This window comes from Cucumis melo, chromosome 1 (assembly GCF_025177605.1).
Source record: "Cucumis melo cultivar AY chromosome 1, USDA_Cmelo_AY_1.0, whole genome shotgun sequence".
Taxonomy (NCBI): Eukaryota; Viridiplantae; Streptophyta; class Magnoliopsida; order Cucurbitales; family Cucurbitaceae; genus Cucumis; species Cucumis melo.
In genome coordinates this window covers 15,428,832-15,571,876 of record NC_066857.1, presented here as the reverse complement: position 1 = coordinate 15,571,876, position 143,045 = coordinate 15,428,832, and the positions used below count along the sequence as shown (strand labels likewise).

The 143,045-nt window shown below is 34.6% G+C and overlaps 19 protein-coding genes and 2 long non-coding RNA genes across 22 annotated transcripts; 6 read left to right on the top strand and 15 right to left on the bottom strand.

Moving 5' to 3' along the window:
• The first annotated feature begins 12,986 nt into the window (after positions 1-12,986).
• LOC103490236 (expansin-like A2) lies at positions 12,987-14,519 on the top strand. Its single transcript, XM_017044959.2, has 5 exons — positions 12,987-13,161; positions 13,261-13,373; positions 13,466-13,644; positions 13,831-13,963; positions 14,062-14,519. The coding sequence occupies exons 1-5, from the start codon at positions 13,047-13,049 to the stop codon at positions 14,320-14,322; spliced, it is 801 nt and encodes a 266-aa protein (XP_016900448.1). The 5' UTR covers positions 12,987-13,046; the 3' UTR covers positions 14,323-14,519.
• Positions 14,520-26,040: 11,521 nt separating this feature from the next.
• LOC103490235 (cytokinin riboside 5'-monophosphate phosphoribohydrolase LOG5-like) lies at positions 26,041-28,660 on the top strand. The gene is made up of 7 exons (XM_008449661.3): positions 26,041-26,364; positions 26,445-26,542; positions 26,663-26,693; positions 27,000-27,099; positions 27,200-27,270; positions 27,368-27,511; positions 28,178-28,660. Exons 1-7 carry the CDS (start codon positions 26,245-26,247, stop codon positions 28,277-28,279), a joined length of 666 nt encoding a protein of 221 aa, XP_008447883.1. The 5' UTR covers positions 26,041-26,244; the 3' UTR covers positions 28,280-28,660.
• Positions 28,661-45,758: 17,098 nt separating this feature from the next.
• On the top strand, positions 45,759-47,456 carry LOC103490234 (NAC domain-containing protein 6-like). Its single transcript, XM_008449660.3, has 3 exons — positions 45,759-46,115; positions 46,208-46,476; positions 46,754-47,456. The coding sequence occupies exons 1-3, from the start codon at positions 45,959-45,961 to the stop codon at positions 47,174-47,176; spliced, it is 849 nt and encodes a 282-aa protein (XP_008447882.1). The 5' UTR covers positions 45,759-45,958; the 3' UTR covers positions 47,177-47,456.
• Positions 47,457-47,774: 318 nt separating this feature from the next.
• On the bottom strand, positions 47,775-49,311 carry LOC103490233 (uncharacterized). Its single transcript, XM_008449659.3, has one exon. The coding sequence runs from the start codon at positions 48,885-48,887 to the stop codon at positions 47,997-47,999; it is 891 nt and encodes a 296-aa protein (XP_008447881.1). The 5' UTR covers positions 48,888-49,311; the 3' UTR covers positions 47,775-47,996.
• An 8,740-nt stretch (positions 49,312-58,051) lies between these two features.
• LOC103490232 (uncharacterized) lies at positions 58,052-58,974 on the bottom strand. Its single transcript, XM_008449657.3, has one exon. The coding sequence runs from the start codon at positions 58,942-58,944 to the stop codon at positions 58,090-58,092; it is 855 nt and encodes a 284-aa protein (XP_008447879.1). The 5' UTR covers positions 58,945-58,974; the 3' UTR covers positions 58,052-58,089.
• A 1,083-nt stretch (positions 58,975-60,057) lies between these two features.
• On the bottom strand, positions 60,058-61,249 carry LOC107990915 (uncharacterized). Its single transcript, XM_017044974.2, has one exon. It carries the CDS (start codon positions 61,036-61,038, stop codon positions 60,181-60,183), a length of 858 nt encoding a protein of 285 aa, XP_016900463.1. The 5' UTR covers positions 61,039-61,249; the 3' UTR covers positions 60,058-60,180.
• Positions 61,250-66,472: 5,223 nt separating this feature from the next.
• On the bottom strand, positions 66,473-67,371 carry LOC103490231 (uncharacterized). Its single transcript, XM_017044978.2, has one exon. The coding sequence runs from the start codon at positions 67,369-67,371 to the stop codon at positions 66,520-66,522; it is 852 nt and encodes a 283-aa protein (XP_016900467.1). The 3' UTR covers positions 66,473-66,519.
• Positions 67,372-73,753: 6,382 nt separating this feature from the next.
• Positions 73,754-74,753, bottom strand: LOC103490230 (uncharacterized). The gene has a single exon (XM_017044955.2). It carries the CDS (start codon positions 74,706-74,708, stop codon positions 73,860-73,862), a length of 849 nt encoding a protein of 282 aa, XP_016900444.1. The 5' UTR covers positions 74,709-74,753; the 3' UTR covers positions 73,754-73,859.
• A 1,506-nt stretch (positions 74,754-76,259) lies between these two features.
• On the top strand, positions 76,260-84,972 carry LOC127150951 (uncharacterized). The gene is made up of 2 exons (XR_007823591.1): positions 76,260-76,531; positions 84,712-84,972. It is a non-coding gene; the product is annotated as an uncharacterized LOC127150951 (long non-coding RNA).
• Positions 84,973-86,603: 1,631 nt separating this feature from the next.
• LOC107990906 (uncharacterized) lies at positions 86,604-87,646 on the bottom strand. The gene has a single exon (XM_017044954.2). It carries the CDS (start codon positions 87,599-87,601, stop codon positions 86,750-86,752), a length of 852 nt encoding a protein of 283 aa, XP_016900443.1. The 5' UTR covers positions 87,602-87,646; the 3' UTR covers positions 86,604-86,749.
• Positions 87,647-88,943: 1,297 nt separating this feature from the next.
• On the top strand, positions 88,944-91,755 carry LOC103490395 (uncharacterized). Of its 2 annotated transcripts, none has more exons than XM_051090006.1 (4): positions 88,944-89,203; positions 89,461-90,037; positions 90,674-90,829; positions 91,058-91,755. In XM_051090006.1, the coding sequence occupies exons 2-4, from the start codon at positions 89,483-89,485 to the stop codon at positions 91,403-91,405; spliced, it is 1,059 nt and encodes a 352-aa protein (XP_050945963.1). In that variant the 5' UTR covers positions 88,944-89,203; positions 89,461-89,482; the 3' UTR covers positions 91,406-91,755. The 2 variants fall into 2 exon arrangements, with proteins under 2 accessions (XP_050945963.1, XP_008448108.2); XM_008449886.2 differs by having other exon boundaries at positions 88,945-89,182.
• Positions 91,756-94,516: 2,761 nt separating this feature from the next.
• Positions 94,517-95,380, bottom strand: LOC103490394 (uncharacterized). Its single transcript, XM_008449885.1, has one exon. It carries the CDS (start codon positions 95,378-95,380, stop codon positions 94,517-94,519), a length of 864 nt encoding a protein of 287 aa, XP_008448107.1.
• Positions 95,381-96,728: 1,348 nt separating this feature from the next.
• Positions 96,729-100,752, top strand: LOC127150946 (uncharacterized). The gene is made up of 2 exons (XR_007823583.1): positions 96,729-97,682; positions 99,567-100,752. It is a non-coding gene; the product is annotated as an uncharacterized LOC127150946 (long non-coding RNA).
• Positions 100,753-103,861: 3,109 nt separating this feature from the next.
• On the bottom strand, positions 103,862-105,411 carry LOC103490225 (uncharacterized). Its single transcript, XM_008449650.3, has one exon. It carries the CDS (start codon positions 104,708-104,710, stop codon positions 103,862-103,864), a length of 849 nt encoding a protein of 282 aa, XP_008447872.1. The 5' UTR covers positions 104,711-105,411.
• A 981-nt stretch (positions 105,412-106,392) lies between these two features.
• On the bottom strand, positions 106,393-107,241 carry LOC103490393 (uncharacterized). Its single transcript, XM_008449884.3, has one exon. The coding sequence runs from the start codon at positions 107,239-107,241 to the stop codon at positions 106,393-106,395; it is 849 nt and encodes a 282-aa protein (XP_008448106.1).
• Positions 107,242-110,222: 2,981 nt separating this feature from the next.
• LOC103490226 (uncharacterized) lies at positions 110,223-111,077 on the bottom strand. Its single transcript, XM_008449651.2, has one exon. It carries the CDS (start codon positions 111,075-111,077, stop codon positions 110,223-110,225), a length of 855 nt encoding a protein of 284 aa, XP_008447873.1.
• A 1,595-nt stretch (positions 111,078-112,672) lies between these two features.
• On the bottom strand, positions 112,673-113,562 carry LOC103490228 (uncharacterized). Its single transcript, XM_008449652.3, has one exon. The coding sequence runs from the start codon at positions 113,534-113,536 to the stop codon at positions 112,673-112,675; it is 864 nt and encodes a 287-aa protein (XP_008447874.1). The 5' UTR covers positions 113,537-113,562.
• A 2,565-nt stretch (positions 113,563-116,127) lies between these two features.
• Positions 116,128-117,173, bottom strand: LOC103490223 (uncharacterized). Its single transcript, XM_008449648.3, has one exon. The coding sequence runs from the start codon at positions 117,119-117,121 to the stop codon at positions 116,237-116,239; it is 885 nt and encodes a 294-aa protein (XP_008447870.1). The 5' UTR covers positions 117,122-117,173; the 3' UTR covers positions 116,128-116,236.
• A 1,671-nt stretch (positions 117,174-118,844) lies between these two features.
• LOC103490224 (uncharacterized) lies at positions 118,845-119,720 on the bottom strand. The gene has a single exon (XM_008449649.2). It carries the CDS (start codon positions 119,718-119,720, stop codon positions 118,845-118,847), a length of 876 nt encoding a protein of 291 aa, XP_008447871.1.
• A 2,946-nt stretch (positions 119,721-122,666) lies between these two features.
• On the bottom strand, positions 122,667-123,548 carry LOC103490392 (uncharacterized). The gene has a single exon (XM_008449883.3). The coding sequence runs from the start codon at positions 123,546-123,548 to the stop codon at positions 122,667-122,669; it is 882 nt and encodes a 293-aa protein (XP_008448105.1).
• A 2,151-nt stretch (positions 123,549-125,699) lies between these two features.
• Positions 125,700-130,872, bottom strand: LOC103490222 (protein ALTERED PHOSPHATE STARVATION RESPONSE 1). Its single transcript, XM_008449647.3, has 4 exons — positions 128,839-130,872; positions 128,402-128,589; positions 127,448-127,671; positions 125,700-127,244 (listed from the first exon to the last, which is right to left on the bottom strand). The coding sequence occupies exons 1-4, from the start codon at positions 130,151-130,153 to the stop codon at positions 126,500-126,502; spliced, it is 2,472 nt and encodes an 823-aa protein (XP_008447869.1). The 5' UTR covers positions 130,154-130,872; the 3' UTR covers positions 125,700-126,499.
• Positions 130,873-143,045: the final 12,173 nt, after the last annotated feature.

Genomic DNA, 143,045 nt, shown 5'->3' with positions numbered 1-143,045 from the left:
TCTCATCCATTTATTGGGTCCACCATTCCATTTCCTTTTATTCCAATCTCAATCTAATATCTCCCATCAATTCACTCCTCACTTCTTTTAGTTCTATTCTTGTTTTTATTCTTTTTTTTTTTTTTTTTTTTTACTCCCATCCTTATATTAATTATAATCAACATTTTTAAATTAATCTTTCATTTTTTTTGTTTGAAACTGATTTTTATCAAATTTGTTAAAATAATAATAATCTTTGTTTTAATGCAAGTAATGACGCCTCATAAATCTGTTTTCTTAAGCTAATAGGAACTACTTTTAAATTAACGTAATTAAACTAGTTGTATGGACTAATTTAAAGATATAGAGATTAAATTTGAATATTTGAAAATGAGACCAAAATAGAATGAATTAAAGTAAAGTGGGCAACAAATTGCTTGGGAAGGGAGAACGATGGTGGAAGGCTTGATGATATATAAAAAACAAAGTGTACCAAAGTATAAGGAAAGAAAGATTTCATTTATTTTACAATTGGCAGCCATCTGTTATGTGTTGGTAATTAAATTAATTAATAGTTTAACAATCCACCGGCTTTATTTTAAAAATAGATTTTTACATTTCTCCTTTTAAAAAGACCTTGGTGGAGATTCTTTCTTTTTTTTTTTTTTTTATTATTGTAAATTAATAATTTTGTAAGTGTTATGAATTGATGTCTAATAGGCCCATCAAACCCCAAAAATGAAAGAACTTTGGTATTAAAAAAAAAAAAAAAAAAAAAAAAAAAAGGAGAGTAACTAACTACACAACCTTGACACGTCCAACCACCAAGCCAATATGTCAAAGAACTCCCCTACCAACCTAGTCCATACATTACTCTATATATGTGTAAAAACAAATCAAACTTTTTATAACGTTCCAAATTAAGGTAATTTATTTTTAATGATTTTAAGTTTAATTTTTGTAATTGTAGAGATTGTTTGTTTTAAATGATCTGTATTTGAGGAAATTTTGACTAATTATATATAATTATATAATTAATTAAATTTGAAGTAAAAATAATTATATTATAAAGATAATATAATTATTTAAGGATATTATTATTTTTGGGAAAGATAAATGTGATGTGATTGGAGAGAGATTATTTGAGTTTTAAAAGAGATTTGGTTTGATTTAAATGAATAGAGAGAAAAGTTGTTTATTTGGAATAGACGAGAAAAAAAGGAAAGAAAAATAATTATTATTATATTATTATTTCATTAATAGGCTCCTTGTAAAACATGATATCTCACTATTCATCATCTTTTTCATTTGAACCCTAACCTCACAAAGAAAACTCTAGCTGCAAACAAGTTCGCTACCTCCACCTTCCTTCATCTCACGCACAGGTCGGTAGCCGATCGTCGCGCGTCGCTCTCAATCACGCCATTCGTTTGCCTTCCGCCACTTCTTCGTCAGTCGTTCGTCAGCTGTCGCAGTCGGTCATCTTTCGTCGCATCGTCCAGCTGAGCAACAACCGTCGACGAACCGTTAGCTGTCGCTGTCATCGAACGTTAGACCAAGCCATCGACCCAATATGTGTGAGTTCGCTCGAGACGAGCAGTTAGCAAGCCACTCCCAATTGAGTTTTCGTCCGAGTCGTGCGTGTGTGTGCGAGTCGTGTCCCCTAGCTGCCCAAGCCGAGTTCAAACCGAGCCGCCCCTTCTCTTCAGCCGCACGCCAGTCGCATCAGAGCTGCTTCCAACCTCAGCCCGAGCCACACCGAGCCGATTTCTGTCTTCCAAGCCATTTTGAAGCGCCAAGCTTATTTTTGACATTTTTCACCTATTTTGGTAAGTTTGATTTGAGTTTTGATTAATGCCCAATAAAGATTTAGTTGGACCTTAAATAATTTAATTTTGGATTAAATTGAATTATTATTCTTAAAGGACTAGTTAGATCAATTGGAAGTTTGAGCTGTGGAATTTTTCCCAACTAAGGGTAAATTGGATTCAACCTCGACTGTGGGTAAGTTGAATTAATTGGATTTTTGGATCCTTAAGCAACTATTAATTAAGTTATTGAACTTAGCTATTTACTCTTACTATTTATGATTTATTCCTAGGAAGCTTGACGTTTCTGTCAAGATTATATTTGGATTAAGCTAATCTTCAGGTAAGAGATTCTCCTACTATACTTTTAAATTGAAGTAAGAGCATGTAATTCTTTAATTTCCATTATGCATTGAGGTAGCTAAGATGCATAATGATTTTAATGTTTATGATGACTAATAGTCATGAGAGAGTTTATGTTTAAGATGACTGATAGTTATGACATGAGATATGTTGATGATGATATTTGATGATGTTGATATTTATGCATGAAATGTTAAACATGAAATGTTAATCTTGATTAAGAATGCTATGATTAACATTCATGTCATGCTTATGATGTTATGTTAGGTTACATGTTATGGTTAGAGTGTAATGTTAGCTTTATCTATTAGAATCGTACCCACATGAGTGTCCCTCGAAATCACCACCTTTTTATGACTGAGTAGTTCGACAGAATCACCAATCCAGTATGAGACAATATGTTACGAGTGATTCAACAGGATCACTCACAACCTGATTGTTTTAGTGTTTATCTCGAGTTCACTAAAGACCAGTTTTATCCTAGGTGTTCCTTGTGTTCACCGAAGACCAGAGATGTTCCTACGGGATTACAAATTGCGCGTGTTAGGGAACATGTCAGTTTAAGGGTATCATTTTACAAGACTCTCATAAGAAGTTAACAAACACCTAGCGGGACTAATAGTAGATCTCTTACTGAGTATATTTTTATACTCACTATTTTATGTTTAATTTTTCAGGTAGAGGTAAGGATAGAGACAAGCTGGCAAATAACAAGAAGTGATTGTGGCGTGCCATAGGGAAACACTTTTGCTTTCGCCATTACGTTATTTGTTTTTATTCCAATATTTTGTACTTTCATTATTTCTCTTTTTAAAACTAGATAAGGCCCGATTAGAATTTTATTTTTTAGATTTATTTCTACTTACTTTAGTTATTTATGATTTTAACGAGTATTTGAGATTTTAAATTAAGAAAGTTTAATTATCAGTTAAGTAGTAATGACCTCAACTTAGTATATAGAGTTAGGTAATTATACTTTTATTATCCCGTACACTAACATAAACATCGAATCATGTAAGAGAAGACATCGCATTGATGCAAGATTTCTTTTAATAAGAGTACTCACAAGTAGGACCTTTTAAACTAAGAACATATTCGACATACCTAACTAATTAATTGTCACAACAACAAAAGTACCATATTTAAATTGAGAACGATCCGGTTAAACTAAACAACCATAATATTGTTAATATATAATTATGTACTAATTTTGACAATAATCCAACTTGTTTTAGTAAAGTTGAAAAATTCGTTCACATACATATAGATAATAGTTAAGCTAATCTCTCTTTTCTTTCTCTTTCATTATCGAACTAAATTTCGTTCGATCTTTTTAACTCCAAATTTCGAAAGTAGATATAAACATATCATTGCAACACACATGAAAAAAAAGGTCTTAATATCTTCCCTTCCCCTTTCAACAAAATGTAACGACCCAACTCCTTATGCTGAATCGAAGTCATTACTAAATATAGAACAAGTGGTTTAAGTCTAAAAATTTTATTAAAAGCATACGGTTCAAGAAATTCATTTATAAAAACATAAACAAGGTAGTCATGCAAAAATGTAAAAACGTTCTGAAATCCTACTCGGGCCCTATCTACATAAAAGATAGTGAAAAATAAAAAGTACTCAAACTCAAATGCTAAAATCTGAAATAAGAAATAAGCGGAAGCGGTAGTCCCTATGGCCCTCCTCGGTCTCACTTCGGGTCGCTCGCCAGCTTGCCCTTGCCCTTGCCCCGTCCTCTACCTGAAAACATAAAATGGAGAGAATGAGTATAAAAATACTCAGTAAGGGACCCACTACTAGTCCCACTAGGTGCCTGTTAACTTCCTGTTAGAGTCCTGATAACTGGTACCCAATCTCTGGCACGTTCCCGAACACGTGCAATCATGCGCTCCCGTAGGAACGTAACTCTGGTCTTCGGTGCCCGGGGACACCTAGGACAGTCGGGATGCGAGGACCCCGTCGAGTCACTCGAGTCATGTCTATATCATGCTAGACTGGCGTCCCGTCGGACCACACAGTCCTCAATAGGTGGTGATCCCGAAGGACACCCATGCAGGTACGACTCTAACAGAAATCAAGCTAACAGGTACCCTAATTGCAGTAAACATACACATGGCATCAGCATATAACATGTCACATAAATCATTTCTACACTCTCCGTCCCGTCATTCGTCGTAACCATAATAGATCTTGCCACACATAACAGGCTATAGCACAACTATATCGTCATTTGCATCATACTAGCATTTATTTCAGGCATCATACTGTCAAATCCTCAATATGCAACATAGGGCATACACAGTCTCATACTTCAAACATGAAACTAGTAGTAGAATCTCTTACCTGGAGATCTACTTGTCGAGTCCTAACCGCGAGGCAGTACGTTTTCCAAGCGACGAAGTCCTAACTGTTTAATAAGTCAAAATTCGTAAATAGGTCGCCAACGACCAACGGTTCGAGACTCAATTGAATTTAACTTACCCTAGAAGGAGGTTGCAGTGCTCGAGCCCCTACTGAAGAAATCCCGCGCTGCAGTAATTTCTTGGTCCAAGACGTCCCTTGAGGAAAATAATATAATTTAGATCCAAATTAATTTAACTAACGTCCGAGCATGGAGTCTTACCGGAAAAACCACAATAATTAATTAGCTTACCAAAATATAGGTGGATGGAGCCAATTTAGTCCTGGCGGCTCGGCTGGAAGAAGACAGGACCGGCTCGGCTTGGGCAGACGCGGCTCGGCTCGGTACAGGGATTTCGCGTGCGGCTCGGCTTGCAACAGGGGGAGACGCGGCTCGGCTTGCAACAGGGAGACGCGGCTCGGCTACACAAAAGCGCGCGGCGCGGCTTCACACGCGGGCGCGGCTCACGCACGGGTGCACGCGGGCGCGGGTCGGGTTTCCGGAGGGTGGCGCGCGTCGGTTCGGGTCGCGGGGCGGGTCTTCGGTCGGACCTTTGCGCGCGAGGCTTCGGCTTCCGGATCTCGGGTGGCGCGGCGGCTGCTGGTGGTCCGGCTACCGCGGCTTCGCTCGGCGACGGCTACGACTGGCGTTTCGGCTGCGCTTGCGTCGGATCGGAGCGGCGCGCCTCGGCTGGCTGACGGGTTGGCTGCGGACGCACGGAGGCGGCTTCGACTCGGCTTCGGCGTCCGACGGGCGCTCGGCTGCGCAGATCGGCTTGGACGATCTCCCGGCGCGGCTGGAAACTCGGCGACGGCTCGGTCGCGATTGCGGCTCGGCTGCGCTGCTGAACAGAGAAGGATGCTTGGCGGCTCGGGTTCGCGGCGGCGGCGGCGGCGGCGGCGTGCGGCGGCTAGGGTTTCAAAAGGAAAATTTTTTTTTTTTTTTTTTTTTTTCTCCCTTTTTCTTTCTTTGAAAATTTTCCTCTTCCTCTTTACGCACGAGTCCCAAGGCCTCTTTTTAAAAGAAATAAAAATAATAAAAATAATAAAAGAATCTTTAAAACCCTCTTTCCTCTCTCCTCCAATAACCACTTTTGACCCTTTCCAAGGCCATTTATTTGTTAAGCCAATAATTTATTTCACCCCCCTAACTTCATAATTAAACCATAAAAACTTTAGTTTAATACCAATAATAAACACACTTAGGATTAATATTATTAGTGGTCCAAAATAACAAAGGAAACCGAAAATGTTGGGCGTTACAATCTTCCCTCCAAAAAAAAAACTTTCGTCCTCGAAAGTTCTAATCCTCGAACAGCTCGGGGTGCTGGGCTCTCATATCCTCTTCTTTCTCCCACGTTGCCTCTTCCACTCCATGGTTTTGCCAAAGGATTTTAACCAGTGGGATTTCTCGACTGCGAAGCTTCTTGACCTCCCTTGCCAGGACCTCGACAGGCTGCTCCTCGTAGCTCAGATTCTCGCTAATCTGCAGTGGCTCGAAGTCCACCACATGTGTTGGGTCTGCGACATATTTCCTCAGCATGGAGATATGGAATACGTCGTGCACTGCAGCAAACGATGGGGGTAGCGCCAAGCGGTAAGCCACGGGGCCAATCCGCTCCAATATCTCGAACGGCCCTACGAAGCGTGGGCTCAGCTTCCCCTTCTTCGCGAACCTCAGAACACCCTTCATGGGTGCAACCTTCAGAAAGACCATATCTCCCACTTCAAACTCGAGGTCCTTACGTCGTACATCAGCGTAACTCTTCTGTCTGCTCTGGGCTGTCAGCATACGAGCTCGGATCTTCTGTATGGCTGCGTTGGTCGTCTGCACTAATTCGGGGCCTAGCATCCTCTGCTCTCCAACCTCGCCCCAGCAGACAGGGGATCTACAGCACTTGCCATACAGAGCCTCGAACGGTGCCATACCGATAGTAGCCTGGTAGCTGTTGTTATAGGCAAACTCCATCAGATGCAGATGGGAGTCCCAACTTCCTGAAAACTCTAGTACGCAGGCTCGCAGCATGTCTTCTAAAATCTGGTTCAATCTCTCTGTCTGACCATCAGTCTGAGGGTGGAATGCCGTGCTGAAGTCCAACCTTGTACCTAATGCAATTTGAAGTCCTTTCCAGAACTTCGATGTGAAACGGGCGTCTCTGTCTGAAATGATGGATACGGGTACTCCATGTAGTCTCACAATCTCTGTCATATATAGCTGCCCCCACTTACTGGCAGTGTAAGTGGATTTCCCTGGCACGAAATGGGCCGACTTCGTGAGTCTGTCGACCACGACCCAGATCACCGTGTAGCCCCTTAGGGTCTTGGGCAGTCCCGTAATAAAATCCATCGACACACTCTCCCACTTCCACCCTGGCACACTCAAGGGTTGCAACAACCCTGCTGGATGCTGCCTAGGTGCCTTCACCTGCTGGCACACCAAGCATCTACTGACAAAGTCTGCCACATCCCTCTTCATGCCCCTCCACCAATAGACACTCCTTAAGTCCTGGTACATCTTCGTACTCCCAGGGTGCATGGTAAACGGGGAACTGTGAGCCTCAGTCAAAAGCTCCGTCTTAACTGCGCTGTCTTCCGGCACACACAGGCGTCCTTCAAACATAAGGCCATCGTCAGAGGATATGGAGAAGCCTTCACCTTGCTCTGTCTCTACCACGCGACGCTTCTCTGCCAAATAAGGATCATTCAGCTGAGCAGCAATGATCTTTTGCCTCAAGGTTGGCTGGACTGTCAACTGAGCCAACTGTGCGGTAACCTCACCTACTGAGACTGCAATCTCTGCCCTCTCAAAGTCCCTGAGTAAGGGGGTCTGCTTGGTGATTAGCGCTGCTGAATGTGCAACTTTCCTACTTAGCGCATCAGCCACTACATTCGCTTTACCTGGGTGGTATAGGATCTCGCAGTCGTAGTCTTTCACCAACTCAAGCCACCTCCTCTGCCTCATGTTCAACTCCTTCTGGGTGAAGAAGTACTTCAGGCTCTTATGATCGGTGTAAATCTGAATCTTCTCACCGTACAGATAGTGCCTCCATATCTTCAGTGCAAAGACTACAGCTGCCAACTCCAAGTCATGGGTAGGGTAGTTCTGCTCATGGATCTTCAACTGGCGGGAGGCATAAGCAACTACCTTACCCTGCTGCATCAGGACACAACCTAGTCCCTTCTTGGAGGCGTCACTATAGATTACAAAGTTTCCCGAACCATCGGGCACTGTCAGGACCGGTGCAGTCACTAGCTTCTGTTTGAGCTCCTGAAAGCTCCTCTCGCAAGCTGGGCTCCAGACAAAAGGGGTTCCCTTCTTGGTCAACTGGGTCAACGGGCTGGCTATACGTGAGAAGTCTTCCACGAACCTCCTGTAGTAACCTGCCAAGCCCAGAAAACTTCGAATTTCACTAACCGTGGACGGTCGGGTCCAGTTGGTCACCGCTTCAATCTTTGCGGGATCTACTGAAACTCCCTCACTGGAAACCACGTGGCCAAGAAACGTCACCTTCCTTAACCAGAATTCACACTTGGAGAACTTGGCATACAACTTGTTGGCTCGAAGGGTCTCCAAAACTTGGTGTAAGTGCTCCTCGTGCTCAGCCTCAGTTTTTGAGTAAATGAGGATGTCGTCAATGAAGACTATGACGAACGAGTCTAGAAACTCCTTAAACACCCTGTTCATCAGGTCCATGAATACTGCAGGAGCGTTAGTCAAGCCGAAAGACATCACAACGAATTCGTAATGTCCGTACCTCGATCGAAAGGCCGTCTTGGGGATGTCACCGTCCCTAATCCTCAACTGGTGATAGCCTGATCGCAGGTCGATCTTGGAGAAGACGGTGGCTCCCTGCAACTGATCGAACAGGTCATCAATCCTGGGCAAGGGGTAGCGGTTTTTGACTGTCACCTTGTTCAGCTCTCGGTAGTCAATACAAAGGCGCATTGACCCATCCTTCTTCTTCACGAACAATACTGGGGCTCCCCAAGGCGACACACTGGGCCGGATGAAGCCTTTGTCCAGCAACTCCTGTAACTGGACCTTCAACTCCTTTAGTTCGGCTGGAGCCATTCTGTAAGGGGCCCTCGAGATTGGGGCAGTGCCCGGCTCTAACTCGATAGCGAAGTCTACTTCTCTGGGAGGCGGAAGTCCTGGAAGTTCGTCTGGAAAAACGTCGGGGTACTCTCTTACCACTGGTTCGGAAGATAGGGAAACTTCCGGCTCTCTCACATCCACTACGCTTGCCAAAATACCCCAAGTACCCTGGCTGAGTAGTTTACTAGCCTTCATGGCTGAGATGACCTTGGGTATACATACCATGCCTGCCCCCCTGAATTTGAAACTAGCCTCGGAGGGAGGGTTGAAGACAACTTCCTTGCCATAACAGTCTATATTTGCATGGTTGGCTGATAGCCAATCCATGCCTAGTATCACATCAAAATCCTGCATGTCTAACACTAGCAAGGTCACGTCTAACATACGATTCGCTATCTCTACCCGACATGCCTTTATTTGTTCTTTGGATAACAGGACCTCCCCAGATGGAGTAGAAACCGACAAAACACTACCCAAAGGCTCTACCTCTAAACCCACATGCTGAACGAAAACGGAGGATATAAACGAGTGGGATGACCCAGAGTCAAATAGCACAAAAGCATAGTGCCCCAAAATTGGGAGCGTACCTGTCACCATAGTGCCAGCTCGCTCGGCCTCCTGCCAGGTAGTGGCGAAAACTCTCCCCTGCTGGGCCGCAGAAGGCTGGGGCGGTGTCGTCTCAAAGGGTTTCCGAGGACACATATCAGCAGTGTGCCCCGGCTGTCTGCACCTAAAGCAGACTCCACTTCCAGCCAAGCAACGACCTCCGTGGACTCTCCCGCAGGTAGTACAAGCGGGTAGCTCTCTCAGAGTCCTCCCGGCTGCTGCAAGCTCCCGTCGGTGTCTCTGGAAGACACCTCCTGACCTCAGTGTTCGCTGCGGTGCTACGTCAGGCTGCGTCTCAACCTTTCTCTTCTGTCCCAAGGCTGACCCTCTGCCGGCAGCCTTAGACGCATCGGCTCTCTCAGGCAGGCTCAAATCCAGTGCTATACGTAGTGCATCAGCATGCGTGGCTGGGCGGAGGGCTCTGACAATGCCCTGAAGGTCTAGCCTGAGTCCTCTAACAAATTTCTCCGTCCTGGCAGCCTCATCTCTTACCATATCGGGAGCAAAGCGGGACAGCATATCGAACTCGGCGTCGTACTGCTCCACCGTCATGTCGCCTTGCTCCAAGTTTAGGAACTCTTGCAGCTTGGCGTGCTTCACATTGGCGGAGAAAAACTTAGCATAGAAGTTCTCCTTGAACTGCTCCCATGTTATTTTGCTTACATCGCCCCCTAGCATTCTCTCCGCGGTCTCCCACCAGGCGGTGCCCCTGTCCTCCAAGAAGAAGACTGCACACTGCACCTTCTGGTCTTCTGGGCACTTCATGTACCGGAAAATAGTCTCTATGGACGTCAACCACACTTGGGCCTTTGTGGGGTTGTCCATGGATCCGTCAAAGGTCTTGGGATTATACTTCCTGAAATCCCGTAAGTGTTTCGCCTCGGCCGACAGTTGAACTGGTACTGGTTGAGCTTCCTCAGGGGCTGGAGGAGCGACGGCCTGAGCCTGAACAGGGGCGGCCTGGGCCTGAGCAGGGGCGGCCTCGGCCTGAACAGGGGCGGCCTGGTTCTGCTGGGCGGCAAGGAAAGGCGCCAAAGCAGCTTGCAGCATGTCCTGATAACGCTGCTCCATTGCGGCGAGATCCGCCTGGGTGACCGGTGCGTTTGGGTCGACTGCCGGTGCAACAGGTGGCGCCTCCGGCTGGCCACGACCGGCTCCTCTGCCTCCCCTACCACCTCCTCGGCGTGTACCTCTACGTGGCGGCATTCTCCCTAAAATTCACCAACAAACTTCTCACCACAAGAACTTAACACCCTATATCTAGGTCTTAGACTATTCAGGCAAAATTGTAATCTTAACATTAGCAAGGCTTTAGACATACCTGGCGAGTGCCGAAGGACCGTATAGCCATAGGGTGAAGTAAAACCAAACAAAAATGACTTACATCGTAGGTCAGTCTACAGAACCTAAAACACTGTGCTCTGATACCAACTGTAACGACCCAACTCCTTATGCTGAATCGAAGTCATTACTAAATATAGAACAAGTGGTTTAAGTCTAAAAATTTTATTAAAAGCATACGGTTCAAGAAATTCATTTATAAAAACATAAACAAGGTAGTCATGCAAAAATGTAAAAACGTTCTGAAATCCTACTCGGGCCCTATCTACATAAAAGATAGTGAAAAATAAAAAGTACTCAAACTCAAATGCTAAAATCTGAAATAAGAAATAAGCGGAAGCGGTAGTCCCTATGGCCCTCCTCGGTCTCACTTCGGGTCGCTCGCCAGCTTGCCCTTGCCCTTGCCCCGTCCTCTACCTGAAAACATAAAATGGAGAGAATGAGTATAAAAATACTCAGTAAGGGACCCACTACTAGTCCCACTAGGTGCCTGTTAACTTCCTGTTAGAGTCCTGATAACTGGTACCCAATCTCTGGCACGTTCCCGAACACGTGCAATCATGCGCTCCCGTAGGAACGTAACTCTGGTCTTCGGTGCCCGGGGACACCTAGGACAGTCGGGATGCGAGGACCCCGTCGAGTCACTCGAGTCATGTCTATATCATGCTAGACTGGCGTCCCGTCGGACCACACAGTCCTCAATAGGTGGTGATCCCGAAGGACACCCATGCAGGTACGACTCTAACAGAAATCAAGCTAACAGGTACCCTAATTGCAGTAAACATACACATGGCATCAGCATATAACATGTCACATAAATCATTTCTACACTCTCCGTCCCGTCATTCGTCGTAACCATAATAGATCTTGCCACACATAACAGGCTATAGCACAACTATATCGTCATTTGCATCATACTAGCATTTATTTCAGGCATCATACTGTCAAATCCTCAATATGCAACATAGGGCATACACAGTCTCATACTTCAAACATGAAACTAGTAGTAGAATCTCTTACCTGGAGATCTACTTGTCGAGTCCTAACCGCGAGGCAGTACGTTTTCCAAGCGACGAAGTCCTAACTGTTTAATAAGTCAAAATTCGTAAATAGGTCGCCAACGACCAACGGTTCGAGACTCAATTGAATTTAACTTACCCTAGAAGGAGGTTGCAGTGCTCGAGCCCCTACTGAAGAAATCCCGCGCTGCAGTAATTTCTTGGTCCAAGACGTCCCTTGAGGAAAATAGTATAATTTAGATCCAAATTAATTTAACTAACGTCCGAGCATGGAGTCTTACCGGAAAAACCACAATAATTAATTAGCTTACCAAAATATAGGTGGATGGAGCCAATTTAGTCCTGGCGGCTCGGCTGGAAGAAGACAGGACCGGCTCGGCTTGGGCAGACGCGGCTCGGCTCGGTACAGGGATTTCGCGTGCGGCTCGGCTTGCAACAGGGGGAGACGCGGCTCGGCTTGCAACAGGGAGACGCGGCTCGGCTACACAAAAGCGCGCGGCGCGGCTTCACACGCGGGCGCGGCTCACGCACGGGTGCACGCGGGCGCGGGTCGGGTTTCCGGAGGGTGGCGCGCGTCGGTTCGGGTCGCGGGGCGGGTCTTCGGTCGGACCTTTGCGCGCGAGGCTTCGGCTTCCGGATCTCGGGTGGCGCGGCGGCTGCTGGTGGTCCGGCTACCGCGGCTTCGCTCGGCGACGGCTACGACTGGCGTTTCGGCTGCGCTTGCGTCGGATCGGAGCGGCGCGCCTCGGCTGGCTGACGGGTTGGCTGCGGACGCACGGAGGCGGCTTCGACTCGGCTTCGGCGTCCGACGGGCGCTCGGCTGCGCAGATCGGCTTGGACGATCTCCCGGCGCGGCTGGAAACTCGGCGACGGCTCGGTCGCGATTGCGGCTCGGCTGCGCTGCTGAACAGAGAAGGATGCTTGGCGGCTCGGGTTCGCGGCGGCGGCGGCGGCGGCGGCGTGCGGCGGCTAGGGTTTCAAAAGGAAAATTTTTTTTTTTTTTTTTTTTTTCTCCCTTTTTCTTTCTTTGAAAATTTTCCTCTTCCTCTTTACGCACGAGTCCCAAGGCCTCTTTTTAAAAGAAATAAAAATAATAAAAATAATAAAAGAATCTTTAAAACCCTCTTTCCTCTCTCCTCCAATAACCACTTTTGACCCTTTCCAAGGCCATTTATTTGTTAAGCCAATAATTTATTTCACCCCCCTAACTTCATAATTAAACCATAAAAACTTTAGTTTAATACCAATAATAAACACACTTAGGATTAATATTATTAGTGGTCCAAAATAACAAAGGAAACCGAAAATGTTGGGCGTTACACAAAATGCCCACCTGTTTTCCACCATGGCCCATCAGAAACACCCCTATATAAACCTCTCTGTCCTATTACTTCCCTCTCACTCCAAATCCTCAAAAACAAAATGCCTTTCTTCCTCCTCCTTCTCTTCCTCTCCCTTTTCTCCTCAGCCACTGCTTGTGATCGTTGTATTCATCAAGCCAAAGCCGCCTTCTACCAAGACGAAGCCGCCGGTCTATGTACTATATTCCAATCCCTACACTTAAAAAGGCTGATCCAACCCCAACCCACATAAAATTTTCACAATTAATCAATTGGGTATGTTTCATTTCTTGCAGATAGAGGCGCTTGTGGCTATGGCGATCTTACATTACAGCTCTCAAATGGCTACTTCTCCGCCATTATGCCTCCTCTTTACAAGTATGGCGCTGGCTGTGGCGCTTGTTTTCAAGTAATTAAACATTCTTGGAACAAAACAATTCTCTGTTTCTTTTTTCATTATCCCTGTTTTTTGTGATTGGGTCAATGCCCTGTTTTTTGCAGGTAAGGTGCAAGAACGAGAAGATTTGTAGTAAAGAAGGGACGAAAATTATTGTAACGGATCGAAACGACAATACTTATACAGGATTGGTTCTTAGTCAGAAAGCTTTTGGTGAAATGGCTGTGAGTGGAAAAGATGGATTGCTTTTGAGTTACGGAGTTGTGGATGTTGAATTCAAGAGGTTAATTTGTTTAGTTTTTTCAATCATGGGGTTTTGTTTTGTTTTGTTAGACCTACCATATTTTGATTGATATAACTTAATCACCCACTTTGATGTTGACAAATTGCTTTCTTTTTCTTTTTTAAAAAAGTGATCTTATCCAAATTTTATGATTTGGGTGTTGATTTTCCATCTTATTTTTTGCAGGATTCCTTGTGAATACAATAACTTAAACTTGATGGTTAGAGTAGAAGAATGGAGTCAATATCCAAATTACTTAGCTATTAAATTGCTTAACCAAGGTGGCCAAACCGAAATAGTAGCCATCGATATAGCTCAGGTTTGATTCATTAATACAAATAATACTTTTAAGTATTTTTCTTTTATCCAAATTCACTTTCAAATATTGTATTTTTACTAAACAAAATGTATGAATAGGTTGGTTACTCGAATTGGGATTACATGGGTAGGAACTACGGTGCTGTGTGGGAGACTAAAAAACCAGCTCCAAAAGGACCATTGCAATTACGGTTCGTAGTTACTTCTGGATATGATGGCAAATATATTTGGGCTAAACACGTACTTCCTGCTGACTGGAGACCTGGACTAGTTTACGATACTGGAGTTCAAATCTACGACATTGCTAAAGAAGGTTGTCCAACAGAACAGTGTGGCGATGGACAATGGAAACGACGATAGATAAATCACGACTCAACTCCTCCATCAACATACATGCTATATTGTATAATGTTATGCTGTTTGTCATGTAAACAGTGTAAGAAAAAAATGGGAAAATAGAATAAGGGGATGGATGGATGGAGTTGTATGATGCATGATTGTATCATAATCATTAAAGTAAATAATAAAGTATATGAAATATGAATGTTGATATGATATTTTTAGTTTAGTTGTCATGGGCTATGGGTTTGAATTGGATGATATATTTTTCTCTTTTAAAGCTATAGTCTTGTTTTCACGCCAACTGGGATCTGAATGAACATAGACAGTGAAGTAAAGTAATAATTAATAAATGTGGAAATAAGTAACCAAACGCACCGTTTTGCAATTGACTATTCAGTGTTGATGTCTCTTTTCCAACGGCTATATAAATTAAAGATGCTGCCAATAATGTGTGCAAAAAATTAGTTGGCCCCCCAATCTTATTGAAATTTCTCTCCAATCAAATTGTTCATCCAACTTGTAAGTTTCATACTTTTACGAGATAATTTTATTTTTGTAAGGAGTTTTACGTCTGAGTGCTTACACTTATTTGTCTACACTTTTAAGAATGTTGATTTTGAATTTCAATATTTCACTTTGAATTTTGTATTAAGGTACGGAAAAAGAATCGAAGGGGTGGCTTGACTCTTGAACCCGTATAAAGAGCGGTAAATTGGTTTGATTATCACCCCTAAGAAAATTTGTGCAATAAAATACCCAAGAATGTTTATTTCTTTTTCTCTACTCTTTTGATTTATGCAATTTAGTTTGTTTTGTGTTTTATTTTATTCATTGGTTTCAATTGCCTCGATATTGAAGTTGATTGCAAAAGTTTTTATATTTTTTTGAAGCAACCCTATTCACCTCTCTATTGATCCTACAATTGGTATATGAGAGGGTACCTCCCAACTTTAAAAACTGTTCTTTACTATTTTATTATATTAAATTTGAAATTTTTGTGTTTTTTAAGAAAATTTTGAAAATTTGTTATCTTAAAAGTTCGATTTCAATAGAAATTATCTTCTTGAAAGCTGAATTTTCTAAAAAGAATTTAATTCTATTTTATTTTGTCCAAAAGAAAATTCTGACATTCTTTTTTTATCAACTCAGTGTTGAAAATTGTTCTGATTAGAAGATTTTTAAAAATGTATTGTGTTTAATCATTTTAAAATTAGTTTGAAAGAAGAATTGTTAATGGTTTGAGGTTAATAATGGCAAACAATAGAGTGAATGATGTGAAGAAAATGTCAAAATGTGTAAACTAAATGAAAAAACTATTATAGGTTGGAGAAAGAAGATGTTGGGGAGTCTCATTGGTGACTTGATGGATGGCTCACTCCAATGACGATAAAATGAAGAAGAAAAGAAGATGTAATTAGTGAATGATTATAATGAAATTAACATGAGTTTGAAAAGATGCGTTCTAAATATACTTCACTTAGAAAGAAAAACACCAAATTAATTCACTCATGAAAATAATGGGTTTAGTTAGTGTCAAAGAAGAAAAAATTATAATTAATTAATTAATTCCTCACCTAGAATTGAAAAATGACTAGAATTGCATTGATTATTGAAAATAAGTCATTAGTTGAAGAAAATGAATGCTTAAAAATTGAAGGCTAATGATGTTGTTAAGAAATATGATATCGATAAATTTTGTGTGTGTTGAACATAAGTCTGACATGTTAGATAAGATAAAATTTATTGACCGCAATACTTTTTAATTGGATGAACTTGTTAAGATTCATCTTATGTTAGAGTAAAAGTTGTATTTAAGAGAGGGTAAAGAAATACTACAAAAAATTTCATTTTTATCGACAAAAGAAAAAAAAAATGTCAGTCATGCATATATTTTACTTCAACAAAGATGTAAAAAATGTATGGGCTTTTCGTATATATTTAAAACTTATGCTGACGTGTTTTTCCTCATCATAAACATAAATCTTGCGTTGACATAAATATGTATAAAAATGTATCTGTTTTTCGGTTTTAAAACTTAGGCCGACATTGTTTGCATCACTCTATGTATAAAGCTTGCACCGACATAAATATGTATAAAAAACGTATGGATTTCTAAAACTTTGTCGACGAATTAGAGTTTAGTCGACATAAACGACACGCTTTTGTCCACGTAAAATGATGCTTCGGAATTGCCAAAAAAATTTGTAGTGTCAATTAAGAAATTGGCAATAAGTGCACAAAAATTAGACCAAACTATAGAGGTGGGAAAACCTTTGAATGACAAAAAGAGGTGTTGGTTATGTTGACAAGAGTATTACTCCATTCTAGTAGGAAAATAATATTTGTTAAATCAAGTTCTTCATCTAATAATGTTTTACACAGTGTTAAATCTTAATGCGGTGTGCCTAAGCATGATATACCTAAATTACTATATAATTACCATGTTGTACCCAAATTTGTGCATAAGCATGATGTTCCAAAATTTATTAAAAGTCAATTTCATGCTAAGACTAATTTTGAGCATAATGCTAGATTTGTTGATAATGTAAAATTTGTGCCTACATGCCATTTTTGTGGAATTAAAGGTTACATCAAACCAAATGGTTATAAATTGAAATAGGTTCTAAATAAACTTTGAAAATTTGTATAGAAGACTAGTCACACACTCATGAATATCACATTTTATAGCTCAGACAATAACTATGATAATGAATCACCAACAAGCAAGAGTAAAGAAAGAAAACACAAAAGTTGGTAACCAAGTTTGGTGAAATACCATTTACGTTTGGGTGATAGCGTGTCGAGGAAAGATAATCTACTAATATCAAAAGTTAAGCAAATTACAACGTAGTACTTATTTGTAATAACCACTGTATATATAGTGACTTTTGTAGAGCTTAACTAAATCAACAACTAAGATTTCTCGAGATGTTAGACTCACTTTCAAATAAACTTATGCTCCCTCAAGTATAGCAAATATTATTGTCTTCACCATCAACTTCCTCTTGATGAATGTGAGACTCCCTATCACATAGTTTTTTCTCTTTAGGATTCAAAAAACTTTTTTTGCTAAAAGTTCTTAGGCTTCCCCGAAGATATATAGAGAATCATTTTTAAGGCTTAAGTCTTGAAGTTTCCTAAGACCATAATTCCTATGGCATGCAAAGATTTAGGCTCCACCTAAACTAAAATAATCTTCAGATTTGCAAACAATTGATGAATTAGAACTTTGCAATAGGACAAGGTGAGCAATGAGTAGATACAATGAAGAACACAATGGTCATATGAAAAACTCTTTCTCAAACTGACGATGCTACAAGATAAGCATAGAGAGTATGTCAAACAAAAAGTGAAAGTGTGAAAATGGAGTGTGCCTTATTAAACATATCAACAATTTGCAAGGAAGAAGAAACAAATGACAATGAAATAGTGTCAAGTTGAAGATGATGACAATTAAGTGACATGACAATCAATTTCAATTTGCTTTTATGCTATATGAAAAGTACAATGACTTACGCAATAGAATGGAGTAGGATAACAAAGATAAACACACTACAAGAGACGGGGTATTCCTGACGCACAATAACGTCGGAAAAAGTGAAAAAGCATCTGGAAAGGATATGTCGACGTTTTTCACCGCGTCGGAAATAACGTCGGGAGAAATGAGTCGAGAGAGGCATTCTGACGTCGAGAATGCCTCTCCCGACGCCGTGACATGCGTCGGCCAAAGTGGTGTCAGGAGTTCCTCTCCTGACGGACCTTATGCCGAAGCATGACGCTGCGTCAGGAATGCCTCTTCCGACGTTTTTTTTTCCGACGTCTTTTGTGCGTCGGGAATTTCTTTTTATATATTTTTTTAAAATATGTAATTTCTAATTTTTTTCCCTAAGATATTTTGCTCAAACATTCACAACGACATTCGGATTGCTCAAATATTTTTCCCGACGTTTTGGATTAAATTAAAACAAATTCAATATAAATTAATAAATTAAGAAATACAAACACAAATTAAAAAAATTAAAATTAATAATGCGAATAAGTTCAAAAAATATTAGTAAGTTTAATACAAAAAATGTAGTTCTCATAATACAAAAAAACGCAAACATAACAAAAAGTCTCCCAACGAGGCGCATACGCGTCATTCTACATCTTCGGTCCTATAATGATATAAAAGTAACTAAGTTTAGTACATATATCCATATGTTCACAATATACTATCATTGCAAACCCCCGCCCCCATTCAATTTTCAATTTAACTATAAATCCTAAATCCTAAATCCTAAACCCTTTAAATTTCAATTCAACAACAAATTGCACACATTCTATACAAAAGTACATTTAACAAACAAAAATCTATTCCAAAACAAAATCCTAAAGCAATTTTTTTAAAAAAAAACCCTAAAACTTATATTTAAACTAAACAAACTTTATATTTAAACTTACCTAAGGTGGCAGATGGCGGCGGAACGGCGACAGACGGCGGCGAGGGTCGGCTACGACGACGGAACGGACGACAATAAATCTTTGTTTCTCTCTTCTCCCTTTCCCTTTCGTTTTCAATTCTATGTAAAACAGAATTGAAACACTTATAAAGGGGATCTCCCGATGCAGCACGAAAACGTCGGGAGATCCCCTTTACGGCGTCAGAAATAAGGGTATTCCTGATGCTCATTAAAAGGTTTTCCCGACGCGCAATAGTGCGTCGGAAAAACCCCTTATTCCCGACACCGTTTTCGATGCACTATGCATGGCGTCGGGAATAAGGTGTATTTTAAATTTAATTTGGTCTTATTTTCAGCGCCTTTTGGTCGATGCGTCAAGCACGCATCGGGAATACCTTTTTTCCCGACGTCACTCCCGACGCATTGTGTGTGGCTTTGGAAATAGGGTTTTCTCCAATGCGGCTTTCACGACTCATCTGTCCGATGTTGGGAATACCCTTAATTCCTGACGTTCTTTGTGCCGACGTCCTTTTTGGCATCGGGAAAGCCTCGATTTCTTGTAGTGACACCCATTTCTACAAGCAATCGATGAATTCAAACAAATTCACAAGTAGTCAAGACCATGATACGATACTTAGCGTCAATAGAGGACATGAAAAAAACAATTTTTGTTTCTGACTCTTCCTCAAAACATGAGAATCACAAGGGAAAATATAGAGTCGAAATGTCAAGTGGTTTATATTATATATATATAACTTTGTGGTCAAAACTCAACTTTCTCATGTTCCCTTCCTAGTTTTACCTTTTTCTTCAAAACTTAAGTTCTTTATTAAAAATTTAAGGACCAAAATAGAATTTAAATCATGTTTAGTTGAATCATAATTTTTACTTTAGAAAAACAAACATAAAACAAAATATAAAAGGAGAGGGAGAAAAAGAGTAAAGAAAATAAAAGAGGGAGAAGAATATAGTTAATGGGGAGCGTCTTTTGTTCATTTTCTTTATGCAACTCCCCGAGGATGAACATTAAATTCTCATAATAAAAGCCGTTACGGCTTAGGACCCTACTTTTCAAAAATAGAAAATAGAAAAGCTTTTTGGTCTTCAATAATCCATTTATATATACAAAAGAAATCAAATACTTTCTTATATAATATATATATATATATATATATATATGCAATAGAATATTTTACCAAGAAAAACACCAATGTGACATTCAAATTGACATATCGTAAACAAGAAAGGGATAATTATATTCTAATAAGTATTTACTTCCAGTAAAAGCAAAAAAAAAAAGAGGATGAAGAAGAAGAAAATAAATCTAATAAGTAACTTTTCAAGGTAAAAATATTATTATTATTTTAGTTCATCTATTATTCACCATTTCATTTTAATAATCACATCTAATTTATATATCTTTTAATAGATGTTAGATATAGTAATTATCAACTCAATAAATATTATTCTTAAGTCGTCGAATATAAAAACTAAATTTAAATGAGATCGAATCTAATGTCGTTTCTATCGGGTGGGTTTTATTATTTACATTCTTCCTCTAGTTAGGGTATTGAATGTTTTAAATGTTGATATTAATATTTAAGTTTATCAGAAACTTACCTTTTACGATGGAAATTTTTTTACGTAATGAAATTAAATTTAAAGTATTTCTTTCAAGGTAAAATTTCATATAATTAGTGGATTAGTTTTAATAATAAGTTACTCATACTTGTAATTAAAATTATTGTTGATTTGTAATTAATTAATTTTTATCCATATATTGAATGATATTTATTGTTTAATTAATTGATCTATTAGATTTTTAGGTAAGATTTTCATACTTAATTTCATAAATAATATTTTAATAATATTTTTCATGCACAACTAAATACGTTTATATTTGATTCTCAAACATCCTATTTTAATATATCCTATACTCAAATTATCTTTTATCTTCAAAGAACTATAATACGAGACCTAAGGACAACAAATGTATTACATATATTTGTTGGTCTTGACAAAACTCAAAATTAGGAAAATGGGAATGTTTAACCTAATTATAAATTAAAATGGGAAATGGGAAATAAATCCAAAATATTGAAATGAAGAATGTAGTTTGAATAAATAAATTAATAATATTAATATTGATAAATTACATTCCCAAAGTTGATAAAGTTGTATGGTGACCAAACGACAACAAGCCTGCCTACTCCTCACCCTAAATCCTACCTTCCCCTCCAATCAAACATTAATTACGCTATATATATATCATTTCTATTTCTTTTTTCTCTCTTTTAAATTTTACTTTTTTGACAAATACTTCATTTTCTTTGAGGTTTGAACGTGGAATCTAAAAAGGGTTATCATTTTCATGTTAAAAGTAGTGAGAAAACAAAGTAAATCAAGAGATACAAAAAAAATTGATGGGTAAGAGCTCATCAAAATGGAACAAGAAATTTTATAATAATTATTATTATTATCAAAACTGTAAAACACACACACATTCAATTCAAAATTTGAAATTGTACACTTTGTAAACCTAAATATCATATTATATTAAAATTAATTTGGAGCTATCAACTCAACTCCACGCGTTTAAGAATAATTTGATTTTAACCATTTAAAAAGACAATCTTTTACAAACATGTCATAATTAAAGTAATGAAAATCAAAGGAAAGGCAGAGTGAAATTAAAGGAGAAAGGAATGAAAGTTTGAAAAAGATGGAGAGAAGAAAAGAGGTGTAGAATTAGGAAAGGAGAATTGCTGCCCATTGTTAATGGCCATGAACCTTCTGATTTTCTTCATCTCTATATACTGCCATCATTTTCATTATATCAATCACAAACACACCATACCCCAATTTCATTCTACTTTCTGCCACCATATGTAACTTTTATTAAACTTCCCCTTCCTTTCTTGGGTCTAATCAATGACTTTCACTCAAGCTTTCTCTCAACCATACTTTAACTTATATCCATCATTTTTCTTTCGAATTTAAGTGTTCAATCATAAATTGTTAGTGATATATTGTTAGTGAAATTGATACCTCAAATTAATATTATTCATCATATTTATTTAGTCGATCTTTAAAAAAATATATAGTCCATTAGTGAGTTGTTGAACTTTAAAAAATATATAGCCCATTTATTTAGCCAAACTTTTAGAAAAAATATTATGTTAAAGATTTGGGACTAAAGTTGCCTCGAGATAGTCCCGAGCTAAAGAACATAAGCATTATATAGTATGATCTCAAACTAAGGTTACTCGGAGATGTCTTTGAGAAAGATCAAAAAATTTCAATCAAAGAATTTTTTAAATTTGGGAAGAATCTTGAGGTCGATCTCAACCAAAATTGGCTATGAGGAAAACAAAATTTTCGATTGTTCCAAAATGCACCTGATTGTGAAAATGGAACGGTATGTGTTAGGGAGTGGAATAACATGTGGCAAAGATTTCAACGTAAAATAAAGGGAGAGTAAAATAATACCAATCCCCCTTTTGTTTAACACATGCCTCAAAAGTTGAGTCGGACAAAAAGAATTCACTCCAGTGTTATCAATTCAGCATCCCAAATGAAGAATATTATAATTTTTTTGGTTATTATAATCTTTAAACTATTATAAATCAAATCCTCACGATTCAAATCTTCGTAAAATGGAACTTATTTTAAAAAAGGAATTTTTATTTAACCTAAGATAAAAAGGGATAGTTTTATCATCATTACCTAGGTTAATAATAATATTATTATATGTATAATTGAAAGAAAGTAGAGGGGTGATTTCTAGTAATGATAGCTAATGATTGTAAGAAAGAAGAGATGATGTAACATTTGCAGACTTAAATTGCTGCCAATTTCATGCACTCCCTCTTTTTTATTTATTAATCTTTTGTTTCTTCTCAATGAATTGCATGGAAAAGCTCAACCTGAGGATATCACCTGATTTTTTCTTCTTAAAGTGGATTTGGAAATTTGGATTATTATTGGGTATTTAATTTCTTTTTGGATTTTGGTTTAGTACTACTACTTCAGCAAATTAATTGGGCAAAAGAAAGAAAACCCATTTTGGCTTTTCTTTGCTTCTGCTATGGAACTTGCTTTTCTTTGTGGATAATATAAAAAGTTATCTGTTTTTCTTCTCCAACACCCTAAACCTAAAAACACTTTCATTTATGTACCCTAGGGTTCGTTTCTCCTATTTATGTACATATTCTTCACAAAACAGTCATAATATCACTTTTGTTTTCAAATATAAAAGGCTATTTATATGTTTCTTTATTTAATGCTTAGCTTCATTTCTTTCTCTACCCCTTTTTCTTTTTTTTTGTCTTTATATAGTTTCAAAGTCACGGTTTAATTTTTGTCTTTATATGTGTTTTTAGGCTCAATGTTGTTCTAAATCCTTTTTTTTTTTCCTTTATACTTAACAGCTCATTGTGCTAAATTATAAGATTTTCCTCTATGTCTTTTTTCTTGTATATATATATTTTTTAATTTATAAGTTATTCTCCTTGTAATTATTATTTTTTATTAATACAACACTTTGTTGAGTTCTTGAGCTTAGGATGAAGAGATGTATTACTTTATTTGAAATATTTTAGTGTGTTTTTGATTTATCTTTATCTCTTGTACTTTATAAAAGTTGGGATTTGAGAGGCATGAGAAATTAAAAAAAAAAAAAAATCCACTAATTTAGTGTTCACAGTAATGAGAATAATATAATTGAAATTTTCTAAAACATAGTAGCTAAATTGGAACTTTTAAATAATTTATATTAGATTAAGTTGAAAAAAATCAGATGTTAATTGCTAGCTAAAACACTTACTTAGCCTTTCAATAATAGGTACTCTTAAGTTAATTAAAAATAAAATATGTTTTTTTATATTTGATAAAATCTATGTCTTTCTAATAAAAGACTAAACATTTAATTTTTGTCAGGTCTATACTTGAATTTCTTAAAAAAAAAATCAATAGATTAAGAGCTTATTAAACACAAAATAAAAATAAAAAATAAAAAAAAAATCTATTGACATGAATTTGAAAGTTCAAGAATCTACATGTTTTAAAGTTAGTGAATAAATCATGGTTGAAAATTTCTAAACAAAAATCAAAGGGCTTTTTTTTTCTTTTCAAATAAAAAATCTTAAAATTCAAAGCACAAAATTAGAGATTTTGTGTTTAATTGAGTTTTTTTTTTTTCTCTTCCTCCCAATTCTTTCTTCTCTTTTATTGGGAGGAGTTTGTGATTCATTGTATAAATATAGAGTTTATTTTGTATATGATTTGTATTTTTTTTAGTTTGTTTCATCTTGTCTAATATTAATATGTCAGCTATGTTTTACATTTTTTATTCTGGTTAATATTTTTGTGATTCGCTTTAATATTTTAATTTAAAAAATATTACAAAGAGGAGGTTTTTGAAGAAAAAACAAAATAGTTTTTGGATTTATTTGACAAATTTATTAGCATAAAACATTTATAAAGTAAATTAGTAAAATTTCTGAGTAGTTTTATCGATTTAATTAATATGATGAATCAAAATTTCAAAGCTATAACCATATCATTAGAATGTAAAAGAAGTTAACCGCAACTTAACAACAAGAGACTAAAATAAGACTTCTATAATTGTTTATAAACTAAATCCAACATTTTGAAAGATTTAGAAACTAAAATAAAAGAAGAAATAAAAAAAAAATTGAAAGGAAAATAGAATTTAAACAACCAAACAACTTAAAATTATGAAAACTCAAAATGGTAATATTAACTTTTACCATTTATATCGATTATTATTTTTATAAAAAAAAAAAAAGAAAAAAAGAAAAAGAAGAAGATCAAATCAATAATAAAAGATAATCCAATTCCAGAACCCCATAAAAAAGAGTTAATGTATAAGGAAAGGAATTGAGTAAGATAGGCCGCTAGCTTTCATTTCCTCTTCATTCCCTTTTCATCTTTTCATGTAATTCCCATTGATTAGACCATTCTTCCAAAACCTAAACCCTAATTGAAGAAGAAGAAGAAGAAAAAGTATTCTTCTCAGATTAAAAAATAATAATAATAATAATAATAGTAAAAGGGTCTGCACGTGTCTAAGCTCACCATAGTTATGATTGCTTTGCATTAATGGCTGCCCCTGAGAGATGAAGAAGAAGATGACTCTATCACCTCAACTGACCCACCTACACATTTCTCTTCTCCTTGGTGTGATTTTCGAGACCTTATTATTCATTTCTTACCCCTAACTTTTTGTTCCATCAATAACCATCGTAATAATAATATCAATTTAATTCCTAATTCTACAATATTATACTATTAATTGTTTATAGATTTGTGAAATTTGTCTGTTTTACCTTCACTACTCTTACGATTATATATCTTTGGACATTATCTAAAGTTAAATTGTAATAGGTGATCAATTTGGACACAGATTGTTAAGATAGATTAATTTCAGGGTGTGTTTAGTAGTATTTGATTAAAAAAATGCTTAAGATTATTTTTTAAACATTGATTTCCATCATTTTAAACAAATTTTGGATTACATGAATATGTTTTTTTAAATATAATATTAAACAATAAATTAATTTTGAGTAATTACCTACCTATTTTAAAGTAATTTTAATAATTTTAAATACATACTTATAAGATGGATTTCTTCAAATTAACAAAATAGATGATTTGAATTGATGCATTGATTTACTTATTAAACTTGAGAGTTTAATTAATAAAATTTACGATAGAAAATAAAACTTATCAACTTACAAAAGTTCAAAATTTAACACAATTTCAAAATATGGCTAGATATATAAATTGCTATATGTTTTTTCTCGTAGAATGAACATAATCTAAGGATGGCTATTCAAACAATCAAAATCAAAAAATTCGATTTGTTTTGGTTTAATGAAACTTAAAACCGAATTGAAACTAAATTGAATCGTCTTCTGTTGCTATATATTTATTTTTATATTAAAAAAATAAAATAAATTAAAAAATAAAATGCTTTTAATCCAAAGAACAAAACTAAATTTAAAGTCCAACCAAATTGAATTATTTTTAAAAGGTTAAAATTACCAAAATCAAATTTGAAGCAAAACTAAATCGAACTGCATAGAAATGATTCTTTTTGAACCAATAATTTGGTCCAATTTAATTTGACCGCCAAATCCAACCGAACCATTTGTTCCTAAAACATAATCTATGTTATAAAAAGTGGTAGTCTTTCAAGAAAAAAAAAAAAAAAAAAACTCGTATTTTCTCTAACCATGGTGTGACACATGTGAACATGGGGATTGTTATTTACTTCTCCTTATTCTTACTTCTCTCTCTCTCCGACTCTCTGTCATTCCCTTTGCCCACTTACAGACCAAATGCCTTAACACCTTATTCACTACTATAATCTTTGCCCTAACCCTTCATCCTTTATATAAAACTTAACACTATCACTCTCATTACAATATCTTACTAAATAGAAAGAAAAGAAAATCTCAAGAGAACAAAAGAAATGGAAGCAACAAAAGATTTGGAGAAATCTAGATTCAAGAGGGTTTGTGTTTTTTGTGGGAGTAGTACTGGTAAGAGGATTTGCTATAGAGATGCTGCCATTGAATTAGCTCAAGAACTTGTAAGCTCTTTTTTTTTTTTTTGGTTGATATTTTTGTTTATTTTTACAAAAAAGTTCATTTTTTCAATTCTCTTTTGAAGGTTTCAAGAGGTTTGGACCTTGTTTATGGTGGTGGGAGTATTGGGCTTATGGGTTTGGTTTCTCAAGCTGTTCATAAAGGTGGAAGAAAAGTTATTGGGTAATTTTATAAACGACCCCTTCAATTACTTTCGCTTCTCCCTAATTTTGCGCTTTTTTAAGCGTCATGTATTTTTCAACTTATAGTATTCTATAATACGACTGTTGGTTTGGTTTGTAGGATAATCCCAAGAACCTTGATGAGCAAAGAGGTAAATTATTTACCTTTCATCGATATCCCTACCAACATTTGTGGTTCCTCCCACTACTTCTACCTATTACTTTATATTGTTCACTTTTCACTTCACATTTGAAATTTGACATAAAATTTGTGTATAGCTTCCTAAACTGCGAAAACTATATCAATCATATTGAGAGCAAACAAGTATATTTGAAAAACAAGAAACTAGAAAGGAAATTTGTTGCCAAACAAGGCCGCAATGGTTGAATTATTGATGAATGTATGAGTTAATTTGGATTGAAGTTTGTAAGGTTTGAATGAGGGGTTTGCATTGCAGTTAACTGGTGAAACAGTTGGTGAGGTTAAGCCAGTGGCCGACATGCACCAAAGAAAAGCAGAAATGGCCCGCCATTCTGACTGTTTTATAGCCCTCCCAGGTCATTTTTTCTGATAAAAATTTTATTCTTGCACAATTACTGTACCATAATGTCCGTCATAATACATCTTCGATAAATGAATCTAACACTCTTTCTTCAGGAGGTTATGGAACTTTAGAAGAGTTATTGGAAGTTATCACTTGGGCTCAACTTGGCATTCACAATAAGCCAGTTAAGAATAAAACTAAAGCAAAAAATAACAATAAAAATAATTCCTACTCATTTGTTCTTTTTAAATAACTAGATATTGATATTTAATTTTTTTTAGGTGGGATTGCTGAATGTTGATGGTTACTATAACTCTCTTTTAACTTTTATTGACAAAGCTGTGGATGATGGGTTCATAAAGTCATCACAAAGAAGCATAATCGTTTCAGCACCAAATGCCAAAGAACTTGTTCAGAAGCTTGAGGTTATATCATTTTCTCTTTCTCCCTTTTTTCCCTTATCAATATCCTCTTCTCTCTCTCTCTCTCTCTCTTTTTTTGTTTAATTGTTTGTTAGTTTAACAGTAAAAGAATAGCTAGTTTGATGGATGAAACTACCATACCCTTATCTATGATTTTTGTTCAATTTTGGAGAAACAATGCACATTTTGGTTGACTTTTCTTTTAAAAGTTTGAAAAAACAATTACTCAACATCCCATTTTCTTGGATATCATAGACATGAATAGTGGGAATTGAATTTGGATTTTTAATAATTGTTTAGTAACTTATCTTAGTTTCTCTTTTCTTATTCTTGTTTCCAAAATAACTTTTTTAGGATTACAAAAGTTCAAAATGATTTTTTTAGAATAAATTACTTTTAATAAATATGTTTTTGATAATTCTTTTTATTATTATTTATCTTACATGTTAGACATGACTTTCTAAATCTAAACTAATAATTAAAGAAGATTACAAGAATGGTATATTTTGGAACATCATATAAATCAAAGATCGTGCTGAAGCTCGAGAACATAAGAGTATTTTCAATAAGCGTTTGTAGATAATTCTAAGTATTGAGACAAAAATGGTTTTATAGAATGTATAGGTTATGTTTGGATATGAAGAATAACACTATTCTTGGTTGAGTTAGGAATATGTACCTGTTCATGATGGGGTGATAGCAAAGGCAAAGTGGGAAGTTGGGCAACAGCAACAGCAGCCACAAGTGGGGCTCAGTGCTATACAAATATGAAGACTGCTGAAACAGCCCTCTAAATATATATATATATATGAGACGTTATATATATAAAAAAAGGGTTTATATAATACTCTTTTGCTTTTGATATGATTTTAGGGTCTCACATCAATCATTCCTTAACCAATATGGTATGCTCGAAAATTTTGAAATAGACCAAACAAGAAACTCCCACTCTCTTTTTCTATATATTTTCTCACTTTTTCTTTTTTTTGGCTTATAATTTGTAGTTTGGTCGTATTTATTTATGGCTTACTTAGCTTGTATTTTGATGTCTCTATGTACAAAAATATTGTATATTTAGGGTTTAGGGAGGATTTGTATTAAACATTTTAATGTCTACGTTCAAAATACCTCAATCCATCAAACGTTTGGGAAGACATTTGCATATTGGTGGTCATTTGGTCTCACAGAACAATTTTTTTTAAAGATTGCAACCTGGCTCATTTTGCTATTAAAATTCATGCTTTATGTTGATGTACTTTGACTTATCTATAGCTTTGAATTTTTTGTTCTTTGCATTTAATGACATATCTTTTGGGAGATGATAAGTGTGTGGTTAAGTGTTAACATAGCGAAGATATTTGCACTTCTTGATTTATTGTATCATTTTTCAAAAAAAAAATAAAAAATAATGTTGTATGTATAGAATGAATAATAACATGAAAAGGAATGGAGAGAAATGAGTTATATTGGTTCTATCTGCATGAATGGTTTGGAAATGTGTTCTTTTAATATAGTATTCTCACTTAGATGTTGGAATGAGATAGTACTTGCTGCTTGTGGTTTTGGATTAGAAAATGTGTTGAATTGTATTTACGGTTGTGGTTCTAAGAAATTTGGAATTTAGTTTCTATATAGTAATGATGTTTTCTAAAGTTATTTCATGACGTTTGAATATGAATGGTTATGAAGTGATCCAGGAAATTTGTTCTATTTTTTTTTTTCCACCAATGAATGGTAATGGACAATGGATAGCGTCATTTTCTCTTTGGTTTTTTTTTTCGATGAGCTGCAATCTTTATTTTTATGAAAAATCTTAATAATGATTTAGATTAGTTTGATAAGACTTATTTTTTTTAAGAGTACATATTTTTTGAACTTTGACCAAAGTTCTAACTTGAGACATAATTTTTTTTTTTTTTTTTTCATTTACCGTATTATAATTGTATTGAAGTATTACTCGTTCTTAAAACATTGGGTTGATAACTTTGGAAGGGGATTTAGGTTAGGTGAACGTGGAAGTTGTGGGTATTGAGAGAGATGAGGATTGATAATGAATATATATTATAGAGTAGTAGTTTAACCAAAGCAATAGATTTTCAATTTACTATTTATTTTTTCTTCAAAGGGACAGAGATATTTGTAGCTTTATGGCTGCTTTCTCTGCCCCTTAGCTTTCTGAAAAGGGTTTTCTTTTCCTTCAATTTTCCATAATTAATAAAGAATAAGGTACGAATGCATAATTAGGGTTAATTTTTTTTCCTTCAATTTTCCATAATTAACAAAAAAAAAATGGGTCTTTTGTTTGTCGCATTTCCCCAATTTGCCATGCTTCTTTTTCATAAAATTAACTCAGTTTGAACGTAGCTTGTTTGTTAAAAAAAATATTGAACATAGGTTATGGATTAAAAATACCAATTACCATCACAAAAATTATAATGGTTCGGTTGAAAAGAAAAACCATTAATTGCTTTAAATTTTGTAGGTAAATTGGGTAAGGTTTTGGTAAAATATCATAAGCGAGGCTTTGGTGTTTCACTTCTAAAATGTTGAAAAAATGTAGTGAGCTCTAAGTGCACTATAAGAGAAATTTATAGCTTCTGTTTTAGATTGTTTTTCAATTAAAAACACTCTAAACTTGGATGTACTAATTCTAGTTAAATTCTTCATAGTATGAGAGAGAGAGATTAAATCGTATGAGTTTTATGGTTTTGAGAGAATGCTCGGAGAGAATTAACTTGTGTAAATTTTTTTCTAGCAAGTCATAGTCTTCTTTTTCAATGACGAATGTGTTGAATATATTATCCAAAATGCTTTGAACAAACAAGAAGTTATTTACGTATTTGTCATCTTTAAGTTTTTTTTTTTTTTTTTTTTTTTGCTTTTGACATTAGGATTTAAATAAGTGTACTATATATATACACTAGAGATGCATGCCTTTATTTTGTATTTTTCTCTAATAATGAAATTGTTTTCCTTCTATTTGTGGACGTTACTGTTAGTGACTCACGTAAAACTTTGTGTTGATTCTTTTATTGTTTTACATTTTTCAATTTTCTTTATTTGACGATCTAAAGCACTCCATGTTTGAATTCTTTGACGAAAATTCTTGTGTTTCTGGGTTTTGTTGTCTTTTTTTTAATTCTTCATTTTTTTTTTAATGTTTTGGTTATTAGTAGAAGAAGATAATATCTGGTAGATAAGGTACATCCTTAAAAATATGTGGGTAGGGATTACTCATGAGCATAATCATGACGAGGGCGGCCCTTGGAAGAAAAAAAAGGGGAAAAGGGGAAGTGAAAGTGTGGGGTTGTTTTTGTTGTGACACTATTCTCTTGCATTTTGGGTCCATGAAAGCAAAGACACCTAACAAAGTTCTATTTCTATGGTGCTGAGAACAAAACCTAACAGAGTATATGTCCAGGCAGAAGGGTCTTCGTTTTTTGGGGCAACGTGACCTTAATTGTGGGGACCTTTTCTTTCCCTCCCCTCTCTGGCCTGTCTCTTATTGTTCAACTTGGGTGTGTGTTTGTGTGTGTGTGTGTGGTGGGTCTCCTACTCTTTATTCCATGTTAAGCTATTTATGACACTATGGCAGTTTTCCCTCTTCTTTAGTGTCTTTAATTGAGATTTTAGTGTCATTATATTAATTGGGATTCGTTGGTATTTGGTTTCATTTGTGCTGCAATCATTTTTAAAATTAGTTCTTAGGTTAGACAAATAGTGGTTTGAAGATATATATGTGGCAAGGCAAGGTAAGGCAAAGCAGCACAATATCAAATCAAGTGAACTTAGGATCGATAGTAGACACGTGATATTTGTGTACTGCTAGGAGGATTGTATAAATGTGATTCATGATACATAAAATATGACATGATTTTGTCTCTGTAGAATTTTTGGATGGGTTACGTTCCAAAAGAAGAGTCACGAGGGTTTCCCAACCTTAGCTAGTTCATTAACAACATTTTGTTTTGGTTATTGATTTCACCAATTTCACGAAACCATTGTAACAATTTGACGAATTACAAATTGAGTGTGGGGAATATATGACAAACTAAACTTCAATTAAAATCGAGAAGATAGAGATTGAAAGAGAGATATTTTGGAATGAAAAGCGTGATAAATAGGGAAGTTCGTCCCAACCAATTATTACCAACCACTCAACAAATAAAGTGGGGGAAGGAGGAATAGAGATTTGATAATGATGGTGAAACAGTGGCCAAAGTGAAAAATGGTGATGAAAATGATGCAAAAATTCCTTTCTTTAAAACTCTTTCAACTTCACAGAAGAAATAAACAAATTCAAAGAGAGAGGAAAGCAAAGCTGCCCAAAATATTTTCAAATTATATATCAAAGTCTCACAGTCTGGTCTAATAAAAATTAATTAAAACTTTTTCTTCTCTCTTTTATTTCTCTCTCTCTCAACTGCACTGAAACTGGCAATTGCAATTCCATTCCCCCACCAAACCATAAAATATTTTCTAGGTTCTCACACTGACAAATCTCATCTTCTTCCTCTTGTCTGTCTCCTCCATTCCCTTCTAACTGACCAATCTAACCTCCACACTCATTTCCATTCATCTCTTTCTTTCTCTCACTTCAAATCAATCCTTTGGGAGCTTCCTTTTGACTCTTGTGTTTTCAACTAGTTTCCACATAAAAACACATATATTTTCTTCCTTTTTTTTTTCTTCTTTTTAAGCTTTGTTTTCAAGTTCTCTCAAGGGGATGTTTGGTTTAAAGGTTGTAATCAAATGGGTGTTGAGATAGAAATGAAATCAAAGAGACAATCAAAGCGTAACTAACCACATGATAGATTTTTATTAATGTATAGTCTGAGTCTGGATCGTAAAGTCTGTTGAAGGAAAAATTTCACAAACTAACCCAAAAACATATTTGTATAGAAGGAAAATTTTCTCTTTTAAGTGAAAATGAAATACAATATATTTGTATGACTTGACAATGGATGAAAGCTTTTGAGGATATGGCGGAGAAATTGTCAAATAATCCTCCTTTTAGTTTCACCCTTCCCAACAAGTGCATCCATTCAAAACTTGTTAAATTAATAGTTTTTCTCCACCCTTTCTGATCAAGATCAACTACAGAGTTCTAAATAAAAGGTTTTCTTCTTCTTCTTCTTTTTTTTTTTTTTTGGCTTTTTTAGTGGATTCTCGATCAGACAAAGATCAAGATCCTATACCTTTCTCAAATCATATTTAATCTTTTCCAAATTTAACTTGCAGAAACTACGCAATCACCCTAGAGCCATTTGGAAATATAATGGATAAATTCATTTCGACATTTATATAATTATGAAAATAAGAATTGAGTATAAGATTTGGAAATTTATGGAGAAAATTAGAAAAGATTGTATATAAGATTTGGGAAACATTACTACCTATATAAGTTTTGTAAAAATTATGTTCAATATAATCGGTGTTCATCTCGACCAAGATTTCATTAAGAAATCGAAACTAAAAAAATCTAAAAAATCGATAGTTTGAATGTAAAAGATTTTTTTTTTAAAAAAAATGTGTATTTTTCATTTGAAGTTTGATGGTTGATCTTGAAGGAATAGAATTCTCAAAACGGAAGTGTATGAACGCCATACAAATGAAATTCAATTTGTAAAACTAAAAAATTGAGAGAAAACCAAAACAATTTAGAGAAAAACAAAACTAAACATGGTGAGGAAAAATGGACCAAAAACTAACCTTTATAGAATCTCTCAATAATTTTTTGAATCTTCCGAGAACAACACGAAGTCTTGCTCGATATTCTCAAGGTGAGAATCATTGGATTAGACAGTTGTGGGCTTTTTACAAACTACTGTGTGACATTACCTTATCTATACTTATAAGCTACTTTCAATATTTATCTATGATTGGTAGACAGAAGAATGTAGTATATCTTGATCTAGATATGTAACGCCCCAACAAATTCGATTTTTTTGTTCATTGTCATTAATATTTAAGTATGGTTATGGAAAATTCAAATTTTATTGGAAGAACCTCATCATTTTGAAATTTCGATCAAATAAGATTTGGAATCTTTATTTTTTTTAGATAATAAGTATTTTTTATTTGGAAATAATTGGTGAAGTTATTATTAAACTAAAGTTGGTTGGTTAAGGGAGAAATGTGGGGACCTAGTTGGGGTTAATAAGGAAAATTTCAAGAGATTTGGAGACATAGGAGGTGGTTGGTTTTCAAATTTATTTAAAGGAAATAGAAAAAGAAGGATATTTTCTTATATAAAGCAGCCTTGGGACTCGTGCGCAAAGAAGAAGAGAAAAAAAATCAAAGAAAGAAAGAGGGGAAAAGAAAAGAGAAAAAGGGAGAATTTTTTTTTTTTATTATTAATCAAACCCTAGCCGCCGCACACCGCCGCCGCGAACCCGAGCCGCCAAGCCTTCCCCTCTCTGTTCAGCAGCGCAGCCGAGTCTGCAGTCAAAACCGAGCCGTCGCCGAGCTTCCAGCCTCGTCGGAAGAATCGTCCAAGCCGATCCGCGCACGCCGAGCGTCCGTCGGAGCAGCCGTCTCTCGCAGCCGTCGCCCGAAGCTTAGCCGCGTCACCCTTCGCGATCCGCAGCCGATCCGTCAGTCAGCCGCGTCGCGCCGCTTCGATCCGACGCAGCGCAGCCCAGCGTCCGTCTGTAGCCGTCGCCGAGCGAAGCTGTGGTGTAGCCGGACCACCCGCAGCCGTCGCGCCACCCGGATCCGAAAACCAGCGCCTCGTCGCGTGAGGACCCGACCTGGCCGAAGCCTGCTCCGTAACCCGAGGCCCGGCCCGCGTCGCGTGCCTCCGACCTGGAACCCAAGCCGCGTGCACCCGCGAGCCGAGCAGCGCCCGCGTGCGAGCCGTACGTGCGTAGCCGCTGTACCAAGCCGAGCCGCGCCTGTCTGCGCCGCGAGCCGAGCCGATCTTCAACCTCCAAGCCGAGCCGGTCTCTGCCCTTTTTCCAGCCGAGCCGCCAAGCCTAATTTGGCTCTTCCCATCCAATTTTGGTAATTATATTAATTATTTTGGCATTACCCAGTAAGATTCAATGGTTTGGGCACTAAATAAATTAATTCGGAATTAAATTAGATTATTTTCCTTAAGGAACGTCTTGGACCAAGTAACTGCTGCAGCGTGGGATTCTCCCTCGACTTAAAGGGAGTTAGCGCAACCTTGATTTTGGGGTAAGTTGCTTCAAACGACTCTTGGATCTCTGTTCCTTGAAGGTTAGGTTTAATTGTTGTCTTTAACCATTTAGGGCCCTGTTGCTTGGGAAGCACACCTTCTCTTACTTTTAGGACTCGACAACCAAATCTCCAAGTAAGAGATTCTACTACTAGCTCCATGTTTAGAATTATGAGGTCACGTATACCTTCAAATGTGCATGTTGAGGACTAGACTGTACGATGCATGAAATCAATGATAGTATGATGCAAATGATGATATGGTTATATTATAGCATGTTGTTGTGACGACGAGAACTGTTATGGCTGTACGACGGGTGTCGAGATGGAGAGTGTAATTATGATTTATCTGTTATGTTATATGATGACGCCATGTGTATGTATACTGCGATTAGGGTACCTGTTAGCTTAACCTGTTAGAGTCGTACCTGCATGGGTGTCCTTCGGGATCACCACCTATTTAGGACTGTGCGGTCCGACGGGACACCAGTCTAGCATGGATATAGATATGACTCGAGTGACTCGACGGGGTCCTCGCATCCCGATTGTCCTAGGTGTCCCCCGGGGCACCGAAGACCAGAGTTACGTTCCTACGAGAGCGCATGTTGCACGTGTTCGGGAACGTGCCAGAGATTGGGTACCAGTTACAGGACTCTGACAGGAAGTTAACAGGCACCTAGTGGGACAAGTAGTGGGTCCCTTACTGAGTATTTTATACTCACTCTCTTCATGTCATATTTTCAGGTAGAGGACGAGGCAAGGGCAAAGGCAAGCTGGCGAGCGACCCGAAGTGACCGTGGCGAGCCATAGGGACTCCTGCTTCCGCTTATTCTTGTTTTTGATTTTAGTACCTGAGTTTGAGTATTCTTCATTATTTACCATCTTTTATGTAGATAGGGCCCGAGTAGGACTTTAGAACGCATTTCATTTTTTGCATAACTACCTTGTTTGGATTCTCATAAATAAAATTTCCCAAACCTTATGCGTTTTACTAAATTTTATGACTTAAACCACTTGTTCTATATTTAGTAATGACTTCGATTCAGTATAAGGAGTTGGGTCGTTACAAGATATATGATAATATTTTACTATATTTATAAATATTTTAATTTATTTGTATATATTTAGAAATATTCGTTGTATAATAATGTACATCCTTTGGTTTTTTTTTTTTCGGTTTCATCTTATTTTTAAGATTTTGTTACTTTGTGTAATTTATTTCATCAAACTATTAAGAAAATGTTGATTTGTTTTGCATTTAATTATGAGTCATTTAGCTATTTTTCAAAAATTTGCTATTAAATTTACTCCTCTAAACTGTTACCCAAAATAATTCATTCCAAAAGGCCTTAAGCAGTTGGGCTGGCCCAACTCAAATTGGAAACAAGATTGTGAATTTTGAAGAGTAGGTTGTTCATTTTTATATAGATACCATTGTATAATTTACATAGGATAACAATTTCAAAAATTATAATTAAGATTATAGCAATATTAAAAAAGAAAATGTAAATATAGCAAAGTCTATCATAATAGACTTTTATTGCTAATAAACTCTTATGATATATTCATGATAGATCAATATTGACAACATGATTTACGAGTGATAGACTTCTATCAACAAATTTTGTTATATTTATAAATTTTTTAAAATGTTGTTGTATTTGCTATTATTGTGAATCTAATTGCTATATTTACAACTATTTCTAACTTTATTAAATTTGTAAGAGAGTAAAAATTATTTTACAATTTTTTTAAATCAATGAATAGATTTTAACAATAAATTTAAATTAGAAAGTGATTAATAATTTTGTAAAAATGGAGATTAAAATGAAAATTGATACCAATATTTGGGAATTTAAGAATGAAATAATAATTAGGGTACAAAAAGCAATTCCCCCATAAATAAAAGGCCAAGCAAAAATGCAAAAGTGAACCCTATCGTTTACTTTGATTGATGAGAAAGACTCCTTGTTGTATTATTACAAAAAGACTTCCAAGTCAAATAATCATTCATTTTTTCTTTATTTGTTTGTTTTCCATTATTATTATTATTATTATTATTATTATTATTATTATTATTATTATTATTATTATTATCATCTTCTTCTTCTTCTTCTTTTTTGTTTGAACTTTCTTTTTGTAAAAAATTAATATGATGGGTTATCTTGGGTAATTACTGGAAATAACACATCATGTTTTCATAGTTATATAAAAGTTAATTTTTAAGGATATATATTTAATTTCTCAAATTTAGATTTAATTCAACTAATATATAATTAATTGATAATCCAAATTAGGTTTATAAAAGTTGTTTTCAAATTTTGTGACTCAAACGTCGTGAATTATGAAAAAAATATGTCATTTTAAAATGCATAGCATTGTATTAAATAAAGATAAAAAAAAATTTAGAAATATAGCATGTTAGGTTGTAAACTTAGATCAATTTTTTTAAGCTTATGTTTATGTAATATATTATAAATTTTATAATATTATAAAATAATAATCATACATTCGATATGTTTGATTTGTTCGATGAAATTTCGAACAAAATTAACACAAAAATTCTATATATATTTCAAATCTAATCTAATTTTTTACGAAATTTGTTTTTTTTTCTAAACTTTAAAAATGTTGAATTAATTTGAAAAATCTATTTTGATATTCGCAAAATACTTGAAAAATTGAAAATTCAAGTAATTGTGCAAAAACATAAATTTTCTAGATATTTAAAAACTTATGTTATAATTTGTTACAATATTTAGTAAAGATAACTAAGTTTGAAGAAAAAATTGGAGACATAAGATTAAGTATACAATTTGAAAAGATTATATAAAAGAAGTTACCAAATCTCGATGATAATACGATAAGATGTAGTGAAAAAACCCAAAAACAATAAAATGAATTTTTTAACTAAATTTCAAAAAAGTATTTGGACGACTTTTTAAGAAGCATACTAGTGTTTTTTTATTATTATTATTGTCAAATCTCATGTGCATTATTTCTGAAAATCTTCCTTTGCTATTCTATTGTTTTTTCCCCTTTTTTTTCCTAATTTGAGGTCATTTTCTCTTGAAGACTTGGTCTAATTGATTTGATTGGACTACAACCCGTTGCTTTCTTCTTCTTCTCCATTTCGGTAACAACAAAATTAATTCAATAATTTTTTAACTTCTTTTGTTTAAGTAGCAGCCTTCTATTATACCAAATTGACATATAATTCATCCTCAATTTAAAATAATTTGAATAAGAAATTTTGGAACCAATTACAAATTGTCACGTTATTTACTAAAATAATTGTATTTTGGATTAACTAAAAGTTGACATTTGTCCCAAATTAAATTTAAAGATAAATTGGACTATTCTAATGATATCACATATCTTTATTATGACAATTGGATCAAATTAATTATTTTGATTCAATTAAATATTATTTACTTGGGCTAAAATTCAATCAAGTCCAAAAATAAGCTTAATTTAGTCCAAAATTAAATATGACTCAAATCCATGTGATTGAGCTCATGTGTATGGTTAATGGACTAGTCCAAGTCCAAGCCCATAAAAGCCCACAAAGGGAACTCTATAAATAAGAGGAGTTCTCTTCATTTGTGGAGGTTGGAAATTTTTTGACTCTTAGAAGATCTAGAGAGAATTCTCCCAAGAGATAGAAGACACTTCAACTCCTTTGAAGATGCAAGCTTTCTTCTAAGACTCCAACTGCTTCTTCTAAGACTTCAACTGCTTCATCTAAGACTCCAACTGCTTCTTCTAAGACTCAAACTTCAAGAACATCACGTACTTCGCTTCCTAAAATCAAGCATAAGCATCTAATCAAGAGAGAATCAAAGAATCAAATTCTAGAGATCGAACCGTATCGCATCAAATCAACATAAGCACAACATCACACACAAGTTCAACTCCACGAACCAAATTTCTCAAAAAATCTCGTGTGAACAAATTGGCACGTCCAGTGGGACATCTCTACCTCTCATCTCTCTCGTCATCCAAATCTACAAGAAAATCAATGGCATCAAAGAATGTTGCATCCAAATCTTCTACTACAAGCGATGCTTATACAGGACCCATCATCCGCAGTTGTTCTAAGGGAATCGCTTAGGAGTAGGATCAAGGTTCTGACATCGCGTAGAGCATTCTTAAACAATTGATGAAGTCTCCTAAAGTTGGGATTGTCATCAAGGAAAATCCTTTGTATGAAAATTCTGCTTCTGCCTCTAACAAGCCAAAGAAGGAAGCACACCTTGACGTGATGTCTGTCATGATGGCTAATATAATGGTCGAGGCTGTCATGGCAGAGATAGAGAGAAAAATTAACCTCTTAATGAAGGTTGTGGAGGAATGAGACCACAAAATAATAGCTTTGAGAGACCAGATGCAGACTCGTGAAACTGCTGAGTCAAGCAAAACTCCTCTTGTCAAAACTGACGATAAAGGAAAAGTTGTGTTGCAAGGAAATCAGATGCAACAGTCCATTTGTATCGCCTCTTTGTCAGTCCAACAACTGCAAGATATGATCACAAGTTCCATAAGAGCTCAGTATGAAGGACCGTAACAAACTGCTTTCATATACTCCAAGTCATACATCAAGAGAATCAATGAATTACGAATGTCTGTTGGGTATCAACCTACAAAGTTCCAACAATTTGACGAAAAGGGCAGTCCAAAGCAATAAATTGCTCACTTTGTTGAAACATGCGAAAACGCAGGATCAAGAGGAGACCAACTAGTCAGGTAGTTCGTTCGAAGCTTAAAAGAAAATGCTTTCGAGTGGTATACTGATCTAGAGTCGGAAGTAATTAACAGCTAGGAACAGCTGGAAATAAAGTTTCTGAACCGCTTCTATAGCACTAGGCGTGTCGTCAGCATGATGGAGATGACGAACACCAAAAAGCAGAAGGGAGAGTTAGCCATTGTGACTACATAAATCGATGGAGAGCTTTAAGCCTCGATTGCAAAGACAAGCTCATAGAACTGTCTGTAGTGGAGATGTGCACCCAAGGTATGCACTGGGAACTTCTCTATATTTTACAGGGAATAAAACCTCGCACGTTTGAAGAATTGGCAACTCGCACCCATGATATGAAGCTGAGTATCGCCAAAAGAGGAGCAAAAAATTTCTTAGTTCAAAGAACGATGAGTGACAATAATGAAATCAATGACACTAAAAATATTACAAATAATGTCCTAAACGAATCTATGGTTGTTCAAGAGATTCCATTGAAATCTTTCTCTAAAAGAAAAGAAACAAAACATGAAAGAAATCATGATGACGATGAAAAGCAACGCCCAACTCTTAGAGAAAGACAGAAAAAAGTTTATCCCTTTCCTGACTCTGATGTTGCAGACATGTTAGAGCAATTGATAGAGAAACAACTTATTCAGTTTCCAAAATGTAAACGACCAGAGCAAGCGAGAAAAGTAGATGATCCTAACTACTACAAGTATCATCAGGTCATTAGTCATTCTGTTGAAAAGTGCTTCGTATTGAAGGAGCTAATTCTAAAGTTGGCTCGTGAAAATAAGATTGAGCTAGATATTGATAAAGTAGCTCAAACGAATCATGTTGCAGTCAAGATGACTTCAAGTGTTTTGCCATCAATGTTGCTTTATGATCAAAGGGAAAGTTTGATTCAATTTGGGACTTTGGAACCTATACTTGTTTGATTCCAACAAAAGATCATGACGACGAAGAAGAGCCTATTGAGGATGATGACAAAGAATGGATAGTTGTGGCTCGTCAAAAAGGGAGACAAATAAATTCCATTCAAACAAAGTCGCACTTCCATCAAAAGCATTCAAAAGGAAGCATCTCTCATAAAAATAAGGGGAAAAAAAACAAGAAGATGTTGAAGATGAGGCCTATCAAAGGAAAAGACGAGGACTTCCTCTGACCTCGACGGTTGATAACTTTGGCAGAATTCCTCCTAAGAAGCTTCCTTGAGGATCATCCAAAAGAAATATTAGAAGTCACTGCATGTCGTGCTGTCAGCGTAGTAGAAGTCGACAACAACTATGTGTATTCTAAAGAAGTCGACAATTCAAATGAAATTAAGCAAATGACTTTTGTCTTTGATCGTATCAAGTCTTTAATTACTCGATCTTCAGTTTTTCAAAGATTGAGTATGGTCACGAAAAGAGAAAAAAACCAATGTCCAATGTTTACTTCCACTCGAACTTCAGCTTTTAAAAGGCTAAGTATCTCCACATCGAAGAAAGATCGACCTTCAACATCTGCTTTTGATCGTCTAAAGATGACAAACGATCAACAACAAAGAGAGATGAAAACTTTGAAGGCAAAACTATTTCTTGAAGAAAACAATGATGACGGTAAGATCCACAATCGTGTCCCATCACGCATGAAGAGAAAGCTATCTGTTGACACAAGTACAGAAGGCTCCTTGACAGTGAAGCCAAGACTTATTATATTCACCAATTCTACGAATAAAGAAGGTGAACAAATCCTTGATGAAAATATGAGCTACTAAGCATGCAAAGCTCCTTATTGCAAGAGCCTAAACTGCATGGTGCTCCTAGCCCATAAGAGCTTAAAAGGTAAACGACAAAAAAAAAAAAATTGAACTATGTTATGACTTGATCCCTATATTATAAAGGGTACCCTTTTTCGCTTGTTAGTCTGACCTTATGGGATATTTGAAGAAGCACAGGCAGGTTTGGAACCCTATCCAAGGCCAAGGTGCTGGTCTCAATCTCGATGCCGATTTGTCTTGTTGTTATGTTGCCGAAATCAAAAAAGAGAGAAAACTAGTCTAGTCCAAGAAGAATGGAATTTTGATGTCAAAAGGAACCTACTAAAAGAAAAGGAAGAAAGAGGCATGATCACATAAAGTAGACAACTTAAGGGAAACTTTAAGTTCAATCCAATAAAAAAAAATTGAGAAGAATGGAAAATAATAGTGTCATGATCACATAAAGCATAACACTAGCAATTGATGGTTTTCATTCTCATCAAAGAATATCAACTTAAAGTTAAAGATGTCATGTTGGGGGCAATATAACAAATCAAAGAGGTGTTACACTAGGAGCAAAATGCTGCAAAGTTAGATGCTCATAGGGGGCATCACTTCTCTAAAGTTCAACACTTCATCTTCAAGTTGGAAGTTCCTCAGAATTTGCTTTGTTCATAACTTCAAATTCAAGTTCAAAAATTTCATAAAGGTTCATTCAAATGCAAGACTGGAGACTTCACCAATGCTCCACCAACTTCGAGGATTGCATTGTTACTTTTACATGTCCAAGTTCGAAGGTTTCATCAATGCATCCTCATATTCAAGCTCGAAGGCTTCATCGACGCTTTCTCATATTTAAATTCAAAAGTTTTGTCTTCTTCAAGAAAAAAAAACCCTTCATCATTGCCTTTTCAAGCAAGTTTGAATACTTTAGACTTCATTGAAGTAGAGGCGGCTTTGCCTCCTTTAAAAGAAATGTCGATGCGAAAAAAAAAACAACTCTATCTCATTTCTAATATGTTGTAGCCTTGAGAGAACAACGAATGTGTCCGATCACTCCTACCAGGGCAGTGGATCTAACGGCAAAAGCCTGATCGTCCCTCAGTAGAAGTTGGATTGCTGATGGCAGAGTCACCTCTTCAAACGACGAAGGTGTCTGATCGCTCCAACCAGAGCGATGGGTCTGACGGTAAAAGCCTGATCGTCCCCCAGTATAAGTTGGATCGTTGACGGCAGGGCCACCTCTCCAAACGACGAAGGTGACCGATCGCTTCTACCAGGACGGTGGATCTAACGGCAAAAGCCCGATCGTCCCCCAATATAAGTTGGATCGCCGACGACATTGTCACCTCTCCAAATGACGAATGTGCCTGATCACTCCTGCCAGGACAGTGGATTTGACAGAAAAATCCTGATCGTCCCTTAGTAAAAGTTGGATCGTTGACAGTTGAGTCACCTTTCAAACAGCGAAGGTGTTCGATAGCTCCTACCAGGACGGTGGATCTAACGGCAAAAGTCCAATCGTCCCCCAGTAGAAGTTGGATCGTTGACGGCAAAGCCACCTCTCCAAACGACGAAGGTGCCCGATTGCTCCTACCAGAACGATGGATCTGACGCAAAAGCCCGATCGTCACCCAATAGAAGTTGGATCGCTGACGACATTGTCACCTCTCCAAACGATGAAGGTGCTCGATGGTACCTACCAGGACAGTGAATCTGAAGGTAAAAGCTCGATCGTCCCCCAATAGAAGTTGGATCGCTGACGACATTGTCACCTCTCTAAACAACGAAGGTGCCCGATCGTCCCTACCAAGGCGGTGGATCTGACGGCAAAAAAGTCTGATTGTCCCCTAATAGAAGTTGAATCGTTAACGGCATTGTCACCTTTTCAAATGATGAAAGTGCCCGATCGTCCCTACCAGGATAATGGATCTGACAACAAAAGCTCGATCGTCCCCCAATAGAAGTTGGATCGCTGATGGTGGAGTCACCTTTCCAAATGATTGCAAAAAAAAAAAAAGAATAATAAAAAAATCATAACCTTTTGAAGACGCGTTTGGAAGTAAAAAGAGGCACGACAACTTTAATTTCTACAAAAAAAAGACAGAGAGTTAAAAAAATTATTAGAAAAGAAAAAAAGGAAGAAGAGAAGTTTTTTTTTTCTCATACCTTTGTTCTGCTTGATGAGGAAAGAATAATTAAGGTATGAGTCTATTTATAAGGCTTGTATTTGAAATTATTTTAAAATTTTCAAATAATAAAATAAAATCAAAATTCTTTTTATTTTGGAATAAAATGTCGGATTTCACTTTTCAAATATTTAAACATATTTTAAAATAAAATAAAATAAAATAAAATCTTGAAGTCTACTTTTGAGATAATTAAGCATATTTAAATATTTCAAAATTTAGATTTTACCTGCATCTTGTATTTATCTCAAAAATTAAATCTGGCTATTTTATCCCAAAATTAAAATCCTTATCTCAAATTAAAATATGGTTTCAAATTTTAGATAAAAAAATCATTATCAAATTTAAATTTTTATCCATGAATCAAAATAAGTGGATAAAACTTTAGACTTTTCTCAAATTAAGGATCGATCATATTCTAACTTTCATTTTTTAAATCAAACTCATGTACTAAATTCATAGTTTGATTAATTTGATATGTCAAATTGTGCAAAAAAGAAAATGCTCGTATATGGATTTTAAATTTATTTTTCAAGATTCACACACCATAAATATTCGAAAAGGGCATTTATTGAATAAGAAATTTTGGAACCATAGCATGTATAAATTAAATTTAAAGAGAAATTAGACAATTCATGTGGCATGACTTTATCGTGACGATTTGCATCATTATTTTATTCAATTCAATTAAGCAAAAAATAAGTTTAATTTAGCCCAAAATTAAATACGACCAAATTCATGTGATTGAGTTATGGTATGGTCCATGGACCAGTCTAGGCCCAAGTCCATAAAAGCCCAACAAACAACTGAGGTGTGCTTCGTTGATTGACGTTCGCTACCTCAAATCAAGATCGACATCGACTAAGTTCAACTCCACTAACTATGAACAGGTATTTAGACCTTTTTTTCTTCTTCTTAGTCAATAAAACCATTTATAGTGTAAAAGGGAAGAAAATTCCTTCACATATATCAGAAACTCTTATGCCTATCAGATTAGGCTTGAGCTTTACCACTTAAATATGGTTTTATTAACATAATTATACGCTTAAACATTGTAGTTTAACATAAACAAATCATTGTTAATTAAGTAATGAGCTGCTCATATTTGCTGATGACTCAAATTGGGTTTCATATGTATGTGTGTTGCATGGAATCTCCCCAATATGTTTTAGGATCTTTTTGGAAGTCAAAAGTATAACAGTAAATTAACTTTTATATTAGTTGAGTTAACTCATGTTTACCATTATGATAGAGAATTTTTGGTCAAAAGATTTAGACACCATAAAAAGACAAAACAAGCAACATTAATGAACTATTCAGTTCAACCATAAAATAAAGATATGAGAAAGGCTTATTTTTCCAAGGAGAGAAAATAATAGACATTCCTCCAAGAGTTAGAATATAATCAAGCAAAGACCAAAATTTCAAAAGACTGATTCAAAAAGAAGATTGAAGAGACTCAGACTTGATGAAAATGATCTCTTTTTTTTCTGCCCTTTGAAATTTGGAACTCCTATGTTCCTCCTATTCCTCTCATCAGGAAAATCAACCATTATTTTCAAAATTAAAGATGGCAAAATCCTATTAGTAGATACATACTTAGTAGACTTTTGTTGATACTCTTCTATTAATATATGGTAGAGTCTAACGTTGACTTTAAGAGCCGGATATACTTACATTTTGTTATATCTACAAATCTTTTTGATTGTGTTATATTTCTTGTTGGAATCTCTTAAATCTATTGTATGGTGTTTCAAATGACCAAAGTACAGGATTTTAAACTTAAGTTATGTATTTTCCATATTTATGTTATTTACTTTATGCATAAACTTTATGACCCTGGGGTTTAGAAAAGGGCAACATATAAACTCTCAATCCTAGAGAAGCATTCATTCTGTAATATAATTTTGTATTATTTTTTTTTTAATAAAGTTGTTCTTTTTTATTTCTAGTTGTAGCTAACACACTACAAGAAATCTAAAATCTAAGTAATTGAATTTTTGTGTTATCGATTATCTACTTTTATCTTTATTTTTGTATTCAGTATGTGTGGATTTCATAACATAGAGGAGGGTTATTATAATTGCAACCACGCCTACTTTCTATAGTTGGGAAATGGAAACTTACATTGAAAATTCCCACCAAGAATTTCCAAGTAATGTAAAAGTATCAAAAACAAAAAAAGTTTGGCAAAGAACCAAATAGCCCAAATTTGATGAATTGATGAGAAGAAGCCGTGTGGGGCCTACTTTATTTTTCTTTCTTTTTCTTTTTTCTCCCTTTTTATTTCCCTTTTTTTTTCTTTTTCTTTTTTTTGTTGCCAACTGGCCATTGGGCCACATACATAAATAACTCAAAGTTTCTGATCTAAAAGTTTCTTGACCAAGTCTCAAGTCGTCTTTTAGCACAGCCAAAAACTTTAACAAATGTTACTAAGATTCTAGATTCTACCAATCTTTAACTTAGCTTATAAATGTCTTTCATTAGCCTCACTATCTTGATGGACCAATATATCTTCACAACCCTTTGTAATAAAACAACCAAAAAAGCTGCTTCACTTCACCAAACTGTTGTTTCTTAGCTCTATAAGAAGTGAAATGGCACATGAAACTGATCTTCCTGGATTTAGATTCCACCCTACAGAAGAAGAACTTCTTAATTTTTATCTCAAACATGTTGTCTCTGGGAAGAGATTGCAGTTTGATCCTATTGGAATTCTTAATCTCTACCAACATGATCCTTGGGATTTGCCTGGTTTGTATTGTTGCAGTCTCTTTTGAACTGTTTACTGTTGTTGATTGATTCAGTGGGTTGAAATGTGAGTTTTTTTTTTCTGTTGTGTGTAGGATTGGCAAGGATTGGAGAGAGAGAATGGTACTTTTTTGTGCCAAGAGACAGGAAGCTAGGTGGGAGTGGGAGGCCTAACAGAACAACCAAAAATGGTTACTGGAAAGCAACCGGGTCGGATCGAAAAATTGTTAGTTTATCGGATCCGAAACGACTCATTGGATTGAGAAAGACACTTGTGTTCTACTTGGGAAGAGCAACTAGAGGAACCAAGACCGATTGGATCATGAATGAGTATCGTTTTCCCGACAACTCTCCATTGCCAAAGGTAACTTAGTATCCATTAACAAAAATGTATTTGACAACGATTTTTTGTTGTAAGAGAAAAAAATATGGCTATTAAACTCCAAAAAGCAAGAGATTGTTAGATGATATAACATTAAATCTATCTTCAGCTATCAGCCGAAGCTTTTGAGTCAATCAGTGATTTAAAATAAACACACTAAAAGAGAAACATGAAACATAAAACAAAACTTGGAAGTGCTATGACTACAGGTTTTTGTAATCCTTCATTCATTCATGTTTTACATTTTTTTGAAATGCAGGACATGGTACTATGCAAGATCTATAGGAAAGCAACTTCCTTGAAAGTCCTAGAGCAAAGAGCAGCCAAAGAAGAGGAAGATGCAAAGCCTTTTCAAGCTTCCTATTCACCACCTGCATCTCCATTTGAGACCATTTCATTTTGCAGCCAACAAGAAGCTATGGTTTCTTCTGTAACACCAACCCATGAAGTTCTTGACAAAGAAGTAGAAGTGGCAACCATGGTGGATGAAATACAGGAAGATAAAGCAGTGGAGCCAAAAATTTCCTGCACATCGTTGCAAATCCCATCAGAGCTTGAGAAACTTACTGAGCTTCAAGTTCCAAAATTGGACATGGACTGGTCCCAAGACTTATTTTGGACCCAATTTAACAGCCCATGGCTTCAAACTTTGACCCCATATGCCAGTATGCTCAATTTCTAATAGCCCATAGGCCCAAGGATATAGGTTGTAGATAAATTTTGGTCTATAATCTCCTTCTTGTACACCCTCATTCTGAGCTGACTTGGCTGTAAATTTTCTGTCACTTCTCATCTTAAATGCTTCCCTCAATTTGTTTGTTTAGTCTAACAGTTATTGGCTTTTAATCTTACCTTGCGATTTCTCCATGTATCGTTGGTATGAAACATCAAGTTTCAGCCAACTTTTATTAGGCTCATTGCATTTGAAAAGAATAACGCAGTTTTTATTTGCAAGATCCAAATACCTGACTTGGATAAAATCTTTACTTTTATAACAAAATCAACAGATAAAGATGGATAAAGATGGATAGGAAAGCGTAAACAATAAAGAATCAACTCACAGATTTTTATACTAAATCAAGAGGTAGAGAAAGAATAGTTTTATTAGAAAGAATTAGTCATAATAAAAAAGAGGAGTCTTTAGGATCAGAAAGTTTATATAGCACACTTCTTTGAAACCTAGATAAAAAAAATGCAAACAACGCAAAGGTAACAAATATGTAAATAACTTGAGTTTCAGGACACTTTCCAACAACTTTGAAAATGATCAACAACATGTCTGATTCAATATGCTTTTTCTTTCATGATTTGATTGAATCAAGACAATTTTGAGATAAGAGTAGTTAGATTCTTGCAAAGAAATTTGGAGGTATTGCAAAGAAAAGTATGATTATGAGCTCAACATTGTACAAAATTTGTGCCAAGAGCACATGTGTATTCTTTTCCTTAAAAATATACACCTTCTGAATTGATATCATTTACAGTATTCATAATGTTTTCATCTAGTTGTTGAGGATGTTGAGAAGGGAGACTCTAGTTTTGATCAAACGTCGAAACAAGCGCTCAGTTGTTTGTTCCAAATCTTGAGTGCTTAGATCCAACTTTTCAAGATGATTTTGGACATTCTCAGACACTTGAGTTGTATCTTTGCATTTGTTTGTCTTTTGGCATATAACAGAGTTCAATGCATTATCCATATTGGAAAATTCATTGAATTCTGCATCTACTTCAGGACAGACTTCTCTTTTGCTGTTCATTACACTAAGAATTGACCAACTAGATTTTGTCTTTGTCTTCTTCCCTGAGATAAGGAAAAGTAAGGACTCAAACATTCTAAGACCAGTTGCTTCCACCTCCTTCAACAAACTAACCATTGCTGTAGTGTCATAGTCGTTACCGTCAACTGTTGTGTCGCTTTTTCTTTCGATGCTCTTATTAGTATCAAGGGCCTTTTGGATTGCCCTCTTTACAACTTTTCTAGAGGCCAAGTATTTCTTAATCTCATTTGTCATCTCAGATCTTCGTCGAATGGCAGAGCGAAGCTCACGGACACATTCCTTTGTGTGGATCAAAGCATCCTTGGCTGAACTGCACATATCAAGCAGCCTAAGAGATCCATCCAACAACTCATCAACCCATTTCTCTCCACAATGTCTAACAAAAGCTTCTTGAATGGAGGGTACCAAAAGTAACTTTTCAACACATTCGTGCAAATCCTCGAGGCCACTTAGCTGTTGGCTTATAGAGGATGTTGATGAGGCAGGAGTTGATTCATAATCTCTTAGTCTAGTCAAGTGCTCATCACATTGTGAAAAGAGAGGGTGTGGTCGGGATGGCAAGCTGTTTGAGCGAGTATGGTATTTGGTACTCTTGGTTGAAGGAAAGCCAACCATGTTTCTATCTGAAAAAGAGAAAAAGAGAGGTTGAAGATGAAAGGAAGATGTAGATTGACAAGTTTGTGATCCTCAATCAGTTCTGAATCAATATATATCAATAAGTCAAGGAGATATTTGGAATTTCATTTGCTTCAAATCTCAATGAGATTTGGATCTAAACAACCTGATCAGCATTCTTTAAGCAATGTCTCCTCTCCACCAAGTCTCCAACTCATTAACAAGCTAACCACTGCAATTTTCATTAATTATATGTATGATTTTCTTATAAAAAAATAAATTAATTCAGCATGGTCTGTCTCCATGGTGACAAGAAGGTTGTTCCACACATGAACACATGGGGGAAGATTGAGAATTCATCTTCTTTCTCTTTATCAAAATGGTTACGTGCAATTAATGATATCTCAGCATTGTTCATGCCATGTCTCCTACCACTTTGTTGTTAGCTTCTCTTATCTCTTCAATATCCTTGATGAATCCGAAAAATCCGCGACGCACGAGCGGTGTTGAAAGAGTTGCCTTTTCTTAATAACAAATGAAAAACACGACATGTTTGCATTGTTTATCTTAATCATACATGAGTGCACATGTTCAGTCTGTTCTTTCTTTCTTATTTAATTTTTTCCATCCCCACCCCCCCTTCTGGGGTGGTTAAGGGGCAAAATTATGACTTTTCAATCAGCTACAAACATCAGTTCAACTGTCATTTTTACCTATGTAATTGAAGCTTTTCCAAAATATAGCAGAAAGTAGTATAGACCAAAAGGAGCGAATGTTTTGGTGTTCTTGAAAAATTGGTACCAGATACACAGTTTTTCATGATATTTTCAAGCAGTTAAACAATGAACTTTTATTCTTTGATCTAGATACTCTGATGTCATTGCCCACCTTAGCAAATCCTTTTCCAAAATACATGCTTCTCTTTCTTGTTAAGGTGAGAAATTCCGATCAATCATAGATTACCTTGTCATTACTCTCAAGTTATCATTAAACTTTGTATCCCAAATTAAATTCAAAAGAGAAAAAATGAAAAATCAATAATGTCGCATGTAACCCAACACAGTCCAACTAGGGTTATACTGAAATAGGTCCAACATCGAATGAGCCCAAGATTACTTTGACTCAAAGCTCAAATTGAAATGGTTAGGCTTAAATCCAAAATCCAAGCCTTTAGGGCTAGGCCCAAAAGTCATCGAAGCCCAAGGCTACAGAATTGCTCTATTTTCAAGATTTAGAAAATTCATAAAACTCCTTAAAACTCCTCAAGCTCTTGAAGATCGAATATTCTTCTTTGGAGACCGAAATTTTCTTTGAACACCTCAGATATATATCCTTTTAAGTGAAGCCTATACAAGCAAGAAAATGAATCAGAGGACCATATAGTAACGATTATACTACATCCATCCATAAATCTATACGAAATCAATTCACTCCATGAATTTTTTTGAAAATCTCGTGTGAACAAACACCCCTGTATTTCCACAATGATCTGATATCCTCTATTTTCGGCTTAAAATAACATGCTCTCGCCTTGAGATTCAATCTAAAAGAACCTAACAATTGGAACATTTTTACTATTACACAAGAATCTTCCCCACTTCTAGAAATACCTGCTTATTTGCTTTGAATCAGCTTGAACACTAAATACCAAGTAGCAACTTAGCAGAAATAAGGCATAATAATGAATAATACTGATTCAAACACACCAAGACCACTGATTTCACTAACTTCAGAGGCATAACCATGACTGCAGTGCCATACCTTCATTGCAGTCAGCAGGCTGCCTTTGCTTTCAGCTATTTACAACTTTGAATCCGTCCATAGTCTTGTGAATTGCTCCTTTTAGAACCTTTCTGAAAAATCAAGAACAATCATAGCCTCAATTTCCATGGCCCACCCAAATTCATACAGAAACATTCCTTCATTTGCTCTGAAATTATCCTTGGCTTAGCCATCTATCCACCCAACTGCGAGCTCAATGAGCAATCTCTGTGTTTTTGTGTTTTCCCTCTGATCTCCTTAATATATATCATTAAGCAAAGGGAGACATTTGGAACTTCAACGTTTTAGGAATGAGAGCATGTTTAGGCATCTTCCATTAGGATATAAACACTGATGTGGCAATGTTTCCTCTCTACCAAGTCTATAACTCATGTTTAAATTAAAATAAACTTGTTCAGATCTGTTTATATTATAAAAGATTAGTTTTGCCTGATACTAGGGATACAAGAAGGTTTCATCACACATGCACTTCAAGTGAAAAGCTTGATGATTTTTCTTTCATCCTACATATTAAACTAGTAATCTGTTTCTCATTACATCTTGATGATCTTCCTGTACACTCTTCCACCATCAGTTCAGCTCATTGTTCATTATTTAAATCCGACATGATTGAATAGAACCTAATTTACTTCATTATTATATGCGAACTGTCCCTTAGTTGAAAGACAGACTTCATAACATTACAAGAAAGTTAGACACAGACTTCTTTCTGATTCTTGAGCCTATCAACATTGTAGAGACAAATGGAATCTTTGACAGAAAACTAATTTGAATACTTAGTTTCATCAGGTAACCTTGGTTTACTAGTTGACCTCCAGTTAACTATAACTTAACTGGGGTTCGGTGTGGATAAGAACTCTTGTGAGATTTGGTCTTTGGTGAGTGTTTCTTTTTTACTTTCAATTTCAAAAACATTTTTGTAATGATTCACTGGGCAATATTTTACTGAGTTGGAAACCCTTTCTCTAGTAGGGTTTGTCTTGAAAGCTTGTTTCTATTATAAATGTAGTAATATAATGTAAATGTATATTTAGTGTAGATATTCATAATAATCTACCTATGGTACCCAAATTTTTGTTGGCTTTGGTAAGATGTGGGATGTGGCAATCCTACATGGTGTGTAATTCGATAATTATTTAATTCGAATTTGGACGACGAAATCCGTTGATCATTCTTCTGTTCTTTTTTCTCTTAAGAAAAAAACATAATAGATTTAAGATATTTATCTTGTTAGTTCTATTTATTTTTTTTCTCTGAATCTTGATGTTTTCTAAAATTGAATTCAAATTGCATGGTGTCACGATCAGTACTTTTCAACCGAGTGGCACCATGACATTATGCTCGATCATGGTTAGCCTTAAGGGGAACTCAAGTCCCAATCTACATTTTGCTTGACTCTTTGAAGCTTTGTCGGACGTCAGGTGTGGTTCTTTCATCCTCAACCAAACAGGACGTATTCGAAGTTGAACTTCATTCGGCCATACACTCACTCGTACGGGTATTTTCATCCATGTGCATATCTAGCCGACTTTCCTCTACTCTAGGCCAAGCCTTGAGGCTCAACCTTGCTCATATGTTAGGCTAAGGTCATCGCAATACAATGTCACAACTCTCTTCATCATCTAGATTCCTAACCTCTCAATCATCCCATGTCCAAGGACCTTTCCGGAATGAGTTTTGACATTGAACAAGGCTAGAACTAGCTTACAAGGCTTCCTAGGTACAACCGGGTGATCTCTACTACTTCACTATGTCATAACTAGCTTATCGGGGCCATCAGACGCTTTCATGACCGTTCCTGCTGCATACTAGCTCTAGTTGTATGGATTTCGTCGCCCAAATCCATGCCAAATAGTATATCGAATCACACGCCAAGAACTAGTCTTAGTGGAAAGTCCAACTTGATCACAGGAGCACACCGATTCTCAAGCAAATTAATTTCCAACCCAAGGTAAACAGGGGGTTTAGTAGAAATTGTGCAAGAAAGTAAATTGCAAGAAAGTAAAACTTGTGAAAATTCTATGTTAAAACAATCTAGAAAGTAAGACCTCATTAAACACGCACATAAAAGATTTTGGAAACAAAATTCATTTGCGTGTTTTACTCCTTCATCACTTGTATCCCAACAAGCAAACCATTGTGATGTTCAAACACCGAAAGGTAGCTCGCCTTGAAGAAAAGAGAAAATGTTATGCTTACAAGTAAAGAGACCTAGATATACATCATTGAACGCATTCTTAGCATTTGTGTCCTGAAAGGCGAATAAGTGTGCCATCTAGACACTGATAGGTAGCTCACCTTAAAGAAAAGACGAAATGTGATGCTTACGAGTAAAGAAACCTAGATATATATCATTTTACGCATTCTTAGCATTTTTGTCCTGAAAGGCGAATAAGTGTGGCATTTAGGCATCGAGAGGTAGCTCGTCTTAATTAGAAAATGGCTAAACTATCTATATCGTATCAAGGAGTATCTTATAACTCAAATCGTATACAACAAGAAGACTTTCCTACATTATTCTTTTTAGCAAGTTAGTTCGCATTCCACGTTCTTCCATTCCACTCCCCCTTCTACTGAGGCACTTAGTGTACATAATAGAATTTACTTTACGTGCAAATATAAAATATTTTATAGAAACAAACTGCATGAAATTGACTTAGGTGTTATTACTAGGTTTGATAAGAAATTTCCTACGTTTGACTCTAGCTTTCCTAGGAAACCTCTCGCTTCGCTTACACTTGTACAAGAGAGAGAAAAACTTGTGCTCAATGCAGACTATCATTAGAAGTAGCACTCATAGGCATAGTTAGCATCTTTAAACACGTAGCCATGCCTTATCGCCTAGCTAAAGTTGCATACTTAGAACACCAATGATAATTCTACAAATTAAGTCAACATAGGATGCATCTTGTTTAGTAACCGAAGCATGTTATCCATCTACCCACCAAATGTCTAATTCCTAAGCGTCTAATTGACACTTAATAGGTTCAATTCTGGGTTGATTAGAATCAATTTTGCATCAATTTAGATTTACAAGCTAACCTAACCTATTGCTTCTAACCAATTCTTATCTAATTGTCACGAGTCAAAGAATTTAGTGCAAAGTTATAGTCATACATTCCCATGTGTCTAACATATAACAATAAACTAATAACATTCAGAATTGAACCAAAGATTACAATGAAACAAGTTAGTTCTCATAAAATTCTAAAGGACAAAAGAAGAATCTAAGAAAACCCAAGCTAGAAAAGCATACTTTAGCCTCTCGTCCACATGCCGGGTGATGAGGAGATGTTTGGAGACTCAAAGTACATGAAAGAACACAGAAAAATAGAAAGAAAAGATGTAAAAATTGGTTGGAATGAGTTAGGTTTCAAGCTGGTGGCAAAACAACTTTTTTATAAAAGAGGTGTGGTGCCCCGACGCTGATGGTCGTATGCGTGCGCTTCAACTTCAGAGCACTGTGGCGCTTGGGCTTTTTTCGAAGGCAGTAGCTCTCTGCCTTACAGCACCGTGGGACACCGTAGCGCTGCAAGACAAAAGCCTTTTGGCTTCTTTTGCACTTTCCAACGCTTTGGTTTGCTCTATTTTCCCTCGGTTGACATCGTATGACTCTGTAATTGTTCAAATTAGCTTTGAAATGACATCAACTCCAAACTATATCTATGAATTACTCAAAACCTATAAAACAATCGAATGAAATCTCAGAATAACGGAATGAGCTCGAATTAAACAGAAATAGATAGCACTATCAAGCTTATAACTAACTTATTGGGTCCATCAAGAGCTACGAGAATAATTCCTCCCTCACTTTGGGCTAAGGAATGTTTAACCTGCCAACCGAAATGAGTATTGACACCTGTCGAGTCAATATATGTGTCAATACTAGCTTTTTGTCCCTTACCAAGTGCCCACTGTCAACTTAGGATGCCATCCAGAACCTTAGGATGTCAACGAGCTTTATTTCACATAAGGGCACGCTTATCGAGAATCATTGTAAAATTGACGCATGGGTATTGTTCCAACTTGAGGCTTCCTGGACATCCATCCATCTGGACTTATTGAGGTATAGACCTTTCCAAGCCTATAGCAAAGCACAGAAGCATACTAGATTCTATCACAGAACCTCTAACCCATGGGAAGAGGTGCAATGTCGGCACACCCGTGCCACCCAACACTGTTCATGAAATCCCATTCTCAATGGAAGACATTCAAGACACTCGTCTTAGAATGCTCGCCCACACCATGACACACACACCATGTGCCATGGGGTAGCTCACTCAGGCCACAAGGCCCATGGGTGGTAGAAAGCTGACACCATGTCTCCTCTATGGTACATTTCAAACAATATCATGTATTCCATCCTTGTACATCAATTGTGGTGAATGATCACACACCAATGTAGGCACTCAGATTGACATGAAATTCGATATGCTTGCATATTTTATCACTATGCATCTAACTCCAGAGCTGCACATCAAAACTCGTAACGAAACTCCAACTTCTGAGGTCACGGCCCGAGCCCCATCTTGGTCCCACTGAGCTTGTCTCTGACACTATCGATGACATTGATGCATGTCTTCTTGCTTACTGTCCTACTTGGCATGCTTGCCCACTTATCTTGGTGTGTTGGATGATGTATCGTCTTCCTCGATCACATCATGGCATGTATTGCTGATCGCGTGTCGATATGCTTGCCTCTTGTCTGCCCTTAGTGGAGTCACAGACTACATCTCTCCTGTATGATTGTGACACATGGCGTTCTCACGCTTCTATGAGAAATTTTCATTTCTTCACTTCATATTTTGAGCCCACAAGTAAGAGAGTGTTAGATGATACATAATTAAATCCATCTTCGCTCATCAGTTTAAACTTTTAAGTTAATCAGTAATTTAAGAATAGAGTTAAAAAGATCAATATGTCAGTTGGATGCTCGGTGGTTTTTTTTTAAAGAAAAAAAAATTCTTTAAATGTTTTTACCCTCCTTTGTTCAAGGTGAGCACAGCCATGTTTGGATGCTGGGCCTTTCCACATCTCTATAATATCATGGCATCGTTTATTTTGAGCTCAAACCAGAATGATCTTAATGTTGAATAGTAGACTCCAATTACTTCAACGAGCTCTGGACATCTTCAACTTATACAAAGAAATCAGATTTATGACTTGTGATTAATATAGTGTATCATCTGTTCTCTCTACTTCATTTCTGTATGTTTCTTCCTCTTTGCAGGTTACCCTTTTGGGTTGCATCAGCTTGGAAACCAGAGACCATTTGCTCATCTTTGATGCCAACTTTTGTCCAGTCATAAAAGCAATAAGTATTCAATGCTGCAATATGTGATTGCTTCTGCTTCTTTTAACAAGTGAACGATTTCTGAACTTTCATCACTTTTTAGGGAACTCGTTTTCTCCATTCCTTTCAAGGCCTTGTGGATTGTTGAAATGTTTATTATTATTTCTTTATATTGCAAGTGAAGTTCAGAAGTAATTATTTCTTTATATTGTTCTTGAAAAAATGGTATCACATGCAGTGCTTCATGTGGTTAGTGTGTTAATAAGAGAAAAGTCCAGATTTTGAAATCTAAACAAGGAACTTGAGTCTTTGCTTCTGGTATTTTGTGTATCCACTTTCTTTTTACAATTCCTGGAAAGTTTACAACCACCATGTAATTGAATTTGATCATAAATGTTATATAAGTTTAATTTAGCATTCACACCAGAAAATTCATTCAGTCTTCCCCTCTTTCCTACTAGAAGTGTTAGAAATGTTTTTTGTCTGTTATTTGGTGACTGAAATCTATATTATTTGGTAGTTCTCTCTACTAATGCATTGATCTCTCCCTTTGTACGTTGGCTTAGTTAACACGCTGCTAATGAATCACGTAGATCTTTGCGAGCTGATCTTTACTATTTATGTTTTCTTGTATTTTTTTTATTTTTCGATTTCATAACAAGAATAAAGCATCTCTATATTTGATATTGTCCGTCTTAGTTTAAGCTTATATGATTTTAGTTTTAGATTCTATTAAAAAGTTACATCAATAGAGTTGTGTAGTCCTTACCCGCTCTAACAAACAAGGACTATATTTATGTCCCCAATGATTTATAGGACATTGGTTATTTTTTTTCATCATCTTGATCCCCAATATCAACTAGTAGCCAAGTTTTCTTAGAAAACATTAATGATTCGAACCCACTGAAATCGATTGATTCTACAACCTTTGATAGGCCAAAACTTTTGTAATATGTTAGATCAGATCTTTGTTTCACTCAGCAGGCTGCTTAGCTTTCAGCTATTTACAACTTTACATCCATATTTACCCTATTGGATTTTTCTTCACATATACTGTAGAGGAAAAATACTATATAATCTCAATCATGAGGCTGCTTTCAGCCAATGGTTTTTGATGAATGGCGAATCGTTCTTCATAAGAGCGTTCCTTGTTGGTTTTTTTTCTACGGATATCCAACAACCTGAGCAATTCATCCAACTGCTAGCTCATTTGGTTCTATGTTTTTTCCTCTTCTTTATCTTCTTAATATATACCATCGGGCAAAGGAGATGTTTGAAATTTCATCTACTTCAACTTTTCACAAATTAGTACATTTTTAGGCTTTTCCCGTTGGGATCTAGACACTGCCAAATCTTCAACTCATATCTAAATTAAATCAAAACCTATTCAGATCTGCTTCACACTTTAATACATGAAGATACAACTTGTTTAAGTTAAACCTTTCCAGATCAACTCATGTTGATTATTTAAGTCCTACATGAAGATATGACTTGATTAGGTTTATTATTATACATATAATTAAATCAAATTGTTTCTCAAGTGAAAGACAACCTACATAATGCTGCATTGAAGTTAATCACAGGCTTCCACGTTATTGTGCTTATCACCATTGTTATGAGTTGAGACAATTGGAATCTTTGACAGCAGTGCAAATTTGAATATTTAGTTTCAAACATAACCTTGGTTAGCTAATTGACCTCTAGTTAACATTTTTCCTTCAAGAGTTTGCAATCTTGATGGTTAAAGAATACAAAAGTTTGCATAGTTAAAACAAAAATTATGAGATCAGTAATGGGTAGATTTTATTTTCTCACAAGCTCGGTCGGACAGCGGTAATATCTCCATAATATGATATTGTTCACTTTAGACAAAGGCTGCATAGTTTTATTTTCAATTTCAACTTAAAAGCCTTGTGCTAATGAAGTTATTGTCTTTATTTACATAGATTTTGATTACTATGTGATTTATGTTCAAATCTCCAACAAGAGCACACATATTATATTGCAAAAAATTAGCTAGAGAAGAAGATGATATTGTATCCATAATCTTGATTTCAAAAAAGTTTTGTATTGTACATGTATTGTGATGTTTACATCTACAAAAATGGATTTTGGTGGAATTGGCTATTAGTGATTTAGAATGTTAAGGAAGGCAACCCTATTCTTGATAAGGTGCCGATATAAACTCTCGAGGTCTTCTTCGAGGTCTTGAATACTTGACTCTAATTTCCTCAGCAATATTTGCACATCTTCAATTTGTACAATGCAGTCAGATTTGTGACTGGTGATTGAATATAATGCAGCATCCACCATCTCTACTTCATTTCCTCTTGTGTCTTCTTCTTTGCTCACCACTTTCTTTGGTTGAATGAACTTAGAAACAAAAGACCATTTGCTGATCTTTGATGGCAACTTTGATCCTGCTATAAATGACAACAAGGACTCAATGTTGTTATATGTGACAGTTTCCGCCTCTTTTAACATACTAACAATTTCTGAACTTTCATCACTTTTTTGAGAACTTGATCTTTCCATTCCCTTCAAGGCCTTGTGGATTTCCTTCTTTATGATCTTCCTTGAGTTCAAATACTTTTGAACATCACCTACGGTGACATCTCCTCTTCTTCTACGCAAAGTTGACTCTAGTTCATGTGCACTTTCTTTTGTTTGAAACAATACATCCTTAGCCGTAGCACACAAGTCCAAGAGCTTGAGAGATCCTTCTAATTGGTCATCAACTGATTTCTTGTCAACGAGAGCTTGACGGGTGAGTGGCAAAAGAAGCAACTTATCAATACAATCGTGTAAATCGTGAAGACCATCAAGTTTTTGGCACAATGAAGAAGATGTAGAAGTGGCTTCAGAGGACTTCAGTCTGCAGAGATGTTCATCAACTTCATCCACAATTGGGTGTGGCTTGGAGGGCAAACTGTTCGAACGAATGTGGAATGATTTCTTTTGGTTTGCAGCAAAGGAATCCATCTTTTTTTTCAAAAGCCAAAGCTAATGAACTACAAAAGATCAGTTTCAATTTGTTTTCATTTTTTTGAAGATCAATGAGGGATATTTATATAACTTTAGTTGAGGGAGACATGAGGAATCTCAAGCTCATCTACTTATATTAATTAATGGATTTGCAGAAGTAATTAATTTAGCATTGTCCATGCCATGCCTCCCTCCTAACTCTTCATTATTTCCACCATTATTGATGTTAATTTCTCTTATAATCAAATGGATGTATATGATACAAATGCCACTTGTTTATTATTCTTAGCTATATTAGTAATATGGTGTTCCCCATCTCAAGGTTTTTCTCTCATCATCTCATGTTCATATTCTGCTATAGAAGAATTTCTTAATTATGAGGCACACGCGTGTTGTTGATGTTGTTAGCATCCTTATGAGATACAACCTAATTAGCTTTACTATCATGCATATAATTGAACTAAATTGTCTCTTAGATGAAAGACAATCAGCATGAAGTTGTTTGAAAGTTAATTTCAAGCTTCCCCATGTGATTCGTGCCTAAAACCTTGCTGAGACAACTGGAATCTTTGACAGCAAAGCAATGTTAATTTGATGCTTAGTTTGATTAGGTAGTCTTTGTTACCTAATTGACCTCTAGTTTACAAACCAGAAATTAGCTTTGAGGGAAAAATCACTGAGAAAAATAATCCCTTTCTTTTTCTTACGATAGTTGATCTTTTATGGAGAAGTGTATATCAATTACTATTATGCTCTTGTTGGACTTTTTTTTAATAGAATGCAATCTCCAAAGAAAGTGGAGAGAATTAAAAGAATAAAACGATGAAATGGATGATGAACCGTTTTTTCCCTCCATTTAAAAGAGCATGGGGATGTGTTTAGATAATGGTCTTTATCTCTATGATCTTTATCTTGTTTACTTTGAACTAAGTCCATGATACAACTCAAAAAGTTTTTTAGGGATAAAGTTATTGTCCTTAGTGTTTAAGGATCATCCTCCCTTCTATTTTATATGGGACTATGTTTGCATTCTCTACAATCTCAACAATACTAATATCGCAAAAAGCTAGCTAAAGAAGGAAAAAAAAGATAATAAACTCACGATATGTGTTTGTTCTGCAAAAAAGTTGTAAAATGTATTTGTATATACTATGTATGTCTTTTGGTGTTTACATCTGACAAAAATAGATTCCGTTGGAATTGGCTATTTAGCTACTATCTAAGCTTTCATCCTTAGTAATTTAGGATGTTAAGAAAAGAGACTCTGTTTTTTATAAGACGTCGATATAGACTCTCAAGATCTTCTTCGAAATCATGAATGCATGACTCCAATTTCCTTAGCGAGTTCCGTACATCTTCGACTTGCACAAAGAAATCACATTTCTGATTGGTAATTGAGTGTAAAGCAACATCCACCATCTCTACTTCATTTTCATTTGCCTCCTCCTCCTTGCTAGCAACTCTTTTAGTCTGCATAAGCTTGGAAACCAAAGACCATCTGCTCATCTTTGATGGCAGCTTTGGTTCTGCTATAAAGCACAACAAGGATTCAATGGCACTAAATGTTATCACTTCTGCCCCTTTTAGTAAACTGTTAATTTCTGAATTTTCATCCCCTCTTTGAGAACTTGTTGTTACCATCCTCTTCAAGACCTTATGAATTGCCTTTTTCATCAACTTCCTCGAGTTCATGTACTTTTGAACATCAACTAGAATTTGATCTCTTCTTTTTCTTCGCAACGCTGACTCAAGTTCGTGTGCAGATTCTTTCATTTGAGATAAAACATCCTTAGCCAAAGCACACACATCCAAGATCTTGAGAGATCCCTCTAGCAATTCATCAACTGATTTGTTGTCAACAAGAGCTTGATGGGTGAGTGGCAAAAGAAGCAACTTATCAATAGAATCTTGCAAATCTTGAAGTCCATCAAGTTTTTGGCACAAAGAAGAAGATGAAGAAGTGGCTTCTTCAGATGCTCTCAATCTGCAGAGATTTTCATTAACTTCATCCACAACTGGATGTGCCTTTGAGGGTAAACTGTTTGAACGAATGTGGAACGATTTCTTCGAGTTTGCAGCAAAGGAATCCATCTTTTTTACAAAAGCCCAAGCTAAAGAATTGTAACAGCCAAAGGAGTTTCAAGTTGACTTCATCTTTTGGCCTTCAAGAGCTTATTTATATAACTTGGCTTGGGGGGAGACATGAGGAATCTGAAGCTCATCTAATTGCAATTAATTAGTGATATGTTTAAGCAAATAATTCAGCAATGTTCACGCTTTGTCTCCCTCCCACCTCTTTATTATCTGCACCATTATCAATGCTAATTTCTTTATAATCAAATGGAAGTATCTAATACAAAACTCATATTTTTATGACTCATAGCTGTATTGAAATAAAGAAATGTAATGGGATAAAGCACCTGTCTCCTATAGTTTCAAGGAAATTTTAGTTGTATGAAAATCTAAAATTGGTCCTTATCTAATTGACATATTCTTTTGTGGAGTATTAAAGATAAAGAAGATAGGACATGAATAATATACAGTGACTTAGCTTCTTAGAAGGAAATCTAAGACTTGTTAAGATAAAGTGTTTGATAATGATTTTGTTTATCAAATTTATGTTTATTTCTTTTAATTTATCTTGTTATGGTTTTTTCCTTTCTAAAGAAACATTCCAATTCTTGGTTACATTAAAAAAAAAAAAAAAGAAAAAAGAAAAAGACAAGTTTTTAAGAACCAATTTATTTTGGATTAACCATTTCAAGAAGTCCATTTGGATTGATCAGAGAAAATGTGTTTTTCAAAAGCATCATATCTATTTAAAATGTTTTGATAAAACTTGTTTAAAATGCACTTTAAAAGTATTTTAAAAGCTATGTTGAGCGGTTATCATTGTCAACACTTCAATTCTTTAAGAAAAAAAGATAACTTATTTTTAAAATTAAATACTAGAAAAGTTAAAACAAATACATCCATTTTTTTGGTTTTTTTGTTATTGAAATATATGCTTTTACCTCCCAAATTTTATATTATGATTTTCATTTATCTTAAAGAAATACTTCATCTTTTTGTCATATTCTAAAAACAAAGATAAGCTCGTGAAGAGTGCTTTTCTTAGTTTTTTGAAAAAATGGGCACAAACGTTGATAACAAGTCACAAAAACTTTTAGGTTCAAGTAGTATTTATAAGTTTTATTTTTAAAAGCCAAATGGTTATTCAATGGTGTGTTAAAACATGGCCTATGTCAATGTAAAGTAAATGTCTCTTCTTCGCCAAGCTTTCAACTCATTGTTTAATTCAACCAATGCTTTAGGATTGCACGAGAAAGAACTTTTCTACAATCAAAGGCAGTAACATCAATTTTTAAAAAACAAATTTTGGCTTATCTTGAAAGTACAGAATCGTGTCTCCTTCTGGAAGGAAAAGATTGTCGATTTACACATGCAAATGGGTGAGAATCTTCTTCCTCCCAATATGTCTGATTAATTTTCTGTTTTCAAAGGGCTTCTACTTCACTTGTGACTCCGTTGCTTAAATGCCTATATTAGAATGTTTTGAATCTATTATCCGATGCTTCAAATGATTAAGTATGGGACTTAAGTGGCCGGTTAGCAAGTTGGGGTCTAGAGGTGACATGCACTAGTAGAAGTTTGGGAGCAATGCCCGCTAAAATTGTCTAGACATACAAGTTATTTAAAATTTTGATATTCTCCTTTAATGATAAAAATGTTATCTCTTACGTAAATGTGATGCAGCGTTTTACCGTCGCCTTTAAATGACCAATCAAATAAAATTTATATTATACCGATCAATACTAACTATACCACTGAGTCGATCCTTAGAGAAAATTGATAAATAGAATGGGATCGCTCAATGAAATTTTGATCGAATTATCGAAACATGAATTTAACTTCTTACCTATGCAGTTCAATTGATTAGAAAAGCTAACCAATAGTCCTAAATATCAAATTAGTCAGTTTAATTAGATGAAAAGCAACCTAATCAATTTAATGCTTGGATAAATTTCTAATAGGAAAAACCTTATTAGAAATTTAATATGGTTTTTTCTAGGTTAATATTAGAACAATGCTCTTTGTTGTTGACAACAAATCACAAGCCTATCTAACCTATTGTTTTCTGAAGATTAATATACAATTATATGTTATGCATTATACATTAATCTAAAGCAAGGAATTGCACAAACAAACATTGGTTGTTGATCAATAACAAGAAAATGTAATTCATAATAATCAATAAATCAATAGTCAAATCCATAGAAAAGAAATCTCAACCATATTATCAAAGTACTCCAAAAAAAAAAAAAAATACAATAAGTTTCTCCAAAATCCTCTAAATTAGAATGGACAAAGGTCTTACCTTCCCATAATGGTGGAAAAGATAAAGATTTGTGTTTTTGCTTGAATACAGAGATTAGATGAAAAAAAAAACTAAAAACTAATGTTGTAGATGAATAGTGGGTGGAGAAAAGAAGAAAACAAGAGGTCATTTGCCTAAAATGACCATCTTTGGATCAAAAGATATGTCCTAAAAACGAAGTTGTGGATTTATAACCAAGTGAGTTTGGTGCTAGACCAATTTTCAGCAATCTGTGAAAGAGAGTCAAGCCCCAGCACTGGGTAAGCCTTGGATGACTTTTTAGCTTCTAGTTGCTCTAAAATAAATGACCGATAATGCTTCGTAATGCTTGTATTACTCAAGATCCTACAAATATAAACATTGAAGTACATTAAATATTATAAATGGTAAGATTAAAGGCACTAAGATAGCACATTTTCAGTGCTATCAGGCTATGTAGCTACCACATTGTTAGTAAACCACGTAAATCTTTATCTTTTTGCTACTTGATTTCATTTATGTCATAACAATATACGTACATTATGAAGCACAAGAGAGATGTTGACAGAGTCCGCATCTTATAGAAAGGAATGGCGCTGCCATATTCATTTTATCATTTTCATCTTTTTACATTAGAATTGCATTAGGACAGCCTCAATTCCATAATTTTGGGTTCTTAATTGATTCAATGAAGAATCTTTTGTGGTACCATAATGATAGAAAAGGGCCTTTACCATTACTTCAATACAGTTTTCCCTTTTGCTTTCTCATTTCTGCTAACAAAAAAGGCAAGATTAGAAATGCCAACCGAGTTAATTTGTTAGGAAAGGGAAACTTCAGATTTGTTTGAATTAGCACTTTGACCCAAAATATTTTTTAAAAAACTCATTTTATTTTAACTATTTTGATAAACGTTGTTTAAAATATTCTTCAAAAACTATTTTTGAGTGGCTGTTAAACACTTCATTTTTTTTAGAATATCATATTTTCAAAATTAAACATTTAAAAATGTATTTCAAACCTACCATATACACAATGGGTTCTCATTCTGCCTGTATTTTCTTTGCTGCTGCATGCTCAACTGATCTCTCCTGAGGCAGGATTTTCTTCTTATATGTGGTTTGTATTAAATTTTCTTAAGCTTTTTCTCAGACCCAATGTGCTTCTGTCTATCTACTCATGATTATGTCTTAAGTCTACTTCCTTTGGCTGGTTCAAGATGTTCTAAATCATCATGTTGTCAATGAATTTGCTTTTCTAGATAAGTAATGTGGGTTTGATTGGAGTATCAACACCAGCAAATTCATTTAGGCTTGCTATTGTTTTCTATTAGGATAAATAGGGGATTCCCTGTATTATACAATGGTACTATCGAATACTATACCCTTTAATGGTATGATACTGTCTATTGTGAGCTTAAGCCTTAATGATTTTACTTTTGGTTTCACCCAAAAAGCCCCATATCAATGAAAAATATTGTCTTCACTTATATACCATTGATTTCTCCCTCTATTGGCCAATGTGAAACTTCAATTGCAACAATCCTCCCTTCAAAGTCTAAATAAAGTACCACAGTTAGCATCTTCTTGAATAACTCCATACACTCTCGACAGCAATTCCTTCTCGAGGCAGCAAACATATAGAGTAAAAGGACGGATCACACCAAGCAAGAACGAGAGTTTATTTTTTCTCCAACCTGGTAGAGCACGAGCAGGACTCACTGATCCTATTTGTTCAGAATTTGAGGATTTTTCATATACACAACTACGTTTAATCTTTTAGACCATGGCTTCGATACTAATTTTTAATAGTCATCTGGATCGGATCACCTTGAGCACTAAATACTACTAACATCCATGGACTTTTTTGCCATAGAAATAAGGAATTAATAATGATTCAAACAAAGTAAGTTTGTTACCCCTTCAAACTGTTATAACATAGCCATGTCTGCAATATTCCCCAACCTTCAACAAGCTAAACCATTGTATCTTTGTTGCGGTAAACAAACTTCCTTTCTAGCTTAAATGCAAATATCCATCACGCTGAACGATCCAACCAACTGCTAGCTCTTATAAGTCATATCTGAGTTCTTTCCCTCTCTTTCTTTGCTCAATATATACCAGTAAGCAAGGGAGGCATTTAGAGGCTTATCTGCTTCAATTTTTCCGCGAATTGTTGCACGTTTAGGCATCTTCCATTTGGATCTAGATACTGTTGTTGCATTGTTTCCTCCCTACCAAGTCTCCAACTCATATCTAAATTAAATTAAACACATTAAGATCTCTTTGCAGTATTAAAAAGATGTATGTCTGCCACTGTGTAGTCATGATGAATATTTTTCAATCCTGCATATAAATTGTTTATCAATCTTCCATGGCATCTTGGCATTGTTCATGCAGATTGTTCTACCATCAACTCTCCTCATTGTTAAAATTTCAAGTCCTGCATGATAAGATACAATCTGATTTGATTTATTATTAAACAAAGAACTTAATCAAATTGTCTCTTAGATGAAAGACAGACTGCATTAAGTTGCATTAAGTTAATCTCAGACTTCAATGTGATTATTGCGCTCATCACCATTGTAAGGACAACTGGAATCTTTGACATCAATCCCAATTTGAATACTTGGCTTCAATAGGTAACCTTGGTTAACTAATTGACCTCTAGTTAGCATACCACAGTTTAAGCTGAGGGAATATCACTTTGGAAGGGAAAAATGCAATCTTCTCCCTTGCATTTTCTCCAATAGTTTGAAATCCTGATGGTTGAAATAATGAAAGCTCACAGAAGTAATAGACCAAATTGGTGAGTTGGATGATGGGTAGTTTTTTCTTTCCATCTAGTCAAAGAGAGAATGAGGATTTGTTTGGATAATGGTGTTTATCTCCATGATATTATATTGTTCACTTCGGACTAAATGGCATGATTTTAGTTCTGGATTCAAAAAGCCTATTCTTACTTGAATTCCAAAGATCTTCTACACACCTATTTCATAGAAGACTATATTTAGATTCGTAAAAATATCAACAATTTAAACAACTCAAAATGTTCAATAGAGAAGAAGATGATATTGAATTCATAATCTTGGTTTGCATTGCAAAAGAGTCGTGTAATGTATTTGTATCTATTATATATGTATTGTGGTTTTTACATTTGCCAAAAAATGGATTCCGTTGGAATCAACTACGATACTACTATCTAAGTTTTCATCCTTAGTGATTTAGGATGTTAAGAAAAGAGACTCTATTTTTTACAAGACGTCGATATAGACTCTCGAGATCTTCTTCAAAGTTACGAACGCATGACTCCAATTTCCTTAGAGAGTTTTGCACATCTTCAACTCGCCCAAGGAAATCAGATTTATGATTGGTGATTTGGTATAAAGCAACATCCAACATCTCTACTTCGTTTCCATTTGTGTCTTCATCTTTGCTCACCACTTTCTTGTGTTGAATGAACTTAGAAACCAAGGACCATCTGCTCTTCTTTGATGGAAAATTTGGTCCTGCTACAAATGACAATAAGGATTCAATGCTGTTATATGTAATACTTTCTGCCTCCTTTAGCAAGCCAACAATTTCTGAACTTTCATCACTTTTCTGGAAATTTGTCTTTTTCATTCCCTTCAAGGTTATTTGGATTGCCTTCTTTACCATTTTCCTTGAGTTCAAATACTTTTGAACATCAATCTTGTCATCTTTTCTTCTTCGTAACGCTGACTCAAGTTCGTGTGCAGATTCTTTCATTTGAGATAAAACATCCTTAGCCAAAGCACACACATCCAAGATCTTGAGAGATCCTTCTAGCAATTCATCAACTGATTTATTGTCAATAAGAGCTTGATGGGTGAGTGGCAAAAGAAGCAACTTATCAATAGAATCGTGCAAATCTTGAAGTCTATCAAGTTTTTGGCACAAAGAAGAAGATGAAGAAGTGGCTTCTTCAGATGCTCTGAGTCTGCAGAGATTTTCATCAACTTCATCCACAACTGGATGTGGCTTTGAGGGCAAACTGTTTGAACGAACGTGGAACGATTTGTTTGAGTTTGAAGGCAAGGAATCCATCTTTTTTTACAAAAGCCTAAGCTAATGAATTGTAGAACAGCCAAAGCAGTTTCAAGTTGACTTCATCTTTTGGCCTTCAAGAGCTTACTTTTATAACTTTGGCTTAGGGGGAGACATGAGGAATCTGAAGCTCATCTAATTGCAATTAATTAGTGATTTATTTAAGCAAATAATTCGGTAATGTTCACGCTTTGTCTCCCTCCCACCTCTTTATTATCTCCACTATTGGTGGTGCTAATTTCTTTATAATCAAATGGATGTATCTGATACAAAACTCATCTGTTTATGACTCATAGCTGTATGGAAGTAAAGAAATGTAATGGGATAAAGCACTGTCTCCTATCTTACTATGTTTCAAGGCAAATTTAGTTGTGTGAAAATCTCTAATTGGTCCTCATCTAATTGACATATTTTTGTGGATTATTAAACAAGAAGCCAGACATGCATAATATATAGTGACTTAGCTTCTTAAAAGAAAATCTAAGACATGTCAAGATAAAAGTGTTTGATAATGATGTTGTTTTTCAAATTTATGTTTATTTCTTTTAATTTATCTTACTATGGTTTTTTCCTTTCTAAAGAAACATTCCAATTCTTTGGTTACATTAAATTAAAATAAGTTTTGTAAGAACTACTTTGTTTAGGATTGACAACAATTTCAAAAAGTCTGTTTGGATTGACTAGAGAAAAATGTGTTTTTCAAAAACATCATACTTATTTAAAATGTTTTGATAAAATTGTTTAAAATGCACATTTTTCAAAAACATCATACTTATTTAAAATGTTTTGATAAAATTGTTTAAAATGCATTTTAAAAGTGTTTTAAAAGCTATGTTTAGTGGCTTTCATTGCCAATACTTTAACTTTTTTTAATATGACTTATTTTCAAAATTAAACACTTGAAAACTTAAACCAAATACACCTTTTTTTTTTCTTTTTCTTTTTTTTGTTATTGAAATATATGCTTTTACCTCCCAAATTTTATATCATGGTTTTCATTTATCTCAAAGAAACACTTCGTTTTCTTGTCAAATTCTAAAAACAAAAAACCAATTTGTGAAAAGTGCTTTTCTTAGTCTTTAAAATTTTGGCTAGTTTTTTGAAAAATGAGAATAAATGTTAATAAAAAATCGTGAAAAATTATAAGTTTTATTTTCAAAAGCCAAATGGTTATCGAATGATGGGTTTATTTTAAAACTTAGTCTTAGTTTTTGAAAACAATGGAAGTGAATACAAGACAAATAACCTTATAGGTGGAAGTAGTTTGTACAGCTTAATTTTTAAAAACCAAAAATCCAGAAAAGAGTCCCCTTGATAACACTTCCTTTTGTATTTTTCTTTTTGAAATGGACTTGTTTTCTATCAATTTCTTAATTATTTTTTCACATTTCTTCTTCTTATTATTATTATATTTGTATGGGTCAATTTTTATAAATATAACAAAATAACAAAATCTCTACGGCTCGTCTAACAAAATGCTCGAAGCCAGTAAAATATTTTCATAAACTCTAGATTTGCCCTTGATATTATGGACAATTCGTTACTTCTCTTTCTTCTCCTTTGCGATTTATTCTACTCTCCTAGATTTCTTTCTTTCTTCTACTTCTCTTTCTATCTTCTAGTTCCGGTCTCTCTTCCAAAATATCAAGATCGTTTAAGTATGATATAAACGATCGCTTACCTAGTAAACACGACCATTTAGCATGGTCAACATGATCGTTTAGATTTGAAGCCATTTTCCATCGTTTAAAAAGAACTATAGGATCGTGTGGATATGATCTAAACGATCGCTTACCTAGTCAACACGATCGTTTAGCACGTTTAGATTTGAAGCCATTTTCCCATCGTTTAAAAAGAACTACATGATCGTGTAGATATGATCTAAATGATCGCTTTCCTAATCAACACGATTTTTCCATCGTTTAAAAAAAACAGGTGTTAAATTTACCAATTGAATTTCATGTTTCTCCTTGTCCGGGCATATGCTAAAAATGACTGTCATGGCTTATGTCAATGTACAGTAAATGTCTCTTCTTCGCCAAGCTTTCAACTCATTGTTTAATTCAACCAATGCTTTAGGATTGCACGAGAAAGAATTTTTCTACAATCAAGGCAGTAACATCAATTTTTTTTTTTTTTTGGCTTATCTTGAAAGTATAGAACCGTGTCTCCTTCTGGAAGGAAAAGATTGTCGCTTTACACATGCAAATGCATGAGAAGCTTCTTACTCTCAATATGTCTGATTAATTTTCTGTTTTGAAAGGGCTTCTTCCCTCACTTGTGACTCCGTTGCTCAAATGCCTATATTATAATATTTTGAATATGTTATCTGGTGCTTCAAATGGTTAAGTATGGGACTTATGTGACTTGCTGTCTAGACATACAAGTTATTTAAAATATTGATATTCTCTTTTAATGATAAAAATGCTTACTCCTAGCCGTAGATGTGATGTAGCTTTTTATTGTCGCCTTTAAATGGTTAATCAAATAAAATTTATATATACCAACCAATACTACCTATACTACTAAATAGTACAAGTGAGAAGAATGAGTCGATCCTTAGGGAAGAACGTTCTTCCCTAAGGATCGACTCATTCTTTAGTTAAATTGATAAACAGGGGTTGGTGTGGTTTAAGATTCGAATGTGCATAAAAGTGCAAGAAAAATAAAGATAGAAATGCAATCAATCAAAACATTCTAGTATGGGATCACTCAATGAAATTTTGATCATCGAATTATCAAAGCATGACTTTAACTTCTTACCTATGCATAGCCCAATTGATTAGAGAAGCTAGCCAATAGTCTAGTCAATTTAATTAGATGAGAAGCAACCTAATCAATTTAACGTTTAGGATAAATTTCTAATAGGAAAAGCCTGATTAGAAATTTAATATCGTTTCTAGGTTAGTTAATAGAACAACGCTCATTGTTGTCAACCACAAATCACAAGCCTATATAACCTATTGCTTCTTAGAGATTAACAAATAGTTAGTTATATGTCACATATTATACATTAATCTAAAGCAAAGAATTGCACAATCAAGCATTGATTGTCAATCAATAACAAGAAAATGTAATTCATAATAATTAATAAATCAATAGTAAAACCCATTGAGAAGAAATCTCAATCATATTACAAAATACTCCAAAAAATAGAATGAATTTCTCTAAAATCCTCTAAATTAGAAACAATAAAGGTCTTTTAACTTCCCATAATGGTGGAAAAGATAGAGATCTGCGTCGTTTTTACTTGATTACAGAGATAAGATGAATGCAAACCTAAAAACTAAAGTTGTAGTGAATAGAGGGCGAAGAAAAGAAGAAATCGAGTGGTCATTTGCCCAAAACGGCCATTTGGATAAAAAGAATATGACCTAAAAGCGAAGTTGTGGATTTATAACCAAGCGAGGGTGTTGTGGCACTACACCATTTTTCACCAATCTGTGAAGAGAGTCAAGCCCCAGCGCCGCATAACCTTGGATGACTTTTTACCTTCTAAATGCTCTAAATTAACCCCAAACGACCCATAACGCTCCCTAATGCTTGTATTACTCAAGATCCTACAAATATAAACGTTTAAGTACATTAAATATTATAAATGGGTAAGATTAGAGGTGCTAAGATAGCACATTTTCGATGCTGTCAAGATGTAGCTACCACGCTATCAGTAAACCACGTAGATCTCTATTATTTTGCTAGTTGATTTAATTTATGTCATGACAATATACGTTGGATAATTTGTACATTATGAAGCACTAGATAATGGTGTTGATAGAGTTGGCATCTTGTAGAAAGGAATGGTGCTGCCATATTCATTTTCTCATTTTCAGCTTTTTACATTAGAATTACATTAGGACAACCTCAATTCCCTAATTTTGGGTTCTTACTTAATTCAATGAAGAATCTTTTATTGTACCATAGTGATAGAAAAGGGCCTTTACCAATGACTTCAATACAGCTTTCCCTTTTGCTTTCTCATTTCTGCTCACAAAACGGGAAAAGATCATAAATGCCAACTGAGTTAATTTGTTAGGAATGGGAAACTTCAGGTTTGTTTGCATTGACACCTTAAGAAGAAATTTTCTTTTTTTTTTTTTTTTTCTGAAAAAACTTATTTTTATCTGAAAGATATTTTGAGTGGCCACCAAACATTCCATTTTTTTTAGAACGCCTTATTTTCTAAATTAAACACTTGAAAATATATTGCAAACACACCGTATACAATGAGTTCTCATTCTGACTGTATTTTCTTTGCAGCTGCATGTTCAACTGATCTCTCCCGAGGCAGGACTTTCTTCTTATATGTGGTTTGTATTAAATCTTCTTCAGCTTCTCAGCCCCCAATCTGCTTCTGTCTATGCTCACTACTCATGATCATGTCTTACGTCTACTTCCTTTGGCTGGTTCACGACGTTCTCAATCATCATGATGTCATGAATTTGCTTGTCAAGATAAGTAATGTGAGTTTGATTGAGTATCCACACCAGCAAATTCATTTAGGCTTGCTATTGTTTTCTGATAGGATAAATAGGGGACTCCCTGTATTAGACGGGTACTGTCAAATACTACATACTCCTTACATATTTCTACAATGGTATGATAATGTCTACTTTAAGCCTAAGCCTTAACGACTTTGCTTTTGGTTTCACTCAAAAAGTCTCGTATCAATGAAAAATATTGTCTTCACTTATATACTATCGATTTCTCCCTTTATTGGCCAATGTGAAACTTCGATTGCAACAAACTTCCCTTCAAAGTTTAAATAAAGTACCACAGTTAGCGTCTTCTTGAATAACTCCATCCACTCTCACCATTAATTCCTTCTCCAGACAACAGCCATATAGAGCAAAAGGATGGATCACACCAAGCAAGAAAGAGAGTTTATTTTTTCTCCAGCCTGGTAGAACACAAGCAAGACTCATCGATCCTATTTGTTCAGAATTTTCGGATTTCTCATATACACAACTACGTTTAGTCTTTTAGACCATGGCGTTGATACTAATTGCTAATAGTCATCTGGATCGGATCACCTTAAGCACTAATTACTAACTAACATCCATGGATTTTATTGCTTTAGAAAAAGGGTATTAAAAATGATTCAAACAAAGTAAGTTTGTTACCCCTTCAAACTGTTATAACATATCTATATCTGCAATATTCCCCAACCTTCAACAGGCTAAACCATAGATGCAGTATCAAATCTTTGACGCAGTAAGCAAACTTCCTTTGGTTTCAGCCTCTGATCTTTGATGAATGGCTAACCAAAGTTCATACAGACATTCCTTCATAACTTAAATGCAAATATCCATCACCATGAACGATCCAACCAACTGCTAGCTCTTATAAGTCATATCTGTGTTTTTCCCCCCTCTTTATTTGCTCAATATATACCAGTTAGCAAGGGAGGCATTTAGAGGCTTATCTGCTTCAACTTTTTCGGGAATTGCTGCACGTTTAGGTATCTTCCATTTGGATATAGACACTGTTGTTGCATTGTTTCCTCCCTACCAAGTCTCCAACTCATATCTAAATTAAATTAAACACATTAAGATCTCTTTGCAGTATTAAAAAGATGTATGTCTGCCACTGTGTAGTCATGATGAATATTTTTCAATCCTGCATATAAAATTGTTTATCAATCTTCCATGGCATCTTGGCATTGTTCATGCAAATTGTGTCTACCATCAACTCTCCTCATTGTTAAAATTTCAAGTCCTGCATGATAAGATACAATCTGATTTGATTTATTATTAAACATAGAACTTAATCAAATTGTCTCTTAGATGAAAGACAGACTGCATTAAGTTGCATTAAGTTAATCTCAGACTTCAATGTGATTATTGCGCTCATCACCATTGTAAGGACAACTGGAATCTTTGACATCAATCCCAATTTGAATACTTGGCTTCAATAGGTAACCTTGGTTAATTATTGACCTCTAGTTAGCATACCACAGTTTAAACTGAGGGAATATCACTTTGGAAGGGAAAAATGCAATCTTCTCCCTTGCATTTTCTCCGATAGTTTGAAATCCTGATGGTTGAAATAATGAAAGCTCACAGAAGTAATAGACCAAATTGGTGAGTTGGATGATGGGTAGTTTTTTCTTTCCATCTAGTCAAAGAGAGAATGGGGATGTGTTTGGATAATGGTGTTTATCTCCATGATATTATATTGTTCACTTCGGACTAAATGGCATGATTTTAGTTCTGGATTCAAAAAACCTATTCTTACTTGAATTCCAAAGATCTTCTGCATACCTATTTCATAGAAGACTATATATTTGGATTCGCAACAATATCAACAATCTAAACAACTCAAAATGTTTAATAGAAAAGAAGATGATATTGAATTCATAATCTTGGTTTGCATTGCAAAAAAGTTGTGTAATGTATTTGTATCTATTATATACGTATTGTGGTGTTTACATTTGCCAAAAATGGATTCAGTTGGAATCAACTACGATACTACTATCTAAGTTTTCATCCTTAGTGATTTAGGATGTTTAGAAAAGAGACTCTATTTTTTACAAGACGTCGATATAGACTCTCAAGATCATCTTCAAAGTCACGAATGCATGACTCCAATTTCCTTAGAGAGTTTTGCACATTTTCAACTTGCACAAGGAAATCAGATTTATGATCGGTGATTGAGTGTAAAGCACCATCCACCATCTCCACTTCGTTTCCATTTGTGTCTTCATCTTTGCTCACCACTTTCTTGGGTTGAATGAACTTAGAAACCAACGACCATCTGCTCATCTTTGATGGACACTTTGGTCCAGCTACAAATAACAATAAGGATTCAATGCTGTTATATGTAATACTTTCTGCCTCCTTTAGCAAGCTAACAGTTTCTGAACTTTCATCACTTTTCTGGAAATTTGTTTTTTTCATTCCCTTCAAGGTCATGTGGATTGCCTTCTTTACCATTTTCCTTGAGTTCAAATACTTTTGAACATCAATCTTGTCATCTTTTCTTCTTCGTAACGCTGACTCAAGTTCGTGTGCAGATTCTTTCATTTGAGATAAAACATCCTTAGCCAAATCACACATATCCAAGATCTTGAGAGATCCTTCTAGCAACTCATCAACTGATTTATTGTCAATAAGAGCTTGATGGGTGAGTGGCAAAAGAAGCAACTTATCAATAGAATCATGCAAATCTTGAAGTCCATCAAGTTTTTGGCACAAAGAAGAAGAAGAAGCGACTTCTTCAGATGCTCTGAGTCTGCAGAGATTTTCATCAACTTCATCCACAACTGGATGTGGCTTTGAAGGCAAACTGTTTGAACGAACGTGGAATGATTTCTTTGAGTTTGCAGGCAAGGAATCCATCTTTTTTACAAAAGTCTATGCTAATGAATTGTAGAACAGCCAAAGCAGTTTCAAGTTGACTTCATCTTTTGGCCTTCAAGAGCTTACTTTTATAACTTTGGCTTAGGGGGAGACATGAGGAATCTTAAGCTCATCTAATTACAATTAATTCGTGATTTGTTTAAGCAAATAATTCAGCGATGTTCATGCTTTGTCTCCCTCCCACCTCTTTATTATCTCCACCATTATTGATGCTAATTTCTTTATTATCAAATGGATGTATCGAAATAAAGAATTGTAATGGGATAAAACATTGTCTCCTATAGTTTCAAGGAAAATTTAGTTGTGTGAAAATCTCTAATTGGTCTTCATCTAATTAACATATTTTTGTGGATTATTAAACAAGAAGCACGGATAAGCACACAAAAATAGGACATGAATACTATATAGTGACTTAGCTTCTTAAAAGAAAATCTAAGAGTTGTCAAGATAAAGTGTTTGATAATGATTTTGTTTTTCAAATTTATGTTTTTTTTTTTTAATTTATATTGCTATGGTTTTTGCCTTCCTAAAGAAACATTTCAATTCTTGGTTACATTAGAAAAAAACAAGTTTTTAATAACTACTTTGTTTAGGATTGACAACAATTTTAAAAAGTCTATTTGGATTGACTAGAGAAAAATGTTTTTCAAAAACGTCGTATTTATTTAAATTGTTTTGACAAAAATTGTTTAAAATGAACTTTGAAAGTGTTTTAAAAGCTATGTTGAGTGATTGTCATTGCCTACACTAACCTTTTTCAAAATGACTTATTTTCAAAATTAAATACTTGAAAACTTAAACCAAATACACTTATTTTTTTAGTTTTTTATTATTGAAATATATGCTTTTACTTCCTAAATTTTATATTATGGTTTTCATTTATTTTAAAGAAACACTTCGTTTTCTTGTCAAATTCTAAAAACAAAGTGAAGTTTGTGAAAAGTGCTTTTCTTAGACTTCAAAATTTGACTAGGTTTTTTTAAGAAATGAGCATAAACATTGATGACAAGTTATGAAAACTTATAGGTGCAAGTACAAATTATAAGTTTTATTTTCAAACGCCAAATGGTTATCTAATGGTGCGTTTATTTTTGAAACTTGACTTAGTTTTTTTAAAACAATGTGAATAACTAGACAAATGAAATGATGTTATAAGTGGAAGTAGTTTGTAAAAGCTTAATTTTTAAAAACTAAAATAAAAGAAAAAAAAAGAGTCCACTTGATGACACTTCCGTTTTTTATTTTTTGTCAATGCAATCCGCTTGCTTTCTCTCCATTTCTTAATTATTTTTTCACCTTTCTTCTTCTTATTTTTGAATTCTTAATAAAATTTAAAAAACCAAACCAAAAAGGCCTAATGGTTATCAAAACAGGTGTTAAATTTACCAATTGAATTTCAGGTTTCTCCTTGGCCGGGCATATGCTAAAAATGACTGTCATGGCCTATGTCAATGTACAGTAAATATCTCTTCTTCTCCAAGCTTTCAACTCATTGTTTAATTAAATCAATGCTTTAGGATTGCACGAGAAATAATTTTTCTACAATCAAGGCAGTAACAGCAATTTTTTGGCTTATCTTGAAAGTACAGAACCATGTCTCCTTCTTGAAGGAAAAGATTGTCGCTTTACACATGCAAAGGCGTGAGAATCTTCTTCCTCCCAATGTCCGATTAATTTTCTGTTTTCAAAGGGCTCCTTCCCTCCCTTGTGACTCTGTTGCTCAAATGTCGGCATGTCACTTCTAGACCCCACTAGTGGAAGCTTGGGAGCAATGCGCCCGCTAAAATTGTCTAAACTGACAGGTTATTTAAATTTTTGATATTCTCTTTAGATGATAAAAGTGTTCTCTTCTAGCCGTAGATGTGATGTAGCCTTTTATTGTCGTCTTTAAATGGCCAATCAAATAAAATTTATATTATACTAATCAATACTACCTATACTATTAGATAGTACAAGTGGGAAGACTAAGTTGATCCTTTGGGAAGAAGGGAGATTGGTTTCTCAAAGTTAATCATTTAGTTAAATTGACAAACGAGGGTTGGTATGGTTTGAGATTCGAATGTGCATAAAAGTGCAAGAAAAATAAAGATAGAAATGCAATCAATCAAAACATTCTAGAATGGGATCACTCAATGAAATTTTGATCATCGAAATATCGAAGCATGACTTTGACTCCTTACATATTCATAGCCCAATTGATTAGAAAAGCTAACCATTGATTCTAAATATCAAATTAGTCGGTTTAATTAAATGAGGCAACCTAATCAATTTAATGATAGGATAAATTTCGAATAAGAAAAGCATGATTAGAAATTTAATATAGTTTTCCCAATGCTCTTTGTTGTTGATCACAAATCATAAGTCTATCTAACCTATTGCTTTCTTTGAGAATAACATATAATTATATGTCATGGCAAGGAATTGCACAATCAAGCATTGGTTGTCAATCAATAACAAGAAAATGTAATTCATAATGATCAATAAATCAATAATAAAATTCATAGAAAAGAAATCTCAATCATATTATCAAAATACTCCAAAAAAAATAAAACGAGTTTCTCCAAAATCCTCTAAATTAGAAAGAAAAAAGGTCTTACTTTCTCATAATGGTGGAAAAGATAGAGATTTGCATCATTTTTGCTTGATTACAAAGATAAGATGAAAGAAAACCTAACATTGTTGTAGATGAATAGAGGGCGGAGAAAAGAAGAAAACGAGTGGTCATTTGCCCAAAAAGGTCATCTGGATGAAAAGGTATGACCTAAAAACGAAGCTGCAGATTTATAATAAGTGACGGTACTACGGTGCCTATCTGTGAAGAGAGTCAAGCTTCAGCTCTGCATAAGCCTTGGATGCCCTTTTAGCTTTTAATTTCTCTAAATTAACCCCAAACACATAACACTCTATAATGCCTGTATTACTTAAGATCCCACAAATTTAAACGTTCAAGTACATTAAATATTATAAATGGGTAAGATTAGAGGTGCTAAGATAGCATATTTTTGGTCCTATCAGAATGTAGCTACTAAGAGTGTTGTTGACAGAGTTGTCATCTTATAGAAAGGACTGATGCTGCCATATTCATTTTATCATTTTCATCTTTTTACATTAGAATTACATTAGGAATAACCTCAATTCCATAATTTCGAGTTCTTACTTGGTTCAATGAAGAATTTTTTATGGTACCATAATGATAGATGTGAATCAGACCAAAGTCCCACATCGGTTAGATAAGGGGATGATCTTGGGTATATAAGCGAGGAAAACTATCTATATCTGTATGAAGTATTTTGGGATGACACCAAAAGCAAAGTCATGAGGGTGTATGCCCAAAGTGGATCATACTATTTGGGAGGTTTGTTGTCCTAACAATAGAAAAGAGCCTTTGCCAATGACTTCGATACCCTTTCCAACAAAAAAAGGGCAAAAAAAATCTTTCTTTGATGAAATACCGATCAATCTCAACATGTTTAGATCTTTCTTGAGCCAAACAAGAACAAATACCAGAAAAAACATATCAGCCCTTCACAATGAGCTGGGAATCCCAAGAGACTACAACAACCCTTACACCAAATAAAACAAAAGATGACCTACCCTAAAAAAGACCTAAATGATCCTCTTGGCTCTAAATTCATCTTGTCCTCAAGGTGAAATGTAGAGAATTGCTGATTCATCTGAAAAACTGTTTCTCAAGTTGCTTCAACCTTGAGTAACCCTTTCCATTTTACCAACCATTCATTACCTCCTAGCTCTTTGTTCCATCTGATCCCGAGCATCGTTTCTGACCGTAATTGGAGTTTTCTCTGTCAGCATGGGATGTTGATGCTGCACCCCCTGCTGTTTCCTCAACTTCAGCTTCAGCTGTGAAATTTGGAATACATCATGGATGGCTGTTTCCGGTGGTAACTCCAAGCGATAGGCCATTTCTCCAATTTCTCATTGATTCTATATGGTCCATAGTATCTAGGTGCCAGTTCCTCACACTTCTTTCTAGCCAAAGAACGCTACCTATATGGTCTCAACTTCAAGTACATTTCATCCCCAACTTTGAATTGGAGTTCTCTTCTTTTTTTATCAACCATGTTCTTCATTCTGTTTTGTGCGGTACACATATTTTCCTTTAGGGCATTAAGGGCTAGGTCTCTCTCTTTCAGCATTGTCTCTACCTCATTATTAGGAGTTTGTTAGTGCTTGTAGGATAGTAGGGGAGGGGGTGGTCTACCATAAACCATTTGGAAAGGGGTTGCCTTTGCCAAAGCATGAAAAGTGGTATTATACCACAATTCTGCCCAAGGTATGAATCTATCCCAACTACTCACCTGCTCATTGCAAAAACACCTTAGATATGTCTCTAAGCATCTGTTCACCCTTTCGGATTGTCCATCAGTTTGGGGATGGAAAGTCATGCTCCTCTTCAATATGGTTCCTATCATAGCAAATAGTTCCCTTTAAAAGTTGCTTAGGAAAATCTTGTCACGATTCGATACAATGGACTTAGGGATTCCATGTTTTCCAATCACTCTATCAATGAACACTTTAGCAACCTGTTTAGCTGAAAATGGGCGTCTAAGAGTTATGAAATAGGCATGTTTACTTAACCGATCAACCACCATCATAATGACATTTACCCCACGAGCCAAGGGTAGTCCCTCAATGAAATCCATGGTCCGCCCTCTAGTATTTTCTTTGGAATTGGCAAAGGTTGCAATACTCTAGCAGGCTTCGTAGCTTCAAACTTATTCCTTTGACAAATATCACACTGCTGAACATACTTTTTTATGTTGTTTTTCATGCCTAGCCAATATAATTCCCCACTCATTCTTTTGTAAGTTCTTAGGAAACCCAAATGGCCCCCTAAAATGGAATCATGGAAGGTATGTAGCGAGTTTAGTATTAAGGAGGGCGTTTTTTAGATAACTACCCTTCCTTTATACAACAATCTCTCATTCTCCCATTGATATCTCCCTCCCTCTTTCGGATTCTCCTTCAACCTCTTTATAATTTTCTGCAACTCCCCATCTTTTTCTACTTCTTTTCCTACCACTTCCATGTCAATTATCCCATGTGTAGTCATGGCATTCAACTCAGGCGTCTGTTCCAATCAAGACAAAGCATCAGTTGCTTTGTTTTGCAATCCTGGCGAGTACAGAATTTCGAAGTCATACCCTAGCCGCTTAGTTAACCACTTTTGAAACTGAGGTTGCACTTCCCTTTGTTCCAATAGGAACTTCAAAGCTCTTTGATAAAAAATAATGGTGAATTTCCTCCCCATTAAGTAGTGTCTCCACTTCTGTACAGCAAGTACCACAGCCATCAACTCCCTTTCATATATAGATTTGGTCTGTGCTTTCAAGGATAGTTTCTGGCTAAAGAAAGCGATTGGATACCCATTTTGTGACAGCACGGCCCCCAAACCAAAGTATGATGCATCAGTCTCTATAATAAAGGGCAAAGACCAATCCGGTAGGGCTAAGACTGATAAGATAGTCATGGCAGCTTTTAATTGTTCAAAAGCTACTATGGCTTCTTCATTCCTGCTAAATGCATTATTCTGTAGGAGTTGAGTCAATGGGGCTGCAATTTCACCATAACCCTTCACAAACCTTCTATAATACCCCGTTAAGCCTAGGAAACCCCTCAATCCAGTTATATCCTTGGGTTGGGGCCAATTAACCATGCTTTTGATCTTGTCCTCATCAACTTCTACCCGCTTGTTGGAAATCCGATGCCCAAAATACTGAATCTTCGAGTGTGCTATCACACACTTCTTCTTATTGGGGAATAGTCGGTTATCTCTTAAGACCGCAAACACCATTTCCAAATGTTTCTCATGCTTAGTAATATCAACGCTATAAATAAGTATATCATAAGAAAAAAAACCAATACACATCTCCTTAGAAATGGTTTAAATACCTGGTTAATGAGAGATTGGAAGGTAGCCGGTGCATTTGTGAGGCCAAACGGTATGACAAGGAACTCATAATGGCTTTCATGAGTCCTAAAAGCAGTCTTCTCAATGTCTTTCTCCTTCATTCTAATCTGGTGGTACCCAGATTTCAAGTCCAACTTTGAGAATACCTTAGCTCCATGTAGTTCATCCAGCAATTCTTCTACTACAGGGATTGGAAATTTATCAGACACCGTTACCTGATTCAGCTTCCTATAATCCACACAAAATCTCCACCCTCCATCAATTTCTTTACTAATAGAATCGGACTGGAGTAGGGGTCGCGGCTAGGTCTAATCACCCCCGCTTGGAGCATCTCTGTCACCAGTTTTTCTATCTCTTCTTTCTGAGCATGACCATATTTATAAGGCCTAATGTTGATGGGTTTTTGCTCGGGCAATGTAAGGATGTGATGATCAATGCTCCTCTTAGGAGGTAGTTTTCTAGGCATCTCAAATATGTCACTATATCTTTCTAGCAAAGCTTTGATCATCGAAAGATATTTCTCATCACCTTTGATTTGTACTTCTTCATCATAGGCTTCTTCGGATTCAACCTCACAGAATTGCATCTCAACTAAAAACCCTTGGTCCTCTTCTTTCCATGTTTTTTCCAAGGTTTTAAATGAATATTCAGCTTTGATAAGCGTAGGATCCCCTTTGAGAACCATTTGTCTTTCCCTAACCCAAAACGTCATGGTTAAGGATGGCCAATGAACTCTTATAATGCTAGTTGAATTTAGCCACTGCATACCGAGAACTAAATCCACACTGCCCAATTCAATTACCAAAAAATGTGCTAAAATGCACAACTTAAGTTTTACTCTCCTACATATCCCTTGACCCTTGCACCAAGTTCTATTCCCAATTGTGACTCCAAAAGGAGTTACTTCCATAGGCATCTTCCTTTTCTCCACTGTTTTCTTATGTATGAAGTTATGAATGGCTCCACTATCAATTAAAACCACCACTTGCTTATCCACCAGTACCCCTTTAATTTCATGGTGCCCTTTGATGAGAGACTCATGATGGTCTTAAGCTCAATTTGACCCCTTCTGCCTTCTCCAACTGTTTCAGTTCTACTAACTCTTTCCCATTTTCTTCGGGTGGATCTTCTTCCTCATTGCCTTCTTTCAAGATAAAAAGCATTACTTCCCTCTTCTCCTTAACCTTGCATCTATGGCCATGAGAATATTTTTCATTGAACCTAAAGCACAATCCTTTGTCTAGTCTAGCACAAAATTCTGCATCCGACAATCTTTTATGGGGGGTTCATTCTTTTGGTAGTTACCATTGATGGGTATAGTCACTTACTTCATTTGAAATTCAGTTTTCTTGTGAGCTTCTTTATCATTCCCTCCATTGCTTTTGCTGTTGGTGCCTTCTCCACTCTTATGTTCTAGCAACCTTAGATATTCTCTTACAAGCTTCAAAGCCAAGTTACGCTCGTTCACTCATTGAGCTTCCTTCGTACATTATTCCAGTGTTGTGGGTGTCTACTAATGACTTCGGCTTGGAGTGTTGGTTCTAAACCAGTCACAAATGCGTCCATTAGCATACTTTCAGCCATGTGCGGAAGAGGGGCTGAGTAGTTCACAAATTTCTTCACGTAGTCATTATGATCCATCCTATTGTATTCGGATTAGCCTAGCTCCCAAACATTTTTGCCCGGAGTCTCTAAAAAACTCAAACATTCTACTCTTAAGGTTTTTCCATGACTCAATCTTATTTCTATTGTGGCTCCATCTATACCAATCAACCACATCTTGCCCAAAATTCTCTACAGCCACTTTCACCTTTTTCATTTCTGGCAGATTATTAATCTCAAAGAAGTGTTATGCACGGTAAACCCAAGATTCAGGGTTTTCACCTAGAAACATTGGCATTTCCAACTTCTTGTATTTGCTTCAATCCACTGTTTCTTGAGTTCCTTCATTAGTACCATCGAGCTCTTCCATTTTTCCCTTCAGTTTCATCACAAAACCATCAGAGGTACCTGATTCTTCTCTTTTTCTATAGCTATGATTTTCTCTCATTTCTCATGCTCCTGATTCTTCTCATTTTCTATAACTGTGATTTTCTCTCATTTCTTATCCTAACCAATCCATAGATTTCTTTATTTCCAGCATCATTTCTTTAAAACCCATGACTTCTTTCTCTGTTCCTTCCATCCTTTCCTCTAACACACACTGAGCCATTGCACGAGTAGTAACCCTCAGTTTTCGAGGCTCTGATACCAATTTGTTAAGATTCTTAACAATAAAACACCCAAACAACTAACTAATGGCTGGAAACAAAGGCAACACTCTGCTAGTTATATATTTATAAAGCCAAATAGCATTAAAACAATCACAAACAGTAAAGGAAAAATAAGAAGAAATACCAGAAAAAACATATCAACCCTTCACAATGAGTTGGAAATCCCAAGAGGCTACAACAGCCCTTACACCAAATAAAACAAAAGATGAACTACCCTAAAAAAGACCTAAATGATACTATTTATAACCTTCCTCAAATTCCACTTCTGCGGGCCTCACAACACTATCCCCAACGGTCTTCTTTTTCAACACCTTTTTCTTTTCCATAACTAATCATTAAGTTACCTTTTTACCCCTCCTTTTATAGGTATTAATTAGACGAGGCCTTACATATCGTTCTTGTGGGTCACCCGGTGGAGGATAAGGTATTTCCCTTACCAGAAAGCCAAATTTATGTCGCCCTTTAAGGACCATCTTCACTAACTGAGACCATGAGAAATAGTTATTGTCATTCAACTTGTCTCTTGACAGATGGTACGCTGTAGACTGAGCCACTGTATTAGTCACATAAAGAGAGGATAAAATAGGGAAGGAGGTTACTGGATTCTCATAATACATCAATACAGGAGTATTGGATGTTATCCCTAAGATAGCCTCAATTGCTTGAGCTATTCCCCAAAAAGCTTGCACGTCAGGGTTGGAATGTGACGAAGATTCACCAACCTCAAATGTTGAATGAATATGAGGATTCTTAACATCGGGATGATAACTTAGGCCAGTAGGTGGTAGGGCATAAAGATTTGATGGCATAAGCTATAGCTGCCGGTCGGAATTAGGTGGCAGTACACAAATCGGGGCATTGGGAGCAATATAGGCCGCAGATGAAGAAAAGGGTTGCACAGATGGGATGGTCGGCGCCGTCTGAGGAGGAAAGACAGGCGCGTGCAGCTCTGGTGTGGCGTGTGGAAGTCCGACAGCGGCGTGTGGCAGCATGTGAGGCGTGTTCGACGGTGCGGACGCCTGCAGAATGGATGGGAATGCATTTCCGACGTTTTCTGAAGGCGGTGGAACCATTCATCTATGAGCACTGATCCGAGCATCGACAGTGGTGGCAACAACGACACTAAAACTGGTGGTTGTCTCCTATGTTTGATTTCCATAGTTGGATGTGTTTTTTAGGGTTTCTAGAGTGTGTTCAATGCCCCTCTCTGATACCATATTAAAAGTAGAGACAAAGCACACACCAATTTACGTAGAAACCCGAGTACCGAGAGAAAAACCATGATATTTTGTCGTTATTATTTTCTAATGAATTACAAAAGTACAATAGGGAGATTAAATAGAATACACAAGGTAAAAGAAAAAGAAAAAGAAAAAAATATTTTTGGTAAACTTTCTATAACTAGTTTTTTCACAAACTAATACGTAGGAATGGGAAACTTCAGGTTTGTTTGCATTGACAACTTAATATTTTTCTTTGGAAAAACTCATTTTTATCTTAAAGCTATTTTGAGTGGCTACCAAACGCTCCATTTTTTTAGAATGTCTTATTTTCTAAATTAAACACTTGAAACTGTATTCCAACATATACAATGGGTTCTCATTCTGACTGTATTTTCATTGCTGCTGCATACTTAACTCATCTATCCCGAGGCAGGACTTTCTTCTTATATGTGGTTTGTATTAAATCCTCTTAAGCTTCTCAGCCCCCAATGTGCTTTTGTCTATGCTCACTACTCATGATTATGTCTTACGTCTACTTCCTTTGGCTGGTTCAGGATGTTGTCAATCATCATGATGTCATGAATTTGCTTGTCAAGATAAGTAATGTGAGTTTGATTGAGTATCCACACCAGCAAATTCTTTTAGGCTTGCTATTGTTTTCTGTTAGGATAAATAGGGGACTCCCTGTATTACACAATGGTACTGTCAAATACTACATATCCTTTACATATTTCTACAATGGTATGGTAATGATGACTTTGCTTTTGGTTTTACCCAAAAGACCTCGTATCAATGGAACATATTGTCTTCACTTGTATCGATTTCTCCCTTTACTGGCTAATGTCAAACTTCGATTGCAACAATCCTCCCTTCAAAGTTAAAATAAAGTACCACTGTTAGCGTCTTCTTGAATAACTTCATCCACTCTCGACAGCAATTCCTTCTCGAGACAGCAGCCATATAGAGCAAAAGGATAGATCACACCAAGCAAGAAAGAGAGTTTATTTTTTCTCCAACCTGGTAGAGCATGAGCAAGACTCACTGATCTTATTTGTTCAGAATTTGAGGATTTCTCATATACACAATTACGTTTAGTCTTTTAGACCATGGCTTTGATACTAATTGCTAATAGTCATCTGGATCGGATCACCTTGAGCACTAAATACTAACTGACATCCATGGACTTTGTTGCCTTAGAAATAAGGAATTAATAATGATTCAACAAAGTAAGTTTATTACCCCTTCAAACGGTTATAACATAGCCATATCTGCAATATTCCCCAACCTTCAACAAGCTAAACCATCATATCTTTGTTGCGGTAAGCAAACTTCCTTTGCTTTCAGTCTCTGATCTTTGATGAATGGCTAACCAAAGTTCATACAGACATTCCTTCATAGCTTAAATGAAAATATCCATCACCCTGAACGATCCAACCAACTGCTAGCTCTTATAAGTCATATCTGTGTTCTTTCCCCCTCTTTATTTGCTCAATATATACCAGTTAGCAAGGGAGGCATTTAGAGGCTTATTTGTTTCACCTTTTTCGGGAATTGCTGCACGTTTAGGTATCTTCCATTTGGATCTAGACACTGTTGTTGCATTGTTTCCTCCCTACCAAGTCTCCAACTCATATCTAAATTAAATTAAACATGTTAAGATCTCTTTACAATATTAAAAAGATGTATGTCTGCCGCTGTGTAGTCATGATGAATATTTTTCAATCCTGCATATAAAATTGTTTATCAATCTTCCATGGCATCTTGGCATTATTCATGCAGATTGTTCTACTATCAACTCTCCCCATTGTTAAAATTTCATGTCCTGCATGATAAGATACAATCTGATTTGATTTATTATTAAACATAGAACTTAATCAAATTGTCTCTTAGATGAAAGACAGTCTGCATTAAGTTGCATTAAGTTAATCTCAGACTTCTATGTGATTATTGCGCTCATCACCATTTTAAGAACAATTGGAATCTTTGACATCAATCCCAATTTGAATACTTGGCTTCCCTATGGTAACCTTAGTTAACTAGTTGACCTCTAGTTAACATACCATAGTTTAAGCCTTAAGGGAATGTCACTTTGGAAGAGAAAAATGCAGTCTTCTCCCTTTTTCTCCGATAGTTTAAAATCCTGATGGTTAAAATAATGAAAGCTCACAGAAGTAATAAACTTAATTGGTGAGTTGGATGATGGGTAGTTTTTTCTCTCCATCTATTCGAAGAGAGAATGGGGATGGTGTTTGGATAATGGTCTTTTATCTCCATGATGTTATTTTGTTCACTTCGGACTAAATGACATGATTTTAGTTCTGGATTTAAAAAGCCTATTCTTACTTGAATTCCAACGATCTGCACACCTATTTCATAGAAGACTACATTTGGATTCACAACAATGTCAACAATTTAAATAACTTAAAATGTTCAATAGAGAAGAAGATGATACTGAATTCATAATCTTGGTTCAGATTGCAAAAAGTTGTGTAATGTATTTGTATCTATTGTATACATATTGTTGTGTTTACATCTACCAAAAATGGATTCCGTTGGAATCAACTACGATACTACTATCTAAGTTTTCATCCTTTAGTGATTTAGGATGTTAAGAAATGAGACTCTGTTTTTTACAAGACGTCGATATAGACTCTCGAGATCTTCTTCAAAGTCACAAATGCATGACTCCAATTTCCTTAAAGAGTTTTGCACATCTTCAACTTGCACATGGAAATCAGATTTATGATGTGTGATTGAGTATAAAGCAACATCCACCATCTCTACTTCATTTCCATTTGTGTCTTCATCTTTGCTCACCACTTTCTTGGGTTGAATGAACTTAGAGACCAAGGACCATCTGCTCATCTTTGATGGAAACTTTGGTCCTGCTACAAATAACAATAAGGATTCAATGCTGTTATATGCAACACTTTCTGCCTCCTTTAGCAGGCTAACAATTTCTGAACTTTCATCACTTTTCTGGAAATTTGTTTTTTTCATTTCCTTCAAGGTCATATGGATTGCCTTCTTTACCATTTTCCTTGAGTTCAAATACTTTTGAACATCAATCTTGTCATCTTTTCTTCTTCGTAACGCTGACTCAAGTTCGTGTGCAGATTCTTTCATTTGAGATAAAACATCCTTAGCCAAAGCACACACATCCAAGATCTTGAGAGATCCTTCTAGCAATTCATCAACTAATTTGTTGTCAACAAGTGCTTGATGGGTGAGTGGCAAAAGAAGCAACTTATCAATAGAATCTTGCAAATCTTGAAGTCCATCAAGTTTTTGGCACAAAGAAGAAGATGAAGAAGTGGCTTCTTCAGATGCTCTCAATCTGCAGAGATTTTCATTAACTTCATCCACAACTGGATGTGGCTTTGAGGGCAAACTGTTTGAACGAACGTGGAACGATTTCTTCGAGTTTGCAGCAAAGGAATCCATCTTTTTTACAAAAGCCTAAGCTAATGAATTGTAGAACAGCCAAAGCAGTTTCAAGTTGACTTCATCTTTTGGCCTTCAAGAGCTTCTTTATATAACATTGGCTTATGTGGAGACATGAGGAATCTGAACCTCATATAATTGTAATTAATTAGTGATATGTTTAAGCAAATAATTCAGCAATGGTCACACTTTGTCTCCCTCCCACCTCTTTATTATTTCCACCATTATTGATGCTAATTTCTTTATAATCAAATGGATGTATTTCTGATACAAAACTCATATGTTCATAACTCATAGCTGTATTGAAAAAAAGAAATATAATGGGATAAAGCACTGTCTCCTATAGTTTGAAGGCAAATTTAGTTGTATGAAAATCTCTAATTCCTAGCCGAGCAATATTCCGAAAGACAAGTCCTTCTACGCGGCAAGGAATGCTAAGAGAAAGTCTTCATCTAATTGACATATTGTTGTGGACTATTAAACAAGAAGCATGGATATAGACACAAAGATAGGATATGAGCGAGACATAAATAATGTTTAGTGACTCACCTTTTTCAGAAAATACAATACCTTGACAAAGATTAGCTGTTCGAAAACAATTTTGTTTTCAAACTTATTTTTGTTTCTTTTAATTTTCTTAATTTGGTTTTTTCATACTTAAAGAAACATTGATTAGGATTTCGTTTTCTACAACTTACCCTGGTTTTTCAAAACAATGATAGATAGTGAATTAAGTTTCAAAACTTTTTAAGGGAAAGTAGAATATAAAAGCTTAATTTTCATAAACCAAAAACCAAGACTAAGGGATGATTTGATAACACTTCTTTTAATCTATGTTTGCTTTCTCTCAATTTTCTTGCTATGCTTTCACATTGTAAGAGAAATATTTGAATTCTTAGTGATATTCCATAAACGAAAAACAAGTTTTTACAAACTACTTGTTTGAAAGTTGCTAACAAAGCAAATAGTTATATAAAACTAAAAGTAGTATGTCTAAGCTTAAATTTAAAAAACTAAAAAGTGACTCCTTTTATAACCATTTGGTTTTTTTTCTTTAAATTAAGACTTAATTGCTCTAAGTTGCTTACATGATTTTCATATTTTATAAGTAAAAGAGTTGAATTCATAACTAAATTCAGAAAACGAAAACAAGTATTTGGAAACTTCTTTTCCGTTTTTAAAAATTGGTTTCGTTTTTTAAAATATCAGTAAAACGTAGATAACAGAACCCGAAACTCGTTGCAAGAAAAGTGTTTAAAGCTTAAAATAATGAAAACTAAATACAACAATTAAGTTAATTTTACAAATTGAGGTCTCTCCTTGAGCATCTACTGAAAATGACTGCCATGGTCTATGTCAACCTACAGTAAATGTCTCTTCTTCGCCAAGCTCAAACCGTAGACAACCAAACTAATCAAAAAATCGTTCTGACAAATTGGAGTTCGTTCGGTCGGTTGATGGTTCAAAGCAAGCTAGAGTGGACAACCTAGTTTAGTAACGTTGCCTCGGATATCTGGGGGATCAGGAAACCAGATACAGTTTAAAGAACCGAGCCAAAGAAAGGGTTTCACCCCTTTTTTTGTTAGTTCTACGTTCTCTCTTGTATTTCTTCGTAACCATTTTCTATTTTGATTGATTATATGCATCTCAGTAGTTAAAATCTTTTCAGTGAAGTCTTAATGTGTTGGAGTTTAGGGGGTTTTGCGTTTTGATTATCATACATGCTTGAATTTTTAATGTGCTACATTTTCAGAAACTCTTGTATTTTGTCAGTTAAAACTTATAGCGGTTTATTGTTATCCGTATGGTCTTCATGTTTTTTAGAATTGTTTTTTTTTTCTTTTTCCAATTTTCTATAGGGTCCCTTGAATCGATTGGAACATGAAGAAAATGATAGCTCTGGGTTTTGAGGGTTCAGCAAACAAGATCGGTGTTGGGGTTGTAACTTTAGATGGCAACATTTTGTCAAACCCACGTCACACCTACATTACACCTCCTGGACATGGCTTCCTTCCTCGTGAAACTGCACAACACCATCTCCACCACATTCTTCCATTGGTTAAGTCTGCTCTGGAAACTGCAAAAATTACCCCAAAGGATATTGACTGCCTTTGTTACACCAAAGGGCCTGGCATGGGAGCTCCTCTACAGGTTTCTGCTGTTGCTGTGAGGGTTCTTTCCCAGATTTGGAATAAGCCTATTGTTGCTGTTAATCACTGTGTTGCACATATTGAGATGGGAAGGGTTGTAACTGGTGCAGATGATCCTGTTGTCTTGTATGTTAGTGGTGGGAATACTCAGGTGATTGCTTATAGTGAAGGAAGGTATAGAATCTTCGGGGAGACTATTGATATTGCTGTTGGGAATTGCTTGGACAGGTTTGCAAGAGTCCTAACCCTATCCAACGATCCAAGTCCTGGATACAATATTGAACAGGTGTGTTACAGGAAAAATGATAATATAGTTTTTTTTAATCCATTATTCCTTACGTCGTTTATCTTCTATTTGTATTTGATACGTGATACCTAAAGAAGGAAGAAGGAAAGGCCAACTTATATGTATTTGTGTGACTACTGTTACTTGATCTATTTAGATTCTTATATAACAGAGTTTCAAGTGGTCTGCAGTAAGCACTTCATTGTGGGAGGACGTTGAACATATGAAAATCTTCTTTCATCATTGAAGTTGATGAATGTATTGTACGGTTCATTCATTGCATCTGCTTTTCGTTTAACAATTTGTTTTTCTACACTTTCTATTGACTATTGTATTAAAGCATGGTTTCATTGGTTTAAGATATCACATGTGAAGGAGGCCAATGTCTTCAGGTTTCCATATTTGTTAGTTTAATGTTTCAAATGGTTCCAAGGTTTTCAACAATTTGTATGATTTGCATGCGGTCCTTATAAGTTGATTCTTGTTCTTTACTTACCATGGTATAATTTTTTCAAAATGTGTTTTAGCTTGAAACCTTTATTTTCTCTTTCCTGAATCCCAACGAGGGCTTGAGCTTAAATAATGTGTAAGAAAATGCTTTTGTGTCTCATTCTATTGATTTTTATTTGTCCACAGCTTGCAAAGAAAGGAAAACTTTTTATTGAACTTCCATATGTTGTCAAAGGGATGGATGTATCATTCAGTGGGATATTGAGCTATATCGAATCAACTGCTGAGGAGAAGCTAAAAAGTAATGAGTGTACTCCTGCTGACTTGTGCTACTCTCTGCAGGTAATCTTTGTTTACTATGATAAAAGCGAATTTTGTCACCATTTCTGAGATGGGTTGAAAAGCTTGGATCATTCTGTAACTAAGCTGTATTTCTGAGTTGGGTTGTGCTCTTTTATAGATGGTCTCAAACTTCCATCCAACTTGTAAAGCTTCTATGTACACTCATTCTTCTGTTAAATGTCTTGCAATTGATATTCCATTGACTTTTCACTTCCTGCTTGGTTGTAGGAGACTTTGTTTGCTATGCTTGTGGAAATAACGGAAAGAGCCATGGCTCACTGTGACAAGAAAGATGTTCTTATAGTCGGTGGTGTAGGTTGTAACGAGCGCTTGCAAGAGATGATGAGAATAATGTGCACTGAGAGAGGTGGAAGGTTATTTGCAACTGATGACCGTTATTGTATTGATAATGGGGCAATGATCGCATATACTGGTCTTCTTGCTTGGGCACATGGTGTTTCAACACCATTGGAGGAAGTAACATTCACCCAACGGTTTCGAACTGATGAAGTTCATGCAATCTGGAGAGAGAAGGCTTTGACTAATGGAAAGGAGCTCATGGAAGAAGATGTCTAAGGCATTTTTGTTCTCTTCAAAAGGTGATACTTAGTATTGCAACGAGATGTTTTGTAAGCTTAGTGTAACTGGCATAATTCTATTTGGATTTTCCATGATGCCTGGAGTTTTATAGATAAGCAGCACCAATAAAAAATTTAGCCAAATGGTCTTTAGGATATAACTTGTAAACGGTATTGACAGGTCCAATGTAATTAGAAATCCGCAAACGAGCGCCAACTCTGAAGGCAACTTAGGTCAGCATTTGCAGTTCATTCTTTCTGATGTATTCTTGAAATACTCTTTTTTTGTTGTAAAATTATTATTATTAATTTTTTTTTCGTTCAAAGAAGATTGAAGTTTGATGATAATTGGATAGACAAAAACAAATGTTTTTGTTTAAGTTTTGTACTCTCTCCATTCATCCGTTTGTTCTTGAAGTCTTCATGGCCAATGGAATGAACAATATGTGTAACTATATATTTATTACTAATTGAGAAGTAGGGTGTACATTCACTAAATATGTTCAAATTTGTTGCAAAATATATATGTATATGTATATATAATGCTCATGTTTTGATTTTAATCCAGGATGCTGCTGTTTATTGAAGTGCATACACATGTAATTTTCCAAATAAGAAAGAAAAAAGCCCACATAATTTAACTGTCATAATAAAAAGGTGAAGAGTGTACCAACTCAACCTAAGTATTGAAATAAAATTGCAAAGGATAAATTCAACTGAATGAGTTATGAAAGAAAAAACACTTTTTATGGGCTGATTAGGTAGAAAAAAGTATCTCGCAAATTCATTTTGTTTGACCAACTGTTAATGGTATCTCTCAATTCTTTTTATAGTGTGATAGGACCCGAGCCTGATACATTCTAGAAGGCTTAAGGGTAATTAAGGGAGGAATTAGGTGCTGTGGATCCCTTAGGAATTCTTTGGGCCAGAAGTTTGTTAGATGTTTTAACTTCTACTTCTTTAAATACTTGTGTTGCCAAGGGGGAAAAGATCTTTTGACTGATATTTTGTACTTGGACTCTATTGGATATTGGGAGAGATCGGGAAATCTCTCAAAGTCTTCCCCTGGTTATCGATAAATAAAATTATTGGCATTTTGGTATCAGTACCATTGATCTGGAATGGTGGGAAAAATGGAAATGAGAAAAATCGTCGATTATGACCGTTGGAAGAGCCATGTCATTTGACACATCTGCGAGTTGATCGCAACCGTCTACTTGTCGTGTGCCACATCATTTGTTTGACCATTGACTTTTCCACTATTTCTGCCGCATCATTATTGTATTATTTGTGTCGTATCAATGCAAGTTGAAATGTAACTAGGTACAACATGAGTGAGACTCGCTGATTCTCTTTGTTCAAAATCAAAGGATACTTAGACAGACAACTAGGTTTAGTCTTTGAAACCATGACTTTGATACTAGTTAATAATGACAATAAAGCCTCCATGTCTTTCCACAAATGTCGCTTCGAGCATAAGTTCTCACGAGTTGTTAATTTTACTCAAAAGACTTCCTACCCATAGAAATAATTGCTATCACTTATGAGTTTCTCTCTTTCTTACCAATATAATGCTTTGGTTCGACTCAACAAAAATGATATCACCAATATTGGATTTAGACCCACAACGAGAAAGCTCGATACCAATAGAAACGTTTACTTGCTTTCTCACCAAAGATTTTCCACAACTCTAATCAATGCAAAACTCTATTTGCATCCTCAACCTCAACAATTCTTGAGATAATAGTCATTTGGATCGTATAACCTTGAGCACTAAATACCAACTAACAACCTTGAACTTTGTTGCCTTAGAAATAAGGAATTGATAAGATTCAAAGTAAGATTATTACCCCCTCAAACTTTCTGTAGTGTTGCCCAACCCTCAACAGGCTAAACCATAGCTGCAGTATGATATCTTTATCGCGGTAAGCAAACTTCTTTTGTTTTCAGCTTCTGATCTTTGATGAATGGCTAACCAAAGTTCATATAGACATTCCTTCATAGCTTAAATGTAAATATCCAACACCCTGAACGATCCAACCAACTGCTAACTCTTATAACTCATATCGGTGTTCTTTCCCCTCTTTATTTGCTCAATATATACCAGTTAGAAACGGACACATTTTGAGGCTTATCTGTTTGACTTTTTCAGTAATTGCCGCACGTTTAGGCATCATCCATTTGGATTTGGACACTGCTATTGCATTGTTTCCTCTCTACCAAGTCTCCAACTCAAATCTAAATTAAATTAAACATATTCAGATCTCTTTACATTATTAAAAAGATGTATGTCTGCCGCTATGGAGGCATGATGAATCTTTTTCAATCGTGAATATCAAATTGTTCATGCAGATACTCCTACCATCAACTCTCCTCATTGTGAAAATTTTAAGTCCTACATTAGATACAACCTGATTTGCTTTATTATTATACATAAAACTTGATCAAATTGTCTCTTAGGTGGAAGACAAACTGCATAACGTTGCATTAAGTTAATCTCAGGCTTCCATGTGATTATTGCGCTCATCACTATTGTAAGGACAATTGGAATCTTTGACAGCAATCCCAATTTGAATACTTGGCTTCCCTAAGGTAACCTTAGTTAACTAGTTGACCTCTAGTTAACATACCATAGTTTAAGCCTCAAGGGAATGTCACTTTGGAAGGGGAAAATGTAATTTCTTTCCTTTTTATTTTCTCCAATAGTGTTTTCGATCCTCATATTTTAAATAATGAAACTTTACAGAAGTAAAAAACCAAATTGATGAGTTGGATGATGGGTAGTTTTTTTACCCTGCATTCAAAGATATCACTGGGATGTGTTAGGATAATGTCTTTATCACCATGATATTATATTGTTTATGTGACATGATTCTACTTTTGGATTCAAAAAGAGTAATCTTCTACACATGAATTCTTGGTATTATATTTGCATTCACAACGATATCAACGATTTTAATATATAAGAAGATACTGGATTCATAATCTTGATTCACATTGCAAAAAAGTGGTGAAATGTATTTGTATCTATTATATATGTATTGTGGTCTTTACACTTGGCAAAAATGGATTCCACTGGAATCGAATATAACTATCTAAGTTTTCATCCTCAGTGATTTAGGAAGTGATTTAGGATGTTAAGAAACGAGACTCTATTCTTTATAAGACAACGATATAGATTTTCGAGATCTTCTTCAAGGTCACGAATGCACGACTCCAATTTTCTCAACGAGTTCTGCACTTCTTCAACTTGCACAAAGAAATCAGATTTGTGACCGGTGATTGAATACAATGAAGCATCTACCATCTCTACTTCATTTCCATATGCACCATCCTCCTTGTTGGCTACTTTCTTAGGTTGCATCAGCTTGGAAACTAGAGACCATCTGCTCATCTTTGATGGAGACTTTGGTCCTGCTACAAATAACAATAGGGATTGAATGCTGTTATATGTAACAGTTTCTGCCTCCTTTAGCAAGCTAACAATTTCTAAACTTTCATCACTTTTTTGGGAACTTGTTTTTTCCATTCCCTTCAAGGCCTTGTGGATTGCCTTCTTTACCATCTTCCTTGAGTTCAAATACTTCTGAACATCAATCATGTCATCTTTTCTTCTGCGCAATGCCGACTCAAGTTCGTGTGCAGATTCTTTCATTTGTGATAAAATATCCTTAGCCAAAGCACACACATCAAGGATCTTGAGAGATCCTTCTAACAAGTCATCAACTGATTTGTTGTCAACAAGAGCTTGATGTGTGAGCGGCAAAAGAAGCAACTTATCAATGGAATCATGTAAATCTTGAAGACCATCAAGTTTTTGGCACAAAGTAGAAGATGAAGAAGTGGCTTCTTCAGAGGCCTTCAATCTGCGGAGATTTTCATTAATTTCATCCACAACTGGATGCGGCTTTGAAGGCAAACTGTTCGAACGAATGTGGAACGATTTCTTTGAGTTTGCAGCAAAGGAATCCATCTTTTTTTACAAAAGCCTAAGCTTAAGAATTGTAGAACAGCCAAAGCAGTTTCAAGTTGACTTCACATTTTGGCCTTCAAGAGCTTATTTATATCACTTTGGCTTAGGGAGACATGTGGAATCTCCAGCTCATCTAATTATAATTAGCTACTGATATGCATAAGGAATTACTTCAGCAATGTCCTTACTTTGTCTCCCTCCCACCACTTGCTTATCTCCACTATTATTGTCGCTAATTTCTATATGATGCAGATACTATTTTTTTATAGTTCATGATTATTGTATTATAGAATAGAGAAATATAATGCTACAAAACAATGGCTCCTATAGATTTAAGGCCAATTTAGCTGTATAAAATAAGAAATTGGACCTCACCCAATTGTCTTATCTTCTGTGGGGTATTGAGCAAGAAGCATAGATATGGACAATAACATAAGAGATGAACAAGACAGAACAAGATCAATATATGCAATGGACATGCAATATACAAATGTTACATGTACATACACATTTTATTTTATTTTTTATATGTTTCAATGTGTTTCACACCATTTCTTTTTCACATTTGAGAATTTTATACGAAAATAAGCGTACCAAAAGATCTAAGAAAGTTAAGTATGTAAGTGATACTCTGTCCATGTGTTTATTTGATTTTGCCTACTTTAACCTTTTCAAAATCTAAGCAAGATCTTAGAAGACCAAAACAGAAAATGTTTTAAAAAATTTGCTTTTCTATTTTAACCTAGTAGCTATATATGAACACCTACACCACTATTGCTTTTCGTTTTCATTTTAATAAAAAAAATAATAATAAAGTTGATGTTGGTTATTGAAATAATTTTCAATATTACGGGTGGAAGTGAAACTTTTTAAGAAACCGAAAATTACAAAAAGTTCACGAAGTTAATAAACATTTACAAGTTCGTACTAAAAATGGTTGTCATGACCAATGTGTAATGTCTCTTCTTCTCTATGATTTCAACTTATTGTTTAATTGTTAAAGTCAATAATGGATTGCACTTAAATCACTGCATTACGGTTGCAAAGCAAGCATCTTTGTACAATCAAGGCAGTGGCATCCATTTTGTTGGCTGATCTCGAAAATGGTGAACTGGGTCTCGTACTGCGTAGGACAAGCTTGTCCCTTTACACATGCAACCGTGTAAGAATCTTCTTCCTCTCAATGCATTCCATTAATTTTCTATTTTCAGAGGTATTTATAGATGCTTGTGCCATGTTCCCCATCTCCAGGTTTCCTCTCATGTCTTGCCTGCTCAATGCGCCTCTATTCAAATTTTGGTTTGAGTAAGAACCATACCGTTCATTTTCTCATTCTCAACCTCTGTATTTGAGAAATTTTCATTTGGATAACCTTCCATAATCTTTAGAAACTACAAAAGCAAAACATTCTTTTTTTCGGTGTTCAAATCAATTTACATGATTTAAAAAAATCCTAATTAATAAGAAATAATCTAAAAGAAGTACTAAAGAGCTTTACCAAAGAGAGTATGGAAAGATGGTTCCAATTTGCAACAAGATAATTTAAGCTGTGATCTTTAATGGGCTGTGAATTTCTAAGCCAAAAAAGAGGATACAAAATAGATGTCTAAGAATGTTCTTCGAGGATTTTGTGCAGTGGAAGAAGATCCAAGCATTCCTCTCCTCCCAAATCTTTGACAAAACTGCACTAATGATGTTGGTCCAAATAACTGACTGCCTTGTAGTCTTTGAAAGGATGGTCCAAAAGCAACATTCTGATCCAATCAATTGTGTCAAGAACCTTTAAATACTAAAATAACTCGTAAAAGACAGTAAATCCTAAGTAGATGGCCATACAGATCACTAGATGCAATGATATTCTATTCATTCAAATAATGATTTTGCTCTCTTTTCCACTGCATGATGAGCCTATCTCTCTTGAAGCAGAGCTTCCTTCTACTTTTATGTGGTCTGTGGGAGCATCTGAAATACGCTATCTATTTTGGAGTGTCTTTTGATTATATTACGGTTTGAGTGATTGGAAGGTAGAATTTGGAGTTGATGTCAATTAGGAGCTAATTCAGGCAGTACAGAGTCAAACGATGTAAACCATGTAAACCGAGGCAGTCGTGCACCAAAAGAAGCCCATTTGAACTTCTGCCTTGTAGTTCTGCAGTGCCCCATGGCGCCCTATGTGGCGCTGTAAGGCAGAGAGCTCATTATTTGCGAAAAGGCCCCGGCGCCGCGACTCAGTCCTTGAACTTCGCAGCGCTCCGAACATTTTACCCGCGCTCTAGGCTTCAAGATGTCGGCGCCGCGATAGGTTATATATACTTTCTTTCCGTCTGCCAGTTTGTATATCCTTTTGAGTTTTTAAACTTCTCAGCTCCCACTGTGCTTCCATCTGCTCACTCCTTATGAATATGTCTCTCTCTAGATATTTGCTGCACATATCCACTTCTTTTAGCAGGTTCTTGATGTTAATCACCATGACCATAAATTTGATTATCACGATAAATAATTCTGTTTAATGGAGCACTCACACCAACAAATTCATTATAACTTACTTTTTTCGATTAGGACAACCAATTTCTTTTGCGTCGTTTCAATGATACGATATTTGTCCCCTTTGAATTTATTCCTAAGTTCTACTTAGTAAGCTCTCAACCAATGTAGACTACCTTCCACACTTCTAATTAATGCAAGATTGTACTTGCATTCTCAGCCATTCTAGAGATACTAGTTCTTTAGTTTGCATTACTCTTGAGCATTAAGACCTACTAGCATCTCTGGACTGCGTTGCCTGCCAAAAAGTAAGAAATATTATTTGATTCAAACAAACTGAACTGTTTTCCCTTTCAAAATGACACAATATAACCATGGCTGCAGATTATTCCACATCCCAATAGGCTTTACCATGGCTGCAGTGCCATATCTTTGTTGTAGTCATCAGGTTGCCCTTGCTTTTCACCTATTGAAAACTTCGGATCCATCCATTACCTTTTGGATTTCTCGCATTCGTTGAAGACAAATGCTTCATAATCTTAATATCCAGGCCGATTTCAACCCTTGGTCTCAAATGAATGGCCGGCCAATCAAAGCTTATATAGATATTCCTTCATTGCTTAGCCGCTCAACCAACTGCTAGCTCTATAAGTTATCCCTGTGTTTTCCCCCTCCTCATCTGCTTAATATATATCAAGCAAGGGAGACAATTAGGAATGGGAACTATATCTGCTTTGACATTTCAAGAAACGACACGTTCTTAGCATCTTTTTCCATTTGGTTCTAGACACTGCTGCAGCAATGTTTCCTCTCTACCAAGTCTCCAACTTATATCTCTATTAAATTAAAAGATTCAGATCTGTTTACTTTAAAAAGAATGAAGTATGCTTGCCAACGTGAAGACATTAAAATTGTTTAACACATGCACACGGGTGCAGAGGTTGATGAATCTCTTAACATCAACTCAGCTCATTGTTTATTATTTAACTCTTAAATGATGAGATATAGCTTGATTAGCTTTATTATTATGCATATAATTGAATCAAATTGTCTCTGAGATGCAAGACAACTTGCACATTCTTGCACATGGATAACATTGCATTAAAATTAAAACTCAAGCTTCCATGTGATTCTTGTGCTCATCACCAGAGGCAATTGGTATCTTTGACAGCGTGGCCAATTTGAATGCTTAGCTTCATTAGGTGACCATGGTTAACTAAGTAACCTCTAGGTAGCATACCACCGTTTAAGATCTAGTGTGAAAATCACTTTGCAAGAGGAAAACACAGTCTTTCTTTTTTATCCAACAGTTAGCAATCCCTAGTGGTTAAAACGAAGAAAGTATACATAGTTAGCAGACAAAAACCATGTGCTGGATGATGGATAGATTTTTTTTTTTTTTTTTTTGTCATATCACCCTGATTATATTCTTCAATTTGAACTCTGTAGGCATGATTTTACTTTTTGGATTCAACTTGAAAAATCTCGTAGATTATATCTGAAGTTGTATAACAAGGATCTTTCTCAATTGTATTTCGTATAGGACTATGTTTGCATTTTCAACAATATCAACAATAATAATATTGCAAAAAGTTAGCTAGGGAAGAAGATGGTTTGCTTTGCAAAATTGTTATAATATATATTTGCGTATATTTGTACTGTGGTATTTACATTTGACGAAATTTTGAAATTTCATCCACAGTGATTTAGGGTGTTAAGCAATGAGACTCTGTTTTTGATAAGATGGCGATATAGGCTCTCTAGATCTTCTTCGATGTCATGAATACACAACTCCAATTTCCATAGCGAGTGTTGGACCTCTTCGCCTTGTGCAAGGAAATCAAATTTGTGATTCTTGATTGAATTTAATGCAGCATCCACCATCTCTACTTCATTTTCATCTGTGGAATCATCTTTGCAGACTACTCTCTTAGGTTGCATCAACATAGAAACCAAAGACCATTTGCTCATCTTTGATGGCAACTTCGGTCCTGCTACAAATGACAACAAGGATTCAATGCTGTTATATGTAACAGTTTCTGCCTCCTTTAGCAAGCTAACAATTTCTGAACTTTCATCACTTTTTTGGGAACTTGTTTTTTCCATTCCCTTCAAGGCCTTGCGGATTGCTTTTTTAATCATCTTCCTTGAGTTCAAATACTTTTGAACATCAACCATGCTATATTTTCTTCTGCGCAAAGCGCACTCAAGTTCGTGTGCAGATTCTTTCATTTGTGACAAAACATCCTTAGCCAAAGCACACACATCCAAGATCTTGAGAGATCCTTCAAGCAAGTCATCAACAGACTTGTTGTCAATAAGAGCTTGATGGGTGAGTGGCAAAAGAAGCAACTTATCAATGCAATCATGTAAATCTTGGAGACCATCAAGTTTTTGGCACAAAGAAGAGGATGAAGAAGTGGCTTCTTCAGAGGCCTTCAATCTGCAGAGATGTTCATTAACTTCATCCACAACTGGATGTGGCTTTGAAGGCAAACTGTTCGAACGAATGTGGAAAGATTTCTTCGAGTTTACAGAAAAGGAATCCATCTTTTTTACAAAAGCCTAAGCTGATGGATTGTAAAAAGCCAAAGCAGCTTCAAGTTGAGTTCTTCTTTTGGCTTTCAAGAGCTTATTTATATTACTTGGGCTTAGGGAGACATGAGGAATCTCAAGCTCATCTAATTATAATCAATTAGTGATATGTATAAAAAAATAATTCAGTCATGTCGTTACTTTGTCTCCCTCCCACCTCTTTCTTCTCTCCACCATAATTGATGACAATTTCTATATGACAGAAATTGCATTTGTTTTATAATTCATGGCTGTATTATATCATGGAGAAATGTAATGCTACAAAAAAATGGCTCCTATGGTTTTAAAACAAATTTAGCTGCATAAAATAGAAAACTGCCCCCTGCCCAATTGTCTTATTTTCTATGGGGTATTGAGCAAGAAGCACAGTTATGGACATGAATATAGGACATGAACAAGACAGAACAAAATCAATATATGGCAAGGACATGCAATATACAACAAATTTTTCATGTACATACACGTTTTGTTTTATTTTTGTATACCTTCCAATGTATTTCACATTTTTTTTTTCCATAATTGAGATTTTATATGTAAAAATAAAATATGTAAGGAAATATCTCACCATATTAGGATTAGTTTATTAGGATTAGTTTGATAACTATTTTATTTTTAAAAGTTAAGGATGCAACTATAACTTTGCTTTGTGTCTATTTAATTTGGTATCTACTTTTTAAAAACATTTTAAAAACTTTAAACTCTTTTGAATAAAGAAAAGAAATGTTTTCAAAATTTGCTTCAATGTTAGTTTGTACTCTTTTCGTAATTGTGTATACTAAACAGAACATCTACACTATTATTGCATTTTGTTTTTATTTTAATAAAAGAACAACAAAGTTGAATCGACATTTTTGGTTCTTTTTTGTTATCGTTGGTTATTGAAATAGTTTTCAAGATTACGGGTAAAAATGAAACTTTACAAAATGCATAAATGAAATTTAAAAAAAAACTTAAAAAGTTAATAAATATTTACAAATTCCTACTCAAAATGGTTGCTACGATCTATGAGTACGTCTCTTCCAAATTATGAATTTATTGTTTAATTGTTAAAGTTAACTTAGCTCAATCATAATTGACATTATCCTATTTTCAACCGTCACGTAAAATTATACTCAGATGGTTTAACCAAACCATGATGCAAAGCAAGCATCTTTGTAGAATCGAGGCAGTAGCATCCATTTTGTTGGCTGATCTCGAGAATGGTGAAGTGGGTCTTGTTCTGCGTAGGACAAGCTTGTCCCTTTACACATGCAACCGTGTGAGAATCTTCTTCTTCCCAATGCAGTCAATTAGTTTTCTGTTTTCAGAGATATCTAACGATGCTCGTGTTGTGTTCCCCATCTCCAGGTTTTTCCCTCATCACTTGCTTGCTTAATGCGCCTCTATTACAATTTGCCGATTATGAACCATTAGAATGTGTTGGTTTAGAACCATACGGTTCATTTTCTCATTTTTCAACCTCCATATTTGACAAAATTTCATTAGGACAACCTTCCATAATCCTTGGCACCTTCCTTGATTCAGTAAGGGCTTTTATGGTACCATATGAAGAGAAAAGGAAAGCAAAACTCCTTTTTTAGGTAGTGTTGGGGCAATCGACGAACATTTCAACTAATCTTAGAAAAAAACCTACTTGATAAAAAAATAATTTGATTGATGAATGAAATAATGGTAAATTCTAAGTAGGTGGCCATCTTGACCACTCCATAGAACCATCGAACCACGTTCTATATAATGACTTCATATTCTGTTTATTCATATCATGATTTTGCTCTCTTTTCTACTGCATGCTGAGCCTCTCTCCTGAGGCAGAGCTTTCTTCTATTTCTATGTTGTTTTGTATATCCTTTCAAGTGCTTAAACTTCTCACCTCCCTCTGTGTTTCCTTCTGCTTCACTCCTTATGAATATGTCTCTCTAGATATTTATTGCATACATCTTCTTTTGGCCTGTTCTTGATGTTAATCACCACGATGTCCATAACTAGTTATTTGGTTTGCATGACTCTTGAGCACTAATACCTACTGGACTACGTCGCAGACCAGAAAGTAAGAATCATATAATTTGATTCCAACAAACTGAACTGTTTTTCCTTTCAAACCTACACAATATAACCATCATTGCAGTATTCCACAACCATCAATACGCTTAACCGTGGCTGCAGTGCCATATCCTTGTCGTAGTCAGCTGGTTGCCTCTGCTTTCAGCTATTGAAAGCTTTGAATCCATCCATTACCTTGTGGATTCCACACATTTGCAGATGACAAAATACTTCATAATCTCCATTTGCTAGCCGCTTTCAACCCTCTTTAATGAGGCCAGCCAATCGAAGTTTACATAGACATTCCTTCATTCCTTAGCCGCGTCAACCAACTGCTAGCTTTATGAGTTATCCCTGTGTTTTTCTCCCCTCCTCATATGCTCAATATATATCAATCAAGGGAAACAATGGGAACCATGTCCGCTTTGACCTTTCAAGAAACAGCACGTTTTTAGGCGTCTTCTTCCATTTGGTTCTAGACATTGCGGTGGCAATGTTTCCTCTCTACCAAGTCTCCAACTCATCTATATTAAAGTACGCGATTCAGATCTGTTTACTTTATAAAGTATGAAGTCTGCTTGCCATTGTTAAGACATTAAACTTGTTTAACACATGCACACGGGTGCAGAAGTTGATGAATCTCCTACCATCGACTCCAGTCATTTTTTTATTATTTAACTCTTATATGATGAGATATAAGCTTGATTAGATTTATTGTTATGCATATAATTGAATCAAATTGTCTCTCAGATGCAAGACAACTTGCACATGCATAACATTGCATGAAAAGTTAAAACTCAAGCTTCCATGTGATTCATGTGCACATCACCAGAGGCAATTGGGATCTTGACAGCATGGCCAATTTGAATACTTAGCTTCATTGGGTGACCTTGGTTAACTAATTAACCTCTAGTTAACATACCATAGTTTAAGATTTAGTGGGAAAATCACTTTGCAAGACAAAAACACGATCTTTCTTTTCTATACAACAATTTGCAGCCCCTAATGGTTAAAACAAAGAAAATATACATAGTTAGCAGACAAAATCTATATCCTCCATGGATAGATTTTTTCGTCATATCACACTGATTATATTCTTCAATTTGGACTCTGTAGGCATGGTTTTACTTTTTAGATTCAACTTGAAAATATTGTAGATTATATCTAAACTTATATAATAAAGATCTTCCTCACTTTTATTTTTATATAAGACTATGTTTGAATTTTGAAACAATATCAACAATAATATAGCACAAAAGTTGGCTAGAGAAGAAGAAGGTTTGCTTTGTAAAATTGTTATGATATATATTTGTATATATGTACTGTGGTGTTTACATTTGACAAAAATTTGAACTTTCATCCTTAGTGATTTAGGATGTTAAGAAATGAAACTCTGTTTTTGATAAGATGACGATATAGACTATCGAGATCTTCTTCGATGTCATGAATACACAACTCCAATTTCCTCAATGAGTTTTGAACATCTTCACCTTGAGCAAGGAAATCAAATTTGTGATTGGTGATTGAATTTAATGCAGCATCCACTATCTCTATTTCATTTCCATCTGTGGAATCATCTTTGCAGGCTACTCTCTTAGGTTGCATCAACATGGAAACCAAAGACCATTTGCTCATCTTTGATGGCAACTTTGGTCCGGCTACAAACGACAACAAGGATTCAATGCTGTTATATGTAACAGTTTCTGCTTCCTTTAGCAACCTAACAATTTCTGAACTTTCATCACCTTTTTGGGAACTTGTTTTTTCCATTCCCTTCAAGGCCTTGTTGATTGTTTTTTTCATCATCTTCCTTGAGTTCAAATACTTTTGAATATCAACCATGCAATCTTTTCTTCTGCGCAAAGCGCACTCAAGTTCGTGTGCAGATTCTTTCATTTGTGACAAAACATCCTTAGCCAAAGCACACACATCCAAGATCTTGAGAGATCCTTCTAGCAAGTCATCAACAGACTTGTTGTCAATGAGAGCTTGATGGGTGAGTGGCAAAAGAAGCAATTTATCAATGCAATCGTGTAAATCTTGAAGACCATCAAGTTTTTGGCACAAAGTAGAAGATGAAGATGTGGCTTCGGAGCCCTGCAATCTGCAAAGATGTTCATTGACTTCAGCAACAACTGGATGTGGCTTTGAAGGCAAGCTGTTTGAGCGGATATGGAATGACTTCTTTGAGTTTGTAGCGAAGGAATCCATTTTATTTTGCAAAAAGCTTTAGCTAATGAATTGAAAATAGGCAGAGCAGTTTCAATTTGACTTCATCTTTTGGCCTTCAGGGTCCTATTTATATAACTTGGCTGAGGGAGACATTGGGAATCTCAAGCTCATCTTATTATAATTAAGAAATTGATCTGCAGAAACCAATAATTCAGCAATGTTCATGGCATGCTTCCCTCCCACCTTTTTCTTATCTACTCCATTATTAATGCTGATTTCTCAATAATCAAATGGATGTATCTGACAGATAACCAGATTTCTTCAAAAGTCATAGCTGTATTTTAATCAAACCAATGAGGCCAGTGGCATTAGATTTCAGTTTTGTTGGCTGATCTTGAAAATGCTGAACTGGGTTTCCTTCTGCAAAGAACAAGATTGTCGCTTTACACATGCAACCGTGTGGGAATCTTCTTCTTCCCAATGCGTCGAATTAATTATCTATTTTGAGAGATATCATGGCAATGTCTTTGATGTGTTTTCCCATATCCTGGTATTTCCCCGTGTGCTCAGTGTCTTTATTATATGCTTTATGTTTTCCAATAGATTGTAAAGCAATTTGTAAACTATGAACGCACACGAATGCTGTTGACATTGTTGGCACCATTTAGCAAGTAATGGTGCTAGCTTATTGTATTTGATAAAATTACTTCAAGACAGCCCTCCATATTTGTTGGATCCTTCTTGAACTTTTTATGGCACCATGAGGAAAGTACAAGCTTTTTGACATCGACTTTGATGGATTCTTCTTCTTCTTCTTCGCATTGTGTAAGATCAGAAATGCTGACTTACCCAATTTCTTTAGAGAGGTGAACTTTATGTTCGTTTAGTTATCATCCTGATTCTTCTTCCTTTGCTGTTTCATGTTGCTTCTATTTATATGTCATATTTATTTAATTCTTTGAGTTCTTAAACTTCCAAGCCCCCTATGTGCTTCCATCTGCTCACTTCCATGATTTTATCAATGAAGTTGAACAAATAATTGTCCTCGTTATACTTTATTCATGCAATTCTTTGATCAATCAGTTAAAATGGTGATTATTTTGGTGGAGGTGGCAATATCTGCCGGGATCGTTCAAGATAGCCTTCTTTAGCAGGAAACTGGTCAGCCTACTTTTAGATAATTTAGCAAATTGTTCCTTAGATGAAAGACAATTTACCATGTGATTCTAGTGCTTATCGCCATTATTGGGGCAATTGGAATCTTGGACAGCAATGCTAATCTTGATATTTAGCTTCATCATGTAATCATGGTTGGGTAATTGACCCTAGTTAACATTAAAATAAATAAGTGACATGAAAAACAACACTTGAAACAATAAACTCTTTTCTTTTTCTTCCTTAGCAGTTTAATCTCCTTCAACTTCAAATGAGAAATTCAGGTCTCCAAATGTTTGATTAGAAAAATTGTGATATGGATATAGGTTGTGTTTGTGTATTATTTTTTCCCCTTTGAAACGTAGCACATAGCACACTGATCAATATAAATATTGGAAAATAATTGCTTGGTGACGATGATTATACTAAACTCAAAATCTGATTTTACTTCAAAGAGTTGATTCTCGTAACAACAAAAATGTATATATATACACTTTGGTGTTTACATTTAGCAAAAATGAATTCTCATGGCATTGACCACGATACTATTTTTCAAAACTCCATCCTTAGTGATTTAGGATATTGAGAAGGGAGACTCTGTTTTTTATTAGATGCCTTTGTAGACTCTCAAGATCTTCTTCAAGATCTTGAATACTTGACTCAAATTTCCTCAGCTGGTCCTGCAAGTTGACGGATTTATCAGTCGTGTGGCTGGCAATTGTAGACAGAGTGGCATCCATCATGTCTACTTCATTTTCGTATGAATCTTCATCTTTGTTGGCAACTCTTTTGGATTGTATCAGCTTGGAGACAAAAGACCATCTTGATGGCAATTTTCGACCTGCTATGAAAGACAATACTGATTCAACGGTACTGAATGTGACTGCCTCTACTTCTTTTAACAAGCTAACGGTTGCAGAAGTTTCTTCACTTTGCTGAGAACAGTTACTTTTGATTCCTTTCAAAGCCTTTTGGACTACCTTCTTTATCATCTTCCTAGAACTCAAGCATTTCTGAAGATCGCGTGAAATAACAGCTTCATCTCTTCTTCTACGCAAAACCGATTCAAGTTCACGCACACATTCTTTTGTTTGCAACAATGCATCCTTAGCAATATCACACAACTCTAAGACCTTCAAAGATCCTTCTAGAAAGTCATCAGTCCATTTGTTATCACTCTCATTAACAAGAGTTTGTTGGGTGAATGGTAGAAGAAGTAACTTATCAATGCAATCATGCAAATCTTGGAGGTTGTTAAGTCTGTGACATAAAGAGGAAGTTGAAGAAGTGGCTTCAGAGGACTTCAATCTGCACAAATGTTCATCAACTTGGTTAACGATTGGATGTGGCTTCGAGGGCAAGCTATTTGAGCGGACATGGAGTGTTTTCTTTGAGTTTACAGCAAAGGAATCCATTTTTCTTTCTCAATTGGAGAAGCCAAAAGTCTAGCTAATGACTCGCAAGAAATTTGAGCAATTTCAATCTGCCTTTCATCCTTTGGTAATCGGGGGAGTATATATACAACAAAGGTTAGGGAGACATGAGGAATCTCATACTCATTCAAAATATAGTTTTAAGTTATAGATCTACAAAACCAACTCAGCTATGTTCCTGCCATGTCTCCTTCCCACCTGTTTCATATCTCCATTATTAATCTTAATTATCTTTATAATCACATGCATGTATCTTGAATATAACTCATTTTCAAAAGATATAGTTTTATTTTAATGGAGAAATGATACGGGATTATGCTGCATGCCTCCTAATTATTTTCTATTCTATTATGATCCTCTCGTGATCTAGATCTAAACAACTTTGCAGTAATGTTTTGGCAATGTCTCTTCTCCATCAAGTTTACAGCTCGTCAACTAATTAAATTAATTTGTTCTAATTGCATGGGAATCTCTCCTTATACAAGCCATTGGCATCAAGATTATTTTCTTATCGAGAAAAAGGTTACTAGGCCCTCTCTTGATAAATACAAGATTGTTTCTTCACACGTGTATCAAATTATATATCTGTTTCAACTATATGTAAGGCCATGTTTGTGGTATGTCACCCCATCACCAGATTCTTAGCTCATTATTTATTTCTTTATTGTTTTAGTCTACACATTTAACCTAATTTGCAATCTTTTTGTTGGGAAATTCATAAATTAGGAAGTGCACGAGTGCTGTTGACATAGCTAGTACCATACACCAAGGATGATTTCTTGACAGTACAATTTAAATACTTGCTTTCTTTGATTATTAAAAAATTGATCTCTGGTTTATAAAACATAGATTAATTGGTAGGTAAAATAGTACTAGTGCTTGGTAGGGTAAAAATGTTTGTTATCTGATTACTTTTTGCTTAGCAGTTTAAAATCATTCTAGTGACGGTACCTCATTTGTTGAAATAGGATTTATTATTTTTTGAGTTCACACCAAATGGGGCTGAGGATTTGAACACCTCTCGATCAAGGGTATATGTATTAATTGGTAAATTATGCTCAGGTTGAGATTAGAATACAAAACTGGCGATATGATAATGGTAAGGTTGTTCATTTCATGATCCGGTTTAGATTGGTGTGGGAGCCAAATTGCCCAAATCGCCCAAATTTAAAAAGTTTAAAACTGGACCATGCCACATGTTTGGTCAAAACAGAACCAAACCACATTTTTTGGTTTTATGCGGTTCAGTTTTAGGTTTCATAGTCTCCCCAGATTCATGACCATTTATTAAAAAAAAAAAAAAAGAAGCTTTTGAAGATAAGTATTTGTGCAACATACATCCTTTTGGTGGGGTACAAATTATACCAAATCTTTTGTAATTATAGTCTTTCCATGACTTTTAACAATCGGAAGGTTCTTATTCAATATTGTTTTGGGGGTTATCTCGTCTCTACTCCGGTCATTAGGGTGTTCTCTTTTGTTCCTTGATAAAATACAGACACTTTGTTTCCCATAAAAAAAGAAAAGAAGTCCCTCTGTTTCCTGCCTGCTTTTTTCTCTTTTTCTTTTTTAATTATATATTTTATAAATGTAGTTTGTTTCTGTTTGAGGTTTGATTTTGAATCCTAAGCCAAACGAACCAAACCACATTAATTATAAAACCCAAACTTTTGGTTCGTTTCGGTTTCTTGATTATTTCAGTGTTGGTGGTTTGGACTTCCACCCCTAGATGATAAAGGATTGTATGAATAATATAAACATTACAAAACAGGTTTTGTCGAAAGAAGACTAAGTAAACTCACCATCTGAATTTTGATCACAAAAGATTTGTGCCTAATAGACACAGAAAATGTCACAACTTGGTGTTTAAATTTATAAAAAAAAAATGAATTCTCATGGCATTGACCATGATACTGCTACCTAAGTTCTAGCCTTATTGATTGAGCCGATGAGGATCTTTGGTCAGAAGTGAGACTGTTAATGATAGGATCCCTTTCTTCAAGATCCTTAAACTAGCACGTTTACAACTTGCAGAAGGAAATTGGATTTATCTGTTGTGTGATTGACAATTGAATTGAGTGTCATTGACCATTTTTATTTTGTTTGTGAATGTGCCATCACCTTTGCAAGCTACTATTTTGGGGTTATACTATCTTGGGAAACAAAGACCGTGGACTCAAGTTTTTCTTTTATAAAATGGAAACAAGCCTCTTCATTGAAAAAAAGAATTAAGACTAACTGTCGACTCAATTTTGATGGCAACTTTGATCTAGTTATGAAGGATAGAAGTCACAAAACTGATTCAAACGTGCTATAAGTAATTGCTGAACTTTCTCACGTTTTTCAGAACACTTGCAATAGTGCTTATGTCCCAAGAACTCTGAAGATCACTTGCAATAGTTGCTTCACCTATTCTTCTGTTTAAAACTGATTCAAGTTCACGACCATGCTCTTTGTGCTGATTCAAGTTCACATCCACGCTCTTTTGTTTTCAACAATGCATCCTTATAAATACCACACAAATCTAAGAGTCTCAGAGATACTTCTAGCAATTCATCAACCCATTTGTTATCACTATCATTGACAGGAGTTTGTTAGGTGAGTAGTAGTTAATCAATGCAATCTTGCAAATCTTGAAGGGCCAAAGGCCACTGAATTTATGTCACAAAGAAGTTGAAGAACTAGCCACAGTGGAATTACGAAAATGGTTATATGGACAATGGGTATTGGGCAGTGTAGTGTGTCTTTTCACCTTCAAATATATCACACGAGTTGTCAATGCAAACATAGCAAAATAATTGGCTTGCAAAGAAGATTATGTGAAACTCACAATCTGGATTTTGATTTCAAAAGTGTTAATTCTTATGGACAAAAAGGTATATACACTTCGTTGTTTACATTTAGCAAAAATGAACCTTCATGGCATTGACATAGACCATGGTGTTGTTACAAAAATTTCATCCTTAGTTATTTAGGATGTTGAGAAGGGAGACTCTATTTTTTATAAGGTGTCTATATAGACTCTCGAGATCTTCTTCGAAATCTTGAATACTTGACTCAGATTTCCTCAGCAAGTCCTGCAAGTTGAAGGATTTATCTGTTGTGTGGCTGGCGATTGAATTTAGTGTGGCACCCACCATTTCTACCTCATTTGCATTTGCATCTTCATCATGGCTGGCAACTCTTTTGGATTGTACCAGCTTTGAAACCAAAGACCATGGACTGAACTTCGATGGCAACTTTGGTCCTACTACATTGGACATTACCGATTCAACAGTGCTATATGTGATTGCTTCTACTTCCTTTAACAAGCTAACGGTTGCTGAGCTTTCTTCACTCTTTTGAGAACTGATTTTGATTCCCTTCAAGGCCTTCTGGACTGTCTTCTTTATCATTTTCCTAGATTTCAAGCATTTCTGAACATCACTTGTGATAATTTTTTCACTTCTTCTTCTGCGCAAATCTGATTCAAGTTCGTGTATACATTCCCGTGTCTGCAACAATGCATCCTTAGCAATATCACACAAATCTAATAGCCTTAGAGATCCTTCTAGCAAGTCATCAGCCCATTTGTTACCACTCTCATGAACAAGAGTTTGCTGGGTGCTTGGAAGAAGAAGTAACTTATTGATCGAATCGTGCAAATCTTGAAGGTTGTTGAGTCTGTAGCATAAAGAAAAAGTTGAAGAAGTGGCCTCAGAGGACTTCAATCTGCACAAATTTTCTTCAACTTGGGCAACAATTGGATGTTGCCTTGAGGGTAAGCTATTCGAGCGAATGTGGAGTGATTTCTTTGAGTTAATATCTAAGGAATCCATTTTCTTTCTCACTTAAAGAAGAATTTTAGCTAGTGATCTAAAAAAGGTCGAGCAATTTCAATCTGCCTTCATCTTTTGGCATTCAAGGAAGCATATATATATATAACTTGGGTTAGGGATACATGAGGAATCTTCTGCTCATCTGCAAAATAATTCAAGTTATTAATTTACAAAACCAATTCAGCAATTTTCATGCCTTGTCTCCCTCCCACTTGTTTCCGGATCTTCACCATTATTTATGCCAAATTCTTCATACTCACATGCATGAATCTCACACATGAAAAATCTATAAATTAGGATCAATTATATTGTAAGCTGCTTCTTGTCTGGATCTAAACTTCTTAGCTGTAATGTTTTAATGATGTCTCTTCTCCACCATCATTCCAACTAAGAAACTAATAAAACTTGAGCTTTAATTCTTTACTGGAGTTTCTTTCTATATACAATCCAAGATTGTTGCTCCACACAAGCAATCTTGGGGGAAGCTTTGATTAATTTCTTCCCATATACATTAAGTTATCTGTCTTCATTGACATCTCAGCCAATGTTTGTGCAATGTCACCCAATAACCAGGCTCTTAGCTCATTATTTATTTACTTATTTCCTTATTATATACATATAATCTGCAATTTTTTTCTCTGGGAATTCTTAAATTTGAAGCCCACGAGGGCTGTTGACATAATCTTGTGTCATATATAATAAGGATGACTCCTTGATATTTTTAATCACAACTTAATGATTGATTTTTCTTAGAACTACTTACTTATATAAACTTTATGGTTAGAGGGGGTTTAATTTTATACCTTATGGGTTATTCTGATCTTATGTTTTGATTGCCTCCATCCTCCTTAGACCAGTGGCAGGTGGTAAAGCTGATTATGTAACAAAAGTAATTGCTTAAGAAGTGTTTAAGCACTTAAATCCAAACATGCTCTAGATAAATTTGCAAACCACGTTGCCTGTTAACTAAGAATTGGAGGGTTTACTAGTTTATTCAAACAAATCTAACCGATATGGTTTCTTCTTATGCTTGAAAGCATGCATGGGGATCTTGCACATTGACTTGAGTATTCATTTGCATGTGTATGTGGTATTTATGCCATTATGTAGAAGCACTTTATAACACAATACAAGTGATTTTTTGGCTTCCTTTTACAAGTATGTGTCAATAAATATATTCTCACCGAACTTTGACATGTAAGGACTACCCAATGAATGTCCTTATAGCCTAAATAAGAATTTTGCCAATAAGTTTTTCCAAATGACGCTTGAAATAACCAGACCCGTGAACAAAATTTTCCTTAACCACGCCATGGTATCAAGAGATAATCATTTTTTTCTGTTGCCCCTAGATTATTAAACCTCTCCCCTCAAATGGAACGTTGTATATGAAAATAACTGGAGTATCAAGAGCTAGAAAACTCTTATAGACAATTGTTGGTTCTTTATATTATGGAAAAAGAATAGACAAAAGTTGGATTCTTGTAAAAGGCTCTTCAATGAACAACAAATAAACCATCAATCATATGTGTGTAAATATATGAATAATTTATTCATTGAAGAACTAAAATACTAGATGTTCTACATGGATTTGTTTAGTTGTTGAGGATGTTAAGAAGAGATACTCTTGTTTTGATTATAAACCTATAAAGACTATCAAGTTCTTCTTCAACTTCCTTAATGCTTGCCCCACACTCTCTCAGCAAGTTCTGCATGTCTTCATCTTGAATTTGGAGTTCTTTGTTACTTTGATGATTGGTAAATGAACTTAATGCCAAGTCCAATCTTTCTATTTCACTTATATCTGTTTCTTCGCTTATGCAGGCTACTCTTTTCGGTTGCACAAACTTGGAAACCGACGACCAGCAGCTCCATTTTGATGCTAACTTCGGTCCTGCTATAAAGGACAACAAGGATTCCATACAGTGGTATGTGATTGCTTCAACCTCTTTTATCAAGTTGACAATAGTCAAGCTACCATGAACTTTGTGGAAATGTTCGCCTTCCATTCCTTTCAAGGATTTTTGGATTGTTTTCTTTATCATCTTCCTTGATTTCTGAAGTGAACTAGAAGTACAAATTTCACCTCTCTTTCTACGCAAAATAGACTCTAGTTCATGTATGCATTCTCTAGTTTGCAACAATCCATTCTTAGCTGTATCACACAAATCCAGCAGCATGAGTGATCCTTCTATTAAGTCATCTAGCACTTCCTTATTACTTTGTTGAGCCAAAGCTTGTTGGGAGTTCAGCAAAACAAGCAACTTATCAACACCATCATACAAATCTTGAAGGGCGCCAAGTCTATGGCAAAGAGAAGAAGAAGATGTGGTTTCAGAGTCCGGCCTTAATCTTCTCAATTGCTCATTAACTTGGCTGATGATTGGGTGTGGATTTGAGGGCTCACTCTTCGAACGAACATGCTGAGAGTTTCTTGGGTTCAAAGTAGAGGCATCCATCTTCCTTCTTTGATTAGAGAAGACAAATGCCTAAAAATTGAATTACCAATCAATCTAGGCAATTTGAGTTTGTTTCATGTTTTGGCAGTGATGGTAATATATATAACAGTGTTGAAGAAACAAGGGGAATCTTGACCTCGTTATAAAGAGTACAATGCAGCATAATGGAGATATGGATCTTCATCACCGTCTCAGCTATTGTCCAAACAATGTCTCCCTCCAACAGGTCCGTACTCTCTGGCATCCTTTGTTTTTTCCTCTATAACCACACGAATGCATCTTATTTAATTATTTAACTTTCTTAATTTGATTGGTACTGTTTGATAGCTCCATCAGTTTGTTGAAAATTGCAAAAAAGCAATGCAATCAAGACAGTCTGTCTTATGCATGAAAGAAACAAACGCACAGACAACTATGCACACGTAAACCATACACACACATATATGAACAAGAATAGTTTTCTTTGATGTATTTTTGTTTTTTTTTTTTTTTTTTTTTTGGGAATGAGTATCTCTAGACAGATCTTACTTATCTTGTAAGCTTTTTAGTTTTCATTTCTTCCTATTAAGATGGATTGTTAGAGTGTTCATACAATATTAAATTTACATTCATCCATTAGCTTAAGCTTTTGAGTCAATCGAAAATTTAACAAAAGAGAAGCTATGTGTTCAAATTCTACAATGTTATTTCCTCCTCAATTAATATTTACTTCCACTTGTTGACTCTTCTACATATTTCAAGCCCACAAGTGAGAGAGACTATTAGAGTGGTCAATAGGAGGTTTAACATGCATGGAAGTAGATTGTGCAAAATCTGGATTCATATTTAGAATCATCAATTGTCAGGGAAAAACTAAGGTCTTGTTTGGTTTTTCGTTTTTGTTTTTCGAAAATTTAGCTCAATTTAGTATTTTTCTCTTAATTTCTACCACAGGATGCATCTTAATAAAGTAAAAGAGTTGAATTCTTAGCCAAATTCCAAAAATAAAAACTACTTCACCTAGTTTTAAAATTTGACTTGATTTTTTAAAACATGGGTAAAAGTAGATAACAAATCAAGAAATTTAGAGGAAACGTTTAAACTAAATGGTTACTATGTGGAATATAATCTATTCAATTCACATTCTCAATTTCACTTATGCTATTTAGACCATTTAGTACCAAACAAAGGATGCATTTTTAGTTTTTCTACACTTAAGAGATTATATGCTTTTCAAGAGGCAATATTGATAAAAACACAGTTTGTTTTGTCCAAGCAATGTTTCATAATCCTCAGTCTCCACCCAACATCCCAACTCATATATAAAGTAGTTTAAAATCTTATGGTTAAGATAAGAAGGTTCCTCAGAACCTGCACACATGAGAAGCTTGAGGAATCTTCTTTCTTTATTATCACATCATATTTTAGCTATTTTTATGCCCTGCCTCCCACATCAGGCCTTTACCTTATAAATTATTTACTTGTAAGGTCAATAAGCATATCCTTATTTTTCTCATGGATCTTCTTGCTACATTTTGTCAATCCTCTTCATTAAAATATGAAGCCCACGAGTTGTCTTGATAAATAAAAGTAGCTTTATGATTAAAAGATTACCACCTCTACATTATTAACATTAAGGTCATACCCACATGCCCGTACATCATTTTTCTTCTATATTTTAAGATGAATACAGGAGACGCGTTTGATATCAGATGGACCTAACTTCTTTCTAGTTAATCTAATCAACATAATGACAAAACTCCCTATTAAATCACCGATTGACCCAATAGCTTATAATATCTAACACTCTTCTTTTCTTGTGAGTTTGAAATAGGTAAAAGATTCAATAAGTGAAAATCAATATTAGCTGGGAAGGAAATAACATTGATGGAGTTTAAACACAAGATTTTTTGAACCACCTGCTTTGATACCATGTTAAATTGCCAATTGACCCAAAAATTTTGAACTCATGAGTAAAGGTAAATTTAATATTATATTATCTACCACCCTTTACATACAAAAGCTCTATGAAATCAAATCACTTGCTTGATCATATGTTTATTTAAAACTACATATACTGCATTGTTTTTTGTTGGGTACTCCTAAAAAATAAAACTTGACTTGCTAATCTACTTTTCTTGGATTGTTTATTCTTCAAGATGTGGCAATATCCAAAACTGATTGCTCTCCAGAACTTCCATTAATTATAAAACTGTTTTATACAATTATTAGATTAAATTGTCATGAAGGTTAGAGACAGTCTGCATTGCATTATTGCTTGAGGCATATGAAGTCAACTACTGTGTGAATCTTTCATGCCACGGTTGAGACAATTAGAATCTTATTAGCTGGCAATATTGCAAATTGAAGGTACTTAATTTCCATCCTTAGTTGACCGTTCGAACTATGATTACACTAGAACTTAAACCATAAATAAAAGTTATTTGATGTTCACTATTTTTATGATTTATCTCATCGTTATTTGTCTTTCATCTGTTCATTGTATCTGATTAATGAAACGATTAAAGTTATCACAGTTCGATGAGCAGCAAGATGCTATTGCAAATTGATAGTATTGTTGTGTGAAATTAAAAAACCAATAACCAAGAAGATTATGCCGAAGTCATTGAATAAAGTTTGTATATTTACTGCTTTCTTTACAGTCTACAAAAATTGTTTCTCATGGGATTAGCCATGATACTACTATCTGAAATTTTAGGCTTAGTAGTTCAAGATGTTGAGAAGTGAGACTCTAGACTTAATAATGCGCCTATGTAGAGCCTCAAGATCACCCTCAACTTCTTGAATGTTTGAACTAAATATCTTCAATGAGTTCTGCAAATTGTCATCTTGAACAAGGAAACTGGATTTCTTTGTTTTCTGACTGGCAATCGAATGTAATGCAGCGTCAACCAGTGACACTTCGTTTCTATTTGTTTCTTCAACTTCACAGGCTACTCTTTTAGGTTGCACAAGCTTGGCAACCAAAGACCAACGGCTTGAATTTGATGAAAACTTGGTTCCTGCTAGGAAAGACAACAAGGACTTGATAATGTTGTAGCTGATGGCTTCTACTTGTTTCAACAAGCTAATAGTAGCTGGAGTGGATAGATTTTTCTCACAGCTTTTGATTTCAACTATCTTCAAGGCTTTATAGATTGTTTTCTTTATCAACTTCCTAGAACTTGAGCATTTCTGAAGTTCACTTTCTATGAACATTTTTCCTCCCCTTCCTCTGCGCAAAACAGACTCTAATTCATGGACACATTCTTTTGTCTGCAACAATGCATCTTTAGCTATGTCACACAAATCCAAGAGTCTTACAGATCCTTCGAGTAAATCATTGAACCATTTCTTATCACACTCATCAGCAAGAACAAGTTGGGTGAGAGGCAGTAGAAGCAACCTATCAACACAATCATGTAAATCTTGAAGGCCATTCAGTTTATGGCATAATTCAAATGAAGAAGATGATGTAGCTTCTGAGGCCTCCTTCAATCTACACAAATGCTCACCAACTTGCTCAATGATCGGGTGTGGCTTTGAGGGCAGGCTGTTCGAGCGGATATGATGAGAGTTTCTTGGGTTCAAAGCAAAGGTATCCATCTTTTTTTCTTGATTATAATTTTTAAGAAGACAAAAGGCCTAGCTTTTGAATTGCAAAGCAGTTGAACACGTTAAGTTTATGATCATTTTCTGGCATTCAGGGATCCTTATATAACTGAGGCCAAGGGGACAGTTGAAACCTGTACCTTATTTTTAAAATGCTCTAGAAATTATATAGATCCAGAAGCCATATGATTGTAATTTGGATCTGAAACACCATCTCAGCAATGTTCCTGCTATGTCTCCCTTTCACCAAGTTCAAGGCTGGCTATCTCTTATCATATTCTTTGTAAACTCATGCGTGTATCTGACTCTATAATGAAATTTATTATATATATATTGATTTAGAAGGTCCATTAGTTTACTGGCAAAGCATCTCTTCTGCACACCACGCTTGTCTTCTACAACTTTCAGACATCAATGTTACGTTGTAAATGAAATATATATAATATCTTGTGGTTTCCTCATTGTTTCACATTATACAAATGCTTTAAAATGAACTTACTGACAGATTTTTCATTGTTCTTCATAAACTAGCGGAAGCGGCAAAGCTTTCCCTCGACTTATAAAGTCTTTCCAAATAATTTTCTTTTCAACAAAACTACTACCTCAGCTACTATGTATTGGTATCAAAAGGGTGTTCTAATTGTAAAAGCTAAGTCAAGAGATGGAGGTTATAATTTGTTTTTGCAATTGATGTGAACTAACAGCCTGACTAATCCAAATTTGGTAAAAAAAAATTGGAACGAAGAGGACAGTTATCAAAGTTTCCAGCTTCATAATCAAATTATAGAATCAAAGGATTATCGTTCAGTTGCTCATGCTCATGCCTTCTTTTAGATCTGCCTTGGTTACCCAAAGAAGAAATTGATTCCCACATTTGAATGTATAGCAGCAACCTCCTCTCAGATTCTAGACTTGTCCTGAACTCGATCAATATAGAAAAGATATATAATGACAACACTTAAATAATTAGAAGACGCAGGCAAGAAATCTTTGACTATTTGGTTTCTTATTTCACTTAATCTGTATTATATCCTTGAAGTTTTTTCAGTCTCATAAAAGCTTCAGCTTTAACTAGTTTTCTTAGCTTTTGTAAATTTTCATAGTTTGATCTACGAACAGAGACCAATACACTAGATCTTATTATCATTCTCTGTTGACATTATTTACAGTCCAATTGCTAATTTTGCCAATAACTAGAATTAGAGACTAGAATCTTTGAAGATGATATAGATCCTGAAAATTGTGAATGTTTTACTGATTTGAAAGTTATGAGGACTTTGAATACTTTTCAAAGTTGATTTTTAAAAACTTTAAACTTGGACAATAATTAGAGAGATTCAATTCTGCAAGTGAATCGGACTTGAATTCATTGATGAGTGATTCTAAAATATTATATGACAAATGAATCATGGTTAGCTCTATTTCTTTTATTGCGTTTGTTTTTGCCCCTAGATAAGTATATTTCTCTTCCCAGATGAAGTTGGATATGAAAATGATTTCAGTTTCAAATGCAAAAAAGGTGATGGACTATTGCTGCTTTCTAATATTATGGAAGAAGAATGGACAGAAGTCAGATTTTAGCAGTGTTGCGAAAGGCTTTTAATTACACTAAAAATAGAGTATCGTATATACATTAATGGATATCCATTCGAGCAAAAGCATCCTCCAGTTGTTTAACTCTTTTAAAAAAATTTGACCACCATTCGTGGTTTCACATTTAGTAGTTGAAAATGTTGAGAAGGGACACTCTGGTTTTGATTATCAACCTATAAAGACCCTCAAGTTCTTCTTCGACTTCCTTGATGCTTGCTCCACAATCCCTCAGCAAGTTCTGCATGTCCCCAACATGAATTTGGCAGTCCTTGTCACTTTGGTGATTGCTAACTGAACTTAATGCCAAATCCAATCTTTCCACAATACTTATGCTCGTTTCTTCGCTTATGCAGGCTACTTTTTTGGATTGCACGAGCTTGGAAACTGAAGACCAGCATATCCATTTTGCTGGCAACTTTGGACCTGCTATAAAGAACAATAAGGATACTATGCTTTGGGAAGTGACTGCTTCAACCTCTTTTATCTGGTTGACAAAGGTGAAACTTTCACTATCTTTGTTGGATTGTTTGCTTTCCATTCCCTTCAAGACTTTGTGAATTGCTTTCTTTACCATCTTCCTGGAACTTAAACATTTTTTAAGTGAACTAGAAGTACCAATTTCACTTCTCCTTCGACGCAAAACCGACTCGAATTCATGTGTACATTCTCGTGTTTGCATCAACGCCTTCTTAGCTGTGTCACACAAATCTAGCAGCCTGAGAGATCCTTCAAGTAAGTTATCCAACTCTTCCTTGTCACTCACTGGGACCAGAGCTTGTTGGGAAAGCGGCAAGATAAGCAGCTTATCTACAGAATCGTGCAAATCTTGAAGAGCACTGAGTTTGTGGCATAGCGAAGAAGATGAAGAAGATATGGCTTCAGAATCCCTTAATCTGCTCAATTGCTCATCAACTTGGCTGATGATTGGGTGTGGATTTGAAGGCACACTCTTTGAACGAACATGCTGAGAGTTTCTTCGGTTCAAAGTCGAGGCATCCATCTTCCTTCTGTGTTTAGAGAAGACAAAGGCCAAAGTATTGAATTATCAATCAGTCGCTATTTCAATTTGGCTTAATGGTTTGGCAATGATGGTAGTATATATAACAGGGGTTGAATAAACAAGGGGTGTCTCAACCTCATTTTAAAACGTATATTGCAGTATAATTGAGATATGGATGCTTCATCACCGTCTCAGATATGTCCAAGCAATGTCTCCCTCCAACCAGGTCCTTACTCACCGGCATTCATTGTATTTTTTCTATAACCACACGAATGCATCTTATTCAATTATATGTCTTTTTTTAATTTGATATTGTTTGAAAGATCCATTGGTTGTTGGTATTTGCAAGTGACAGCCTTGTCTTATTCATGAAAGTCATAAACACACAGAAGTGCACGAGTACAATTTTATTTGTACGGTTGAAATTATTTACTTTCAAAAAGACAATGTTGATAAAAACACAGGTTTTTCTTGCCCGACTTGAAACTGGTACTTCAACTCATCACTTTTCTTCCTTATAAATTCCATTAAGCTCCATGACTGCAGGCTACTTTAGGCTTCTGTATTCATTTTTTCTTGAAATTCCATGGATCCCTTGTCCGGCACTCCAAATGATCAAGCACAATGTTGATATGTAAACTTCTTAACTGTTAGCTGCATACAAATTTATATTTTTGTACTATCTTGCTCCTTAAGATAATAAATCAGTTTCTCTTTCTGCTTGTAGATATAGCTAACACATTGTTAGTGAACCATGTAAATTTGTGTGTCGATTTTTTTATTGGATTATTTGTCCTTTGTATCTATCATAACCCAATCAATATTTTACTGTTTAAGTCCTGAATCATGAGTGAAATCCAGAGGCTACTGCTCTTAGTATAGCAATCTTATGGGCAAGCTGTTTGAGCAATCATTTTACCTTTTGAGTTGGAGGAGAGGCAGTCATGCTTGCCTCAAGAAAGACAATTTGTAAAAGGCTAATAAACAATGTGATTTGTTGAACATATGTTTCATCTACTCAGTTTTTGATGGAACACTGATTTCCTTTCGATGGAACACTGATTTCCTTTACGATTTCCTTCTCATTATTGAATTCAGAAACAATTACAGTAAAGGATTGAGGAAATCTCAATCCTTCTCTCAACTCTCCAATGTACTTCTCTCTCTCAACTCTCCAATGTACTTCTCTCTCTCAAGAAGTTACAAAGGCCTAAACAATTCTAACAGAATTCTCATGCCCTCTCTTCACTCCCCAACTTCCTATTTATAACCATCCAATTACCACCTAACTAATTACCTTTATTTACCTTTATATCCCTATCTTATACTAATCTAGGTATCTAACATTTACCTTTATATCCCTTTCCTTCAATAAAATATACTATGAATGTCTTGTGCATACATCAATTATCTTCATAAGGCAACTATTTAACCCTACAATATTGGTTTCCGAAAAAGCCTGTACAACTTAAATATCCCACTCTATGAAGTTCCATTTTTTCTTTTTACTTGATCCAATGCCATTATGTTGACTCCTGATAGTTAGTTCTGGTATATACAACATCAAGAATCCCTAGATCTACACTTATTTTCAATTTTCTGAAACATTCTGTCGCTTCCTACACCCTTCCTTTTCACTGGGTGCCTAAGTATCCAGCATAAGCCTTTACTTATTCGAACCTTACCTTGAACTTTAAAGCTTAAGAAACGGTATCCTTCTTTGTCGAGTGGTAAGTCCAGCTCGACTTGGATTGTAAAACCATTGCAATGTTCCAGCAATATTTCACGATCTCCAGTGTCCACCAACATTCCAACTCAGAATAAACTAGTTTAACATGTTTTATTTCAGACAAGAAGGTTCCTCCCCAAACACACACGTGTGAGAAGTTCCAGGAACTTTCTATCCTCACAATCACATGATATTGTTGGCCAATTTCATGCCATGCCTCCCACACCAGGTATTTACCTCATAAATTATTCACTTTAATGCTCAACAATCTAGTCCTTATTTTTCACATGCACCTTCCTGGCTATTATAATGTCAAACCCAATTCATAAAATAAGAATCCCCACGAGTTATCTTGACAAACTTTTCATGTGTAAAAGAATCATTGCCTTTACATTATTAGTTAAGGGCCTTAAGGCCATGCCCACATGCACATACACCTGTTTTTTTATGTATTTTAAGCAGGAATCAGATCAAAGTAGCAGAGTTGTTTGATTTTAGAAAGGCCCAAAATTCATTTCTGATTAATCTATTCAACATAATGGCTCAATTGTGGATGCTGCAGTGCATGACTTTGATTTTGTGAACATATTTTACGAAACTAAATCTTTTGCATGATTATATTTGTATTTAAAACTACATATGATGCATTGGTTCTTTGTGGGTATCCCTCAAAAATAAAATTGATTTATTTAATCAATCATTTAAAATGATTAACCTCCAAAACTTCATTACTTAGAACTGTTTTAGCCTCTTATTATTTTACAAATTATTACATCAAACTGTCATGAAGGTGAGAGACAGTGTTCCCATCATTATAGATTGCGGCTTACGAAGTCTGTCTACCATTTGCCTTTTTTTTCCTAATGTTGAGACATTTAGAATCTTAATAGTTGGCAATGATGTAGATTCAAGGAACTTAATTTCCATCATTAGTTGATCATGAAACTATGATTTCACTTGAACTTTAGCCATAGGAAAGTTTTAGTTGATTAATATTTTTATGATTTACTTTTACTATTTTCTATCTCTTTTATCGGTTCATCGGGATTGATCATCGGAATAGGTAAGCTATTGCTGATTGATAGAAAAATTAGAGATCAAGAAATTGCTGAAGCCACAAATTGAGAATAATGTTTGTATATTTACTGTCTTTTTACAATCTACAAAAATGGATTCTTATGAGATTGACCATCATACTTCTATCTTAAATTTCAAGCTTAGTAGTTGTAGATATTGAGAAGTGAGACTCTAGTTTTAATAAGATGTCTGTATAGAGCCTCGAGATCGCCTTCAAGGTCTTCTATGTTTGAACCAAATATCTTCAATGCGTTCTGCAAGTTGTCAACTTGAACATGGAAATCAGAATTCTTTGTTTTTTGAGAGGCAATTGAATGTAATGCAGCATCAACCAGCGCCACTTCATTTCTACTTGTTTCTTCAACTTCACAAGCTACCCTTTTGGATTGCACAAGCTTGGAAACAAGAGACCAATGGCTGGAATTTGTTGAAAACTTGGGGCCTGCTAGGTAAGATAACAAGGATTCGACAACGTTAGAACCAGCTACTTCGGCCTGTTTCAACGAACTAACAATGGCTGAAGAGGCTTGACTTTTCTCACAACTTTTGGTTTCAATTGCCTTTAAGGCTTTATTGATTGTTTTCTTTATCAACTTCCTAGAACTTAAGCATTTCTGAACCTCACTTGCAATGAGCGTTTCACCTCCCCCTCTTCTGCGCAAAACGGATTCTAGTTTGTGCACACATTCTTTCGATTGCAATAATGCATCCTTAGCTATGTCACACAAATCCAATAGTTTGATAGATCCTTCAAGTAAATCGTTGAAAGATTTCTTATCGCTCTCTTCAACTTGAATATGTTGGGTGTGAGACAACAGAAGCATCCTATCAATGGACTCATGCAAATCCTGAAGGTCATTTAGTTTATGGCATAGTTCAGATGAAGAAGATGTAGCTTTTGAAGCCTGCTTCAATCTGCATAACTGCTCATCAACTTGATCGATGAATGGGTGTAGCTTCGATGGCAAGCTGTTCGAGCGAACATGATGAGAGTTTTTTGGGTTCAAAGCAGAGGGATCCATCTTTTTTTCTTGATTGAAATCTTGAGAAGATAAAGGCCTATCTTTTGAATTACAAAGCAGAGAATATTTTCAATTTATGATCATTTTCTAGCATCAGTGCAAATTTATATAACTAAGGCCAAAGGGACAGAAGGAACCTTCAACTCCATTATTGAAATGCTGAAGAAATAAAACAAAATCCTTAAGTAATATGATTGTAATATGGATCTGCAACACCATATCAGCAATGTTTCTGCTATGTCTCCCTTACACCATATTAAAAGCTGGCCTTTAACCAACCTCTAAATATTTCCATTTTGTTTAGGAAGGCCATTAGTTTACTTAAAAAAAGCCATGAAACTTGGATGGTTTTTCTTATGCAGAAAAGCATGTCTCCTGCACAGCTTACAGGCATCTTATAGTGTAGCAAAAAAAATATGTAACATCTCTCCATGTACGCATAGAAACTAATCAACTTGTTGATGAATCTAGCACTGTCACCAGGAATATGTTTTAAAGATGATAGCTATAATGTCTTGCCTTTGTTTGTTCTTGTTTGAGACATACTGAAAAGCTGGTTCACGTATGGCTTTGGTTTCAATTCCAATAAATTCTATTTGCAGCCAAACTACATATATCTGAACGTAATTTATTGATACCTATCGGAAGTAGAGACGAAAAACAAACATAAGTTCTACACAATGTCAAGTGAGTGTTTTCATGTTAAAATGTCCAATCAAGAGATGAGGACTTAACTTAGATAATTCAATAGTTCGGCTCTTCAAGCATAATCCTATATCAGTTAAAAGTGAAGAGGGGTCTTGGTGTGAAAGCAAATGTAATATCCCAATTGAGATTTTTTTTCTTTTTTGAGAGGTAAATTTAAAATGTGATCTTATGTCCAAAGATCAATACCACTATAAAGATTAAAAAAAAAAAAAAAAAAAAAAAAAAAAAAAAAAAAAAAAAAAAAAGGGTTCATCTGCCTACCACTCTACTATTTGAAACTTTTGTGCCTAGAAGAATAAAGAATAAAAATCCTTATACAAAGAAGGGTTTTGTTTCATAGTCAAGAATTCAGCTACTTACAAGGACAGTTACACGATACATCTTTTCATACACGTATTTTCTTTAACCATTATTACTTGTTGTTTTAAGAGGTCTCTCCACTTTATGTAGGTACATACATATAGGCTTTGTCGATAATACCAAGTCAATCGGCAACTACAGTTTTGCTCGTCCTATGAGGGATGAAGGGTTTCGGGTCGAAACCCTCTTTTGTATAATTCATCATTAGCAACCCCTTTTTATTGATCACCAAAAATTTCTTTTTTTTTAAGAAACAATTCTTTTTTATAAACATTCTCATGATTTAGCTCCCAAAATTCCCATTCAAGCTAAAAAATTACAAGGTTGCTCGTTGGGTAATGTATTTCTTTTACATCCTTGTGGAAAGTTTTGGGTAAAAATTCCAAATCCAACAGTGTACTTTAGCAGAACCCCATCATTGCTCAAAAGAGGTAGTAATGAATAATGATAATGATGAAGGGCAGGCAATACTTTATCTTTCAACTGTTTTAATAATTTTAATGTTAATTACTTTATCATTATCTCATCTTAATAGTGTATAATATGAGGGTTCAAACCTCAAAGGCTCAAACCAAACCTCTTTCTTTTTTCTGTCACAATTCTATGTCACATGGGATTTAGAATCATTGTTTATATCATTTTTAACCATATTCAAATTTCATCTTTAAAGCCATTATACCTGCACATTTTCTTTATCATTGTTACTCTCCTCTATTTTTTCATCATTTTACTTTCTCAATCATTTGATTGTTAGTTATGCTAATAAATGACATCTTTTTTCTAACCTGGAAAACTTTCCAAAATGTAATACATAAAGTCAAAGAGAACATCTTTGATTTCAGTGATAACTAATATGTTAACTAAATGTTAAAAAACATAAAAACAAAATAAAATAAAATCTAAATATACATTAACAAATATATATATATAATCACATCAATCTACTTGAAATCGCTTGGGCCAAGCAACAAAAGATTGATTGGTAAATCAAAATATACACTAAAGATGAACAAGTACTGCTGGTTGGAAAAGGCCACCATTAGTGAATAGTGAATGTGAGTTGAAGAGATCAAATAAACAAAGGAGAAAAAAGAGCATCAGTGAGATACTCTCTATACTTTTACAAAAATGAGTTGACACAATTTGCCAATTCTCCCAATTACCCAATCAAAGAGTTAAAAAGGCTTTTCCATATGACTAGGGTGGTATCAAAAATGGTTTGTTTTATGTACAATAATTGAATACAGAAAAATAACCCAAAAAAACATAAACATAAAAAAGTTACTGAAGAAAAGTACATATCTATCATCTTCATTTTGTGTCATTTTCATCCCTTTGCTTCATCACTGTAAAAGCAACCCCAAGCCAGAGACTCCCGAGACATCAACCCGAGAATTCAGGTCACAGCTTGCAAGAAGTTTAAGTCCTAAATTCCCAATGCAGCATCCTTTACACTTGACATCCTATCAAGGAACCAGCTCAAGAAAACAAGTAATTGCACAATGTCGTAATCTTTGAATCTTGGCTGGAGCAGTAGGAGTCTGTCTTTGGCTAGCACAGCAGAGTGACTGAGCTAAGAATATTCATTTCTTGAACATTTGGAATAAATATGCAGGTTCAAGTTAGCTTTAGGAATCAGTTGTTTGGCACCTATGATAGCAGTTTCCTACTAGCATTTTATAATCGGTTGCTCGCTCAATCAACTAGATGAAGTAGATGATTCCAGATATCTAGAGCAGCGTCTAAAGAGTCCATCAAATTATCCACTTTGTTTTTGAATCTTTAGTACTTCTACTATTGATGGAAGCTGCGGCCTGATTATCCAAATCACTATCAAAAAATGAGAAAATAAGATTCCATCATTGAGAAGAAAAAAGAGAAACTTATAGGACTTTTTCCTGCTCGCGATTCAATCTTTCTTCCTCGCTTCGTTGTAAAAGCTCTTCGTATAATTTCATGGAATCTGCAGTGAACCTCTCCATGGCCTCAAAAATGCGTTGCAGACTAGACTGTAGGCTACTACTGCTCATCTCACTTTGATAGACGGCATTTCCAGAAGCAGAGAGACGCTTTTCATCTCTAGAAACCATTACTATTTTCTTGTCCAATGCCTGAATTTGTTTCTGTATCTTATGGTCGTCTCGGTCTAAGTTTCTAACTTTTCTCTCCGATTCTTTGTTCTCCATCATTCTCTGTCGCATTTCTAGCTTATCGTGTTCCCATATTTGAAGCACGCTCATACTAAACACACGCATAGAATCAAGCACTTCCTTCTCAGATAGTCTATCCAAAGCCTGTGACCACTGGTTACAGATCACAAATACCAGAGGTGCACCTATTCTTCCCGGTGAAAAGGGAGCTATACCGTCAGGCGTTTCCTCAGGTTCATAAAAAAGACACTTTAGAAGCCAATTATTCAAGGCTCTAACATACCCCTTTTGTGCACTGATCCAACTAGAGAAGCTGATTGTCCAGTTTAGAAGCTCATGCTCAAGCTCCTTCGTTGCTCCAAGATGCGCTTCACTACTATTTTTACCAGATCCAATTGGACCTAAACTTTTTGATTCACTGATCGCTTGGTACTGGGCACGATGGCAATCAAGCATACACCTCCACATCCTGGTTAATCTGAAATAGAAGCAATTGACATTTAACACCAAAAGATATAAAGAGAAAGGAACAAAGCAAGTAGCATCTCTGCTACCACTTGAAAAGTTCAAAATTAACTATGAGAAGAAGCCCAAATCAGCAAAAAACAGTCACGATATGAGGGAGAGAAAAGATCCCCGAAATTTGGCATGACATGGGAAGTTTGGAAGAATTAGACATACCCATGAATTAGTTCATTCAGTTGTGGCCATAATTCTTCATCTCGAATCTTATTGATTGTCATGGAAATCTTGTCAACCACCTGAATGGCAATTCTTATTTTGGTAGATAGGCTCCTCACTAAAGCTTGAGTGGAATCAACTTTATGAGCTTCAGCACCCTTCTCGTCTAAGCGCTTCAGCTTTCGACATTTCCTTTCATGCATTACTCGCATCTTCTCTTCCGCCTAAGAAGAAAATTCAACCCTTATTAGAACAAACTATCAAAATCTTTGAAAAGTATAGAAGAGACGACTGCTCCCAAATCATTTAACATTTAAATCTGAACGACATGATTGTAGACCCCGATCAATATGTATCTAAAATTAGTGAAGTTGTGACTGAGACTAAATATAAATTGAAAGACCACCAGCATCGAAATAAAATCATTCAGTACAAAAAATGGATTGCCAGAAACTTCAGATTTGGATTGCATCCCATAGTTTCAATAAAGAACAATTGACTGAACAGTCAACATTACTGGGCAGATTTTTTTTTTTTTTTTTTTTGGCCCCCTTCACTATGGAGCTCCATTGTATTATCTCTGGTTCTATCTATTCAAATGAAAATTTTGGTTTCCTAAGTCAAAACACAACATAGAAGGAAAAAAGACAAAGTGGTCACAGGTTTACCATAGCTGTACAATAAGGCTAATATATATTCAAATACAAAACACGAACAAAGCTTCTCTGGACATTAGTGGGGTAAGGTAAGCCATCAGCATAATGAAAGAAGTGGGCCCCATATCTCAATAATAAAAATAATAATAATGCAATGTGTGATGTCAAAGTGATCTGGTTACCAAGGTCATTCAAAATTTTTGCAAGGAACCCAAAGGGCAGAGTAGTTTAACTTTGGCGAAAGCAATGACAAACAAACAAATGAAATAGAAAATCAAGTGGCACTAGTATATCATACTTTAACTTCATTGTAGAGTTTCTTCTCCCACAGATACAACTTCCTCAAGGTAGAAGATAGATTTCCAGAGGCCATCCCAAACTCTTCGATATATAACTCAGCACCAGACGACGAAGGATCACCACTCTTTGAAGCCGAAGGTACCATTGACAGCGAAGGAGCAACAACGTGCAACATTTTCGACGAAACTGCCAGAAACCAGATGTAAGTTCATTCATCAAATGGCAACTTAAAAGAGGTAGAAATAAAAGAAAAACACAGTTCATGAACAGAAAAGATTCTAATATGCTAATCGTAAATAAACAAGAGACAAAAAATCTCAAATTTACCAGATCAAGCAAAAGAACCCCAGAAAGAAATGTTCAAATCTCATTTAACATAAACATATTGTTTTGAAAGTACCCAGAAATTTAATGGATCTAAGCTATAATACCCACCATGTTTACGCTGATAGGGAAGCTTCCCAGCCTCCAGCATTTTTGCAACTTCATTACCGGACTCCGATGCCCTCTCAAACTGAACCTCGATTTCCTTGGCAACTTCATAGACATCTCGTGAACCAGGCCTGCCCTTAAATGCACCACCATTGCCTCGATCCTCGGACTTCTCTGTCTTATCAACCTTCTTATCCACCATACGGACTTCATATTCAACAGCATCTTCCTCGACCGCAGAGCTCGGCCTCGTTTGGTAAAGCGAGCTCTTTGTATCATCACCACCACCACGCTCATCCTCTGCAGGCATCTTTAAACCCTTCCCACCACCACTGCCACCGCCTTCCTCGACAAATTTTTGATTCCCATGTACCTCCTTGACGACCTCATGTTGGTAATCTTCATCTTCTAAATCAGGAATCCCCTCTTCTTCCCTGACCTCCTTCGAGTCCCAGCTCGGCGTGTAAGTATTGTAATACTTGTCATAAGTATCAAATGGGTTCAAGAAGTCCCAAGTGGACGCTCTCGGAGGCGAAGGCGGTGGCGGCGGCGGTTTAGACGACGTGCTTGAAGCTCCGGTAGACGACATAGAACCATATGCAGTGGGTGGAAAAACAGAGCCACCGTAATACCCACTGTCTTGGGGATAACCATAAGACGGATAAGGATTGTTATAAGTCATGTTCGGGTTTGGATAAGAGTAATGACCTGAAGAAGAAGACGATTCACCGATTTGATAAACCTTATCTGGACTCATAGGCCTCTGCTCGTACACAACAGAGGGTGTCACTGATTTCCTCATATAATTCATATGCATAAACCCTCCACCTCCGCCACCACCGCCGATGCCGGGATATGAACCTAGACCTCCTTGATCCGGAAGCATATATCCCATATGGCCCCCGTGCTGTAGGTCAAAAGGAGGGGAGTGATCGGAATGGTGAAGGGAACCGGATTCATCGTCAGAATCGGAGTGAGAGTGAAGGTGGGAACCGGAATTAGAGTGAGAAAGATGGTGATGAGGAACAGAATCTTCAATTGCAGAATCACCAGTTTTTCCCACAGGATCACCCTTCCGATGAGGAGGAAGATTGAGCTTCGGCGAAAGAGGAGACCCAGAAGAAACACCAACAACCACAGCACTCTCTTCAATGAAATTATGCAACGAGTGACCAATCCCTTTAAGAGAATGAATATACGCCAGATGAGCCTCTGCAAGTGAGTATCTAAGATGAATCGCTTCATCAAGAAAGGCACAACGCTCACGACAGAGCGCCACCGCTGGAAGGTCATCGACCTTAGAGCTGGAACAGCCCATCCACACCCCTCTTGTAGATGGAAACAAATCACTGATTACTCAACTGGGTTTTACCAGAAGGTGAAGAAAAACAAACCCATCAATTCCAAACTCAAAAAAAATAAAAATAAAAAAATAAAAACTCAAACCCCAGCAAATTTTCCTTTCAACTTTTGCCCCCTTTTTCTCTTTAACCGTGTCAGTGACAACCAAAAAAAAAACCCAATTAGGGTTCAGGAAGAAGAAGAAGATGAAGAAGAAGAAGGAAAAGAGAGAAAAGAGAAGGCGGTGAGGGAATCTTTTGCCAGCGCGGAGTTTGTCGTCAGTCGTCCGCTTGTACCAGTGAAAGTAGAGAGAGAAAGAAAGAACTGTATGAGTAAGTGAGTGAGTGTGCTTTTTGTTTGTGCGTCGGTGTGGGCTAAAAAAGAAAGTTTATTTCTTAGTAGTACTCTTTTGAACGCCATTAAAACCCCATTTTAAAACTCCATTAATTCTTATATGGGGATTGGAAAATCACAGTAACAATGAAGAAGAAGGAACAACAACAACAATCTCACTCCCAATTCTGGGTTGTAATGTTAAGCATTCATTTTAGCAATCCTCTTTTTCTCTTTTCCTTTCTTCTTTTTGTAACTTTTTCTTTTTGTAGGTTTTTTTTTTAAATTATAATCTTAATTTAGGGTTTAAATCAAAATAATATTCTTCAATTTCAGTCCAAACTCCATAGCTACTAAACTTAGACTGGTGTAGTACAACGGGCGAGAAAAGAGAGAAAATTGGGTGTTTGGTTCGAGAGAGAGAGAGAGAGAAATAAAAATTGGGTGTCCTCCGTCCTCCGTGAATGAAATTCCGAAAATACCCTTGGGTTTAGAACAAGAGTTATTTGTTTTTCTTTTATTACCTTTTTCTTTTTTAGTTGTGAGTAATTAAATTGTCGTTATTTTTGTGGACCATATTGGGTTTTAAATTTTCTTTAATTTCCGTTACTCTATCATTTAGGGTTCCATATATTCCTCCATTTTACGTTCAAAAGTAATATACAGTTTGTGTATTTTAGGTTTTCTCTTCTTTTTTTTCTTTTTTTTTAATTACTTCAACCCTATCAATATTTCGTTTCAATTTTAATTTTTTGAATTTTGGAAATGAGATCTTTGAGTGTGATTCTTCTTCGGTTTTAATTTCGTTTCTTTATAATTCTTGATCTAGATTGTATGTTTGAGTAAAAAATTGATTAACTCTCTTTTGTAGAGTGTTCAAATCTTAAGCAGGGAATTAGTTTTCCTTACCTTTCCATCTTTTATCATGGATAACATTTTCTAACTCTCCTCGAAGTTGTGTTGATTGAATTTTTGAGTTTTAGCACCCAAAAGAAAATGGTTTCTAGATTTAAATAAGGATTTTCATATCATATTCGAAGACTTCAAATAATGCAACAAGTATCTTATTATTGTTAACATACGAGCAATGCCTTAATGCATAAGGTATTGATTGTCATATACCAAAATTTAATGGCTAAATACCTGGCTTTACAAGTGTCAAACTAATGTGTGTGTCTATATATATATATATATAATTAGTAACATTTATATGATTGAATATAGTAGTGTAATAATGGTTTTCTTTTCCTTTGGAGGGTTGTAATTATTGTTTTCTTTCTAATCAACTTACTTTTGTAACCTTTTTGGTCAAATAATTTATGCACCAATGAACAATACAAGCATGGCTCATCAATGCATGTTTCAAAAGGAATATATATATATATGTGTGTGTGTATACTTCACAATTAAAACATATTTCTTCTTCTTCTTCTTCTTCTTCTTCAAAGAAGTGGTAGGTATTATTATTATTATTATTTAGAAACAAACATCAAAACAATAGATTTGAAAGTCAATGTAAATCTACACCTAATAAAAAATTAATTTTAAAATTATAAATTAAATTTTGTATGACAAATAGATTTTGAGAAAATAAACAAATGTGGTATTTAATACAAAGAATTAACAAATGAATAATTTGGTTTATTCTTCCTTTTCTAACACAACTATTGGTTCCATATTAAAAAAAAAAATCTATTACAAAATTACACATTAAAAATGTTATTGGTAACTAAAGAAAATTCATTCTTTAAGAATCATAAATAATTATATCTTCTTAAATAATTATATCAAAACAAAATAGAAAAATGTCTATCCATAATTTAAAAAAATTATACACACACGTTAAAAAAAGCAATTAAAATTAATTAATTTCTTTCTTTTTTTTTTTTTTTTTTTTGCAAAAATAGACATGTCAAACATACGCTCTACCGAATACCAACTTTCATCGGTTGCACTGCATCTAACCGATCAAAGATTTTATATCCTATTATAATATACATCAAGGTATTACATTTAATTAAAATATGATTGTAATTACAATTATACTCTTAAACTTTAAAATTTGAAAAATAATTTTTCAAACTTATTCAAATTCTGATTATATAAGTTTGAATATTCAATTTTTATTATGGGTAGGTTCAAATCTTACGATTATTATAAATTTAAAGGTCTAATTTTGATACTAACTTTAAATATGTAAAAACTCAATTATTATCATCAAAAGTTTGAGGATAAAATAACAAAAATCGTCTCATCTCATTTTGAAAATTGCCAAAAACTAAAAATGGTTGGATGATTGTTGCATTGACCAAGATAACTTAATCACGAACACCAAGTGAAATTTTCATCACTCTACTTTCATGTCCAACCAAAGTACACACAATTCTTTTTTTACCTATATGGATTATATTCATTATCAAACTTTTTGTTAGGAAGGATCCTAATTATCTTTTAAAGTTTGACTACAACCAAATTTAGTATTAATTTTAATTAATTTAGATATAAATATCTCATTTTGGTTTCTTTAACTTTCAAAATACTAATTATATTTACTCAAATTCCTAAATTTATCTAATCATCGTCCGCATAAAACCTACTTCAACCAACTCGATTCACCAAAAGTGAACGTAGCTCTATGAAAGAGGTTCCAGTGAACCCTCCACCTTTAGTAGAAGGGCATGTGGGTTAATCAGTTCAACTATGTTATCATGAATCAAAACAACATAATTTTATTACGAGGTATTCAAATTTTGATTAAAAATCATTTTTAGTCCATAAACTTTCATGAAAGCAATAATTTAGATGGTAACGATTTAGTCTTTGTATAACAATTTAGTTTTTATACTTTCCATTTGCAATAATTTATTCCTTATTAAGAGATCAAATAATTGATCGTAATCACTTGTTTTAATAAACTTTATATAATAAAGTTTTACGCTTAATTTAAAAGAGATTGTTCATAGTAGATATTGAATTGTTACAAACTTCAAAGTATTTAGACTAAATTGATATATATAATTTATTAAAGTTTAAAAACCAAATTGTCGGAAAAAAAATGAATCGTTAATTTGTTAAAATAATAAAAGTAATGAAAAAAAAAAAGAGAAAGTAATGTTAGGAGGCTTTATGGGCATTGTTGGAAAAGAAAGAAATGAATAAGAAGAGGGAAGAAAGGGAGAGAATAAAGGGTAATAGAATCCATAGAGAGAGTAAAACACAATGGAATGAAGCAAAAGACAATGAAGATATAAAGAAGATCCAAAAAAGGGGACCATATTACTATTATTGTTATTTATTATTATTATTATTATTATTATTATTATTATTATTATTATTATTGTTATTATTATTATTATTATCATACTCATCATCATCATGATCATTATTATTATTATTATTTTGATATTATGATCCTATCAATTTTTTAGTGAATTTTTTTATTCTTTGAAATTTTCAATATCAAAATTTCCAAGAAAAAAAGAGAAATAATCCTTAGTCTCTACCAATAATTCTTTAAAAAGTTGGCATTTTAGTTGATTAATCATAACATACATAACATCTATTGAAATGGGTCATGTTTTGCTTACAAACAAAGCCATGGAAAAAATTCCATTTCCCAATTTATTTATAATCAAATTTTAATTTAGATTCATTATTATTATTATTATTATTATTATTATTATTATTATAAGAAGAAGAAAAATAACTTTTAGTTTTGATTGTATCATTTAACTTTAACTTTATTTTAATTTTAAAGTTCTAATTTTGTCAAACACAACTTTGGATTTTGGAAAGTAATGGGGGGTTAATACACGATTAGCTGCATAGATGAGCTAATTAATCTATTTTGGGAGAAATTTTCAAAAATAGCTAAATTGTAATCCAAAATATTATAACCAAAAAAAGAAAAGAAAAAAAAAACATCTACACATAATAATGGGTTTAAATTCTATTTTTTGGAATCTTGATTTTTAAGAATTTTTTAACTTTTAACTTTTATATTTTTTTTCTTTAACCTCTAAATTTATCCAATTTTGATTTTTTCAGCTTCTTATAGTATGGGTCTTTTTACAAATAGAACAAAACACCAAAATATTTACAACAATTTCGAAAACGAAAAAAACCCACATGTCCATCGTGTAAAATATCAAAACTTTTCCGTCAACAACTGGCGTAATATATTTGGTATAAAACGCATTTAATATATTTAGTACACAATAGTTTATATTTGGCTATTGTTTCGTACACGATCGTTTGATTTTGTCATTTAATTTGGCAATTATTTTTTTAATTCTATCATTTAATTTGGTTACACAATCATTTGGTTACGTTTAAAATTGATTACACGATCGTTTAGATTTGGCTAAAGGATTTTTTAAATTTTTTAATTTGTACGCGATCGTTTACTTTTTTTACACGATCGTTTAAATTAGTCTACACGATTATTTATTTTTTCAAGATTCTTTAGTACACGATCATTTAGATTTGGATAAACGATTTTTTTAATTATTTTGGTACGCGATCGTTTAGATTTATCTACACGATCGTTTACTTTTTTTTACACGATTATTTACGTTTGGCTACTTCAATTTAAATGATTTTTTTCAAGATTCTTTACACACGATCTTTTATAGATTCTGCTATTTTTTGTACACGATAGTTTAGATTTGGTTATCCAAATTTAAACGACATAAAAAAGAAAAAGAAGAAAAGAAGAAAGACGATGAAAAGAAATCGCAACGGAAAAAAAATAATAAAAACGACGAAAAAAATCGCAGCGATGAAGAAGATTATGAAAGAAATCGCAGCGAGGAAGAGAAGAAAGACGGAAAGGCAAACCTGAAATATTTAAAAAATGACTAATTTTATAGGCTTTGTTACACGAGCCGTAAATAGTTTGGTGTTTTGTTACCTTCATGAAAATTTTCCTTATATATATATATATATCCTAAAAGGAAAAAGAAATAATAATAACAACAACAACAACAATAATAATAATAATAAAATAATAATAATAAGAAGAAGAATAATAATAAAATATTGTTATTATTTGGGGTTTATAAATAACATTGGAATGCTTGAGTTGAAAAGAAAAAGATAAAGAAAAAAGTTTTTCATCTTATTAATGAGATAATCTGTCGCTGCCGCCTCACCAATTTTAGTCAAGATTGGTTCATTTGTCAAAGCTTGAAGATTTAAAATGATGAATTTTCTCTTTAAGGATAAGAGAGTTTTTCAACCTCCATTTGAGTAATTTTGGTAAGCTAATTAAATTAAATTAATATTTTGTTAATTTAATTTTGGATCTAATTGTGGTTTTTTTAAAGGTTCAATTGGCTAATTCTTGAAGATTTAATCTTGTACTTTTCCCAATTAAGGTTAATTGGTTTTAACCCCTTTTTTAAGTTAATTAATTTTGGATAATTTTTGGATGATAGTCAATTGCTAATTTCATTAATTAAGATACTGAAATTTTCTTTTATAATTAGAATCAAATTAATTGGAAAATTTTTACTGTCAGCTAGAGAGTACTTTGTTTGGCTAAAACCTCTAAGTAAGAGATTCCCCTACTAGACATCCGAACTGAAGTTAAGAATTTGCATGTAATTTTCCATTATGCATTGATATAGCTAAGATGCATAATGTGTTGATGTTGATGTTAATAATGATGACTGATTTACGTTGATGATGATGCATGATATATTAATCACATGATAAAGGACGTTAAGATTAATATTCATGTCATGTTATGATGTTATGATATGTTACATGCTATGGATGCACGTTCTATTAACTTTGTATACTAGAGTCGTACCCATATGGGTGTCCCTTGAGATCACCACCTCTTTATTACTATGTAATCCGACAGGATCACCAATCTCATAAGATATTATGTATATGAGCGGTCCGACGGGGTCACTTACAGCCCAATTGTCTTAAGTGTTCCTTCGGGTTCATTGAAGACTAATTTGTCCTACATGTTCTTTCGAGTTCACCGAAGACTAGTTTTTGTCCTAGGTATTCTTTTAGGTTCACCGAAGATTAGATGTGTTCCTACGGGATCACTAGATTGCGTGTGTTCGGAAACGTGTCAATTTCTTACGGGATTCTAATGAGAAGTTAATAGACACCTAGTGAGACTTGTAGTGGGTCTCTTACTTACTATATGTTTATACTCACTCTTTCTATGTTTAACATTTCAAGCAAAGATAGAGGAAAGCCGACAAGCGATCTGTGACATGTCATATAAGGACTTAGTTTTGATTTCGCGTCTATGTATCAGTGTTTTAGTATTTTGTTTTTAATGAAAATTTAGTCTTCCTCTTTTCAAGAAAGTGTCTCTTGTTAATGTTTGTTTTTAGTAATAACCTCAACTTAGTATAAAGGGTTGGATCCTTACAATTTTAAATAACAAAACTTCTAAAAATATTTAAAAACATAACAAAATATCACAATCTATCTATGTTTATCATGATACAAATAGTAGTCTATCTTCGTCTATCACAATTTATCAATTTATTGTAGATAAATTAAGATATTTTGTTATATTTAAAAATAACTCTAAATTAAATTTATTTGGATTCTATCTATTCTTTTTTTCCGTACACGATCAAGTTGAGTCATCCAAATTCATGAAGTTGATTTGACTTCAAATGTCGTCATTATCATAACATAGGAATTATACAAGTATTCAACACATCATTCATTTATTTATTGTAGTTTAAGCATTCTCTTTTCCCCTTCTTTTTTTTTTTTTTTTCTTTTTTCCAAATGTCATTTCATATTTAAATCATAGATATTATATTTGATAATATTAGATATCCCACTCCATCATGTTTGGACTTTATAGGTAAGAATTACATATACGAAGAATATATATTGAAATTATAAAATAAAAGTTAAGGAGAAAGGATGTAAAAAATATGTGGAGAATTTAATGATTAGTAAAATTAGTTAAGTTTGAAAGAGATGGCTCCACAAAATCCAAAGTGGAGTGAATCATTATTTATTTGATTCTCATTAAACTAAATTATTTGATCCTTTGAGTCGAGCATTCAAGTAATATAAATATATATATATATACTCTATCAAATCCAAAAATCAGTCAAACTCCATAATAATTACCATTATTATTTTTCTTTCTCTTATTTATTGTATAAATAATAAATAGTTGAACATATATAGTAAAAAGATTTTTATTTTGACTAATGAATATGAGCTAGATTCCTCTTTTTAGATCCAAAGAAGAACTATTTATTTATTGAATTATGTTTTGATTATTGAGGTAATATATATTATTAAAATTAAATATAATCATAAAAAATCGAAAAAAAAAAGAGAAACTATAATCATTAGCATCACAATTGAATATACCATGTTTAAGTTTATTTGTATTATTCGGTAAGCTAACACTATTTTTTCTACTTAACACTAATGAATAGTTTAGGTTGATTTTCACTCCTATTTGATAAATGGATCTCATAATTGAACTCTCGTACCTTCAAATTTGCTAGTCAATTATTTCCATTTTGGACGGTTCAAGCAAATTACTTTTCACAAATATTTTTCTAATACTTTTCAAAAGGGGCTATCATAAATAATTGTTTTTCTATGTGTCATTTCTTTTTCACTTAATATTATTAATTATGAATTATGAATTATTAATTTTCACTTCAAATTCAACTCATACATTGAAATCTATTAAAGAAGCATTGTGTGTGTTTAAAGAAAAAGATTAAATAAAGAAAGAAAAAGGGGTAAAAAAGATGGTAAAGTTTGGGGATGAAACTTTCCCATATTCCTAAAAGAGCATAATTATGATTGAAAATTCTTCTCAATATGTTTCATTGGGGATTGAAAATTCCATCAAATAACACAAACTACTCTTCTTCATTTCAACTTTTGCTCATTAGAGAATATATTTTGTGTAGGACAGAGAGATTTATAATTGGATATTCTTTGGAATTTTTCATACCATTTTCTAATTAAATATATATATATATATATATATATATATATATATATATATATATATATATATATATATATATATATATATATATGTTCTGAAATACAAAAATCAAGTTTTGAAAATTAAAAAAAAAAATTAATTTGTCTTTAGTTTTTAAACTTGATAAAAAAAGTTTAAGTATTTAATTAGGAAATGTAACGCCCTGACATGAATGCATCGATATCATATCTGAATAACATAGATTTTTTAGAACAAGAAAATAAGATTACGTGGTAGTTTAATTGGCGTGGAAGCAAATCATGAAAGTCGAACTTCTTATTCAACTTCTCCAGCAAGGGAGACTGCCACCCACCCACTGATCTTTCATCTAATTATCTTTCTTCTCTCAGTCTAGGCCTCTATATATAGACAGTCTATATACATCCCACCCCGAAACCTATACTTAATTTGAGAAAGGGTATAGAGCAAGTTTTTGATTTCAGTGGATTTGGACTCCTCCGAAGGATTGAGTTAACTAGTTTGATCCACTCTTTCTAAGTGGTACCTTCACTCAAAATGCAATTAATAGAATAAAGCCTTAGTTCGACGGGACAAAGAATTCATGGCACCAAAACGTGTGCATTTGTTTAAGATATTGAAAAGGAAGAAATACCACTCGGAAAGGGATCATGACCTTGCACTCCTGCGCCCCTCTTAAATGAACCCATCCTCCACTTGTGATCTGAAATTTCATGACTTTTGGACTATGTATGGCGAGATGGAAGAAAGAAGGTCAATGGTTTTTTACTCATTTCCCGAGGCAAATGTCGAAACACTTAAAAAGAATTAAAAGTTACTACGTATACGAACAAAGTGACTCAATGGTGATGTTGTCAGAAACAACTTTCACATTAATAAACAGATGACAAAACAATGAAGAGGTGGAGAATATCGGGGATCTGAATTCCGTATCTTAGGCTTGGAATGTTACAAGAAAGATGATCAAAACGGTAATATAAAAACGACAACGAGGTAATTAAAATTTTAAACCCCAAAATTAAAAACTAAACAGTTATCCAACAAGGTCTTGGTTTTTGAAAACCATGTACTTATTTTTTCAACTGCTACTAATTTATCTTACTCTTTATACTTATTAATTAAATACTTGAATTTTTAACTAAAATCGATAAATAAAACCACCTAGTCGTAAAACCAAATTTACTCATTTAATTAAGTAATATGTGCTCCATTTTGTTAATCATCTGTTTTTCAAAATTTGTACTTAGTTTTCTTCTGATTTTTTAACGAAGATTTTCATATTTTTTATACAAACATTTGAAAACTTACCCAATTTTCAATATATATGTATGTATGTATGTATGTATGTATGTATTGGAAGGATTATAGGGCTTATGATTAAAAAAATAATAATAAAAAAAGGGTTTTGTGAAGTAAAAAGGAGTCTCAAAAGTGACAAAGATCCAATAATCTTTCCAGAGAGATTCTTTTGTCCAACCTCTCTGCTTCTCTCTCTAAATTAAAGTCCTTTCCCATCCACTTCAAATTCAAATTATACACCATATCTCTTTACTATATTTTTTATCTTTCAAAAATTAATACTCTACTTTTTTTTTTAATTATATTTTCTATTTAATAATTTAGTACTTCATCAATCTTAAATATCATATATGTTTCTCACATTTTAATTTGCATTTAATAAGAATTTTGTTTTTAAAAAAATTATGATATAAAATTGAATTATATATGTGTCTATCAACCCTCAAATTATAAAATTTAAATAAATAATTCATTTTAGAATTTGAAGAACCAAAAATCCATAAATAAAAAATTTGTAATTTAATTAAAACAATCGGTTAAATCTTTTTTTTTTTTTTAACTTTTACGAACGTTACAATTTAGTCCTACATTTTCAATTTAATATAAAATAATTTAGTTGTTATATACTCTTCATGTTGTAGTGATTTAAGAGGTGTAGCAATTTAATCTAATAATATAAAATTTAGCATTAAAAGTATGAATACTAAATCATTACAAATTTAAATAAAGGGACGGTTGGTCCTTGAATTTATCTTGAGTAAAAGTGAGTTATTATAGCCCACTAAATGTTTGAGTCTCTCATTATTATAACTTATACGTATAAGTTATAGTAAAACTCACTCCTCCTTGTCGTCTATAGTGTAGACTATATTATTTTGCATTTATATTCCCGTCCCATTTGTAATCTGATCAACAACAATAATATGCATTTTTAAGCTATATTTATAACTATAATTAAAATAGTAAGCACTATCAACCTAACTATATAGATTACAATATATATCAGTTATTGAAAGAATGAGTGTTAAAAAGTGAAAGTTAAGGAAACGATAATAGATAAATAAAAAAAAGATTCTCTCTCTAAAATCTGAAAGCATAAACACCATCCAACTACAGTTGTTTTTCTTCATCCACTTGCAATTTGAGAAGAAAAAAGAAAGTGAAAGTGATGGTTAAAGATCACTCGTCATTCTGACTCCAACTTTTTGTTATAAAGAAAAAGAAAAGAAAGAAGTACCAAATTTCTCTCTCTCTCTAAATACGTGTTTTTGCATGTACTTTGGTCACATGGATACAACTACAACAACAACCCAACAAAATGAAGGGTACCCTTTCGTTTTAAAGGGTAGAGAGAGAAGCTAAAAAAGATAAAGAAAAAGAAAACAGGACTCTGAATCCCATACATATATATCTATATATATATATATATATATATATACATACTTCACTAAAAAGGACAGTTTTTGAGAATCAAACCATTACCTCAAACACAATGGGAAATCTAGAGCCAACCTCAAAGTAATAATGGAGATGAAGAGGGAAAATGAGGATTATATATGGTTTATGCCTTGCGAACCCTATTTTTATTATGTGCTCTTAATGGAATAAGGTGTGATGACTTTATTTTATTTCGTGTTTTGGTAGGAAATTTGAAAAACAAGATATTTAAATAAAATCACACAAAAATATTTATTAACAAGTGCTACAATCAACCCTTAATATGTGTTTTAATTATATACAGAATTATAAAAACAGAAACTATATATATATATATATATAATATTATATTTACCTTAAAAATATTTTCCTTATATTTTTATATTTCATGTTTTTTAATTTATTGACATAATTATAATAAACATTTTCAAATTTTAATAATTTGAAAATGGATTTCTTCTTTCTCTATTTTGAAGGAGCCAAAAAAACTCAAAGGAACCATAAAGCTAAGCTTAAAATTCTTTATATCTATTTTTTTATAGGAATTCAAAAGTCATAAATTAACATAATTATAGCATGTGGGATTGAAATGACATTTGACTTCATATTTCTTTTCTTTTTAATTATTTTACTTTCTTTTTTTCATTTTAAAAATTAAATTTTACTTGTAGGTGTAACTTTTACATCAAACCTTATATTAAAATTCAAACTATATTTTGATCCCAAAACAATGTTTGAATTGATATAAATAATTGATTGAAGATTAAGAATAAAAAGAAGTAAAAAAGATTTAAATGAAATAGACTTTGATTCATTTTAATATAGTAATTAATTAACTTATATACCTCCCATAGTTACATTTATGTTCACATGAATCATTACTATTGTGACCCAAAAGTTTTATGCTAAATAAATAAATAAACACTTTGTACCAATTGTATCATATTTTAAGCCATAATTCACATGTGACTTGTTCTATATATATATATATATATATATATATATATATGTATGTATGTATATATTTGATGATCACCAAATTATGATATGCACACACATATCATCATCATCACATTGGATTCTCTTTTTTCTTTTCATCATATATTTTCTTTAATTCTTTTTTATTTTCTAAAAAAATGATTTAGTTCATTTGAGAGAGAGAGAGAGAGAGAGAGAGAGAGGGTATAGTCTCTTCCAAGATTAGGGTACAAAGAAAGACATAATTGGGGGCTAAGTAATTGCATGCTATGGTATATGTGTGTGGCACAAACAATTTTGCACATGATGGGGTGGATCCCCACTTTATTATTATTATTATTATTATTTAATATTATTTTCTAATTATTATGTATTTGAATTCAATTCTTTTTTCTAATTTTTTTAATTTATTGATTATTGGGTAAGTTAAATTATTAATTTCCACTTTGCAATAATACTTTTGTTGTGTAATTCTTTTTTGGTTGAATTTTATTTTATTTTATTTAAAGAAAATGTGAATTTCTTTTGACATAATTTTGATGGATGGGTCACAATCAATCAAAATGGATAAATTAAATTAGGAACTAAAATTTAGCAAGAAATTGATATTATTACAATCAAAACCTAACCATATATCTAATCTCTCACTTCCAAACTAACTATAGAAAATAAAAATCAAACAACAATATTCACTCCAGATTAATTTTGTCTAAATATTTTGTTTTTTTTTTTCTTATGACAATAAAAGTGTCATAGTTATTATAGGATTTTGAGTGATGACTAAATTTTTTTTTTTGATAATTAACGAAAATATTTGACTACATTTGTTAAC

Coding starts and splice junctions, on each gene's coding strand:
- LOC103490236 (XM_017044959.2), top strand. CDS start 13,047: ATGCCTTTCTTCCTCCTCCTTCTCTTCCTCTCCCTTTTCTCCTCAGCC. Junction 13,162..13,260: donor AGACGAAGCCGCCGGTCTAT/GTACTATATTCC, acceptor CATTTCTTGCAG/ATAGAGGCGCTTGTGGCTAT. Junction 13,645..13,830: donor GTGGATGTTGAATTCAAGAG/GTTAATTTGTTT, acceptor TATTTTTTGCAG/GATTCCTTGTGAATACAATA.
- LOC103490235 (XM_008449661.3), top strand. CDS start 26,245: ATGGAAGCAACAAAAGATTTGGAGAAATCTAGATTCAAGAGGGTTTGT. Junction 26,543..26,662: donor GGTGGAAGAAAAGTTATTGG/GTAATTTTATAA, acceptor TTTGGTTTGTAG/GATAATCCCAAGAACCTTGA. Junction 27,512..28,177: donor AACTTGTTCAGAAGCTTGAG/GTTATATCATTT, acceptor TGGTTGAGTTAG/GAATATGTACCTGTTCATGA.
- LOC103490234 (XM_008449660.3), top strand. CDS start 45,959: ATGGCACATGAAACTGATCTTCCTGGATTTAGATTCCACCCTACAGAA. Junction 46,116..46,207: donor TGATCCTTGGGATTTGCCTG/GTTTGTATTGTT, acceptor TGTTGTGTGTAG/GATTGGCAAGGATTGGAGAG. Junction 46,477..46,753: donor ACAACTCTCCATTGCCAAAG/GTAACTTAGTAT, acceptor TTTGAAATGCAG/GACATGGTACTATGCAAGAT.
- LOC103490233 (XM_008449659.3), bottom strand. CDS start 48,887: ATGGTTGGCTTTCCTTCAACCAAGAGTACCAAATACCATACTCGCTCA.
- LOC103490232 (XM_008449657.3), bottom strand. CDS start 58,944: ATGGATTCCTTTGCTGCAAACCAAAAGAAATCATTCCACATTCGTTCG.
- LOC107990915 (XM_017044974.2), bottom strand. CDS start 61,038: ATGGATTCCTTTGCTGCAAACTCGAAGAAATCGTTCCACATTCGTTCA.
- LOC103490231 (XM_017044978.2), bottom strand. CDS start 67,371: ATGGATTCCTTGCCTTCAAACTCAAACAAATCGTTCCACGTTCGTTCA.
- LOC103490230 (XM_017044955.2), bottom strand. CDS start 74,708: ATGGATTCCTTGCCTGCAAACTCAAAGAAATCATTCCACGTTCGTTCA.
- LOC107990906 (XM_017044954.2), bottom strand. CDS start 87,601: ATGGATTCCTTTGCTGCAAACTCGAAGAAATCGTTCCACGTTCGTTCA.
- LOC103490395 (XM_051090006.1), top strand. CDS start 89,483: ATGAAGAAAATGATAGCTCTGGGTTTTGAGGGTTCAGCAAACAAGATC. Junction 90,038..90,673: donor CTGGATACAATATTGAACAG/GTGTGTTACAGG, acceptor ATTTGTCCACAG/CTTGCAAAGAAAGGAAAACT. Junction 90,830..91,057: donor ACTTGTGCTACTCTCTGCAG/GTAATCTTTGTT, acceptor GCTTGGTTGTAG/GAGACTTTGTTTGCTATGCT.
- LOC103490394 (XM_008449885.1), bottom strand. CDS start 95,380: ATGGATTCCTTTGCTGCAAACTCAAAGAAATCGTTCCACATTCGTTCG.
- LOC103490225 (XM_008449650.3), bottom strand. CDS start 104,710: ATGGATTCCTTCGCTACAAACTCAAAGAAGTCATTCCATATCCGCTCA.
- LOC103490393 (XM_008449884.3), bottom strand. CDS start 107,241: ATGGATTCCTTTGCTGTAAACTCAAAGAAAACACTCCATGTCCGCTCA.
- LOC103490226 (XM_008449651.2), bottom strand. CDS start 111,077: ATGGATTCCTTAGATATTAACTCAAAGAAATCACTCCACATTCGCTCG.
- LOC103490228 (XM_008449652.3), bottom strand. CDS start 113,536: ATGGATGCCTCTACTTTGAACCCAAGAAACTCTCAGCATGTTCGTTCG.
- LOC103490223 (XM_008449648.3), bottom strand. CDS start 117,121: ATGGATACCTTTGCTTTGAACCCAAGAAACTCTCATCATATCCGCTCG.
- LOC103490224 (XM_008449649.2), bottom strand. CDS start 119,720: ATGGATGCCTCGACTTTGAACCGAAGAAACTCTCAGCATGTTCGTTCA.
- LOC103490392 (XM_008449883.3), bottom strand. CDS start 123,548: ATGGATCCCTCTGCTTTGAACCCAAAAAACTCTCATCATGTTCGCTCG.
- LOC103490222 (XM_008449647.3), bottom strand. CDS start 130,153: ATGGGCTGTTCCAGCTCTAAGGTCGATGACCTTCCAGCGGTGGCGCTC. Junction 128,590..128,838: donor TCCCTATCAGCGTAAACATG/GTGGGTATTATA, acceptor GGTTTCTGGCAG/TTTCGTCGAAAATGTTGCAC. Junction 127,245..127,447: donor CTGAATGAACTAATTCATGG/GTATGTCTAATT, acceptor CTTCTATTTCAG/ATTAACCAGGATGTGGAGGT.